General features: G+C 36.0%; 4 protein-coding genes across 4 annotated transcripts; 1 reads left to right on the forward strand and 3 right to left on the reverse strand.

Moving 5' to 3' along the window:
• Nucleotides 1-3,378: 3,378 nt before the first annotated feature.
• On the reverse strand, nucleotides 3,379-27,049 carry LOC114456914 (gamma-aminobutyric acid receptor subunit rho-1-like). Its single transcript, XM_028438983.1, has 10 exons — nucleotides 26,443-27,049; nucleotides 16,989-17,039; nucleotides 15,834-15,940; nucleotides 12,951-13,018; nucleotides 11,611-11,834; nucleotides 11,298-11,380; nucleotides 9,383-9,523; nucleotides 7,793-7,945; nucleotides 6,193-6,389; nucleotides 3,379-3,681 (listed from the first exon to the last, which is right to left on the reverse strand). The coding sequence occupies exons 1-10, from the start codon at nucleotides 26,547-26,549 to the stop codon at nucleotides 3,379-3,381; spliced, it is 1,434 nt and encodes a 477-aa protein (XP_028294784.1). The 5' UTR covers nucleotides 26,550-27,049.
• Nucleotides 27,050-34,701: 7,652 nt separating this feature from the next.
• Nucleotides 34,702-56,294, forward strand: tonsl (tonsoku-like, DNA repair protein). The gene is made up of 28 exons (XM_028437187.1): nucleotides 34,702-34,988; nucleotides 35,068-35,163; nucleotides 36,932-37,074; nucleotides 37,174-37,357; nucleotides 38,021-38,150; nucleotides 38,237-38,408; nucleotides 38,494-38,608; nucleotides 40,265-40,416; nucleotides 40,501-40,653; nucleotides 40,760-40,885; nucleotides 42,206-42,404; nucleotides 43,113-43,168; nucleotides 43,261-43,350; nucleotides 43,421-43,493; nucleotides 43,570-43,733; nucleotides 44,751-44,874; nucleotides 44,966-45,177; nucleotides 46,035-46,482; nucleotides 47,294-47,505; nucleotides 50,058-50,164; nucleotides 50,400-50,556; nucleotides 51,859-51,937; nucleotides 52,038-52,345; nucleotides 53,450-53,621; nucleotides 53,751-53,926; nucleotides 55,143-55,216; nucleotides 55,313-55,446; nucleotides 56,086-56,294. Exons 1-28 carry the CDS (start codon nucleotides 34,964-34,966, stop codon nucleotides 56,292-56,294), a joined length of 4,290 nt encoding a protein of 1,429 aa, XP_028292988.1. The 5' UTR covers nucleotides 34,702-34,963.
• Nucleotides 56,295-65,029: 8,735 nt separating this feature from the next.
• LOC114456924 (antimicrobial peptide NK-lysin-like) lies at nucleotides 65,030-67,712 on the reverse strand. Its single transcript, XM_028438998.1, has 5 exons — nucleotides 67,543-67,712; nucleotides 67,370-67,455; nucleotides 65,620-65,697; nucleotides 65,385-65,539; nucleotides 65,030-65,300 (listed from the first exon to the last, which is right to left on the reverse strand). Exons 1-5 carry the CDS (start codon nucleotides 67,589-67,591, stop codon nucleotides 65,225-65,227), a joined length of 444 nt encoding a protein of 147 aa, XP_028294799.1. The 5' UTR covers nucleotides 67,592-67,712; the 3' UTR covers nucleotides 65,030-65,224.
• Nucleotides 67,713-75,825: 8,113 nt separating this feature from the next.
• stac (SH3 and cysteine rich domain) lies at nucleotides 75,826-119,481 on the reverse strand. The gene is given in 16 exon segments (XM_028439001.1): nucleotides 75,826-75,945; nucleotides 78,315-78,452; nucleotides 79,075-79,126; nucleotides 83,743-83,759; nucleotides 83,761-83,816; nucleotides 88,891-88,904; nucleotides 90,095-90,173; nucleotides 92,913-92,934; nucleotides 92,937-92,996; nucleotides 95,768-95,874; nucleotides 95,958-96,039; nucleotides 99,934-100,068; nucleotides 108,945-109,099; nucleotides 109,102-109,276; nucleotides 115,772-115,801; nucleotides 119,012-119,481. Coding segments are annotated over 16 exon segments (1,362 nt in total). The 5' UTR covers nucleotides 119,153-119,481; the 3' UTR covers nucleotides 75,826-75,846.
• Nucleotides 119,482-121,896: the final 2,415 nt, after the last annotated feature.

Below are 121,896 nucleotides of genomic sequence, written 5' to 3' on the forward strand. Positions count from 1 at the left end.
AAAGCAGTGTGAATACTTCCCTCCATTAGAAAATAGACCAAACTTCCATTTAAGGCCCTGAATGTTCTTCACAGTGGGTCATTTCTCTATACTGGGAATCCATTAAGTTAATGACACGTTCTTTTTATGGTTAAGGTCTCTTTCTTTTCATCGTGTCAGTTTGTTCCTGTGAACTTTTTCCCTCAGGTACTGATTGTTGGAATACGTTTATAGATTAAATGATATCAGATCAAGGTCAGCACATCTTCACTTCCTGTTCTCAACTCTGAAAATGGGAACATAGGCCGTTTCACGTCATTGTTAGTATAAAGTGCGTTCACATTAGATAGTATGAAAAGATTGAGTATGTGAGAAATGTCCAGATATATACAATATAGGGGCCTTTTTTAAGTATGCACAGTGGGCACACTAGTCATACTCAACCGCCCCATGATGCATTGCGAACGGAATGTAAAATCGCCCGGTGAGTTTACCTCCGTACTGAGATTCTCTGACAATCTCAGTACGTGACTGCTACGTACTGAGATGTACCCATGTACCCCAATCTCTGTGCATGGCTAATCCAGCATGGGTCCCATGCTGGATTAGCCATGCACAAAGATTGTTGTACTGATTTAAAAAAAAATGCTTCAAACTTCACATCTGTCAACCATCAATAAAAGAAATTGATGAATAAAAAATTGACGATAAAAAAAATAATAATATGATGGTCATGATCAGATCTACATGAATACAACATCTTATTATTGTAAAGTGACATTAGGTTAACTGTTATTTATTGCCATGTATATTAAAATCATTTTAATATAATCATGTTTTTTTTTTTTCCGGAGAATAAACTATTCCTATTCGTAGTGAGATTGCTGCATGAGACACTATTACTTACTCAAGTTGTTGACTGTGGCGTTGGAACTTCTCCTGCCTCGTATATTGAGCAGTTGTGCAATTTTCCCTAAGTAAAGGAGCCATTCAGCACTCGTCAAATAACACTAGCTTTGAAATTTTATTTTTAATCTCAGCATGGCAGAAGTAGCAAAACTCACAGCGGAACTAGCAAAAATGCATTTTCCGGTAGTGCGCATGCACATAATCGATCTTAGTACGGAGGTAAACTCAGATCGTGACACCGGCTTCAAGCTAAAAATCAAACATCCTCTTTTCAAAACAAAAGCATCTCTTCTCATCCTCCATTAGTTGTTTTTTTTTTTTAACACTTTTGTAAATAGGACTCTTGTTTTGAAGTTAATCAGAACTAGCAAAACTCACAGCGGAACTAGCAAAAATGCATTTTCCGGTAGTGTGCATGCTCGTAATCTATCTCAGTACGGAGGTAAACTAAGACTGTGACACCGGCTTCAAGCTAAAAATCAAACATCCTCTTTTCAAAACAAAAGCATCTCTTCTTGTCTTCCATTAGTTCTTGTTTTGAAGTTAATCAGAAGTTTTGTCTCCAAAAATCTCTGAAATGTCGGCATGAAATCTGTAAATGTGAGTTTTATGGATCAATGACCACATGTTGATGTTCTATTTGGTCACTTTCTCACTTAAAATGTTTTCAGAACCAACAGAGATATTTAGTCTCAGTGTGATTCAGGTTTTTTGTCGTTGCAGGTTCCAAATGCATCTTGGGAAACTTGGAAGTATACTTCCGTGGGAATGGTCATCATCCGAGCACAATCAAAAAAACACGCACATCCCTTTGAAAGCAGTGTGCAGGATCAAAAAAGCCAACAGATGCAATGGAAAAAGTCTGCACAACTGCGTAGTTCGCTCTCAATTTGAATTTAACTTACACCAAAAGGCATTTTTTAAACTTGGGAGCTAACTACTCAGTTGTGCAGATTTTTTTCATTGCATCCAATGGTCATCATACTTAGTAGATAGTAAACAGTATATACTAAGGGTCTAAGAAAGACTCGATTCGATGATATATCGCAATATTTCACCTTGCAATTATCGTATTGATCCAAAAAAATGTCCAAATCGATTTTTTTAACCCTGTCTTTTAACAAAAAAAAAAACATTTAATTGCGCTAACATATGCATAGCACATAAATACCCAGTCACTATGTGTCAGTGAACCACATCAGACCTTGTTAAACTTCTTTACTCCTCAACTGATGATTATTAACATTATTTTCATAAAACATACCGGGCGCTTTTATTGATGTATGTGATTAACTTTTTTTTTTTTTTTTTTTTTTTTAATAATTCAAGAACTTAACAGAATCAAAATCTGTTGTGGAAGCAAAATTTAAACTTTTTTGAAAATGTAATTTGACAGTTTGATAAACAAACCACTTGTTTTTGATATTGATAGTTGGTATTTTGCATTGTATTCTGGATATATGTAGTTATTGATTATCATTTTTTTTTCCTTTTCTGTTCAGTACTTTTGTGTATTTCTAGACGTCCAAACAGAAGGAAAAAACATGGTGAAAATTGTATAATTAAGAAATGGGGGTGGGATTCATTAAGTCTTTCCTCTTCCCAATCTCTTTCAAGCAAACATAATTGCAATTATATATATATATATATATATATATATATATATATATATATATATATACATATATACATATATATATATATATATTGTATATTTTTGAACATCTTTGATTATTATTTCTGTTGGATTTTCCTTGTACACAAAGAGTTTTTTAAAATCGTTTTTTGTTATTCTTTCTTGTCCTTGCTCAAAAAAAAAACAAATAAATGAAATATTGGTTCTTCAATTACAGCTAGTTACCATTTACTTGTTCTCGCAAGTTAAAATAAAAACCTAACTACATTGTATTACATACCATTTTGTACTTGTAAAGGTGAAATTTGTAAATATGGATACTGCAGTGTTTATTGTATGGTTTAGTATCGGGATATATCGCATCGTATTGTTTAGTATCGGGATATATCGTACCGTATTGTTTAGTATCGGGATATATCGTATCGTATTGTTTAGTATCGGGATATATCGTATCGTGACGTTCAAATCATCAATCGTATCACATCGTCGTATTCATAACAATGCACACCCCTTGTATATACTCATTGAGTTTGTAGTGTATAGTACGTTTTTGTGCCATTTCCAACACAGCCATACACTACATCCAGACGTGTGTGGGCGGAGTCAAGTTTCACTGTCAAACCAGTTGATGTTCTCCAAACATCTGTCCACCAGCAGCACCACAGACACAACGAGAAACCACACCGATTGGATGGAGAGACACTAACTCCACTGGCTCAGTTTTAAGTAGCTGGGGTCATGAAGGCAACGGTCCCTGGTCCGTCCATGGTCGTCCAGCGTCTCACATGTGTCTCTTTCACATCTAAACAAGTGTCTCCATCCTGGACTTTTCTTCTCCATTATTCCATCCTGCATTAGGAGTAGATGGACCAGTAGATGATGTTGAAGAGGATGTAGGCTCCAGGAAAGACCACCCTGGAGTACTTGTCTATGGCATGGGTGTCTATCCAGATGTTCACGTAGCCTCGGGACGGCTTCACCTGCCGCGTCATCTGTGGGTCATTCAGCGACACCTGGGCTAAAATGCGTTCCTGGCGCCCACCGTTCTCCGGCATCCCATAATTCCCCGTGGTGTTGATATCCATGGAGCCGTAGCCGGTGATCTGGGGGTCGATCATCATCTCGTCCGGGTCGCCAATCCCACAAGTGCACGGTAGCTTTGAAATAATGCAAAACAACAAAAACACACAGAGGCGTTATTGAAGAAGTTTAACCCTCCTGTTATTCTTAAATATTACCATAACACATTTTACCCTTAGGGTCAATCTAACCACACTGGTATTTGCCTCGAGAAAATGTTTTTTTAGAAAATTGTTGGTCAAGTTGTTGTATCAGGAACTTTGTTTATTTGTTGAATACATAAATAAACCCTTGATAATGAAACCTTGACCTGTTCTCTAGCGCCACCATCAGACCAAAGTTTTAAATTAGAATGAATTTATCTTGAATAGTTTTCATCTAAATCGTCTCAAAGTGTATAGACCCTATTGGTTGTGGTGATGACATGACCTTTGACCTGTTCTGCAGCACCACCATCAGGTCAAATTAGAGTGAGTGTATTTTCCAATATGGGGAGCACATTCCATGACTCTCACAGAATTAAAGTGGCCAAAAACGGACAAAAAGAAGTAGTAAATAGGGTTCAAAGTGTAAACAATTAGCTTAAACTGGCAAATAATGCGTATGACAAATCGTGAATGTGGTTAAATTGGCAAAAATAAGCACGAAATATGGTGTAAAGACGTTAAAAGTGACAATAATGGGTCAATATATGTGACATTAGGTGGGAAAAGTGGTGGAAAGATGCAGAAAAGGCATTGGAATTTGATGAAGAAGTGGCAGAAATGGGAATAATGTAGCAAAAATGCATTAAAAGGAGCAAAAATATGGCAAAAAATTTTATAAAAATAGGTTCAAATATGGCAACTAGTGTATGAACCCTATTGGTTGTGGTGATTATATGACCTTTGACCTTTCCTGCAGTGCCTGCATCAGCTGAAACTTTCAGTTTTAGAGTTAATGTATCTTAAAAATCTTTCATTCAAATCTTTTCTAATTTGGGGCGCACATTAATGACTCTCACGGAATTAAAGTGGCCAAAAACGGACAGGAAAAGTGGTTAAAATGGTTCAAAGTGTCAATATTGGCTTAAAAGTGGCAGAAAAAAAAGCAGGAACAATTAGTTCATGTATCCACTCAAAAGTATCAACTCTGCACTTGCAGATTTAGAAATGTAAGGTTACACATGGGTTACACGATTGTTTTACACCACTAAAACATATTGGGGTCAAACTGACCCCAGAGGAACACGAATGTGTGCAATATGTGTTCAGCACATTGAAAAAAATATCATCACGATAATTTCATGCTTCAGACATCAAACTAGGAAAAGTCATGAAATATGAAGCAAAGAAAACATGATCATGAGCTCTCATTTTAAAATATTCGTGTCTAAGTTCTCCTAAAAACTTATCTGTGAAACATTCATAAAGGGATGTTTGTGCAGGAAATGTTCCTCGGGGTACGTGGGCCATTTGGCTCCATATGCTGCAGCAGTTGGCAGATGAAGAATAGCAATATATTCCATGAGCTGCCAGCGCAAAAATAATATCCTGTAGCCCTGTGAGCCGTTTAACGTAAGCCAATTTATAAAAGGAAAAACACATCAATTATGAATTAAATCATTACCATTTTAGGTCAAATAAATAATATTTTAATAGCAAAATCAGCCCATGCTCATTAATCACATTCATTACAACTTTGATCACAGTTTGAGCCACAAAAAGGTTGATTGTCAAATATCAGAATATGATGTGAGCATGTAGATTGATTATGATTAATCTGAGCAATAATACAGGAAAGAACAAAGGGTTTGGTCTGTTTTTGTTGTCGTCTTCTACATTTTTTTGTTGTTGTTTTGCATATTTTTTCTATCATTCCCTGTGTTTTTGTGTGTTATTGGCGTCATTATGTGCATTTTTTGGTTGTTGTGTATATTTTTGGAGTCATTTGGTCATTTTGTGTATTTTTGTTGTTGTTTTCTGAGTTATTGGCGTCATTATGTGCATTTTTTGGAATGACAGTATATTTTTTTTGTCATTTTTTGTGTTGTTTTGTGTGTTATTTGAGACATTATGGGAATTTTTTGGTTGTTTTGTATATTTTGGAGTGACTCAGTATATATATTTTGTAATTTTTTGTGTTTTTGGAGTCATTTGGTATATTTTTTTTGTCATTTTGTATATATATTTTTCTCCTATTTTGTTTGTTATTGGAATCATTATTTGCATGTTTTGGTTGTTTTGCACATTTTTTTTGAGTCACTGTATATTTTTTGGTCATTTTGTGCATTTTTGTGTTTTGGAGTCATTTTTGTTCTCAATTTAAAAAAAAAAAAAAACATTTGATTATTTGTAGTCGTTCTGTATTTTTGTTGTCCTTTTTTGCAATTTTTTTGAGTAATTTTGTGTATTTTGGCTGTTTTGTTTTTTTCCAAGTAATTTTTTGCATTTATATCAAGGGCCAAATAAAATAAACAAAGGGCCACATATTGCCCTCGGGCCGCCAGTCGACTGTTAGCAGTATATGGTCAACAGTCACTTCTGGAAAACATCATTTAAAGCTGTAAACACACAGTGACAACATCCCCACATGAAAAGAAGACTTACTCGCTCCCTCAGCTTCCTCTCTTTCCTCTCCTGCACGGTGGAGAGGTAGTTCACCGCCGCGTACTCGATCACCGACAGGAATACAAACACAAAACTGACCCAAAGGTAGATGTCCACGGCCTTGATGTAGGAGACCCGAGGCATTGAGGCGTTGACCCCTGTGATGATGGTGGACATGGTCAGCACGGTGGTGATGCCTGAGGGGGGAACACACAGGGTTTGGCTGATTTCTTAGATAAAAGGCAAAAATGAGTTTTTTGAATGCTTCTCAGCATCAAAGCTGGAAACATGATCTATCATTAATTTTAATGAAAGACAGCAATAAATTAGTCTGCAGCATTTGGCAAGGTCTTTTGAAATTGGATCTTAAGATGATGGCAAAAAAAAAAATGCGGAATTGAAGAAAATCTTAATCATGAGCAGTCATTTGTCAGTTTATCTCCTTCTGAGTAGCGCTGAGCTCCGTTTCACTGGCAAAAAAAAATCAAGTTATAAATACACTATACAAGTGGTTCTCAACCTTGAGAACCACTTGTTGAACACCTACATGAACATTGAAGAACAGTCATGTGGAGACAGGGCCATCTATAAAGGGGAATAAAAGGGACCATCCATAAAGTCAGCAAATTGATGGTCCATTGTTATGTAATCTGTGATAACCACATTTATTTATTTATCTTAATAATATCCACTGTTATCCAGGAACTTTATTATTATTTGTGCCATAGTATATAGTCATCTTAAAGATGTAAATCGTTGTTTTCATCAGAAATGGCCAAAAATGGTGGAAAAGATGGTGAAATGGGATTTTAATAACCACAAAAATTGCTTAAAATTTGCTAATTAGAGTGGCCAAAAACAGACTGAAAAGTAGTAAAAAGGGTTCAATATTGGCTTAAAAGCAGCAGAAAAAAGTAGGAATAATTAGTTTAAACTGGCAAAAAAAAATGGTTCAATTGGTTAGAATAAGCATAAAATATGGTAAAAAAAAAGAGGTTAAAAGTGAAAATAATGCTGACATTTGGTGGGAAAAGTGGTGGAAAGGGTTTATAAATGCCAAAAATGTCTTTAAAGTGGGAAAAAAATGGCAAAAATGCAGTAAAATTTGATGGAGAAGTGGCAGGAATAGTAATGTAGCAAAAATGCGTTAAAAGGAACAAAAATATGGCAAGAAAAAGTGATGAAAATAGGTTAAAAAAATGGCAAGTTTGGGGTAGTTGCAGAAAAAGGGTAAAAATGAGCCCAAATTGTTCAAAAAATATTCTTTGTTTCTTGAAGGCATCTGGCGACTCTGTTGCTTTTTTCTTTTCGGCTTTCTGATACTCGTGTCTTGCTTTTTTTTATAAACTGTCCCCTTATACAAGATTAGGATTTGTTTAGCTACACTAGTTTATTCCTCCTGCTTTAGTTGTTCTGAGTATTCAGCACAACACATAACAGGCTTATGTAAAGCACATTGGTTGAAGATTAGCATACGTTTGCAGGTTCCCTGTGCACTTCTTAGCATGCTAACGTCAACATAGCTCACACTGCTTTTCTAATCATTCTTTTAATTTATTTTGTAAATTTATCAGCCGTTCAGAAGCTATCCGTCTCAGACCTAGCGGGACCCTGGCGGGTACGGCTCTGCGGTCGATCCAGAACGACACCCAGGACAGCATGACCATCAGAGTAGCAGGAAAATACGTCTGCAGCAGGAAGAAGAAGATGTGGCGCCGCAGCGTGAAGTGTATGTACAAGCGGTTGTACCAGCCTAGGAGGGAGAAAAACAATAATCACAATCACACACATGTTGTTGCTCGTTGGTGGCAGAGCTCATTATGCATTCAAAGCTGGGATTCTCAGTTATTCTGGAAGAAAAATATACATTTCACACTTGAGTTTGGATTTTGAACGCTGTTGGGTTTTGTAACGCAGCGTGCAAATGTTCAGCTGGATTTTTGATCCATTTCAATTTGCAGTCGGAATTAAACGGAGAAATATTGATGGAGACTTAAAATGGGGAACCGGAAACATCCATTTCAGAGTAAACTCGGCTCCGCACTGCATGCACAGGCTGTAATCTCCCCAAGTTTATCTTTGTACCGGTTGTTAGAGCTACTATCTTTACCAGTGCATGCAGTACGGAGACATATTTACTCCGTCTCCGAAATGTTTCCGGATGTTTCCGGGTTTTAGTGTCACCCTTAAAAAGGCTTCCAAAGCATTGTCTAGTTTTACATTGTTCAAGCAGAATCCAAACCACTTTGCTAGGGTGACCAGACACTTGGGCCGACCTCGGCAAAGTACTCAACATTTTCTTGAATATACCAATTAACGGCAACAGAAAAATAAATGAACCAATAAGTTGTTATTGTTCATACAATTAAAAAAAATAATATTTCTCTCTTTATAACAAAGACTTACATTTATTATGCACTTTAACAATCTGTCCTTCAAAAATCTCATATAAACCTTCTTAAAATCTCTTAATCATTGAAACAATGAGAAACATCTTCTCCTAGAAATTAAAACAATATAAAAAACGTTTCAAGCTTTACAAAACAGTAAATAATCATTAAATATACACTTCAATAAATAACCTTATCAAATAAATCCACCGCTATTTGGTCTCTTTTGATTTCACTCTCTTTCTCTTGGTCTTGGCATCTTTAATGATTCCGCCACGTGTTAGTGAAACTACTGTAATGAATCATATTGGTCACAAAGAGCAACTCTTTAGCTTTCAGAAACTGATGGAATTTCTCAGATTGAGCAAATATTCACGGAGTTATGGTTTTTAAAATTAGGCAGTGGCTAACCGTACGATTGCCGTATCAATTTACCGACATTCTATCCGTAAGTAGCGCCCCTATTTGGCCAGTTTAGGTCACGTGATATGTCAGTCATTGGCCAGTTTAAGACTAAACCTTAACCTATAACTTAACACTAACTCTAACCCTAAAAATTGTTGCAATATTGGGTTGTAACCTAATCCTAATCCTAACCATAAAATGCTACGCACGTGTACTTCGGTAACTGTACCATGAGAACCGGGGGTTGTCCGTACGGCAACCGTACAAATAGACACTTTGTTAAAATGAACACATTCCCCGAGATGCGTTCAAGGACACTGATGTGAAAAAAGTACATGTCACCCTATGGTCACCCTACCTTTGCCCTATTTTCTTCCATAGATGGATTAAGGTACCTGTGCTGCTGTAGAAAGCCAGTTTGGTGGTGGTGTGAAATTTCTGGATGAGGAACTGGGACAGAGATATTCTGTCGTCGGTGTTCAAGGATTCGTTGCCTTTTTTCCAGTAAAGCATGAGGTCGTCATCCGTGTACGCATCTGCAGGGGGAAATGCGAAGAGGTGAACATTTTATTTTGAAATGAAAAATCCATTGAGGTGATACCGCGACAGCCGTTAAACACAGTACATGTTGTCCTTGCAGGTGTTTTAGTTTATGTTAGTTTTATATGGTGCCAGTTAAGCTGTTTGTGCTCCGACAACAACATGAAAAGATGTGTATCTGGAACGGTGTAGGTGGTACAGGGACAAATCTGAAAAAGGAAACAGTAAGAAAACAGTTTACCCTCCTATTATCCTCAAATATTAATAACATAATTTACCCATGGGGTCAATCTGACCCCAGAGATATTTGAACAATCTTTCATCCAAATCTCTTGTTATTTGAGGTGCACATTCGTTAAGTCTACCTGCTGTTGAAATGGGGAAAGGGATCACATTTTATCTTTCCATTTTTAGAAGGATTTTTGTCTGCTTGAGGGTCAACACTCTCCTTCTGGTCGAAAGAGAATACCTCAAGATACACATTCTCCTCTAAGTCACTTTCACTGTGAAAGAGCTCTTCCAAAACCTCATTGTCAGTAAACCTTTTCCTAGAAGACGTGTTCAAGAGAGAGAGAGAGAGCGAGAGAGTGCAGCTTACAATACACACAGAGCACAATGAGGAATGATTTGGATAAAGAGCTGCCATGCCAGCTTTTATTTAATTGCTCCTCCCTTAGTTTGCAAGAACAACCAATCTCCTTGCGGGTATACCACGCCCTCCACTGCGCGGGAAATGTCAGTTCTAGTTTGGCTGGTGCGAGTAGTAGGTTACACATACACACACACACACACACACACACACACACACACACACACACACACACACACACACACACACACACACACACACACACACACACACACACACACACACACACACACACACACACACGCACACATTCATGCCCATGGTAGAGCTGAGCGATATGGACCAAAACTCATATCTCAATATTTTTTCTCAAAACGGCGATATACAATATAAATCTTGAAATTTATAATTCAACTAAAATCTTACCGGAAACACAATTCTAGATACATTTTCTGATGCAAAATGCCACACAGGCACATTTCTTGAGAAACAGCAGCACATTATGTGCCACTTTTGGCTTTTTCTCCCATAAGGAACAGCACATGTGAGTGAGTTGTTCTGGGTTAGGACGCACTCAGAAATCCATCTGTTCTGAGAAGTAACGAAAGCAGCGACTCCTAAAACAAGTATTCTTAAACAAAATAAAATTCATATCGGCGATATTGTAATTTTCCATATCGCCGAAATAGAAATCTTGATATATTGTCAAGGCTTAGCCCATGGTGTGGGAAAGTTCTCATGAGAATATTGATCATGTTCATGTCAAATATGCACCTGTAGGTGTGGGGATGTAAGGTCACACATGGGTCACACACCGACAGACAAGTTTTACACAGCTGAAACAGTTTAGGGTCAAAGTGACCCCCGAGGATCACTAGTATGTGTTCAGCACATTGTAAAAATATCATCATGATAATTTTGTACTTAATTGTACTCATCAAATTAGGAAAAGTCAAGGACTATGAAGAAGAAAAAAAAGAAAAAAATATTATCTTTTGAGTGAAAAACATTGAATGGGGTCAAATTGACCCCAAGGATAATAGGAGGGTTAATATCAGAGGACCGCGCGACCCTGGAAAAAGGAACAAGCGGGTCAGAAAATGGATGGATGGAATATCAGAAGATATATGCTCTACATAATTAACATGAAAATGTAAAATTTTCAAAATAAATCTACTCACAGCTCTCAATTTCTAGGGAGCAGGTCTGTGTGTCGAGGGGAAAGCGGCTCAGGTCCATGTTGCACATGGCAGTAACTGTGACTCTGCAATAAAAACAAACACTGGAAAAAATCTGGCAACACTTGAATTAAATGGAGCATTTTATCGTCAAAAGAAACCCTAATGCAGTGTTTTACTGTATCTCTAAGAATCCTTTGTTCCTTCCTACAAAAGCTCAATAATTCATAAACTGCAGGCGACTGCACGTTTGAAGAATAAATAAAGACAGGAGCTACGACAGCAGAAAAGAGAAGAATTGTTTCTTTGTGTGTACCTGAGACTGTAAAGCACATTTCCATCAGGATAAACCCTCAGCATCACGTTGTCTGTGGTGGTGTCGTGGATGAAAGAGCGCTTGGAGTGGACAAAAAACATGTCGGGAACCCAGATTTTCTTCACCAGCCGACTGTCAAAGGTCATGCTCTGGTTGTTGGTGCTTTGAAACGACAGGCGCTCGTCCTTCCAGTAGTGACGCAGGTACAGAGTCATGGTAAAGTCCTGTAAGGGTAAACGGGAAAGACCATGATGTAAGTACCACGGGAAAATACTGATCAAATAGGGCTGGGCAATATGTCTGGAAAATGTATCATGATATACTGTAAATGTTTCATATTAGACGATATCAATAACAATATATTTTTTTCTAACCTATTAAAAATAAGGACCAGAATATTTTTAATTTAATTTTATTTTATTTTATTGTATTTTATTTTATTTTATTTTGATTTATTTTATTTTATTTTATTTTATTTTATTTGAAAAAAAATATCTTAAGTTTTATGTTTTAATTTTAAAAAAAGGAAAGAAAAAGACTAATTTATATTTTAAATTAAATCGTTAACGTTTAAAAATAAATCAACGTAGCTATGGTAAAAACCTCAATAAATAGACGAACTGGTCAATGTGCAAATATAGACATTAGAATAAATGCTTAATCAAACAAAATGTGTCATGCATTTTGTAAATATTAAATCAGTGCACACCTGAGGTAGAGATTTGTAATAATAAACACATTTAAATCAGAATAAACTTGAGGTTGTCTGATACGGAAGCGGACTAAGACCAATTTTGAAGGAAAAAATGATTTTGGGCAAATGAAGAATAAAGTGGAAATATAATGTTGAGATTAAAGTCAAACTCAAAATACAGTATTGCGATAAAAGACAAAGGTTTCATATTGTATTTTGAGTTTATTTTTGAAATTTTCACTTCAATGTCGACATTTCGACTTTATTCTTGATTTTCCCAAAATTATTTTCTCCATCAAACTTGGCCCTTATCCGTTTCTACAGTCTGAACATTTGTGTTTTTTTGTGTGAAAAAGAAGGATTTTCCTTAAAATACCTAAAGATGTATCTCCTGACATATTTCAACTATCAACTGATAGTGTCGACTCGCAGTCGACAGTCGCAACATGTCAGGAGATCAAAGTAAACTTCCTGAAAAAAAGTTGCCTGAATAAATGAAACCTTAACATATTATTTCCAAAAAGGAAGACAAAATGAACTTGCTGGAGTAATTATGCATTCAAACATGTCCGATACATGTTTACATGGAAGTAAAAACCAAACAGTTCAATGCATCTGATTAGAAATAGATGGAAACCATACCCACCATGTCCACCTCAGAGATTGTATCCAGACTTTCCACCTGAACATCGACCCCAACAGGAATAGGTGGACCTGGAAAAAAAACAAAACATGAAAATCATATCTTAAATATATATTTTTTTAATCCTTAAAACCAGTTGTTTTCAACCTTGTTCTCCCATTTTTTTTTTTTTTTTTTTTACAATTTGAGCCCATTTTTGCTTTTTTACCCTTTTTCTACAACTACACCAAACTTGACATATTTCAACCTATTTTCATCACTTTTTCTTGCCTTTTTTTGCTCCTTTTAATGCATTTTTGCAACATTACTCTCATTTCTGCCACTTCTCCATCAGATTTTAATGCATTTTTGCACATTTTTTCCACTTTCAAGACATTTTTAGCACGTATAAACCCTTCCCACCACTTTTCCACCTAATGTTGTATATGTTGACCCATTATTGTCACTTTTAACTTCTTTTCACCATATTTCATGCTTACTTTTGCCAATTTAACCACATTCACAGTTTGTCAGGCCCATTATTTGTAAGTTTAACCTAATTGTTCCTACTTTTTTTGGCCACTTTTAAGGCAATATTGACACTTTTAAGCCTTTGTTTTTTTTTTTTTTAACACTTTTTCTGACCATTTTTGGCCACTCTTGCAACTTTTAACCAATTTCTGTGGTTTTTGAAATCCAATTTCACCATCTTTTCCACCATTTTTGGTCACTTTTAAACTATTTTATTTCTGATTAAAAGCAGGATTTACATCTTTAAGATGACTATATACAACCGAGCAAATAATGATAAACTTCTTGGATAACAGTGGATATTATTCAGATAAATTAATAAATGTGGTTATCACCAATTCATAGAACAATGGACCATCATTTTGCTGAATTAATGGATGGACCCCCAAAATCTCTCCCCTTCATTCCCCTTTATACTGAAAAGGTTGAGAACCCGTGCTTTAAATTTAAACAACATGAGTGTGTAGAAAAAAATAACACGTCACTGATTGCATAAAAAACAAACAGGAATCAGTTAAGCACGCACTGCTCAAGCTAGTGGCTTTGATTCTTCTTCTGACCCATTTCAGCCCCCGTCATCATCCTCTGTCAGTGCATAAATGCAATCAGGTCACAATAATGGATCAAAGTTGATGCAGAAGCGGATAAAAACCTCTCTCTCTCTCTCTCTCTCTCTCTCTCTCTCTCTCTCTCTCTCTCTCTCTCTCTCTCTCTCTTCTTGCTGACACATCATTACTGGTTGACGTAGTAAAAAATGGCCTGCCTGTATGGGTTATATAAAAACTTGTTCACTGTTTATTAGATGAGAGATTTTGAACACGTAGCTCACTTTCCTCACATTTAGCTAATTTTTCTCCTATTTGAGACAAATTCATGTAAAACAGCATGTTCCATATCATTGATAAAAATGTGTAAATATGAAAAATTGATCTAAATCTAAATGTTATATCTAAATGCAAATGTTAAATATAAATGCAAAAGTTAAATCTAAAACTAAATGTTAAATCTAAAAGTTAAATTTAAATCTAAATGTTAAATGGGTCGCCAATTGTAAAGCTAAATGTTTAGAAGTTATACAAAGTGGGATGGTCAATGCCTGTCAATGACAAGGCCCTGCCCACTCTCTACACACCCCACCCTCCAACGTCTTATGCATCTGCACCGATGACCTTCCCACTTTGCATAATTTCTAAAAATGTAGCTTTACACTTGGCAACTGATTTAACATTTATATTTAGATTTAACATTTGGATTCACGGTTTAGATTTAACATTTAGATTTAGATATACTTTCAACATTTAGATTGAAATTTAACATTTGTATTTAACATTTAGATTTAACATTTGTATTTAACATTTAGATTTAGTTTTAATAATTGTTTTGAACATTTTGATTTATATATAAGTTCAACATTTATTATTTCATTTAAATTTTACATTTCAATTTAGATTTAGAATTTTGATTTAACATTGAGATTTAGATTTAACATTTGTATTTTAGATTTAGATTTAACATTTGTATTGAACATTTTGATTTAACATTTTGATTTAACATTTTGATCTAACATTTTGATTTAACATTTTGATTTATATATAAATTCAACATTTTGATTTATATATAAATTCAACATTTTGATTTATATATAAATTCAACATTTTGATTTATATATAAATTCAACATTTTGATTTATATATAAATTCAACATTTAGATTTAGATATGAATTTCACATTTAGATTTAAAATTTGGATTTAACATTTAGATTTAGATTCAACATTTATATTTCTATTTAATTAACATTTATGTTTAGATTAATTTTTTATGTTTACACATTTTTAACAATCATATAGAACATGCTGTTTTACATGAATTTCTGTATCAAATGAAGGTGAAATGTGAGGAAAGTGAACTAAATGTTCAAAACATGTCGGCTTTAAAAAAGTGACCGAGTTTTTACATCCGTCACCCCATATGCGTGGCATTTGTTTGGATGACGTAAATGCTGCTGCACAGCTCTTACACGTGCATAGTGAACATTTCAAAACAAAGACTGATTAAAATAAAATAAAAAAGCTGTACTCTGCATGTCTTGTGATACAAATCCCGTGTGACTTTATCATGACAGGATGACAGTAAAACATCAAATCCCTTCAATATGCACTGAAGCACTGCATGCGTATTAACTGTGTTGGGATGTAAAGCCCTGAGCTGTGATCACACTCGTCGTCACAAGCCTGCATGGATGGTGTCATGGACGTCTTCGAGAGATTAGCGCTCACACACAACTGCTAGGAAAAGCCTCCAGACCAGCGGCTACCATGCACACAGCTCTTATCCTGATGCAACCAGAACATGGTGGAACATAATCAGGCTCTGACCTCCAAAGGCGGGCCTCATAGTGAAGTCATGGTCGTCAATCCTGAGGAGCTGCTCAGATTTTGTCATGGGAGATTTGGTCATATCTGGACTTCGTTTGTAAATGGGGCTGTAAAAGAAAGTGCAAAAGAACAGATGAATATGCAGAATTACCTGCTTTATAATAGGGATGTACCTATAATAATATTGATCATGAAAACTGCATCTAAAATAAATACTTACAGTTAAAAAAATAACTTATAATGTTATTTTTGCACTTATTACTGTTGTTTTTGAGGTTACTTTTCAGGGTATCCTAATTCATTTTTTGCTCTGTTCAATTGTAGAATATTCTTATGTTAAAGTGAAACTAGGTGAGGCAAGGCAAATTTATTTGTATCGCTCATTTCATACATTAAAGGCAATTTAATGTACTTTACATGATTAAAAAGTGTAATGAAAACAAACAGTTTAGAAATCACTCAGAACGTTAAAATCAGCAGTAAAAACAATAAAATCAGCAGTAAGAACGTTGAAATTAGCACTAAAAACATTGAAATCAGCAGCAAAAATGTTAAAACCAACAAAAACTTTAAAATCAGCAGTAAGAACTTCAAAATTAGCAGTAAAAACATTCAAACCAGCAGTGTAAAGGTTAAAATCAGCGGTAAAAATGTTCAAATCAACAATAAAAAATGTAAAATCAGCAGTAAGAATGTTAAAATCAGCAGTAAAAATGTAAAAGACAGTAGTAAAAACTTTAAAATCAGCAGCAAAAATGTCAAAATCAGCAGTAAGAATATTAAAATCAGCAGTAACAATGTTAAAATTAGCACTAAAAACATTAAAATTAGCAGCGAAAATGTTAAAATCAGCAGTAAGAATATTAAAATCAGCAGTAACAATGTTAAAATTAGCACTAAAAACATTAAAATTAGCAGCGAAAATGTTAAAATCAGCAGTAAATAAATTTTAAATCGGCAGTAAAAATGTGAAAATCACAAGTAAAAATGTAAAAATTTTGCAGTAAAACCATTAAAATCAGCAGTAAAAACATTGACTCAACAATAATATGATTAAAAATATCTTCTAACATTCCACTCTGCAAAATAAGTATTTAAAGTATGTATTATTCATGCTGATAGTGGATTAAAAGTGACTTTTTGGGTTAAACTTGCCTTCCAGGTTTTTCACCTCCACCGCCCTCCATTCTGGTGTCTCTTCGTGACCTGTTAATCAGTTGAAAGAGTTAAAAAAAAAACCAAACAAAAACAGGAATAACCTTTTATTCTGTGTCCTCTGTTCCTGATGTCACCCTGGGGAGCTTTGTGTGTCTTCTTTAAAAAGGTTGTTTGAACCATTATTGATTTTTTTCTTTGTTTGTGTGGATGGTTAAACCTTCTCTAAACAATGTTTTTGCCTCATTCGCCGTGACAGCACTGTTTCTACATAGTGATCAGTCGTGTCATATATTATGGCAGGTTAAAGGATTGTCGAGGTTGTATGAGATCAGTGCGGGAAGAAACATTTTTGTTCATCTTTTTCTGAATACACTATAAAAAAAATATGTGTCCAACTCCAGGCCCAGGGGCCACATCCGGCCAATTTGACCCACAAAAGAAATCACAAATCACTGTATAGATCATTAAATAATTCAGTTGAAGAAAGCTCAAATTCACAATATTAATGAAAATTCACAATTTTTTCAGTTGTCCCATGCTTAGATCACAAATTGTGAGAAAAACTCCAAACATTTCCACAAAATTCCTCTAAATTACACAAAAGTTTGTCAAAAATCTTTACTTTTTAAATTAAAGATCCTGCAGGGACTGATATTGAAAACTAGGGCAAAATAATGTGAAAATTGCTTCTTTTTTCCCAGCCTAAAATCTAAAAACTGTGGCCCACGTCAGATCAAACCTCTCTGTATCTGTTTTTTTTTTTTTTTTTTTTTTTTTTAATGTCCAAAGTCTAAACTGAACATAATCTTTAGATTTGAAACTGAATTTGCTGTTTGTTGTATCTGTGTCTAAATCCGGCTCAGAGAAGAAATAATAACTTTACACGCTTCCTTTCCTTTCATATTAAACTCAAAAATCCCATTCATCTGGTTGCCTCACCCAGTTTATCCACAAATCACAAAAAGGCCAAACGTGCTTCGTATTTAATTCACAGGGATTTTTCGGAGACGCTTTTTTACGACGGTTGCTTTCTCGTCACGTTCCAGGCCACGGGCAAAACAAGAGTGAGGAGGATGATAAAGAGAGAGGATGATCGAATACTCAAAAAACCCTAAAATGGATTAATAAAGCTCTCTCTTTCACAAAGCCTGATCCTAGTGACAACCGCGCACATTCGACACAAAAACAAAAAAATCCCACACAAAAGGAGAGAGAACGAGTAAACAAGGAGTGTGTCGGCCGCAGAGGAAATAGGTGCTAGTGGTGTTCACTCAGCAGCTGGCTCCTAATCCTCTTGGCAGGAGTGCGTCCCCAATCTTCTCCCTGCGAGCCCACAGCAGGCAGCCTGTCTACAAAGTGTCACTATTTCTCTTGTTTGTTGTCGTCACGGTCACGGTTGCACACATCGCTGCACGGGTAGCATCAAGGTTAACAGGCCAGATGATGATTTTGAGGTCATTTTGGGTACAACAGCACAAGCTGAATGGATAGAGGAGTTTATATGGGTGGAATTTTCTTTAGGGGAACATTTGGGATGCTGAAAATCATGAAAGCTCATGCACTTAACTTCCCATGTTATCTGTGCTGTAAGAGCAATAGCAGCAGTGCTGAATTTGTCCTAATTTTTAGGCCAGGCTACTGGACTGAAAACACCACTCACTTTGTTGTTGTTGTTGTGTACACTAGTTAAAATAGCTCCTCCTCTGTTATTCGTGAACGAAAGAGGCTGAAATTTGGTAGCTATAATCTATGGATGTGTACGCATCGACGCTCGGAGCCCGATTTTTGATTTGGGGCCCCAAAAGAAAAAAAAAAAAACGAAAGTCAATTTCTCATTTATTTGCGAGTCAAATATTTCGACGGTTGGTGGTACCAAATCACTGGCACATACCAATATATAAATGGGGCCCATTACCCCATATATGTCACAGGGGCGCCAGGGGGCCTCCGGGGGCCCCATTTGTCAAATGACTACTCTTCCGTTGGTATGAATACTCTATGAATTCATATGATGAGACGCTAGGAGCCCCATTTCTCGTAATTTCCAAATTTATGGGAACATAGTCGTGTGATATATCGTTTCAAAGGTAATTCAACGTAGATTACAATTATGCCTTGCACATTCGATTAGGGGCCCAACCTTTTTTTGGCAATTTCCATTTAAGTTGTTTTCTCATTTATTTGTGTGCCATATATTGCGATAGTTGGTGGTACCGAATCATTGACACATACCAATATGTAAATGGGGCCCATTACTCCGTATGTGCCACGGGGGCGCCAGGGGACCCCCGGGGCACCCATTTTTCAAATTACTACTCCTCCGTTAATGCTTGTTGAATTGAGCTGTAATTTGAAATAGATATTCTATGAGCGGATGTCTAGAGTCATTTCTAAGTTTAACGGAACTTAGTCATGTCATCAGAATCAGAATCAGAATCAGATCAGAATTGATCATGTATTGTTTCATAGGCAATTCCACATGGATTGCAATTTTATCTCCAACGGAGTCATTTCACCGAATTCTCTGGAACGTGGTAAGTGCTATTTGGTGCAGAGAAGTTTCACGGGCCCGGCCAAAGTTCATCCAAACTTGTTGTTTAACATGGGGTTGAATGATGAAGGTCTTTCCACTCCGCAACCTTTTTATTGAAATCAGGGCCGGCCTTGCCGCTAGGCAACCCAGGCGGCGCCAAAAATTGCATCCACCCAAAACATAAATAAATTAATGAATAATTTAAAAGGTATAATACATTTGAAACACAGCCTTTACAATCACTGTACAGGTTTTCTCTTCATTAAATATGAATATAAAAAATCTGTAACTATACCTGCAGATCTTCTGCCCATATTTATGCTGAATTTTCTGAGTTAGCCCAATGGTTATTTTTCATCTGCTGTCCCTGAACAATATGTTAAAAAGTATCAATTATTATTTTTCTCCAAATGTGCCCCTAATTAAATTTCACCTCATATGCTACAGTAAAATAAGTGAAGATGAAGGTTTTGTTGATGACTCATAGCGTGGAGAAAAATAACTGCAAACACAACAAAGAAAAAAAACTCTCTCTATTCATTCTTAGATAACAGTGAGCAGCAGCTACAGCATGTTGAACAAAAAAAGCTGGATTTAAGTCCCGTCAGTGTCTCTCTGTAACGTGCTGTTTCACATACACACAAAATATATTCTTAACCACATTCACACCAATCTGTTATACAGTACGTACCCCAACACATCAAGACCATTTGTATGCATTTTGCCTGGTAAGAATAACTAACTCCAGGTCAGTCATGTACCCCCATTCCTTAATTTCTGAATCTGAACATTTTACTCAGATTTCTGTGAAAAAACAACTCTAGAGCATCATGATGGAATAAACGAGTGAAAACACACATTTTAAAGAATCTCATTTTGTAAGTAAGTGAATTAAACAGTATTTAGTGTCTCCTAAATACATTTATTTCTGTAGTTTTTATCGTTTCCTGTCACTCCATCCTGGTGTGGGACGAAGACTGACCCTTTCTCTTATTTAGTGTGCGCGTCTGAGCCTTTTTTGTGTCATTATACCCCTTAATTTTTTTTTTTTAAATGGTACAATGTGGGAAAGCTTGATATGAAACACATTTTAATAATTGTTTACTACATATGTGTAGAACTGTACATAGAACTGTAACATGTTCCCCAGTTTTGCGTTAAATTATAATTGACATTTTTTATAGTTTTCATGGCAATTAAAATTACAAAGTAAATTACCTAAACTCAATTACAATTTAATTACGCTTATGACAGCAACTTGTTTTTAAAATTATAATTATGCCATTATTGTAATTAATTATCAATGATGCAATTACAATTATAATTTACCCCAATCCTGGTTTATATGAGCGGAATTTTCATTAAGGACACATTTCGGGTGTTGAAAATCACTTAATGTGCTGTATGACCAATAGCAACAGTGCTGAATGTATTCTAAATTTTGATTAACATGGGGTTGAATGATTAAGGGCATTCCACTCCGTTACCTTTTTGTGGTAACGGAGTGGAATGGAAAACATGGAAGTTGGTTAAAGCCAGGGTTGGGTTTATAATGGGAGTCAATGGTACCAAACTCGTCTCGAACTCAAAGAGTGTTGGTACATTTTATATCTCCTGTTCTACACATCTTGGAATTATGGACATGACAATAAAACAAAACTCCTGACCAAGTTTCATACAAATAGGTTTTAAACTGAATGAGATATTGAGAATTTAAAACACTGAATAAGCAGAAGGTGTATACACCTTTGGTACCCAAAGAAAGGTGCCCCAAGGGTTAAAACGCAGCAAATTTATATACTTTATCCCACGTAATTAATTCTTTTAAACTAACTGCCATTCATCAATAGAGGAAAACTGCAGCATAAAGAACAAAGCTGTGTTTGATCAGAGAAATCACACCAAACTGCAACAGAGGAGCCAGGGAGCAAACTATTATAGCAAACCCACGCCACAGCCCTATTTTTTACACCTTAAGTGTATTTGCACCTCTTTTTTTTTCCCATCCAATTTTGGAGTGCACCAATTGCCCCATACGAATATATTTCTACTCCCATAGAAAGCAGATCAATTGTTAAAGCAGGTAAAACTCCAGAAACCAACACCAGCAAATTCACACTCATGGAGGGAAGTCGAGTGATGAGAAACAGAGAAGAAAATATTTGCTTTCCCTCACAGGTACGCAAGTCTTTCTCCCTGCAAAAACAAAACAAAAAAAAGGGAGGAGTAGTTTACCCCTGATTTGTATTCACAGCCAGTGCCTGTCAGCAGAGACTGGAGCCATGTGAGTGGACTGTTAACTAGTGGAGGAGAAAAAGCCAAAAAATAGAGTGGAACGCTGAACAGATGCCAAATCACGACTAAAGATCACTTCAAGACTTTTGAAGAATCGCTGCATGCCTCACATATTTAATCATCATCATCATCATCATCATCATCATCATCATCATCATCATCATCATCATCATCATCATCATCATCATCGTCATTGTCATCATCATCATCATCAATCTCAGATCAAGTGTCCACTTTATTTATTATTATTATTATTATTATTATTATTATTATTATTATTATTATTATTATTATTGCCAGGGTTGGGGGTCAATAACATTTTTCAGTTGCAATTATGTTTTCAATTATCCATGTTCAATTACAATTCAAATATGATTACAGTGACCACCCTTTTTTTCCAATTACAGTTCAATTATATATATTCTTTATCCTCAGTAAGTCAATTGCAATTATGTTCTCAAATGCTAAATTTTTATTACAATTAATCACAATTACTGAGCCTGAAATAAGTAACCTATTAAATCAGCTGTAAAACACACTAAAAACAAATATCGACCATATAATTACTTTTCTATCTCTTGGTTATCTTGATAGGCTTCCTAAAAAATGAAAATTTTGGTTTTTAATAGTTTTGGTATGGGCGTCTGAATTTTTGTTGCGTTTATGTGTATTTTTGTTATTATGTGTATTTTTGTTGTCATTATGTTAATTTTTGTTGTTTTTATGTGTATTTTTTGTTGTTATGTGTATTTTTGTTGTCATTATGTTAATTTCTGTTGTTATTATGTGTATTTTTTGTTATGTGTATTTTTGTTGTTATTTGTTATTATGTGTATTTTTGTTGTTATTATGTGTATTTTGTGTTGTAATTATGTGTATTTTTTGTTGTTATGTGTATTTTTGTTGTGTATTTTTGTTGTTATTTGTTATTATGTGTATTTTTGTTGTCATTATGTTAATTTTTCTTGTTATTATGTGTATTTTTTGTTGTTATGTGTATTTTTGCTGTTGCTTTATCTTCTTGTCCTTCTAAATGCCATTCTAACCAAATGAGATAAATCCAGATTATAATCAGGTTTCAATTACATTCCCAATTGCTGAAGTTCAATTACAATTAATTACAATTGCTGAGCCTGAAATAAATAACCTAATAATAGTTAACCTTCCTCTTGTGTTAGCTTTCTGTTAGCATCTCTTATGATAGGTTCTAAATCAGCTGTAAAATACACTAAACTCAATTACATTTTAATTACGATTACGACAGCAACATGTTTTTTAAATTACAATTATTATGATGCCATAATTGTAATTAATTATCAATTCTAATTGACCCCAAACCCTGGCTATTGCATCCAGAATATCAGCTATAACCCTACACACTGTGTGACGAATGTACCCTCCACACATCATGATGAATACATGTCACATCAAACATGACACTTCCTGTGATCTATAAATACAGGCAGTCATATAACATCAAAAAACTGATAGCGTATCTATAGGCAAGGGGGATTAAATGATACGATAGGGTTCATTAAATACATTAAGTGGATGCGTATCATTCACCGCTGATAGCAGTGTGAGGCATACAGGCTATACAGTGAGAAATCTCATCAACATCATCATCTTCACCAGAGATTAATGCCAAGATGGCTTCTAACTTCAGGCAGTTTGTGCTTGATCTTAAATACAGTAAGTGAGGAATTAAGAAATAACACCCCCAAGCAAACAAAAAAAAGAAGCAACATCAATGGAGAGGATTATCTCATTGTTGTGTTAATGTTTTTTAATAATATATATATTAACTTATAGCACATTAACACATTAATCTTATTTTTTGTGCTGTTTCTTTTTTTATTTTTATTATTTCTGCTTAAAGTTATTAGTTGTGAGCCATTAAATGTGAGCCAAATAGGACTCACTTACAGTATTGGTTGATGGAAACCTTGGACACAATAATCAATGACTAAAAACACAACCAAAGCTTCTGATTGTTCCATTTATATACATATATAAATAAATAAAACCAGTCATTAAAATATGAATATAATAGGTAAGTGTTTTCCTGTTATTACACATATCTGATAATGTAAATATGTTACATATGTAGCCTATTACATATATTGCACATATATATAATATTTAATTTGGACTGTGATATTATTTGATGTATTGTGCGGAAGCTATGTTGGTTTCCAATAAATAAATAAATAAATACACATTAAATAAACATTTAACTAATAACATAAAGCGTCTTTATAGAAATCATGACATCACATTTTTAAAATATTTTTTCTCCCCTCTTTTTAAAGATAATTGTCAATGTTATTGTTGTCTTTCACACTAAAGCTGAACTTTTTGAACATCCATTTGCTTTTTTTGGCTCCTGCTGCATTTGAACAATGTGTCTGATTAAAAAACAAGCGTGTGTGCTTATAATAATGTCATTTTATGAAGCTGAAAGCATTTACTCCTGTCGGCTGGACTCATTTCCTCGCTGCTAGAAACCAAAGCAGTCTCTCCGTAGTCACATTTGTCCTTTAACAGCACTCCACAACACTTTTCATCTAAATGAAAAACATGGAAAACCGTGATAATGATCCGTCCGAATGACATCTGATTGTATTTCCTTGTCCAAATGATTGCATTTAGTATTCATATTATGTATAATAAAATGAGAATTTTTACCTATTGTGTTTTTTTTCCTTTCTCATCTGTAAATAATAATGTGCAATGTTACTCAGTACTCATTGTAAAACCCCACTTACCACTTGTTTATGTATGTCTTTCTGTACTGTTATCTTAACCAATATGTATTTTATTTTGTATTATTTATCACATTTTTATTGTATAGTTTATTTTGCCTTCATATTTGTATTTAGCTTTCTTGTTTGCTTGCTCTTTGTGTCTTTGTTTTTTTGGAAATACTCAAAATCTTCATTTTCCAACATACATTTAGAATTTTTTAACAAAAAGATTTTCTTTTTTCCCTTCACAGTTATTGCTAAAGTTAATATAAAATATGAGTACAGCAATGGTCTTTGCTTAAGCTTCTGTTCCCTGATTTTTCCTTTCAAAATGTTTCCATGTTGGACCACACGGAAAAAAAAAAAAAAAAAAAAACCCCAAAATAAATAAATAAATAAACCACACCACTGTTTGTAATTAAATCAATTCCCATGTGTAAATGTCTGATCCGGTTCAATCGACACTTCACGGGAATGAGTGTGCTTTAGTGCACCTCAGATGTGGTTCAGTCCACGCCTAAAAAGATCTAATCCAATGGATGCATTAACAAGGCAGCAATTAGCCTAAATAATCACCTGAACAAGGGCATCGACTACATCAGCAGCATGTGAGGAAAAACAGTCCCTGACTGGCCTACAGTGGTTGTGGGGCAAGAGAACACAGCATTTACCAGTCTACATAAATAGATGTGGGGATTTAGGTCTCTCTCTCTATCTCTCTCCAATCTGCTGTCTAAATAAGTGTGTTTTCAGGAGGAGGGGGGGGAGTACAGTTTACACAGGAAACACTGGACAGCAGGGTTGGGGTCAATTATAATTGTAATCGCATAATTGATAATTCATTACAATTATGACACCATTATAATTGTTGTTGTAGCTGGAGACATCTGTTGCTGTTGTAATAACAATTGAATTGTAATTATTGTCTTCAAATGATTGACTTTGTAATTGTAATTGTCAGGGAAATTCTCTAAAAATTTTAATTTGATTAATCAAATGCAAAACTGGGGAACCACGGTATAGTTCTATGGCTTACACATATGTAACTGACAATTATTTAAATAAGTTTACCTGTCAGTTATCTTAAGGACCAATATTGCATTTTTTATTCTATTTTATTTCTTTATTTTTTATTTAAATTCAGGCATATACTGACAGAAAAAAGGCTCAGACGCGCGCACCAGAAACATTAAAACCAATATTCTCATTGATAAGGAAGCCTAACAAGGTAACCAAGAGATGAGAAACAAATAAGATGATAGATCATGTGTTTTAGTGTATTTTATAGCTAATTTAAGACATGGCAAGGCAAGGGAAATGTATTTGTATAGTTCATTTCATATACAAGGCAACGTAAAGTGCTTTACATGATCAAAAAGTGCAACAGAAAACATTCAACAGCTTAAAAATCATTAAAATCATCAGTAAAAACATTTAAAATCAGCAACAAACACATGACATGGGTCAAAACGGACCCGTTATCATAAGAGATGCTAACAGAAAGCTAACACGGAAAAGTCCCATTTTGTGGGCTTTTGGGATTTTTTTTTTTCAAAGGCTCAGTAATTGAGAATGTAATTGTAATTGAACTTTAGGAATTGAGAATGTAATTGTAATTGACTGTCAGGGAGAAACAATAATCGTGATTTTAATTGTAATTGAAAAAAAATGTTGGTTAACGTAATCGTAATGTAGTTGTAATTGAAAATGTAATTGAACCCCAACCCTCCTGGACAACAATGAGAAAACCTTAAAAATGCTGAAATAATAAGCAGAGCATGCTTTACATCTCTATTAGTGAGAAAAAAGAAGAAAAAAAAAGCATTAAATGTATGAATGAAAAAGTAGAATTAAAGTGTCTAATTGTTGATCTTACCTGTTTTGCTTGTAGGTTTCCAGTTTGTGACCTCTGGACTGGACCATTTTCCCAGCAGCAGCTGCAAACCAAACACAGCAGAGCACAAAGACTGCATCCACCTGCATGGTTCACATTCCCCAGAAGACGCACCTCTCCTGTCAGTCACAAAACACTCCCCTCCAGGGTTTGGAGCACTTTGTCTCCTTGAAACATTCCTTTTCTCCACCACCACCACTGGAGCCGATAACAGGAGGAAGAAAAGCAAGCAACAGCAAGCAGCTACACTGAGCTATTCAATGGCCCTGAGTGGAAAACATCCTACGGTGGTTAATCTCTACAGTGGGAAAAGCAATTTTGACTAAACCCATAAATCCTTGAGCGTCAGATGGTAGAGATTTGATCCCTCCAGCAGCGGATGTGTGCCTGTCTGCCTCTCTGTGCTCTGCCCTCCTCTCCCTCACAGTACTCTGATGTGCTCTACTCCACTTTGCACCACAAACACCAATTCTCACAATGATGCAGCATGCTCGATTGTAAGGTCAACGGTTTAGAGATGCAGGCACACCGAGGCAGACACAAAGCTGTGTCTGACGTGAGATGTTTCTCAGCTCCTTCTCATGCAGGAGTCTCCTCCCTTCTCCTCAACCACCCCAAAAAAAGAAAAAAAGATGTATTTCTGCTTCCTGCTGATTGGTGGGTTTTTCTTTTCTTTTTTTTAATTATAAATAAAGAAGTAAATGAAGTCTGAGGTCTTCATGAGGAGATGGTTACCCATAGAGAAATACCTGTGTAACTGAGGGGTCACCTCCACTTTTCTGTAATGTCTTGATTGCCCATCATTTTATTTGTGTATTTGTCTCATGTCAGCGATGTTGGTTTTCATGTTTTTCCTTATTTTAATTCATTATAATGTACCATTAATTTTCAATTTTGTTTCTTTTTCTTACATTGTCATGTATATGCTGTCTTACTGTCGAGGAAAAAAAAATCTTGAAACCTTGACAGGATTTTGTGCATGCAGGATGACACTGTTGCTTCCTGGTGGGTTTGTTTTCCTCAGGGGACCCTGATTCTTTTGGGTTATTTTTGGATTGCCCCCAAAAATATTACATGCTTTGGTGTGTTGACAGACACTGTTGAAATAAAGTCAACACAATGCTCGGCAACAGGAAACTTTTAAACTTATGTAGGTCAGCCCTGTTAGAGCCCAATATGTAAGGTAAGTACTGAACGGCCAGAGGTAAAAAAAAATAAATAAAAATGTTTGACTACCCAAAACTGACAAATAATGTATGTTTCAGAATTATACAAATAGGCCTTTTTCAGGGAACACAAAGTGGCTTAACAATTTAAAGCTGTTCTGCAGCAATGAAGGTTGAATCAGCCTTGTAAGCTGGTGCTACTAATTCCTACAGGTGTTCCAATTTTTCTTAGTTACTTACACCCCCTCTGTCTGAATAAAAGCAGTGTTGGAACACTGTACAACAAAATTACAACAAAAACCGACAAAATGACTGTAAATATACACAAAAAGGCTCCAAAAACACACAAAATGACTCAAAAACATACATTACAGAAAAATACGCCAAACGACGCATCAACTATATGAAAATGAGTAAAAAACTAAATATTTATACAAAAACTACACAAAATGACAACAGAAATGCACAAAACCACACCAAAAAAGCTACAAAAATATACAAAATGACTGCAGAATCACACTACAGTGGCAACAAAAATTATACAAAAAAAGCACAAAAAGACAACAGAAAGATACAAAAATGCACATAATGACTTCAATAAACATACATTACTGAAATATACACCAAACGACAAAAATATAAAAATGAGTACAAAAAAAACAATTAACAAATTTATCATGTGCATGTCCTATAGACTTAAACAAGGGAAATTGCACACGCAATTTTTCTTTGCACCCGTAAATATACCCTTTATAACACTACAGAGAACCGAGTATGTACACCTCTTTGTACATCCAGCTTTCAAACACATACTCATTTAGCCATAATCGACAACTCTACTTAAGCCCCCGCATGAATACGTACTTCCGATGGGCACTGTACTAGTATATATAAATTCATATAACAATTAAGGTCTTGTTACATTTTGGGTCATTATTATATATCGGGCTCTAACAAGCCTGATGATGCATTCTTCTGTCTGTAAAACATCCATCGTACATCAGCTACATTAAAAATAAATAACCAATGCATCAATTATTGTTCCGCCCCCACCCCCGCCCCCGACCCAATGCTTCGCACGCCACACACCGGCCCATCAGATCCTTCGCAGCAGGCCATGGAGGGAGCCCGACCCAGCGGACCACGCCAGATACACCCTTGGTGAAGGCACACCCCAGAGAACCAAGTTGGAGCACCCAGACGACCCGGTGGAACACCCCACAGCAACACTCCGGCACCCAGCAAGCAACAGTCACCCCCAGAGCCGCCTCCATCCAGAACCCCCCAGCCATGAACCATAGACCCGGCTACCTGCGACCCAAGCCCTCGGCAAGCCCTTCCCCTAGATTACGAAGCCGGCTCAGAGCCGCCTGCCCCCCCCCCCCCCGGCTGAAGACCACATCACCGCACCCCTGAGCGATGGGTGTGGCCATGAGGTAAGAACCAAGGATCTAATGCAGTGATGTCATAGTGACATCACTGTCACTTAGAGTAGAACCTAAAACCAAAGGCAGTCAGGAAGAAAAAGTTCTGTTATTATTCAAGTCAGTTCTGTTGAGTTAAAAAAGATTTGCTGTTACACAGTTAAAAAAAAAGACACACCAATATTCTCCTAGTGGACATTAGAGATGGTGAAGTGCAAAATACCCAGTCATCGTTCACCACGTAAGATGTATGGACCAATCCCAAGACGGAGGAAGAAGGTGAATTATTCTGTTAAAAAGGCATCTATAATTAATACCTTTCAGGAGACAGCTCCTGTTTCAAAAATAGATCAACCTGCACCTGCTAATGAAAATAAAGCTCAAGTTAACCTGCCACTAGCCACTTTAACCAATGCCATCCTTCAAAGCCAGCCGGACCATATACAGCTAAAGAGCTTATGTGAATTCCCATCTATTGTAGAAAGCATGAAGGTTAAAATCTCTGAACCCAAGCCTTGCCTGCAGGGCCAGTCACAGCAAGACTCAGACGAATTTAATTTCAAAAGGGAAGAAGAATATAACACCATCCTTCAAAGGAAAAACAATGAAAGCAATATGATGGAGATCCAGCTGGTGGCAAACAGAAAAGAGGCAGAATGGGAATCCATCCTTCAGCACCAAGGCAGTGAAATATCCGAACGCAAAGACCAACTGGGTAGGACAAATGCGCAATTGCTGCAGAATGATCTTCTCATGGACGATCGGAATTCTATTAAACAAATAAGGAACATTCAAGAAAAGATAGAGGAGCACTTAATCAAGATAGATCATTGCACCCGACTGATGATGGAGAAGACTGAAGTAGTTGAAGAACTGGCCCAGCAACAGATCACCCTAGATGAAGCACCCCATAATCTAAAAAACAAAAATGGGGAGTCTCAAGACGCCACCCTGATGTCCGCTATCGCTGACAAACAGAAAAGCTTAGTGAACACACAAGGTGCTGGCGAGCAGCAGGACAGCACATACACATCCAAGAATGAGGAGAAGGAGAAGAAGATGAAAGTTTCAAAGTGGAAAGCACTATTGAAAAAAATCAAGAACTGGTTTGGAAAGTTAATAAAACCCGTCAACTAATTAAACAAACCACCACCACACGTTAAGATACTGTAATGGCCACAGCCACACATAAAAGTTAAGCTGCACACTTATAATATTGTTCATTTGTATTTCATTTTAAGCATGGTAAACCTGATTTCCTTTGACTTTCAGTTACCTGTGGAATGTCTTCCTCGTCTGGCAAAAGATGGTGGAGAGGGCGGAGCTATCATGTTATCGCCTGTGTTGGTGTTTGATGGACTGTTCACCCTTGTGTGTTAGTTGATAGGTCTGTTGTTTTTGTTAACTCCATGCTCTGTTCAAGTTTCATTTTTAGGGAACCCCACCCCCCATGCACATTTTTTCAACTTCAAACCTGTTTCCAGTTTCACCTTTCAGTAAACCTTCCCTAAAATGTAGACCAGAAGAGTAGAGATGGGCGATATTATCAGCCAATAACAGTCATAAAAAAAAAAAACAAAACTTGGGACATTACTTATTGACATAGCCTCGCAGCTACTTGTGCTTGATTTGGGGTTTTTACCAGGAATTCTGGCTTTTTCCCACTTGGGCCTGATGCTCGAAAGGATTTGGCTGCGCTTGTGCCACAAAACCAACGCAGCAAAAACACAGGTACTTCCAAACTGCTAACCACGCTAAAGTGATATGGGATCGCGATTGTAAGTGGAGAGGAATTCTTGCAGCCACCTAAATATAAGGAGCCTCGTCTCAAAGCGCGAGCAAATTGAACACTTGCTGAGAGACTCAAACTTGGATTTTCTGGCTCTGAGTGAAACATGGCTAAACGCTAACATCCCTACTCAAATGATTGAAATCCCAGAATATGCTTGTTTTCGCAAAGACAGACAAACAGGAAAAGGAGGAGGTGTTCTAACATATGTTAAGAAAACCCTAACATGCACTGAAATCAATGTGAACACTTATAATATAGTTTTATCACCAAGAATGAATTTTAAAGTTGTTATTCTATATAACCCACCATCCTTCAATGTGACTTTTTATTGTAACGTGGATGAAATGCTTAGACAGTTAAAAGGTGATGGTGAAATTATTGTGCTTGGAGATTTCAACATTAATTGGTTCGATAAACATGGAAAACAAAAACTAAAAGCAATAACATCAAAATATAAATTACATCAATTAACAGAGGGCCCAACAAGACGAACAAAAACCAGTAAAACTCAAATAGACCTAATGTTTACAAATGAGCCAGAACAAGTTATGAAGACCGATAATCTTGTTACTGGGTTGTCTGACCATAATTTGACACTAATATCAAGGAAACTGACTAAGAAACGGCTGCAGTGTCATACTCAAAATTCAGATGTGAATTGGACAGGTGTGTTGGAGCAAGGAGACATCTAAAAGTCTCAGGAATACTACCATACTACCAAGATGGCGCCGCGGATGGTTGCCTCGGTACTGCGCTCTCTCGTAGTTGTTACGTTTTTCTTCTTTTTTGTAGTTTCTTGCTCCCCTTCTCTGGTCTCTTTCACCAGAGAAGAATTAATAAACATAGGACAGTCCTCTGCTGATCTTTTTTCACCGGTTCTCATTGAACCAGAAAGTTGTTTACCTGTCCAGGGTCAGGAAACGGGCAGGTAGCATCACTGCAGATCCCTCACACCCTGCACACAATCTGTTTAAACTCCTCCCCTCCGGCAGACGCTACAGATCACTGTACGCAAAAACTACCCGCCATAAAAACAGTTTCTGCCCCCAGGCTGTCACTCTGATCAACTCTAAACCCGTTTCTGTTACTGTGAAATAACCATGGAACTAAACATAACAACCCTGGATCAACCTGTCACTGTGAATGTTCATGGACATAATATTTTCATTTAAATGTTCACCTGCACTACTCATCAATGCACTACTGCACTATTATCTTATCATTATTATTGTATTTTTATTTTATTTCGTTATTATTATTATTATTATTATTATTATTATTATTATTATTACTATTATTATTATTATCTTGTTATTTTATTTAGTTTGCACATATTAGTCTAACTACTCTTATATTTATGTTTATACTTCTTTTTTTATTTATTTTCTTTATTCTAGTTGATTGTTATTATTTAATGTTACACTATCTGAGAGAGCACAGGTCACCAAGACAAATTCCTCGTGTGTATTCATACACTCTTGGTCAATAAAGTTGATTCTGATTCTGATTCTGAATCCGGCCCTCGAGGACTGGAGTTGGCCACCCCTGATCTATCATCATCAGGGACTCCTCACAACCTGGACATCACCTTTTCAAACTGTTACCCTCAGGGAGATGTTTCAGGGCATTAAAGACAAAAACAAAATGATTGTTTTCACATGTTCTGTCCTTTTCTTCTCTCTACCCTTAAAAAATGCAATAAAAAATACATAAAATGAAGATCAATTGTCTTGTGTTGAAATTAGTTACTGATCTTAATCAATCTATAAATACTGACAATTCCAACTTTGTACTTTTCAATAATTGTATACAAATAATAATATTTGTATGCAATAAATAGTTAAATGTAGTTTTTTAAGTTCTGAAAGTGTATATTCCTATGGAATTTAAATATGGAAATACCACAAAAGCACTTCAAATACACTCGAAAAATAAACAGGTACAGGATGCTCAGAACCACAGGATTGCAATACAAATGGTAATATTAGTTGTTCACACTATTTTCTTCAAATTTGGCATCATAATTTTTTTTTTTATTTAGATGATTTTATATCTTTAACCCATCGGTGGGCAGGGCTAAGCTTACCAGTGATGGCTGCCAATGGAAAACAATAATATATATTTAGTGAAAACATAAGGATTGTTGGAAATAAAACAACACATGTTTCAGAAATAATGAAGAAAAAAAAACAGCAATTTATAATATACATGTTTCTCATAGATTGAGCTTGTTTCTTAGCACTTGCCAAATATACAAAATTGTTCATATATGGTACAGCTGGAGGCTTAGTAAAATCCACAAACTAGTTGACATTTCATAAGTATTTTATGCTGTGGTTACAAAATGTCTTGCCGAAAAAGACCAGTGCATTTACAGAACATCGTGTCCATGAAAGAGTCTATACTTGTTTATAATCTAACAATAACATCTGCATCGATCGTGCCCTAAATAAAAGAAAAAGAAGACTCATAGTGACTTTAATTGTTAAGTTTAAATTGTTTGTGACTGAAAGTGTTGCTGTTTCTTGGAGATCTGTATGTAGTAAACAAATGTAAGTTTTAATCATGGGCACAAAATTGTTAAAAAAAAAAAGAAAAATGCACATGTTTCTTTTACAAAAAATCCTATGGCATTATTATTCTGGTTACTAGATATCAAACCGAGCCAAATCTGTCCCCTAATAAACAAGAAGGAGTGTGACAGCTCTGCTCTAAAGCAATATGAGCTACAGTGGCTCATCTGGTTAATTTGGAGCACATGGGCCAGCCTCCATCGTTCCACACATCATGCTTCACTGAGCATTGGCAGCCCATTATGTCGCTGATACTGACTCAAACATAAGAGGTGTTTACTGTGCAGCCCAGTATATTATTATTATTATTATTATTATTATTATTATTATTATTATTATTATTATTATTATTATTATTATTATTATTATTATTATTATTATTATTTTTATTTTTTTTATCAATAATAAATTAACATTCAGGACACTAACCTGTTGATTAATTGGATAGGAGATTTGACAACTGGCTATATTTTCAAATAGTGTCATGAAGATATTCAATTATAGGTCATTTATAATTGCCCTGTCAAAAACAAATAACTACAAATGAAAATAAAATCAAAAATATTTCTTGTTTAAGACATCCAAATGTTAAAAATAATAGGTGTGTTTCACAACGCAATATGTATGAATAATGCAATACTGTTTTCAAAGTTCCTAAACATGATTTAGTGTTTAGAATACCATGAATTGACTGTATTGATTTATTACTCTTGTAATAGTAAGCTTGGCAGGGCTGGAACTTAGTTATTATTATAGGCTCTGGAATTCCTCTTACCTAATTTACTACGCAAAAGAACATTTATAGTGCAGTTTAAAAAATATTCAAGTATTTGAGAATTTTTTTTTATTTATATAAACACATTTTACCTTGCCAATACAAAACAAACTAACACATTAAACTGGTTTTCCAATATTTTTATGTGAACTTGCTCAAAATATAATTATTTTTATTTTATTTTATCTTGTCTTATTTAATCTTTATTTTCATTTATTTTACCCAACAAATCATTATTATTAGGCGCACAAAATGTTTCCTGTTTCTAGTGACGTCATCGTTGGTGTTGACCAATGAATGGCCAGTATTTTTTATTTATTTTTTTCTAGTCTCTAAAGCTTTTTTAAAAAAAACATTAAAATAAAATACTAATAACTTTATTTTATTTTCCTCCTTAAATTTACGATCTGGGGACTATTAGACGAAATTAAACGCGAAAATGCATCATTTCCATCTTGAAGTCAAAAACCTAGGGGCGGGGTGAAATTACGTGACGTCACCTTGGCGCGGCTTTACGAAGTAAACTGAGAGTTTGCCGCTATCTCAGCTTTGTCAATCTGTCACTTTCCAATGCTACTGTGAAGTCGATCGGATACATTAATGACACGTTAAACCTCATCTGATGGACACGGTTTGACATGAGGAGAAATTACTCGTAAGATTGTGTTTTGTTGAATCTTCAGGTGGAAGACTGGACTGGTTTAGCGGCTGCGCTAAGCTAAAAGCTAACCCCGCTAACCTGTGGTGACTTAGCATCAGCTGCTAACAACAACATGAGCTCCTCACGGGAAATCAAACGTAAGTCACTGCCCTGACAGTCAGTAGAAGTGCTTTTGTACCATATTTACGTTTGTTTTTCATACATTGTTCCCTGCAGAGCTGCACAAAGCTAAAGTTAAAGCCCAGGCCAGCCGTAACCTGAAGGAGGAAGCTAACATCTGTAACCAGCTGGGAGAGATGCTGGCCAGAATTGGTAAAAACATAGATGTTCTACTTTGTTTTGTTAATACATAATTGTTGTGGTGTTCGTCAATGTAAAACACATCCTTTCCATCAAAGCAGTGGAAAAAAGTAAAGTTTCAGACAGAAACCCTGCAGTAGGTTTTGGCATCCAGATATTATTAGATATTATTAGATTAGATGTATTTATTTATCTCAATCATTAAAAAAAAAAAACAATACAAAGCAATCATTGCTCAGTAAAAAAGCAAAGTTTGAGAAGGGGAAGAAGGAAGCTAAACGCTTATCTAGTCTTGCCCCTTCTTTCAAGCTATTTCACAAAGAACAACAATAAATCTGACATTTGAGCAAATGCATGTATACACATGTATATGAATGCACAACAAAATACACACAAATAAACAAAAACAAGCATTCGTAGGCCTACCTACTTACTGTACATAACGTCCACCTACCCATCAGATTCTAGTCTTTGTGCAGATTTGCTTATAAGAAAAAAATGCAACTTTTAAGTTTAATATTAAAACTGTTCCAACGGCATACCCAACAAACTAAGATGTACGATACATGCTTTTCAAAGGAGTCCGGAATGTTCTCTCACTAAAGCTCAATTACCCCCGCAAATCATACTCCCTTTTTCTATTTGAAAAGTACATTTTTTTGGCAGTGTTCTGTATTTATCCATATACATCATTTGAGATGTTTTGAACTGAATCAAATCTATAAACTTAATTTGTTCAGACTTTAGAAAGAGTGGGTGATTTATGATCCTCATTATTCTTTTTTTGCAAAATACATAACTTGTGTAGGTGGCTTTTGTATGTTTCAGCACAATAAGACAGATATGGTTGAACAACAGTATAACATATGCAATATATTCAATCTTTAAATAATCAATTTCCAACTTAAAAGTCTATCTCTTTTACAATCTCCAAACAGCATAACTTTAGTCTTATCAAAGCAATTAGTGATGCATATCAGTCCCTGCATGTTCGTCACTTTAGATTTTGTTTTTTTTAATGTAATTTGGGGACACTTTGTGGAACAATTTGAAGGAAATTGCCGGATTTCTTGAAAAATCAAGTGTGTTTTTTTAACAATTTGAAATAAAAATAAAAAAAACAGCCATCATGTGATAAAAGCATAGGAAAAATGTAAGCCCTGCTAATATTGTGGAGGTTTAGAGGTTGCACCCGCTGCTCATAAAACATAAAATGACTACAAAAACGACTCCAAACACATCAAATGACAACAAAAACACACAAATATGACTCCCAAAATCATAAAACAACAACAAAAATACCAATATGACCCAAAAAACAAAACGATAACAAAAAATACATGCATTTACAACAGAAACGTACAAATATGACTCAAAAAACATAAAATACACAAAAATTACGCCAAAAAATATAAAACGACAACAAAAACACAAATATGACTCCAAAAACGATAAAACAACAAAAATAGAAATATGACCCTAAAAACAAAACAACAAAAATACCCAAAGATTACTCAAAAAATACTCAAATGACAACAAAAACACACAAATATGACTAAAACAAAACATAAAATACAGAAAAATGACATGTACAATATATCTGCTATTCCCTTTCTATCGCCTCAGTCTGCACTCTCACCCTATCTTTAGAAGAATGAAACTATATTGAAATAAATGAGTCAAAAAATGTCACATTTTTTGAGACGTAAAATGTGCAATTGCACACAGATAAAGCTTTTTTCTAGTGTCACATTTTGGTGTGGTCATTTGTACGATGCAGGCGATTACGAGGCGGCCATTCAGGAGCATCAGCAGGAGCTGTCGCTCTCCGAGGTGCTGAACGACGTGATTGGCCGAGCCGTGGCTAATCGAAAGATCGGAGAGTGCTACGCAGAAATGGGAAACATTGAAGCCGCTTTAAAAGTGAGTCTGTCGATTTTATGCCAGTTTTTTTTACCCTGATTGTCTTCAATCATATGGTCACATGGTTTGAATGGATGCTTAATAGTGTTTGTCCATCAGCACCAGCGCTGTCACCTGGACCTGGCTCGCTCCGTCAGAGACCACGCCGAGGAGCAACGAGCGCTGGCCACCATCGGCAGAACGTACCTCTTCCGTTACGAAACGGACCAATCAAAGAACAGCCTGAAGCACGCGGCGGACGCCTTCAGGAAGAGCCTGGCTATCGTGGACGACCGTCTAGAAGGTTGGTGCTGCTTCTTCATTGTCACGTTCATTTCAACAGTTACTTATTTACACTTCTTAAAATCCTGACTAATGAATCAAAAGATGCAAATTTAATGAGAAATATTTTCAGTCGGAAAATCCAGAAGAAAATTGTAAAAAAAATTCCACACATGACTTTTAGAAATAAGATTAAATTATTAATTGTGCGGTAAATAAGGCCCTATAATTTATAATAAGTAACATACTGTAAATAATTAAATCTATAATCCATGTCAGTACTACTTATATCTACATTTTAATTGCGGCTTACACATTGTTTTAAATTAAATTTTTATTTTAACATACATTTTTGTTTAATTATTATTCATTTTCTTTCCTCACATGAGTTGAAAACAATATTTTCTAAAAAAAAAAAAAAATGTTTGAAATATTTCTAAAAAGGTTAATTTAAAAAATCCATTTGGAAAACACAGAATTTGGGAAAAAATAAAATGGATTTCATAGGGCACGTAGGTGATGAATTTTCAAAATAAAAGCAGACATTTTTCCTACTTTTTTCCTTTGCACAGATCCTTCTGACAACACCAAGGGTCTCGACCCAGTGGTTGAAAACCTCTGCAATGAAGGGTTGTGTGCGTTTGTCTTGGATTTAAAATTGTTACTTATTTATGTATTATTTTAGGGACGGTGCCACAACAAGAGATCAGCGTGATGAAGGCCCGCCTTTTCCTCAACCTGGGCTTGGTGTGCGATCACCTCGGGGAATCCAAACGCTGCAGCGAGTTTATCCGACGAAGCGTCTTCATTGCTGAGTAAGAACATCCTGGTGTGAAGATTTTCCCTTTTTTTCTGCTTTTTTTTCTTATATTCTTTAAAGCTATGCTGTGTTTCTGTGCAGGAGAGGTCAGTTACTGGAGGATCTCTACCGTGCCAACTTTAACCTGGGGAACATCTGCTTCCGTAACGGTCAACATTCCAACGCGGTGCGGTGTCTGGAGCAGGCCAAGGACTGCGCCAAGAAGATCAAAGACAAGTTCAGTGAGAGCGAATGTTTTCACTGCATCGGAAAGGTGTGACATCGTCCAGCTGCGCTACGGCCTGTCGCAGTCCACATGTTGTAACGGCTGCGTGCGTGTGCTCGTTTTTCATCCACAGGTGCAGCTGTCTCTGGGTGATTTTGTTGCTGCTCGGCGATCTCTAAAGAAAGCTCTGATGCTGGGATCCCAGCAGCCACTGGATCGACAGGCAGTGAAGAAGTCCTTTAGATATGGTAGACAGAAATATATCCACTCACTTTCACTTTTAATTAAAACATTTTTTTTTATCAGACAAAGACACAGCGTAAGCCTCATTTGTCTTCAAAGATCATTAGTTAAAAAAATATGATGTAAAAAGTTGAAATTTCCACTTGAAAATTTTTTATTTTTTTTTATCTCTAACGCAAACACTCTTTTTTTGACATTGTTGAAAAAGTTTCAGGCATTGCATTGTGGGATGTGCAGTCCCGTAGATGGAAGCATACATTTGTTTTTACTTCATTCTTATTGGGATTTGTTGTATTAAATTTTGGCCGGATTTGGATTTTATTGACCTTCAATATAAACATGTTTCATTGTTGGTACGTACACAAGAAATCATGGGAAAAATGAAGAAACAACACTTCTATTCACATCCCACAAAGCAGTATGCCCAATTTTTCCACAATAAGTGTATGCATTTGAGATTAAAAACTTTTAAGTGAAAATCAATCAACTGAAGATCATTTGCTCAAAAAAAAAAAAGATATAAAAAGATATAAAATGTCCTCTTGAGAGTTTGTTTTGCTCTCCACTATAAACACTCTCATTGATTTTGTTTGTCCATTGCATTGTGGGATGTGGAGTCCTGTAAACAGATTCATAGAAGTGATGTTACTTCATTCTGACTGTGATTTCTTGTTTTTTTTACCAGACTATGGCTGCGTCCAAATAGTCCCTCCTATCTCCTTTCCTATTCACTTTTCCTTAACCCTGTGGATGACGTCACAGGGTTAAGGAAAGGTGTTAGTAGAGGAGTTAGGAAAAGGTGATCACTTTTGTTTTGACCAGATGCACTTCCACGAGGTGACGTAATAATCCTACAGCCAGTAGGACGTTGCCCCTAAACACGGAGAGTTTTTAGGGGCAAACTCAAGAAATCATAGGAAGAATTAAGTGAAAACACTTCTATCCCCATCCCACAATGCAATGCGCAAAATTTTTCCAAAAATGTCAAAAGTGTGTTTACAGTAGAGAATAGAGATGAAAACAAACGTTTACATAAGGGGTGTTAAACTCATTTTAGTTCAGGGGCCAAATATGGATCAGTTTCATCTTTTAGTTAGAAAAAATAACAATCTTAACATTAATTGTGTCCTAGATTTTAATATCAGTCCCTGCCAGATTGTTTTTTAATTTGTTACCAATTTTTGTGTAATTTAGAGGAATTTTGTGGAATTGTTTGTGAGAAGTTGTAAGATTTGTGGAAAAATTGAGAGTTCTTTCCACAGTGACTGCATTCTTCTGATATAAACAAAGGAAAACTACGAACCTGTTAAAAATATTGTGGAGTTTGAGATATGTACAACTGGATTATTGGATAATTTACACAATATTGAATTGTTTCTATCATTTTTATTGTCTTCTGTGGGTTGAGTTGATGCTCCAAAGGGCCAGATTTGGCCCCTGGGCCTTGAGTTTGACACGTGCGGTTTACGTCTTTTTTTTTTTTTTTTTTTTTTTTTGAGCAAATTGTATTTGATTTATCAGTGGATGAGGCCTACACTGTGTCTTAATTAAAAGCAAATGTTCTTAGACATATTCATTTATTTTGAGGTCTACACTATGTTGTCTCCAGCAGCTTTAATTTTTTTTTTAAAAAAAACAAATATTGTTTTTCATCTTCACAGCTGACCTGGGCTGCAAATTAGAGGAGGAGCTTGGGGAGGATCAGGGCAGTAGGCGGAGTCCCCATCAGGCTGTGGAGCTTGCAGAGCAGCTGGGAGACCTCTACTGTAAAGTTAGCTGCTACAACAAAGCCTTGGATGCTTATCAGGCTCAGGTGGGCAACAACATACCATCATAGCTCCTCTGTTAGCCACAGTTAAAGCATAGTGATTGAACGTGTGTGTGTACTGGGCTGCAGTTAAAATGTGCTGAAGCTCTGGGGAAGCCTGGCAGGGAGCTGGCTGTGATCCACGTGTCTCTGGCTGCTACCTACACAGACCTCAGACAGCACCATAAAGCTGTGGAGCACTACAGGAAGGAGCTGGACTTAAGACAAGGGAGCTCCACTGAGGTATCAGGTCTAAATTAAATCAGCGTCGCAGGTGTACTCTTCTTTAAAATCTGATCAGGTGGGTACAGTATGACCTTGTGTACCTTTTTACTGTGATGTGTATCAGGAGTGCAGCACGTGGCTGAACATCGCTACAGCTCGGGAGGAAAGCGGCTGTGACTTTGATGATGTTGACCACAGCTATGAAACAGCCTTCCTCTGCGCACAAACATCTGGACAGAGCCGACTGCAGGTTGGTTTACAGCTGCAGGAGTATTCTAAATAATTAAAAAGTGTATAGATCAGGGGTCGGCAACCTTTACTCTCAAAGGAGCCATTTTGCCTAATCTCACCTGGATTAAAGTCATTCCGGTGTCAAAGAAACACTTTTTCAATAAAGACAATATAGTGTATAAAATGCTATACAGTTCAAACTATATTGAATCATTTCATGTAAAAAATATTTTTTTTAAGTTAATGTATTTGAAGGGCTACACATCAACACATGATCATGTCAGTCAACCCATGCTAAGTGATCATTTCTTGCAACATATCAAGCATGCATAAAATTTCTCCCCACACAAATAAAATATCTATTTTCTTCCAGAATATTATTTTTTGTTAGTTATCTTACAAGGGATTTAAAACCTGATCGATGCCCTCTGTAAGAAATAACAATTAATTATTTAAATATATACATATTTTTTAAGCTACAGGGAGCCATCGCAAATGAGTCAAAGAGTCACATGAGGCTCCAGAGCCGCAGGTTGCAGACCCCTGGTATAGATCATTATTAACATGGTTTTTACCTCCGCCAAGAAGGTCATATTTTTAGTATAGAATAAATCAATTAAAACTGTATGAAAATATTTATTTAGCACCGACATTCCCACAATGCACAATATTAAATCAAATGACAAATCTTTAACTCATACATTAAATAATATTATACAATAGCTAGTTCTGATGATCCTAAGTGATTTGATTGGACAACAGACATTCCAAGAGTGCTGATATGGAGCAACAGCAGCACAGGACTTCTTACGGATCATATCACTCCGCTGCACAGCTGATCTAAATACTTTTAATTATCATTACATCTTAGGCTAATTACACCGCTGTACACTGTGTGTTTTCCACTATTTTTGTTTGCGGAGCCAAATAGTTAAATTAACAAACAAATCATAATTTCTTGTCACTTATTACTGTTAAAGCTGCAGTATGCAAGTTTTTTTTTTTTTTGCATCATTTGGTCAAAAATGCATAATCACCATAATTGTTATCCAAAGTGTTCTGAGTTTATAAATCCAAGAGCTTGACGCTTGTGTTTTATTGCTTATTGCCAACCCCATATTGCCAAGAGTTTTAGATGATTTCACTGGTTATTTTTGGGAATCATGCGAATGATCATGGTACCATGATTAAGATCACTGATACATGTGAGAGGACATTTGACACTTAAAGGGTTCTCTTGTGCTTTTTTTGTAATGTTTGTTTGTTTGTTTGTATTGGAGATTAGTGGAACGTGTATGCAAGGTCATCATGTCTACAATGTTAACGTCTCCCCCGATAGAAGCGGGTGTTGAGGCTGTGGCTGGCGTCCCAGAGACGCAGCGGCTCATCAAAGGCAGAGGACACCGAGGCGAGGCTGAAGGAGCTGTGTGCTGCAGAGGGCTGGTGTGCAGACGGGAGCGACGGAGAGGAGGACGAAGAGGAGGAAATGGAGAACAGTGAACCTTTAGAGGACAGTGATGTCATCCTGTCAGACTCGGGTACATGCATACTTGGCTAATCATCGAGAACATGTGTCAAACTCAAGGCCCGGGGGCTAAATCTGGTCCTTTTAAACATCCAAATCGGCCTTCAAGGGAAAGTAAAAATGCCTGAGAAAGCAATGTGAGTGACCAAATAATTTAGTTGCGGATATATCGGTAGTATGGCAAAAGGGTGTGAAATATCCAGCAAATTTCCACGAAAACTTTTGCTAGGGAATTTTAAAAATTAGAACTTTTCGTGGGAATTATTTACTCAAATTAACCAGCATTTGGGAGTGATTTTAAATCACTATCACATCCAAACGCAAGAATTGGCATGAAACATAAAACATTTCAACTGATATATTTGGAAGTAGAACTTAACAATATTTGCAGTGGTTTGCAGTTTTCCCCATGCTTGTATAACATGATGGAAGTCATGTTTTACTCTTGAATAATGAAAATTTTGCTCAATCCTCAAATTATTGTCACTACCTGTCCCCTATTGCTTACATATTGTCGGTGCCTTATATACTCAACATACACACTTTCATATCATTTATATAGGAAATGCAAAGTAGCACTAATGTTGAAATAGTTTGATTCCCAACCTCTGTGGCCCACTTCAGATCAGACTTGCCCGTATTTGGCCCCTGAACTAAAATGAGTTTGACACCCCTGATCTAGAAGGTTTGTGGTGAAGCTAACTCTTGCTGTGGTTCCTAGACGATGACTTGGAGGGTTATGATAAGGTGGTGACGGGGAGGAGAAAGGCAGGACGGGTGAGTTTGACCTCAGATGGTTGTTGTTTATTTTTATCTGTTGGATTATTCATGTTTGTATGATCTCTATTTTGTCTGTGTTGTTGATTTAGTGGAATAAGAGGAATGAGAAGGGTGAGACGTCCCTCCATCGAGCGTGTATTGATGGAAACCTGAAGCAGGTCCAGTATCTGGTGGAACAGGTGAGGAGAAGGTGAAAATACATTGAAATTATGTACCTTGAACTAACCTTAGTGAGTGTTTCATTGTCAGGGTCACCCAGTGAACCCCAGAGACTACTGTGGCTGGACGCCCCTTCATGAGGCCTGTAACCACGGTCACTATGGTAACCGACTAAACTACAAAACAACCGACCTGTCGGCTGATTTTTAATCCCTCCCCTTTATGCATCTCTGGTGTAGAAATTGTGGCTCTGCTGCTGGAGCGCGGCGCTAACGTTAACGATCCCGGTGGTCCGCTCTGTGAAGGAGTCACTCCTCTACACGACGCTCTCACTTGTGGTAATTTAAATGTGGCGAGGCTGCTGGTGGAGCGAGGAGCGTCTGTAACATTACGCAATTCTAAGGTGTGTGGAGAAATGGCTAATCAAGCTAACACGTGAACACAACTGACTAGTGTAACGATCGCCTCCTGAGGACCCGCGGAGACCTCCGGAGTATTGTAGTGCTTTTGAACATGGTTTCTTGGTTGGGGTCAGCTCTTGACCCTCCTGTTGGCCAGAACAGAACTTTCTGATTTACACTTAAATTCTTATTATTGTTATTATTATTATTTTTTTTAAATCTTCATTGAAGTTTTTCTGTGAGTATTTTCTCGAAATCCTGTTCAAAAACATTTCATACCGGTAATTAGGATAAAACAGTTGATTTCTAACTGAAACACTTTGATGGATGGATGGATGGATGTTCTGAATTCCCTCATGCAGCTACTGTGACGCGGGGCAGCAGCTGCATCCTCACTGGCATTTTCTTCAGAAAATTATTTATTATTATTTATTAATTGGATACTACATTGGTTCTTAACATTCGATGTGGGGCTGAACGATATTGGAAAATAATCTAATTACAATAATTTTTTCCTAATATTGCGATTTAATATGCCTTTATTTTTTCAAGGGCCTCTTGTCATGTATTTTTCATTGAACACAAGCAATAAATCAATCTGTTTCATAATAAACAATTTCAGATTTATTTAAGCTTTAAATAAATATAAGATATTCATTTTAAAGCACAGATTACAACATTAAAGCAAACAAATCTGTGGCTTTACGTCTTCAACATATCTAACTAACTTCACGTTTCTTGAAACATGTGGACTGCAATTTTTAAACACTCTCTGAACTTAAACAAAAAAAGGACAAGAAAAAAAATAAATTGCTGCCTTTGCAATTAGGAGTGTTACGATATCTCGATACGGCGATATATCACGATATTTATCATAGATAATTGTTATCGTGAGCTTTGTACCGCGTATCGTATCATGAGGTTCCCACCCTATTTGGGATTAGAAAATAGCATTTTATGATATTGTGATAATATTGCAAATGCAGCCTGAATTCGATGGTCTTAATTTTCTCCGTCAGGGTGAGACGGCCATGGACACCCTTCATAAGTGGCAGAGGATGTATAGCAGAGAGCTGGATCAGGACACCAGGCAGGAGTGCAGCACCACAGAGAGACTGATTAGGAAGGCTTTAGCAGGGGGAGGTAAGGAGGTGGCGTCATCATACATTACACAGCTAGCTGTTATTTCAAACGTGTTGTTACTTCACACCGTTATTATCTCCGCTGAACGCAGTACCTGCAGCTCCAGTTCAGGTCAAGCCCTTCGACGCCCTGCAGGACAGCCAGCTGTTTGATGCAGAGAATTCTGAACCCTTGATGAGTCGAGATCAGACTCCAAACGAGTCGACGGCGAAGCGAGTCTCTGGCAGCCCCAGACGGCAGCAAAGCAACGGCTCGGCACAGCGGAGCAGGTCCAGAGGGACCGAGGCTGCTGTTCTCTATGGGGTAAAGTCTCGCAAACGGATAATAACATATCTTTACAATGACAGACACTGCATCATCATTTGATATGTTAAGATTTAATTTATTGACACAAATGTTCCTTAGGAAATCCACTTTGATCTCCTGTCAACTGTCAGTCAGAGGCGTCTGCTGATCGCTTTGATTTTTCCGTGGAAGTTTCCTTGACTTCAGCATAATAATAATAATATGTTACTGTTTCATTTTCATCAAATGAAACCTTAAAAATATTATTCAAAAAAGATTCTTGCTGGAATTACCAAGCGGAAGTCAAACTTCAAAGGAAACCTCAAACTTGTATCAACTTGTATGTTTTAATATGTGAAGATTGTCTCTTATCAAATACTGTTGTTTTTTTTTATATGTAAATGGGAATGTGATTTGCTATTATGTAGTTGCATTTGTCACTGTGTATTTTATTGTATATTCCCTGTAATTTGTATTATTTTAGGGTCACAATTGAACAAACTGTCCAGGAACTACAGATGTAAAAATAGCTTTCTGATACATTTTCTGCATTGATATTAATGCACACTGTCCCTGTTAAATAAACCAATGAATAAAATAAAAGCGATCAGCAGACGCCTCTGACAAAGACTGGCAGTTGGAAGTGGATTTCCCAAGGAATGCTGTCTGAATAAATTAAACCATAACATTATTCAAAAACAATTATTGCTGGAATTACTACGCGGAAGTCACGGAAACATCAAAGCGATCAGCAGACACCTCTGACTGACAGTTGACAGGAGATCAAAGTGGATTTCCTAAGGAACAGTTGTCTGAATAAATGAAACCTTTATATGTTATGAAACAAAGTTATTCATTATGTATTTGTTTGTTAGATTGACAGCAGCTCCAATGACAGTGACTCTGACAGTCCAGTCAGTCCTCTACGTCCAGTTCGCCCAAGACACATTAACCCAACATTAACTCCCACTAACACGGACCCATCCTCAGTTCTGACCTCAGCCCGTGACAAAGTCCCAGACTCCTCCACACAGTCGGTTTTTGCCCGTCCAGAGTACCACAGCACTATACGAAGCTTAGGCAGCGCCAAGTCTCTCCTCTGGGGTCTGTCTGAGCCTCAGCTCTCCAGCACACCTGCTGTCCCCTCCAGCAGAAAGTCGGCTCTGGTTCCAGAGGACGAGTATTTGGCCGACGACTGGTTGGAGCACGATGTGAGGGAGACGCAGCCCAAGAAGAAGAGGAGGCTGCAGGTGGAGCGGAGCAGCCTGAGAGGAGAGGACCAGGCTTCATGTTCAGAACCAGACTTGGAGTCGTCACGTAGAGGTGAAGGTTTTTCTTTTTTTTTTACACTTATCCTGTTTTTTTTTTTTTTCTTTTTCATTTCTATTGACTGAGATTTGACTCTAGAAACTGACTTTGAATAGTTGGTAGTAGGGCTGGGCAATATGAACCAAAATCTTGATATTTTTTCTCAAAATAGCGATATACAATATAAATCTCAATTATTTTATTTCAAATGAAGTCTGATCAGAAAAACAATCCTGGGTGAAATGTAATGATCAAAATGCCACACAGGCACATTTATTAACAAACAGTTACACAATATGTGTCACTTCAGTCTTTTTCTTCTCTAAGGGACAGCACATGTGAGTGAGTTCTGTAGTGTGGCTTGTTTAGGGGAATGTCTAGGTTAGGATGCACTCAGAAAGCCATTAAACTGAGCTTTTTTGCTGTTATGAGAAGTAGTGAAAGCAGTATATATATTATTATTATTATATATATTGTTGTCATTTTTATGTCCCCAAAATAAAAAACTCAATATATCTTGAATCTCGATATATCGCCCAGCTCTAGTTGGTATTGAATTTGAAAGTAACAACTTGAAATTAAATTTACTGTTTTAGAATCTGATTGATTTTTTTTCTTTTTCCTGTAGAAAAATATTAATAATTTGATAATTCTATATATTTCTGCTTCTCAAATTCGGAATCACTGCAAGCAATTCAATTTCACGCACTTCCAGTTCACGGTTGAGCAATCAATCACTGATTCACGCGACTTCTGTTTACGTCTACAAAAACTCTTTTACAGCCCGTTGAGGGTTTTTACTCATTTTGTTCTTTTGTTCCTGCAGATTATTTTCCTCCCTCGTCCTCCAGTCGGACTTCCAGTCTCTCTCTGACAAAGAACGGATCGCTGAGGCCTCATCAGGTGAAGATGACTCAAATGCCAGGGATGGTGAGGCTGGGCCGACGGGAGGTCAGCAGGTCACACAGTCCCACGGTCACTGACGATGAGGAAGCACGGGCGGACACACCCCCTCTAATCACTCCAGTCCACCCACAGGTCAGAGCGATACAGCCTGGATTCACAAAACACAATCAATAAAGTAGCAGTGGTAATATAACTTGATACCAGTGACTACTAGTGGTGTCGAGCGGTACTGCACGAGTTACAAGTTTCAAAATGTTACAGATGTTATTCACCAAACGTGTTCCAAAAGTCACATGTACAGATATGGCCAATAGAGCACTGGTGTAAAAACTCATTTTAGTTCATGGGCCAAATACGGAGCAGTTTGATCTCAAGTGGGGCCATAGATTTTATGCTCGAAAACAAGTAATTTCAACATTATTGTGCCCTAGTTTGAACTTCTACATATAAATAAAATACAAAATATGTAAGAAACTGACAATATCCAAGTGATAAGTGACTGATATCAGTCCCAACATGTCTTCACTCTAAATTTCCCAGATTTTGTGACCAATTTCTATTTAATTAAGGAAAATGTGTCATAACTTAAAGGAAAATTTTTTTCCTTTAGTTTTTTCAGCAGTTTAACATTAGAAATCAGATGATTTTGTTGCCCTAATGAAGGTCCTCTGACCAAATTATTATTTTTTTATCTTGCAGATTTCTTTGTTGCACAGTTTAACATTAAAAAAGACAAAAAGCAATCATGCGAGATAAGCACCAGGACTTCATGTTTTCTCTGTAATTTAGACCTTGTCCTGCAGGCCGAATTGGACTCTCCAAAGGGCCGGATTCGGCCCCCAGGCCATGACTTTGACTCTTCAAATGACACATTCATACGGATGTCAATACAGACACACAGAATGGATTACAAATTTAACAAATGCTAATTCTACACACATGGATTGAAACACACATGTATCAAGGGTTGGGGTCTATTACATTTTTCAATTACAATTACATCTTCAATTATCCATGTTCAATTACAACTCAGTTATGATTATGGTTACTGGTATTTTTCCCAATTACAATTAAAATTACAATTATATTTTTTCACTGAAAGTCAATTACAATTACTTTCTCAATTACTACATTTCCAGTTCCCCAGTTTTGCATTTCATTAATTTGTAATTGACAGATTTTATATTGATTATGACATTATGATTACAGCAGCAGCAGATTCTTTCAATTACAATTACACTTATAATTATGTCATAATTATAATTAATTATCAATTACGTGATTACAATTGTAATTGACCCCCACCCTGGTACAGATACACGGATTGTGTCACGCACACACAAGTAGTTTTGTTGCAATAATGGCCCCATACTTATAAGAGAAGAATCAAACATTATTAATGCTGTTTACTCAACTTAAGTTTGCAGAGGTGTGTAAAAAAAAAGAGTCAATGAGTTACTTTATCCAACAATGCATTGATGAGCAGTTTTTTTGCCTCAGAAACACAAAGTGAAAGCATAAACTACCTGTCCTAGATTCTGTGTGTGTGTGCACGTGTGTGTGTGCGTGGGAGAGACGTCAGTCACTCCGACTTTTATTTAACATTTATTTTTGTTTCTCCTGCTTTCTTGTATTTTTTAGGTCACTGCTGTAAATGTCGCTTGCTGTTTATTATTTTTAGGTCACACTCATTCTTCTGTCTTCATTTCTTATTCTCGGCATCAACAGAGCACCTGAGTTTAATTTCAAGATGTGACAAACGTAGAATAGCAATGAGCAAAGATTCCCTAGACTAACTTGAACTTTACTGAATATATTAATATTTAGTTTCTAGAGGAGTTTTCATTTTTTTCCTGTTTTGTTTCTTATTATCCTGAGTTTTAGAAAAAGTGACAGATTGGAAAATGTATAAGGCAACAAACTGTTATTTATTTTTAATTATCTTTACCAATTATTTACTTAATTAATGTCATTACAAATAGTGGAAAAACAATGGAATGTTTATGTTTATATTCATCTCTTTAGATTCAGCTTAAAAAGAGGAAGTGATCTCAGCAGCGTGCTCTAAGTCACATTTGCATCTTTCGGTCAAATCACCTTCCTCAACATTTTTTCTCTTTTTTTCTCGTTTCCTTTTTTTCTTTTTTTCTCTTCCTCGACATTTTTTTATTCTGTCTTTTTTCTCTTTTTTTCTTTTCCTTTTCTACTTTTTTCCTTTTTTCTTTTCTTTCTCTTCCTCAACATTTTTTATTTTCTCTTTTTCTGTCTTTTTTTCCTCTCTTTCTTTTTTCCTTTTCTCTTTTTTTTCTCTTCCTCAACATTTACAATTTTTTTCTCTTTTTTCCTTCTATATTTCCTTTTTTCTTCCTCAACATTTTAAAGAAATTCTCTTTTTTTTCTTTCCTTCTTCTTTTTTCCTTTTTTTTCTTTTTTCTTTTCTCTTTTTTCTTAGTTGACATTTAAAAAATAAATTATCCTTTTTTCACTTTTTTTCATTTTTTTCTTCTTTCCCTCAACGTTTAAAAAAATATATTGTTTTTTTCCTTTTCTCTCTTTTTTCCTTCTTTTATTTCTTTCTTTTTCTCTTTTTTCATTTTAGAAAAAAACATATTTTTCTTTTTTTTCTTTTCTTTCCTTTTTTCCCCTTTTTTCACAGTTTTTTTTTAAATATATATATATTTCAGCCTCCTACCCAGCCTTTGGTTCCTTCAGTCCATGCATCGCTGCCTCCACCAATCAGAGTGAGGGTCAGAGTTCACCAAGACGTGTTCCTCATCCCTGTTCCACAAAGGTTTGCTTATTTTATTCTTTATCAACACACTCATGATAGTTTTATAGAGTTGGATCAGGTGTTAATTTGGACTTTTTTTAATCTGGGTCTATCTATTTATTGGGGTGCATTTGTCTTATATTAGGTGACTTTTGCCAGTTTAATTGTAGTTTTGAGATGGTTTGGATGAAAAAATCAATAATAATTTGTGCCCATTTGTGTGACTTTGTTCCACGTTGTTGCTCTGTTGTTCCAGTGAGGCCGACCTGGTCACCGTGTCGTGGCTGTGTGAACAAGCAGCTCAGCGTTACTACCAGAAATGTGGCCTCCTGCCTCGTCTGTCTCTGCAGAAAGAAGGAGCTCTGCTGTCAGCACACGACCACCTGCTGTCGCTGCTGCACACCAACGAGGAGGTGAGGATTACTGGCTAAAAAATACAAGCGTATTCATTTTTGTCCAACGCAGAAGTTTAGTTTAGTTTACCTATGAAAAAGGATAAAGGAGAGCAAATATCAAAGCATAAAACTGAAGAATCTTTTCATTAAAGGTGAAATGTATTTTTACTTGATTCAGGTTTGATTTTTCATTTCAATTTTATCAGATAAAGACATGGTGTAGGCCTCAGACCAAAAAAAAAAAAAATAGAGGAATATTTGCTCTAAAAAAATATGTTAAAAGGTGAAAATTGCTGTTCAAACATTTAAAAAAAAAATCTCCACTGTTATTATTATGTCTGAAATGTTTTGTGCATAGATAATAATAAATAAATCCTACACAAAAACGGACAAAAAAAAAAGAAGAGAAAAAAAAATGAAATTGTGTTCAGAACCAAAGAATGTTTGACCAGAGAGACGAGCTCTGATGTAAATTTTCTGTGTTCAAAATAGGGGACGGGACTCGGATAAGCAACCTGCTTCTCTCGTCTCCTTTTTCGGCATGTACAAAAAAAAAAAAAGAGATAAAGAAAACTTCTGTGAATGCAACCATGTCGGAAATAAACTGAATAAATAAATAAATAAATAAATAAATAAATAAATTGTGGGATGTGGAGTCCCGTAGACAGATGCATAGAAGTGTTTTTCTATTTCATTCTTACTGTGATTTCTTGCAATTGCGTCCTAAAAACTCTGCCAAAGTGACTTTCCCAACACATTTCTGTTGTTTTCACTGGAAGTTGTGGCAAATTTTGAGGTTTAAACGATCAGATTCTGTCTGGTGGAGTGACGTGATATCATGGGGAATATTGGGAGCAAATGAAACAAAAATGGAGTCGAGCCAATCACTGTCCTCCTTGTCAGGTCAAGAAACACAAGAAATCACAGTGAGAATGAATGAAAAGCACTTCTACAGGACTCTACTTCCCACAATGCCATGCATCAATAACCCAGTGTTTACAGTGGAGATTAAAACAAACATTCGAGCAGCAATTTCAATTACATTTATTTATTTTTTTTGATCAAATGATCTTGGATGTATTGATTATGAGACCTACACATTGTCTTTATATTAAAAGTAGTTTTAGCAGTTAAAAGCAAGTGAAAATGAAATTCACTATCAAAATATCTCATCACACTTAGTACATTAATCCTGGCTACTCTGTATTTGTAGCAAAACATGATCAAAAAACGAACTATATATTTTTAAAAAATGACAGTAAAATGGGACCACAACCCAAAAATGGTTGAAAAACACTGCTCTAATGTGTTGTGTTGCAGGTTCTCGCTGAGGTTCTCTCCTGGGATCTCCCTCCTCTACCTGAACGCTACAAGAAGGCTTGTCAGAGTCTGGCTGCAGGTGTGAAAACACCTGAGTCACTGTGGACTAGATCAATGTTTTTATTCTTTGCACACACCTTTCTCTCTCTCTCTCTCTGTGTGTGTGTGTGTCCCTGCAGAGGAGAACAAGCGTGTGATGCGTCTCTGTGAGGTCCAGGATGGGAGTCCCTCTGTGACGGTTAGCGGTCTCAGTTTGGCTCCGCCCACTCTCACGCCTCTCCTTCGGGCTTTAAAGCTTCAGGCTTGCCTCACAGAGCTGAGACTTTCTGGGAACCGCCTCCCTGACGGTCTGGTACCAGAACTGGTGGCCACAGCGGTCACCATGCCCCGACTCAGGGTTCTCGACATATCTGCAAACTGTGTCACTGGGGAGGGGCTGGAGAAGGCTGCAAATGCTTTAAAAGGACTGAGTCATCCTGCGTTCCCGGTAAAACCCTCAGCAGATTTAGCATTTAGTCTAACTCAGTGGTTCCCAACCTTTTTTGGATCGTGACCCCATTTTTATATCACAAATTTCTGACATTTATTTGTTTTCTAGAATTAGTTTGTTATTCTGTTACAAATGCAAAGTTATCAAGATTAATCACAAAATGCGCCAGCTCAGATATTTTTATACTTTATTTGAACTATATTATATTTAGACTACAGTTGTTTAAAGTTTAGGTTGTGTTTTAATTATAAAAATAATTTAATAATGATTTATTTACTGTATATAGTGCTAAATACAAGAATAAGTCATCTTGTAGCGCACAAAGAATTTAAATAAGAATTTAATTTATATATCAGGGGTGTCAAACTCATTTTAGTTCATGTGCCAATTATGGACCGGTTGGATCTCAAATGGGGCGCACATTATTGGTGGAAAAAAAAAAATTAACACAAATTGTGCATTAGTTTTTATTATCAGTCACTGCCAGGTCTTCACCTAAAAAAATATTGATTTTGCTACCAATTTTTATGTAATTCAGAGGAATTTTGTAGCATTGTTTTTTGAAATTGCAAGATTTGTGGAAAAATTTAGCGTTCTTTCCATAATTCACAATTAAATATGACTGCATTCATGTGATATAAACAAAAAAAAAAACTGCAAGCCCCTAAAAATATTGTAGTGTTTTGATAAATTGGTGTATTTGAGATATCTACAACTGGATTATTTGGTAATTGACACAATGATTCAGGTTTTCTGTCATTTTTACTGTCTCCTGAGGGCCGAATTGGATGCTCTAAAGGGCCAGATTTGGCCCCTGGGCCTTGAGTTTGACACGTGATACAGATTAATAGATTAAAAAAAATGTATATTCAGTAGATTAATAGAAAACAGTATATATTTAATAATAAGACTTTAATAATTGCATCGTTTTAAAATATATATTTATTTTAAAGAGTAATTATTATTTTTGTTTATCAGTTACTGGACATTTCAGGCGACCCGACATGGGGGTCATGACCCCAAGGTTGAAAAACCCTGGTCTAACTTCTCCCTATCTGTAGTCTTATTTTCTGACTGTTTTTGTGTTTTTTCCCTTGTCAGTGCCTGGAGGAGCTGGACCTCAGTCTGAACCCTCTGGGTGACGGAGTATCAGAGTCTCTGTCCCGCCTCCTGTCTTCCTGTCCTCTGCTCGCACACCTCCGTCTACAGGCCTGTAAACTCACCGCTCGCTTCCTGCAGCAGCATCGACTGCTGCTGGCCAACTCCCTCACAGGTTTACAGGCAGAAATATTAGTGAAGCACCGAGAATGTTTGGATTGTATTTACGCACAATCGGAAAAACATCATTAGTAAACATGAACATTGCGTTTCGGTTCAGTATTAATGATCTGTTTCTGTGCAGGCACAGGCCACCTCAAATCCATCTGTCTTTCCCACAATGCACTGGGCGCCACCGGCTTAGAGTTGGTGTTGAAGACTCTGCCTCTGCACTGTCTGACTCACCTGGATCTGTCCGGGGTCCGCAGAGGTCCCACAGACTTCCTGCCTTTAGATCACCTGGTCAAAGCCCTGACACAGGTACACACACACACACATACACACACACACACACACACACACACAGGCTGTGTTCGAAATGTCACACTCTGTACTATATACTACAAACTCAATGAGTTTATAATGTATACTGTATGATTAGGATAAAAGAATAGTTCCAATTTTCCCAAGATGCAATATGTTAAGGTTTTATTTATTCAGACAACTGTTTTCAGGCAATTTCCTTGTGATCTACTGACGTGTTTTGACTTAAAACTGTCAGTCTTCCTCAGAGGCATCTACTGCTTGCTTTGATGTATCCCTACAAGTTCTTTGACAAGGAAAGCATCCGCAGATCGCTTTCTAGATGCCTCTGAGGAAGACTGACAGTCGAAACATGTCAGGAGGTCAAAGTACATTTCCTGAATAAAGTTGTCTGACTAAATAAAACCTTTACATATTACTTGAAAAAAAAGGAGATAAAAAGAAACTTGCTTGAATTATTTTCCCCAAGATGCTTTTTGAATTTATGATGGGCAAAATATCTCTGTTGATTTTCCACCTTTGAAAGTTCTGAAAACATTTTAAGTGAGAAAGTGACCAAGTAGAATGTCAACATGTGCTCATTTGATCCATAAAACTCACAGAAACACATTTCATGGTGACTTTTCGGAGACCCTCCATTTTGCTACAGACAAAACTTCCTGTTAACTTCAAAACAAAAGCCTTATTTACAAAAAAAGTTGAAAAAAATAAAACCCAATAGAAGACAAGTAGAGATGCTTTTATTTTGAAAAGGGGATGTTTGATTTTTAGCTTAAGGCCGGTGTCATGTACTGAGAGCGCATCGTACTGAGATTGTATATGCACATGCACGCACATGTGCACTACCAGGGCGCGTGTTTTATTTGTTTATTGAATTAGGTTAGGGTTATAATCTCAGTACGGAGGTAAACTCAGTACGTGACACCGGTCCGAGGATGATTTTACGTTCCACTTGTTATGTATCATGGGACGGTTGAGTATGACTAGTTTACCCACCATGCATACTTAAAGAACATCCCCATATAGTATACATCCAGGTGTTTCTCAGGTACTCAATCTTTGCATGCTATCTAATGTGAACGCACTACCTACTCATTTTGACGTCAAACTCAGTATGAGTAGTACGTTAGTGTGACATTTACAACACAGTCACATTTTAACGTTACTTGGAGCAACAGACAAACCAGTCAGTTCACATTTGACCTCCTCACAGGACGAGTGCTCACTGAGCCACCTCAGTCTGGCAGCTAACGGGTTAACGGACAACAGCGTTGCCTCTCTGGCCAGGTAGTTAAAAAAAAAAGAAAAGAAAAATCAATCTAGCAGCATTTAAAAAGTCCTTCACATACAATAAAAAAAAAAATCATCCGTTTCCCTCCCCAGGTGTCTGCCTTTGTGTCCCACTCTGGTGAGTTTAAACCTATCAGCAAACCCGTGTGTGACGACAGACGGGTTTCACAGCCTCCTGACGTCTGTCAGAGAAGCAGGACGACCACTCACTCTGCTGAATATTCAAGGTTAGTGTTTGTTGTGCCATAGTATCTTGTCATCTCAAAGATGTAAATCCTAATAAAATGGGTTAAAAGTGACCAAAAATGGTGGAAAAGGTGGTGAAATGGGATTTTAAAAACCATAGAAATTGGTTAAAAGTTGCAAATTAGAGTGGCCAAAAATTGACGGAAAAAGTGGAGGAACAGTTAGTTTAAACGGACAAATAATGGCCACGACAAATGGTGAATGTGGTTAAATCGGCAAAAATAAGCATGAAATACGGTGAAAATATGCAACATTAGGTGGGAAAAATGGTGGAAAGGGTTTATAATTGCCGAAAAAGTCTTGAAAGTAGAAGAAATGTGCAGAAAAGGCATTGATATTTGATGAAGTGGCAGAAATGGGAGTAATGTAGCAAAAATGCATTAAAAGGAAAAAAAAATGTGGCAAGAAAAAGTGATGAAAATAGGTTAAAATATGACAAGTTTGGTGCAGCTGCAGAAAAAGGGCAAAAATGTATTCGAATTACTCGTAAAATATTCTTAGTTTCTTGAAGGCAGCTTTTAAATCTGAAAATCTGCATTTTTTTCTCCTTTAAATTTGATTTATTTTGATGTTATTTTATTTTTTGTGATTTATTTCATATTATTTTTTTATTTAAACAGGCTGTCAGGTTTCTGGTCCATGGGACAGTGAAAGTCTGACTGATTTGTCTGAGCTGGTCCAGGATCTGCGTCTTTGCTCTCAGAGCCTGAACAAGCTGGACCGACGGACCTTGAAGCACAGCTGGAACATCTGGAACAGCAGCAGAACTCATGCACACTTCCTGGACAGAAACGCTAAGTTCCTGCTCTCCACTGCAGCGTCTTTATAAAGAGGAAGAAACACCGAGTGAAGAATCCTCCGCCTTCTTTCGTTGAAGAAAGAAAGACTGGCAACATTTTAGCTTTGGATATTTGTTGTGCACACATTTACATATTGTTTGATTTATTTATCTGTTCATGTGCTAGCTGTGTCATTAAAATCATTGTCATCTCAAATCATTTAAATATCTGATTTGATTTTTTTTTACTCAAAAAAAATGGTCTTAATTCTTATTTTTTGTAGTATTTTAATAAAAAAAAACAAAATTTTAGTTTCATGTTGTGTGTATTTACAACACATTTAACTTCTTATCTTTACACTAGATGAAGAAACGTGGTATAATGTGTTACTTAAAGAGAAGTTGTGCAAAATATTTTAAATACACAAATTTCAGTCAGCATCTATAGCAGACATGGGCAACTGGCGGTCTGGGGGCCACATGTGGCACTCGGTTTTGATTTTTGCGGCCCTCCCCAAAGTAAATGCCACAAGATGACAGAAAAACATAAGAAAGGACAACAAAAAAATACACAAAGCAACAGCAAACTTTCACAAAATTACTCAAAAAAATGGACAATAAAAATACACATCTTTTCTCCAAAAACACACAAGTTTACAAGTATACAAAGCTAACAGGAAAAAAGTACAAAATGACAACATAAATAAAGAAAATGACTCCACAAACTCAACACAAACCATTCTTTGTTCTTTATTCATACTCGGATCAGATAATCACATTTTTGTGGGTCCCGCTGTGATGAAAGTTGCCCATTTCTGATCCATATGCTCGTGGCTCGTATGCACGGGCAGAAAAAAAGCGTGGATAATATTTATATTTATGCAGCACTACATGCTATTAAAATGCTTTTTTTTTTTTTTTTTACATGGACTTTGGCTTGGTCCTCATCTTGATAGTCTTTGTGTTTTAGAACTTGTGCATCATCAGATCAGGCCTAATGAGAGAAAAAAGAAATAAATACAAATGTGAGTTCAACAGTGGTAAAAATGTGAGCAGGATTACACTTCTATTATTCTGCTACTTGTTTACTTATTTCCTGTATTAATGCACCGATTTATGAATTCTAAAATGTAGCTTTTAGAAATGCTTGAGCATTATAGCATGTTGCTAATCTTAGCTATAAAAACGCGTAATCTGAACTGAGTGCGATGTTGTGGCGTTTCTTGTTTTGCCATTTTTATCCCGATTTTGTATTGTAATCTCATTGTTCGACTTTATTCTTGACATTTTGGCTTTATTCTTGATTAGCCCAAAATTATTTTCTCCATCAAAATGGGCCCTAATCCGTTTACGTAAATCCTAAATGTCTAAAATAGCATTTTTATTTAATTACCTGAAATCCCTACTAGGTAATAATAGTGGCTAAAACTAATGTTAAACATGCTTATGTGGATTTCAAACGTGTCCTTGACTCACTTGCAAGCTTTTGCGTTGATGCAGATCGTCTCCACATCCTCGTTAGTTTTCAGTCCTTTGATCAACTCCTGAAGATGTTTTTTCACAAACCTTTTGCACACAGCACGTAAATCTTCCATGTACGTGCAGGCATTGTACAGCTTGCGTTTCAGACTCTGGAAGAGAAAAGATTTGTTAAAAAAGAAATAAAATGATGCCAAAGTGGGTGACTTATTTTGACTTGTCGACACCGATCACACCTTTTCACTCTCATTTGGTTGACTGTAGTCCTGCACACTCATCAAAGCCATTTTACAGGCCACGCACTTGGGTTGAACTCTGAGCTGCAGAGAGAAAGAACATTAGAAACTAGAATATTTGCATTTCCTGAAGAAAATGCAAGTGAGGATGCAGCTAGCTAGTGCTTAGCGCTCCCCCTAAAGGTCCCTCTTGGTTATGTCACCGTCGTAAACATGTGGCACCCTACAGCTACATGTGCACCTTTGCTCTCCCAAGACAGTAGCAACCGATCACTGAAAAATCCTAATACAACAGTAAAACTAAGGGTGCCTTCACACATATAGTCACACATATAGTGGTAGTAATACAGAAGGGAGTGTGGAGATGTGTTTGTGTGCTGACAAAGTGGCTCTGAAAATGGATGGATATTTGTGTGTGTGCTGCCTGATGAAGCGCTGAGCTGAGTGTGTGTGCGTGACAACAGTGTGCATGATTGCTGTGTGCTGCTGCTGAGCTGTCACTGCATGGAGTTGCTCAAAAGTGAATTTGTCGACAACCGTGTACATGGCTGGTCATAATCTAGCATTAGTTTGTATTGGGCTGCCATAAAGCAGGACGTCTTGTCACTGCGTCGGAGGCAGGGAAAGTTGCAAGTCCTGTTTTCTGGCCAGAGACAGCAGAGGGGATGAAAGACCCCCCAATCACCCCGTTAACACTTTTATTACCCTCACAGGGACTACGAGAATGATTTATTAAGGTGAAAAAGTTAACATCTCCGTGCATTAACATTAGCTAGCATAGCATTAGCCTAACATTAACATTCACCAAGTAATAGCATTATTCTAGCCTTAGTATCAGTCTAGCATTAGCATTAATCTAGCATTAACATCAGCCAAGCATTAGCATCAACCTACCAATAGCATTAATCTAGCATTAGCATCCGTCTCGCAGTAGCATTAACCTAGCATTATCACTAACCTAGCATTAACATCAACCTAACATTAGCATTAACCTAGCAATAGCATTAACACAAATCTAGCATTAGCATTCGCCTAACAGTAGCATTAACCTAGCATTAGCACTAAGCTATCATTAGCACTAAGCTAGCATTAACACAAATCTAGCATTAGCATTAATCTAGCAGTAGCATTAACACAAATCTAGCATTAGCATTTACCTAGCAATAGCATTAACCTAGCATGAGCATTAAGCTAGCATTTGCATTAACCTAGCATTAGCTTAACATTAGCAATGAGGTTGAAAATGGGGTGAATTTTCTGAACGTTTTGATAGCTTAATTGTCAAAATCGGGCAAACGATGTAGGAGGAGTTATTGCAGACGGGAAGAACAACAGTGTGAAAGAACACACACACACACACGCACACACACACACACACGCACACACACACACACACCTTTGTGGTCAGAGTGTAACAAATACCCAGGAGATAAAAATATCTAACATCTGCCCACAGACAGAAGGTCAAAGAGGTGGTTTCCAGATAATCAAACTCCTTTGAGGTTTTCTTGGTTTTCTCGAGGCAAAGAGACTAAAGATGAAAGGACTCGACCTTTCTGAAGCCACTCAGGAAAACATAAAAGATGTGCATTCAGTGCCAAACAGGTTGTGTTTTCTTGGCTCCTTTGTTTTCCTTGGAAATTTGAATTTTTTATGATTGTAGTGATGAAATTTGTTGTTTAATGAGCTGTGAGAAACTGTCACAACATAGTCAAACTAAAAAATGTTTAAATGTCAAAAAATAAAAACTACTTACCAAGATGTATTTTCAAAGATGTTGTTTTCCTATAAATTACGGATGACTCACTGGTTGATATGTCAATGGTATTAACCATTGGAGTGTATGTAATTGTTCACCTTAACTGGACTGGAGATTAATCATTACTGTTGTAGCACATAGTGTGAGCTAGAATATTCACAAGTCTTTCATTTTGTGACAAATATTTGTGTAATTTACAAGAATTATGTGGAATTGCTTGTGAGAATTTCAGGATTGTAGAACATTTTTAAAAGCTTTTTCTACATTTCATTGGATTTGTGTAATTACATTGTATTGTATTGGTTTATTTGAAAGGGGACAGTGCAATTTCATATAACCTATGAACAAACATGGTTAAAAAAAGCCAGAATTAGCCAGGAGGCTATTTTTCATCTGTAGTCCCCTGGCCAAGATGTAAAAAGGCATGTGAATTATTTAATTATGTACACAATTTTTTACTTTTACCTTGGATACTCTAAAGCGGGGGTTCTCAACCTTGGGGTCAGAACAGCATTTGGGGTCTCGAGGCACTGGGAGGGGGTCGCCGGACGCCGTCAAGAAACTAAGATTTTTTTTTTATTTTGTGCCCTTTTTTACGAATTTTACCCTTGTACTGCAACTACATCAAGCTTGCTATATTTGAACCTGTTTTCATCACTTTTTTCTTGTCATATTTTTGCTCCTTTTAATGTATTTTTGATACATTACTCCCTTTTCTGCCACTTCTCCGTCAAATTCCAAAGTCTTTTCTGCAATTTTTTCCAATTTCAAGACATTTTCGGCACTTATAAACCCTTTCCACCACTTTTCCATCTAATGTCTCATATGTTGACCCATTATTGTCACTTTTAGCCTCTTTTCACTATATTTCATGCTCATTTTTTGACAGTTTAACCACATTCACGATTTGTCATGCCCATTATTTGCCAGTTTAAACTAAACGTTCCTACTAATCGTTCCAATATTGACACTTTGAACCTTTTTACCACTTTTTCTGTCCGTTTTTGGTCACTCTAATTTGCAACTTTTAACCAATTTCTGTGGTTTTAAGTTTGACACTGTGGTGTACAGGAAACATAAAACATATTCAAACACATTTATCTTTCTCGTCCTCTTGAATTTTTTCTTAAATTGACTAAAAAAACAGATTTTTTTTATACCTTACCCCGTGTGCTGCTTTCAATGTTTCCACATCAACTTTCTTTTCACCCTCAACGTCCACCTCTGAGATTCTCCCATAGGTTTCCCACACTGTGACAATGTAAATCAGACAACATTACACTTACTATACTAGAGAGAGAGAAACATGTGTATATAAATCGACGGAAGCTTATTGCAGTCACTCAGGAAACTTTTATTTTTTAAATATTTCCTATAACAAAATTAAATCAACTCAGAAAACACAAAACGGTTCCTATAAAAACAGAAAAAAAGAGCCAATTTTTTTTTTATTTACTTGTTTTTATCTCATCAATTCAGAAAAAAGCAAAAAATATTTCCTGTTAAAAAAATTATCTCAGAAAACCAAAAACTACTTCTTATATAAAAATATCTCAACATCTCAGAAAAAAACTAAAAATATTTCCTATAAAAACAGAAAAAAATGGCATTTTTTAAAAATTTACTTCTCATCAATTCGGAAAAACCAAAAAAAAAAATTCCTGTAAAAATTAATGATCTCATTCTCTCAGAAAAAATGATAAATATTTCCTATAAAAACTGAAAAACAGGGCCAATTTTTTTAACTTACTTGTTTTTACCTCATCAATTCAGAAAAAAACAAAAATATTTTCTATAAAAATGACTTCATCTAAAAAAAACATTTCCTAAAAAAACAGAAAAATGGGGCCAAGTTTTTTAAAAAATATACTTGCTTTTATCTCATCAATTCAGAAAAAAGCAAAAAATATTTCCTGTTAAAAAAATTCTCATTATCTCAGAAAACCAAAAACTACTTCTTATATAAAAATATCTCATAATCTCAGAAAAAAACTAAAAATATTTCCTATAAAAACAGAAAAAAATGGCATTTTTTAAAAATTTACTTCTCATCAATTCGGAAAAACCAAAAAAAAAAATTCCTGTAAAAATTAATGATCTCATTCTCTCAGAAAAAATGATAAATATTTCCTATAAAAACTGAAAAACAGGGCCAATTTTTTTAACTTACTTGTTTTTACCTCATCAATTCAGAAAAAAACAAAAATATTTTCTATAAAAATGACTTCATCTAAAAAAAAACATTTCCTAAAAAAACAGAAAAATGGGGCCAAGTTTTTTAAAAAATATACTTGTTTTTATCTCATCAATTCAGAAAAAACTAAACTTTTTTTCTTCTGTGAATGCAATAAGTTTCCGTATAAATCATATGAATAAAAAGCAAACCTGAACTTGTGACCAACATGCACAGAAGCAGGGCTGCAGGTGTTTTCATGGTTGCAGGTCTGATGATAACACTCTGTACCAATAGATTTTATACTCTGACCCAATGAAACATCATCACACAGATTAAAATCTGTAATCTAATCATCATACGCATGAAAAACATGACGGTAGTGGAAAGAGAGAAGAAAATTTTTATAACACTTGTGAAAACCACATCTAAAGCATCACTAAGGGAAGTGTAAGGGATGTGGTTTTAGCTTCACTGACCACTGAAATATGAGGCAAAGGTGTTAAAATAAGTTCTTGAACTATTGCTGAACCTGTGAAATACAGCACGTACACTTTCCCAAGAATTCAGTGAAATGACTCGATTCCACCGAGTAAAACAAATGACGTAAAATCGTACTCTACGTTGAATTGCTTTTGAAATTATATATCACACGACTATCATTATGTTCCGATGAATGTAGAAATTACCAGAAAAGGGGGTGGGCCCCAGGGCCCCCATCCCTCCCCTTTCAAAACGGTCTCCGAGAGGCTCTTGACATCCGCTCTTAGAATGTCCATGTCAAATCACAGCCAGATTCAACGAGCATTAACGGAGGAATAGTCATTTGAAAAATGGGTCCCCGGGGTCCCCCTGGTGCCCCCGTGACATGTACGGAGTACTGGGCCCCATTTATATATTGGTATGTGTCAATGATTTGGTACCACCAACCGTCGTAATATTTGACTCACAAATAAATGAGAAAACAACTTGAATGGATGAATTGTGCGAGGCATAATCGTAATCTGCATTGAATTACCTTTGAAACGATATATCGCATGACCATGTTCCCAAAAATTTGGAAAATACCGGAAATGGGGGGTGGGCCCCCGGGCCCCCTACGCCATTTTTAAAAAAAAAAGGTCTCCGAGCATTTCATCATAGTAATTCATAGAGTATTCATACCAAACTGCATTCACATCTAACGAGAACTATCGGAGGAGTAGTCATTTGGAAAATGGGGCCCCCGGGGTCCCCCTGGTGCCCCCGTGACACATACGGGGTAATGGGCCTCATTTATATTTTGGTATGTGCCAATGATTTGGTCCCACCAATTGTCGTATTATTTGACTCGCAAAATAAATGAGAAATTGACTTTCGTTTTTTTTTCCATTTGAGGGCCCCTAGGTGCCCCCTGGGCCCCAAATCAAAAATCGGGCTCTGAGCGTTGATGCGTACACATCCATAGATTATAGTTAACAAATGTCAGCCAGATCAGTTCACGAATAACAGAGGCGTCTTGATTTTAACTAGTGTACACAACATGAAGTCTGGTATTCTGGCATAAAAACTGTCAATAATGTATTCATTTAATTTCTATTTAAATTTAAAGATTTAAAGATAATCTTTATTTTTTTAATAACATTAATATTGTTAATAACCAAGCATTTAATATTTAAACTTTTTAAGGCAATAAGAAAAATAAACAAAATAATTTCAGCTTTGATAAGCAAATATCTTCTCATTTATATCAAATAATACATTTAAAAAAAATAAAAATATTTTTGAATCTGACCCTTTATGTCAAAAAAATAATTCCTGCTTTACAATTTTGTAGGATTTTTATGAATAAATAATTCCTATGAAATCAAATGGAAAATGAAAAAGTGATATTTTTATGTCATTCAATTTTATTAAAGTTTTCTATAAAGATAAAAAAAAATACCACTTTAGGATCATTCTGTCATCAAAAGTTGACATTAATGAAGTTATTATTTGTTGACTTAATATTTCCAAGTGTATTCAAAGGAAAAGAAATATAGTCAACCAAGTATTTAATAATTAAACTTCAAGAGGCTTTAAGAAAAAATAGATATAAATTGATAAGCCAAGATCTCAATGCACGCTACAATATTCTCATTCATATTGAATGATATTAATGAATGATAAATACATTAGTGTGAATAATATAATTAACCCTTAAAGATATAGACACACAAAAACACTTTTTTTTTATTAAAATGGCACAATTGATGGTAAAAAATTGTCTACTTGACATTTTTTTTTCAAATCTTTTTTTTAATCTTACCCAATATTTAAAAAAGCCAAATCAAGTCAAAATAAACAACAATATTAAAAATGAAAAAATTAAGAATTTTTATTAAATCAAATGGGAAAGTGATATTAAAACATATTTTTTGTTCATTTTTATTCAAATTAAAAAAAAACAAACCAATAATCTTTTTTTCCTCTTTTTTCTTTGATATTTTCCATCTAAAGTAAAAAATAAATAAAAACTTTAGTATAATTCTGTTGTCAAAAGTTGACATTAATGTTTTGAGCTGTTCAAAGTACAAAGAAGGTTTCTGGAAACTTCACCACAAACTTTCACACGTGTGTCTGAGTTGTGCAGAAGAACGTAAACAGAGGCTTTTGTTATTCATCAGCACTTTATTCAAAGCAATGTGAAGGATTCTTAGCATCAGTTAGATACAGTATGATGTGCTTAAAGCAGACACAGGCAACTGGAGGCCCGGGGGCCACATGCGGCCCTCCACCTAATTGTATGTGGCCTCCAAAGTAAATGTACAATATTACAGAATAATACACAAAACAAAAGCAAAAATTCATTAAAAAAATACAACATTGCAGGAAAATACAGTAAAAGAAACTCCAATAACACACAATACTACTACAAAATTAACAGTAATACACAAAATTACTCAGAAAAATATACAAAATTACAGAAAAAGTACACAAAAAGACAAGAAAAACATGAAAAATGACTCCACAAACCCACAGTACTAACAAACGAGCAAAACAACAACAGAAATACACAAAAGTTACTCCAAAAAAAAAAAATGCAAAATGACAGCACAAATACACAACAGAAATGCATAAAATGCCTCACACAGAGGAAGACAACAACACACATACACAGAATGACAGAAAAACACACAAAATGACCAGAAAAACTTTTTATTATTGCCCAGATTGCTCATCATTCTAAATGCTGATATGAATATTGATCATGTGGCCCCTCCAATCAAACAAACACATTTTTGTGGCCCCGCTGTGATAAAAGTTGCCTAGCTCTGCGTTAAAGCATGATTTTAGAAATGCAGCTTAAAAACTCTCAGAAAAAGTCATTGATTTCAATGCACTGTTTGTCTTTGTTTGGAGACAAAATGAAGTCCAGTGTCTGCTTTGGTCTGGAAAATGAAAAGCAGAAAAATCCAATGAATCAGAGTGAGGACTTTACAGGTTTTCTATGAGTTAATGGGTGTGTTTCTTACTTGCAGGCTTCTGTGTTGACACAGATTGTTCTCACGTCATCGGTGGTGGTGAGTTCCTCGATCAGTTCTCCGAGGTGTGACTTCACAAACTTGCGACATGCTGGTTTTAAGAGACCGATCTCATCACAGACGGATAAAAGCTTTGATTTCAGAGTCTGTAGAGAGAGATACAATGACAGTCAGTGGAGTTTCTCTTCATTAGGATGTATTTAGACTCATTAATATTATTTATTACCTCTGCTGTTGCATTAGGTCCAGCAAACTTCTTTAGTTTGTTTAAAACCCATTTGCACACCCAGCACTTCCCAGGAAGCTACAAGTGAAAAGGGAAACTTTTAATGGTGTATAAACTAAGGTAGAAGAAATATGTCCTTGTGAACCAGTTTCAGGCACTTGTCCTCCTCTGTCCTGCTTAATTGATGAATTTACTGTATGTATTTGTTTATTCATTCATTTATTTATTTATTTTTCTAGTCTAAAAAGAACAACAAGACCTATCCTGCTTTATTTAGTAATTTTGTATTCATTTATCAAGTTTTTCATTTATTTATTTAGTCTAAAAAGAGTAAGAAGACCTATCCTGCCTTATTTATTTATTTATTTATTTATTTATTTATTTATTTATTTATTTATTCAGCTTTTTGTTCTAGTCTAAAAAAGAATAAGACCTATCCTGCTTTCTTTATTAATTCATGATTTTTTTTCATTTATTTATTTATTTATTTAATTTATTTATTTATTTATTTATTTATTTATTTTTCTAGTCTAAAAAAGAATAAGAAGACCTTTCCTGTTTTTTTTTCTTTATAGAATAAGACATATCCTGCTTTATTGGAAACCCTAGTCGTTGCCCCGGACATTATTGCTCCTCTCATCAAACAGCACCTTGGCGCCCTAAGTTGCACTGTTAAAAGTTCTATAAGGAACCTTGGAGTAACTTTTGATGAAGGGATGTCCCTAGAACGTCACTCTAAGCAGATCATCAGGAACTGTTTCTTCCACCTGAGAAACATCTCAAAGCTGAGACACATAGTCTCTGGTCCTGAGCTTGAGATGGTCATCCACGCGTTTGTTTCCTCACGGTTGGACTATTGTAACAGTCTGTTTACATGCCTTAGCAAAAAGGAGCTGGCTCGTTTTCAAGTGGTCCAGAACTCTGCTGCACGCCTCCTGACCCGTACCTGTAGGAGAGCCCATATCACTCCTATTTTAAAAACCCTACATTGGCTCCCTGTCATCTACAGGATGAATTTTAAAATCCTTGTGCTGACTTTCAGGGCCCTTCATGGCCAGGCGCCTGAGTACATTGAGGGCCTGATCCAGCCCTATGTTTCAAACAGGAGCTTGAGGTCTTCTTCTCAAAACCTGCTGATGGTCCCCCGCACCCGCTTTAAAACACGAGGTGATCGCTCTTTTAAGGCGGTAGCTCCTCGTCTCTGGAATGCTCTTCCACACACTCTGCGGATGCTGGACTCTGTGGATGTTTTTAAAAGTCATCTAAAGACTCACTTTTTTATGGAGGCTTTCTTGACACACTCCTGTTTGTGAATGGACTCTTTTATACATTGTAGCATCATTGTAGTGGACTTTTATATGCATTGCGCCCTTTTTAAACTGTAAATTGTGAAGCACTTTGTGACCCTGGTCTGAAAAAAGCGCTATATAAATAAACTTTACTTACTTACTTACTTACTTATTTATTTATTTATTTATTTATTTATTTATCTATTTATCCATTATTCTATTTATTTACAAAAAATAATACATTGAAAAGATAGATGCTAAATACAGTGGTTGGATGTGAGGAAGCACTGATTTAATGAACTTGCAGGATTGTGTTTTATTGGCTTTAAAGGCAGAATAAAATATATACATATATATATATATATATATTTAAATATTATATCACTCATTTGTGTCAACTCACTTTCTATTAGAGCATAATATACAAAGGTTAAAGGTTAAAGCAGGTGTGTTGTTATTACCGCCTGAGCCTCCACAGAGGAATCCCCACTATCCTGCTCTTCTTCACTCATGTTGATCTCCAAAGTTCTGCCATGGACAGCCCACACTGTAAAACATCAACATATTAATGCTATAATACATGAAAAAAAAACAAGCTGATAAATATATAATGCAGTGTAAATACAGAGCAAACCTGAACAAGTTGCAAGAATGCACAAAAGGACAATTGAAGATGTTTCCATCGTTGCGAGTGGAGTGATGATGATTTCTGTTGTTGTCGGTGGTGGTGGTGGTGGTGGTGGTGGTGGTGGGACTTTTATACCCAGAGCTCAGGGTGGCAACACTGTGCAAAACATCCATATATAGAAGTTCCAAGACTGGATTGTCATAATTGTCACAGACCAGAAAAAAAGCCTTTATTACAACTTTCAGTGTTGTCGATCAGGAAATGTGAAGCTGCCTTCCTCCACTGCTGTGGTTTCAACCACAGAAAACAAAACCACTGTAGAAACTCCTCACTACTGCCAATATCACAGAGTACAGGAGAACCAAAGATGAAAATCTGCATTTTGTTTGTGTATTATAAAGTCTTGTGTATGAAATCTTTTGATGATGGTCTTTTATGAAGGTAGACATGTTGAGAAATGGGACAGCTCGTAGAATGTGATGTGAGCTTATGTATTAAAAAATTGAACCTGTAAAGTCAAAATTTAAACCCAAAAAAAAAAAAAAAAAATTAAACCCAAAGAAAATATTCACAAATGCGTGATCTGAATGTGAATTCACAGAAAACAATATTCACAAATGTGTAGACTGATATTTACACAAATCCAACATTTTCTCACGTTTTTTTTATTTATTTATTTTTATTACTCGTGCCTATGATTATCGTGTACAACCACAATCTCCGGTTACAACTTCTGGAATCTGCCGCTACAGATGCACAAAGTACTTTTCTCGCGTGAATTCGCGCTACTCAAGTTTTGCGACACATTTTGCGAGACAGGTCTGTACCTGATGCACTGACACGCCTTGGGCTGTGGGATAAAACTCGTATATTATTCTTCAACAGGATATGTCAAATTCAGAGACACATTTCACTGTAGGGCTACATTGTATATGACATTACATCAGTGGTTCCCAACTTTTTTGGGTCATTTTAATATCACACATTTTTGGCGTGTCCAGAGACTGTTTTCTTTCTTTCTAGAATTAGCTTTTGTTCATGTTTTTTGTTGTCAGTATTCGTTCACAAAGTGACAATGCACCAGCTCAGATATATATATATATATATATTTGTTTTTATATATATTATACATTATACATATTTTTTATTCTGCCTTTTCTTTTAATTAGATTTATTTTTGAGAAAGTGAGAGTATAGAATACAGTTGTTTAAGATTGTTTTGTGTGTGTGTGATGATACAATTTGAATAATAATCAAAACATTAAAAAAAACCCACATTTTTATTCAATATTTTTTATTATTATTCTAAATTGTTAGACATTTCAAGGGACCTCAATTGAATTCCAGGTGACCTCACATGGGGTCACGACCCCAAGGTTGAAAAACCCTGCATTTCATTACTATGTTTGTAAATTTACAGGAGTAGGGGGTACATGGCTTAAGGTTAAATGACTGAAGGGGTACGGGACTGTTTGGGAACCACTGCACTAGCTTATGACACCTTTGGAGCTATGTTGGCATTTTTTGGGTTAGGTGGAGGGATCTAGCGGGGTTCAGTAGGGTTAGGGTAACAAAGGACACATAATAATATAATAATAATTAATGACAGCGTAATGTCAGCCTTTATGTACAGTATAACGTGAAGTAAAGTGTGACCAGTTTTTCTTGCCCTTCCTTAGGGAGGGCTGGTGATGGTCACAATTATGCAATAAAATAAATGTATTTATTTAATTGCAATAATAAAACATGCATTGCTGTCTTGAAAAGATTGAACTATAGTGTTGACCTTCAACAGCATGTGCAGACAAGGTAAAAAAAAAAAGTTTCTGTGGAACAAAATCAATATCCACCATTGTTTTGGCAATGAATTTGGACAATAAAACAGCAGAAAAGTCACTTTGCAAGTGTTTTTTTGGGGCACACCTGCATTAGTAGTGGATGAGCGTGTGTTAGTGAACAAATACAGTAATGAAAATAAAATAAAATGATAAAATATTAAGTAATATATGGTAGACACTTACTTTTTATTAATTCTTTAATGTGAGGAATTTAATAGTTATCTATTTTCGTACACCTATCTCCCTTTATATGTCTATGGTGCAATGCACCAACCGGAAAAGTCTTTTTGTTTCATTTTCAAAATAAATTTGACCAATTTTCTAATAAATAAATAAATAAATTCAAATGATGTGTTTGTTTTTTATGCTATGGGGTCAATGACCGAAAGAAAAGTGAAGCAGACATAGTGATGACTGTATGTTCTCCCCTCCACCGCATTTTTTCCATCCGACACATTTGTAAGAAACCAGTTCACACCTTTAAGAGCCGTTAGTTGCTCACAGCAGCTCTTTTTTTTCCTTTATTGGACACCCTTCTCTCTCTCTCTCTCTCTCTCTCTCTATATATATATATATATATATATATATATTTATATATATATAGAGAGAGAGAGAGAAGAAAAATATGCGCAAACACGTTTTATAGAACAAACTTTCCATACATACCTTTACTTTGAAAATAACAATATTTTCTCTGCTCGAGAACAGTGGTTCCCAAACTTTTCACAGTCCCGTACCCCTTCAGACATTTAACCTGTAGCCATGTACCCCCTACTCCTGCAGAATTAAAAAACATAATAATGTAATGTCATATAATAATAATAATAATAATAATAATAACTAAAAAATGCAGTGTGTATGCAGATGCTGGCCCGCATCACACTACATTAGCTACATTGGCATTAGTTGCATGAGCATTAGCCTCGCAATAACATGAATCTAGCATTACCATTAGCATAGCAATAGCATTAACCTAGCATTAATATTGACCCAGTATCAGCTTTAGCCTACCATTATCATTAGCCTAGCAATAGCATTAGTCGAGCATGAACCTACCTAGCATTAGTTTAACAATAGCAATAAGCTAGCATTAGCCTAGCATTAGCATTCGCCTAACATTAGCTTTAACCCAGCATTAGCATTAACCTAACCACAGCATTAGCATTCACCTAACATCAGCTTTAACCCGGCATTAGCATTAACCTAAACATAACATTAGCCTAGCATTAGCATTCACCTGACTTTAGCTTTAACCCAGCATTAGAATTAACCTAACCATAGCATTAGCATTAACCTAACGATAACATTAGCCTAGCATTAGCATTAACCTAACAATAACATTAGCATTAACCTAGCATGAAGGTTAACTGCTCTATTTATATTCTAGTTTCCAATGTTGTCAGTGTTTTTCATTTTTATCCACGTCCCCCTATGATAGTTTGCGTACCCCTGGGGGTACCCGTACCCCACTTTGGGAACCTAGGCTCTAGAAAATACTTGTGACTCTTTAAAAACGGATCTGTGTGCAACACTTAACCTGTGTTTTTCCAACCTTGGAGTCTTGGCCCCATGTGGGGTCGCCTGAAACGTCCAGTATTAATAAAATTAAAATAAATTACTGATTAAAATCATATATTTTTTTTAAATTGTATTTATTCATTTATTTTAATTCATCTATTTAAAAAACAATACATTATATCAGAAATAGACATAAGTGCAGGAAGAGGCAGGAAGCTAAAAGAGCTTAAATAATTATTATTCTTTTTCAAATTAAAACGTCACACACGATCTCAAACAACTGTATTCTATATTATTTTTATTTTCTCAAATATAAATCTAGTTCAAATAAAATGTTGTCTGAAAATATCTGAGATGGCCCTTGTAACTTTGTGCACTAATCCCTAATACTCTACACTATTTGTAACACAGTATAACAAATATTATCAAAAAACTAATTTTAGAGGGAGAAACTTTCACAAGTTGACATGTCTTTCTTTTTTATTTCTATTTTTAGTTTCCTTATCTAACACGAATGTGACACAGTTTGAGGGAATCACGTTGAAGAAACTCAAGGTGTTTTTCTGTATTTAAATGTAGACACTGGTCGGAAAGTTGCTTCATTTTTATAGTTTGACCCAAATTAATACTTTAAAATGAAACTATAGCTAACGCTAAACGTGTTGTAAATACATGCATTGATGCTTCACGTTGCATGTTCTCCTTGTCAGAATCAGAATCAGAAATGTTTTTAATGGCCATGTACAGTTTTAAGGACAGTACAAGGAATTTGTCTTGGTAGTTGGTGCACAAAACAAACAACAAAAAAATAAAGAAATAAAGAAAGAAAAAAACAAAGAACAACCCAGCAACAATAATAATAATAATATGATAAATATAAAGGATGATGGATAAATAAAGGATAGATAGAGAATAAAGTGTATGTGGGGAAAAAAGCCTCACCACTCATAAAGAATGTACTTCACACCTTAAATTCAGACAACTTCCTCCATCATCATCATCACACCTTCTGAAACCACACAAACTAACGTGGGTAAAGGGACAAACAGACAGTTGGGGGTTTTTCCTGAGAACGTCAATGATTTTCAAATACAAGATTTAATACAGTACGTGTACATTTGCAATGTGAGCGTCATATTGAATTTCTTTATTTATTTCTTTATTTATAATATCTTTTATTTTTTTAAACTTGTAGAAAACTGGTACAAGGAAACAAGTTAAATCTGTTACCTTTTATGAACGCCTGGAGAATTTAGCACTCATAATAAATACAATTTGTCGATAAAATGTTTTAGGAAAAAAAAGAAAAAGGCAAATACTCAATTAGCTTTGAGTTTAGCATTTTGTAAAACTGGAAAATGTTAACCATAAAACTAAACAGAATCTTTTCCATATCTAGGGCAATGAGGATTACAGATATTGCAGTTTTTAAACCAGGAAAAATGGATTTTAGATTGTGATGATAAATGATCTGTTTGAGGGGGAAATTCTATTATCTTTTAACCAGTTACAAGGAAAATTTGGGCCGAATTCAACAGATTTTTATATGTTTCTGCAGCTGAGAAATTACTTGACGTCACACATAGAGTGGTTTTCCCTCAAAATGCAGCCTTCTGAACTTTCTAATTAATCTTCATAAGAAACAAAAATGTTGCAAACCTATATAAATGCTTGCAGGCGAGTGGGGGGGGGTCTCTGGAGGCGAAGGGAAGGTGGGAGCTGGAGATGAACATTGTGATTGACGATCACATCTGGGAACACGTATGTGAAAGTGGGCACAAACTGACGCAGTCCATTGGAAAGTAAATACTAGATATTTTAAAACTAATTTTTTTCATTTCCAAGTTTGATAAGAAAACAACAGACCAATGCTGGAGACTCTGTGGTCAGGTTGGAGACCACACACACATTTTCTGGCATTGCCCTAAATTAAAAAAATTCTGGGAGGAAATTAGGAATGAAATTTCAAATCTTTTTCACGCTTACTTTGAAAGTGACCCGTTGTCTTCGGAGTGCTCCCCCCTGATTACTTAAATAAACCAAATATGTACTTGTTTAAGAAGATGATTACAGTGTCCCCCCTACAGTGGATCAATGGAAACAGAAACTCATAAAAGTGTACACAATGGAAAAAATAACAGGACTTATTCAAGAAAAGGTGGAATCCGGCTATTATCTATTTTGGACTGACATAAATGTTTTGGATCCATCGTACCAATGCTTGACTCTTGTATAAGTGCGTTGACCATACTTCATCACTACAACTATGATTATTGTTTTCTTTTGTATTATCGCATATTTTGCATTGCCTAAACGAATAATAATAATAATTTTAATGTTATTCATATTCTCCAGTACTAGGGCTGTTTAAAACTTAGCTCAGTTCTACGTTTGACTTATTTCTGTAACTCTATATTACAGGTGTGTCAAACTCATATTAGATCAGGGGCCAAATAAGGACATTTAAACATTATTGTACCCTAGTTTGCACTTCTACGTGTACATAAAATACAAAATATGTAAGAAACCGACAATATCAAATTCAAAAGTGACAAATATCAGTCCCAACATAATCTTTACTTTAAATTGCCTTGATTTTGTGACCAATTTCTATGTAATTAAGGGAAATATTGTCAAATTTCATTCACACAATGATTCATGTTTTCTCAGTTTACTTTCTCCTGCGGGCCGAATTAGATGCTCCAAAGGACCGCGTTTGGCCCCCGGGCCTTTCGTTTGATGCTGCTCTATTGGTTTTTGTGATTTAGTATTTATATTATCATATTCAAACTTCTCTGAACATTGTAATAACACTTTTTACTGCTTATAGTAAACATAAACCATCAGAATGTTGAAATATAAAGTGATTTTTCTTAATTTTACTATTTGTATTGTCCGGTAATTAGTAATTTTTTGGGTAATATTGTATTTTATCTGCATATTTGTGCAAATCCCTGATTCTACTAATTCTATGATATTATTTTTCTTATTTTCTGTATATTTGTCAAATTATTATTTTTTTTAAAACGCCTGTGATTAATAAGGGTCACACATGTCGTTGTTCCTCTAGGCCAGCAGGTGGCGACATAGTCAAACAGGAACTTAGAAACTTACAAAAGTTACATTGTTATAAACTCAGTTGGAACAACATTAAACAATAAACATGAACGTATATTAGAGCAAAAACTTAATTCTTTAGAAATGTCCTTAAAGAAAACACTAACTTTAATTTCCATTTATTGTCGAGAGACAAACAAACAAATATTGTCATAAGGATTTTACATTTTTGACGCTCAAAACACCTTCACGGTGAATAAAAAGTAGTAAATAAGAGATTTATTAGTCTGTAGAATGACAATGAATGTTTTATTTCAGCTCTCTCCATTTAATTTATTATTTATAATTTTTTAACATATCTTCAACCCTTTGTTTTTTACTTCAGTAAAATTAATTTTGTTCCTTTTATTTACAATAAACGTGCAGTGAGCAATTAAGGCAGTGGTTCCCAACAATTTTTGGGTTGTGACCCCATTTTGATATCATAAATTTATTTTATTTTTAAAAATAATCATTACTTTTTCATCATGTTAGTGATATAGTGTATACTTATTTTTATACTTTTTTTTTTTTTTAAACTAGATTTATTGAGGAAGTGAATATGGTATTAGTATAGAATACCGTTGTTTAATATTGTGTGTGGTGTTTTAATTTGAAAAACAAGAGGAACAAATATATCATTTTTATTATTTAATTACTTGGTTTTTATACTGTATTTTATTTGCCTAAATTTAAATTTGAGGAAGTGAAAGTATAGAATACAGTTGTTTGAAATTGTGTGTGGTGTTTTAATTTAAAAAAGAATAATAATCTAAAAAATTTTAATCAGAATTTTTTTTTTTAATTATTTAATTGACATTTCAGGCGCGAACAGAAGGTTGAAAAATACTGCACTAAGCGGTTGTTAATTTCTCAATTACAAACTGATTTTTGATTAATTACAATTATCGTTTAGATTTTCAAGAATTTGATCTTCCATTTAACATCAGTCGTCTGCTGAATTATTTGATTTCACCGCTATATCGTGTAAATGAAATATGTAAATTGGGAGGTTGCATGGTTTGCGTTACAATTTCAAACATTTAAATAACCGATCTTTGGAGAATTAATTCATAATAATCAATAATAAAATCACAATTAATCAAATATGGATTTTTTTCACCATCCCTATGAGTTGCAGCTTCATGATTTCATTATCAGTTTTAATTCCAGCACACACTGTATTGTGTTACAAAAATACCACACATTATTTCAGCTAGAAAATCACAATCTGCTGCATGTTTTTATTTTATTTTTTTATATCAACAGATTCATCACCAATTCTGGCTCAATAAAGTCCAAATTTTATTCTTGTACAATATGTACAACAAAGCATATTCTTGAACATTCAAGTTTTCAGTGCCTTAAATAGATCATATTTCTATTACTACAACGCAAGCCCCGCCTCATTGTCACACTTACACACTCAGACTGGGAAATCCTGTGTGAGAGGAAGGAAAAACCACACTGATTATCACATTTAACATGTTTGCACGTCTTAGTTTTAGTCTTCTGAACATTTACATCGCTTGTAGTCTGGTTGAAGTCGACTGAAGTGACCAAAACATTTCATAAATGACTTAAACTTTACACTTTAGAGCCTTTCAACGCCACGTAAATTGTCTGTCAGCATGTAGTGTTGGAAAGAAGCTAAAGGGGAATAATCAAAGCCTCTTTAGATGGAATTAAACACAGCTTAGCATCTTTGCGTTGTTGTCTCGAAATCAAAGGCTCGCCGTCAAAGCAGCTCCACACACACACACACACACACACGAGTGTTTAAAGTCTGACTTTGTCCTCTTTGTCCTCTTCGTCTCTTGTTCTTTTTTTTTTTTTTCTCAGGCGTCTTTTAAGCGTCTCAAAGGATTTCCAGAACGTCGCAGGGCACAAAGCCTTTTTTCTTCCCACTGGACACTATGATGAAGCCGCTGTGCTCGCACTCCTTACTCACACAGATCTGGAAGTGAAGATGTTAAAAAATATGAATACGATACATTTAAACCACCATATTTTCCTTTCGTTTAATAATCTACTTTAGTTACATACTGTAAATCGAATGTACTTGACAGTGCATCATGGGAAAAACTCCCATTGACCTGTGATGTCTTACTAATGTACGACTCATACTAAGTCTAACAAATAAAAATATCTATATTTTAAATATTAAACTTAAGGGTCTGATGATTATAAAAGCACTAGTTTAATATAAAAATGGTGTTACGATACTTCTAATAAGTCCACACCCCCAAAGAGCCATTTACAATAACATCTGATGGTTTATTAGAGATGGGCGATGTTATTAACCCACCGATATTATTGCCCATCTTTGCCATTAAATGTGCTAATATCAATTTTTTTCCCCCCACAGATATTTAAAAACAAAACGTCAGATTTCAACATAATCTAAATCTAACAATAACACAAGCATGTATGTAAGCAATGAAATAAATCAGATATATGAGGACATTTTTTAAGTATGCACGGTTGGCACACTAGTCATACTCAATCGTCCCATGATGCATTGCGAGCGGAAGGTAAAATCGTCCTGGGACCGGCTTCAAGCTTAAAAATCAAACATCCCCCTTTCAAAATAAAAGCATCTCTTCTTGTCTTCCACTAGTTTTTTAACGCTTTCGTAAATAGGGCTCTTGTTTTGGAGTTAACCGAAAGTTTTTTCAGTCGTAAATGCTGGAAAATCTCAGAAAATATATGAAATGTCGGCATAAAATGTGCTTCCGTGAGTTTTATGGATCAAATGGGCACATGTTGACATTCTACTTGGTCACTTTCTCACTTAAAATGTTTTTAGAACTTTTAAAAGTGGAGAAATAACAGATATTTAGCCTCAGTGTGATTCAGGTTTTTGTTGTTGTGGGTTCCAACTGCATCTTGGGAAACTTGGAAGTATACTTCAGTGGGAACACTCAATTAGGTCACCATCTTAACCATACTTCTAGTATATAGTAGACAGTACATACTCATTGAGTGTGTAGTAAGTACGTTAGTGTGCAATTTCAGGATCTACCATGTTTGTGAAACTGCATCCATCAAATGATGGAATCATTTATTCATCCATTTACCTTCTCAGAAAACTTTCTTTTCACTGACATTAAAACGTTTTCGTGCCTCGTGTAACAATTCTCTGCAGCTGATATATGACTAAACAAAGCCATAGCAGCAAACATGGATCTCTGCTCGTTAAAAAGCAGGAACATCTCGTTCTGGAACGACACAGAACAATCTAGAACATGTTTAACACAGTGATGGATGAGATTACCATCCCACCTGAATATCACATGTTTAATATCCAAATGTTCCTGCATGAAAAGTATTTATTAGATCATTCACAAAAAAACACACACGAGTTAACTCGTGAGCTGCTTATGGAAAGCCATTTTATATCAGTGACATGAACCATTATTAAGTTCTACTGGGGCTCAATTTTGGTTCACTGGTGTGCGAGTAAACTTTAGTAGTGAAGCAAAAAGTGTCACTAGTGTCATTTGCTTAAAAAAAAGGGGGCAGGGAAAGAAATTTCAGGCTTGCCATTGGCTTTCGAAAGCATTTCAACCAATTAGGGAACTGGATTTGGATTAGAGATTAATAATGGTTGATATCACTGAGATTGAATCTCAAATGGCTTTCCATAGCTGCACAAACTATTACATGATAGTTCGTCAATCCTCAATTCATGTCTCTAGTTAAAGGTCACATGTCATGCTATTATTCACCCACATCTCCATTTGTTCTAAGAACCCCAAAAACATAGTATTTGAGGTTTATTTTCCCAAACTCGCCTGTTTTCCAGAGTTTTGGCCTCTGAAAAGTCACTTTCTGATCAACTCCACACAAACAGGATGATTTGCGGTCTACTTATGCATATTCATGAGTGCACTTTTATCATATTTAAAGCACAGAAAAGTCAGTTTAGCGTAACATGGGCCCTTTAAGTAGTGCATACAGTTGTAATGTTACTAATTCACTAGTGAAGTCTGAAATGGTCCCTCGTTTACTAGTTTAAGCCCTGACTAGTAAAAGTTAAATATTTACTAGTTGACTAGCAAACATATTTGCAGCAGCACTAGTAAACTAGTACAAATGAAGGAGGCGGGATGAGAACAAAATCCTGAGTGTTCTTTGGTTGTCATGTTTTATTTTGAACTGGGGAGTCAATAGGAAGCCTCTGGCCATGCTTCTACCACCTTATTATTATTATTATTATTATTATAATAACTTTTTCTGTAACTAGTTAACCAGTGCTTCGCATATTTCCCGCCCCTTTATAGTGTTTGAGGTAAACACGAACTCTTTGTGAGGTCACACTACCTCTCCCTCCTTCAGGGTGATCTGCCCTTGTTCTTTGCAGCCGATGAACGTCCGATTACATCTAAACACTTGGTCTCCGGTCTGTAGCTGATGAGCAAAGGCTGCTGGGAAGAACCCGATCCTGTCCTCAATCACCCCCTGAGGAAAAAATAAATAAATAATAGATTTACTAAATGTTGTCCCTTTGGTATTTTCACCTATAATTCATCACATTACTGATTAAAAGCTGAAGTTACATGAATAAGGTCCTATTTACACGAGGTCAGAGCTGGCGTGAGATCTGATCTTAGCGTACACTCACGTCAGAATTGATATTAAATACCGAATCTTGATCTGAGCGTACGAACGCGTTGATAAATGAAGGCAATGCAGCGCACGTAGAAGGACGTCTGTCCACGTAGAAGGACGTCTGTCCACACACATGCATGGAGCATCGCTGCTACATCAGGTGCTTGTTTGTGTTTGTTTGTTGATCTGCTCTCCTGGTATCCATTATTCAGCCACCAGATGAGCCAGATGTCTCTGTTTATCTACAGTCTGGGCTCGAATGTGTGATGACTTTCCTAATGGTTCTGGAGGCAGCAGCAGTCGCGCTCTGGCCATTTTTTAATCATCAATCATACATTGGTGTATTGGATTGGCCTATTATTACTCATCCTTTTAGTCGTTACAGTTGTTGTAATTTTGCAGTCTCTCATGGAAAACTTTGGGAAAATCCATGTGTCACCACTTTGCTGCAGTAACGTGATATCACACATACCTTCCACCAGTCATCATTGGAGTCATCAGCTAGTAAGATCCGATCTCCTGCTCTGCAACGTGAAGAAAATGACAACGAACAAACAAAAATGGAGATTAAATCTTTACGTGGTCCGTCTAATAAACATTGGGGCTTTAAGTAGGTGCTGCTGATGCAGGTGTGTGAACAAAAGAAGGTGTATATAAAAAAGACTGCTGTTAGCAATTCCCTTTCATCCTGGAAAGGAGTTAATCACTGTCCTCCATCGTGGTGTGAGCGGGAAATTACAAACATCTGGAATTTACTGGTTTTATTGCAGGATGGGCTGGACTTTTTCTTTTCTTTTCTTTTTTTAAAACGTGGTTATCGTAGCAGAGGAGGACTGAGAGAATGTTGTTTGATTCTAAGTAACATTTTACAACTAAAAGCAGCAGTTTTAAATAAACACAAGTGTGATTTATATCACGCAATAATTATGTAGTCAAAGCTCCACTACTTTGTATATAAATATTCCCCATTTCTGTGAACTTTTTTTTCAAGAAATTTACTTTGATCTCCTGATATGTTTGACTGTCAACTGCCAGTCTTCTCCAGAGGCATCTGCTAATCGCAATTATGTTTTCTTGATTTCTACATAATAATTCCAGAAACTTAATATTGTCTTCTTTTTTCATTTATTCAGACACATTTTTTTAGGAAATTTGCTTTGAACTCCTGACATGTTTTGACTGTCAACTGCCAGTCTTCTTCATAGGCGTCTGCTGATCGCTTTGATGTGTCCTTGACTTCGCGTAATAATTTCATATATTCAGACCACTTTTTTCAGGAAATGTACTTTGATCCACTGACATGTTTTCAACTGTCAACTGCCAGTCTTCTTCAGAGGCGTATGTTGATCGCTTTGATGTTTTCTTGACTTCTATGTGAGAATTCTTTTTTGTAGAATATCTAAGGTTTCATTTAGTCAGACAACTTTTTCAGGGGAAGGTCAAGGGCACATCAAAGCGATCAGCAGACGCCTCTGAAGAAGACTGGCAGTTGACAGTCGAAACATGTCGGGAGATCAAAGTCAATTCCCAGAAAAAAGTTGTTGGATAAATGAAACCTTAACATATTACTCAAAAGAAGGACAAATTGAACTTGCTGGAATTATTAAGCAAGTTCAATTTGCTGTCAAGGAAACATCAAAGCGATCAGCAGATGCCTCTGAAGAAGAGTGGCAGTTGATTTATTCCCCTTTTTTTTTTATCTCTAGCTCATTGACCTGTTTCCTCACCTGCTTTACAGTTATTTTAAAAACTAAATTATGTTTTTATTGTTTAAAAAGACATAGATTTATTACATTGTTTTCTTTTCAGTGTGTTTTCCTAACTTTGATTTTGTGCTTAAATTGAGCTGTTTAGATATCCGTGTTGTGTTGTCTAAAGGAGAATAGTCCGTTAGCATCATCTCTAGTGTTAAGTAGCTCAACAAAGAGGAAACGGATCAAATAAGCTTTTAAACTAAAGCTAACGGAAGGTTCATTACAGAGTTATAATAAAAGCCAGTGACTAAAACTAATGAAATTCTGCTGAATTAAAATAATAATCTTCTCCTTTTAGCAGAGAAATGAATATGAGGCAGGAGTGTCAGCGTGTTCTCCAGGTAAAGTCGAAGAATTCCAAATGAAGGCTGATAATTGACGTTTTCTAAAACTCATTAAAAAGAACAAAGAGCGTTGACTTTGTCTGCCCTGTTTATATCCTAAATCCTTCGATGATTTCAGGTTTTCAATATTTATATTATTATATTATTATCACAAGAAATCTTATTATTAACATATTGGCCCACCAGTTAACAGACAAAACTTCCTGTGTGGAACGTAGAGGAGGTTCTTTTCTTATTTACTTTCATTTGAATAGTGACGCATGGGTTCATCTTATTAATAAAGGGTTTTTTACATTGATTTGAACAGATAAAATGACACAAACTGTGTTGATTCACTCCACACATGCACGTATCCACTACTGTGAAAATCATGAGCGTCTAATGGTTTTCTGCAAAATAAATCACATAAGTGTGGGGAATAAGAAAAGGCCACAGAAGCCCGTGGGAGACGTTAATGGAGAGGGTGGATTTTCCAAAGACGGTTCATCACTCTCATAATGATGCTGAGAAGACAAGGGACGGACTTGATATTAATAGACGCACGCACGTACGCACACAAATACGCCACACTAATGAGGCTAATTTAGGGAGCAAAAACTGGGGCGTTAGTTAAAAAAAAGGTGGAACTAATGAGTGAATGTGGTGATGTGTCTAAAAACTAAACTACACAGGAAACAAAAATGACAAATGACTAAAAAAAAGAAAAAAAGACACAGACCACAGAGTAAAACCTGTCAGTAGGGTTGGTTATGACATCATCATAATTGTAATCATAATTGAAAAAATATGTTGCTGTTGTAATTGAATTGTCTAATTGATTTTGTAACTGTAATTGGCACGACAATTCCACAACAATTGACGATTACAACTTAATGAAACGTAAACTTGTGGAACCATGTTACAGTTCTATGGCTTATACATGTACAGTATATAATGTGTTTCATATCAAGTTTAAGGATCATGTTATACTGACAGAAAAAAAGACTCTGACACCCCACACCAATAATATTAATACCAATATTTTCATTGATTAGGAACCAAGGTAAAATAAAAATATTATAAAATAACAGATAATTGTGTATGTAGTGTATTTTACAGCTGATTTAAGACATGGTTCAAACTAATCCATTATCATTAGAGATGCTAACAGAAAGCTAACACAACAGGAAGGTTACAAAGGCTCAGTAATTGTAATTGAGAAGGTAATTGTAATTGACTTTCAGGGGGAAATAATATTTGGAATTTTAATTGTAGTTAGAAAAAATGCTGGTCAACAAAATTATAATTGAGTTGTAATTGAACATGGATAATTGGAAGACATAATTGTAATTTAAAAATGTAATTGACCCCAACCCTGCCTTTCAGTAGTACTATCTGCAGTGCGTGTGTGTGTGTGTGTGTGTGTGTGTGTGAGAGAGAGAGAGACATAAACTGTATTTCATTTAACTAATGATATGATGATAATAATGATGATGATGATGATGATGATGATGATGATGATGATGATTAAAGTGATGATTAATTAATTAGTAGGAGGAAGATGATAGTGGTGAGGTCATTGATGATGAAGGTAAAAGGCTCATCATGATAATAAAATGGAGAAGGATCATTCAGTGATGACGTAGTGATGATTAATAATGATAACTGATGATGATGATGATAATGATGATGTAGAGAAAAAGTAGAATAAATATAATTTCATCTGCATCACTCGGTGACTAGAAACAATGACAGTGAAGATGATGAAGATGATTTACAGTATATTATTATTATAATCCTGAAGCTGATAAACAGTAGCAGGCCTGTTTCTAATATATTTAATCTATCTTTTAACACATGAGAGATCCAGTTTAAACTCTAAATAAATCCCACTAATCAGCGTCATCATCAAAACCACTTTGGAAAATAATAATCTGTGCTTTAGACAGGATTTAAGTAAACTTTCACTATGAAGACACTTCAAAGTCCAGAGCATTTAGTTTGAATAAAAACAGCCATGATACTGATCAAAAGCCAAAAGATTGGATGAATTTGCTTTGCTGTAGAAAAGAAGAAATGGGAGCAAGAGACCAAAACATTTTGAGAAGAAGAAGAAGAAGAAGAAGAAGAAGGAGAAAGAAGAAGAAGAGAAGAAGAAGAAGACAGAAGAAAGAAGAAGAAGAAGAAGAAGAAGAAGACGAGAGAAGAAGAAGAAAAGAAGAAGAAGAAGAAGAAGAAGAAGAAGAAGAAGAGAAGAAGAAGAAGAAGAGAAGAAGAAGAAGAAGAAGAAGAAGAAGAAGAAGAAGAAGAAGAAAAGAAGAAGAAGAAGAAGAAAAGAAGAGAAGAAAGAAGAAGAAGAAGAAGAAAACAGTTGATCAAAAGTTTAACACCACAGTTTGAAATGATAGGGGTCAAAAAAGGACTTATGAAGGTAGATTTGTGTCTTTATTTATCAATCAATAAAAGTTTACTTCAATCAAAAAAAAAAAACATTTTCAAACAAATTCAAATTTTTTTTTATTTAAGACCAAAATAATTGCATTTTTATTAAAAAGTCAACTTTATTGTATTTGGGCCATATTATGGTAGTACATTTGTCTCTTTATTATTCAATCAGAAAAGTATTTAAATTAAAAAAAAAACATTTTCTATCAAAGAAAAAATTGTTTGAATGCAAAAAAAAGATTAAAAAAATTGCATTTGTACAAAAAAACACTTTTTATTTTTGATTCAAGTGAAAAAAGTTTTGAGGCTATTTTATTTGGGATTATATCATTTTGACACAAACATTCTGCAGTGGGCGGAGGGCTTCCCTATTGGTCAGACATGTTTGAGTGACAATTCTCTTCACCAATGACATTTAACATACACTTCTCTCTCGACAACAAGCAAGTCATTATTGGATTTCAGTTCAAGGTTGTTTTCAATGAACTTCCTGTTCAAAATATTTGGTCACTTGTTCCCATTTCTTCTCAAAACGGTGCAAAATTCTTCAAACATCCACATTTAATTCCTTTCCTTTTCAATCACACAGCTATAACATAAAATCTAATGTGAACCAACCTCATCTCCAGGTCATGGGCTGTCCTGGGGGGTGAAGTCACACAAGGCCACGTAGGTGCACAGCTTTAGGACGTCTTCCCACGGTGACTCTGCTCCAACTGGACCCCAGACGAGACACAGAGAATCAATCAATCTCACACATTTTGCTAGTGTTGTGTGTTCAAAACCAAACCATACAAGAACAAAACTTGCCCGAGACCAGAATGCACCGAGACCAAGACAAGACCAAGACGGAGAAAAGCCGGAGACTGAGACCAAGACCATACCAACAAGGTTCGACAGTTAAATAACATTCTCTCTTTTAAATACATTTGACGGACAAAAAAAGGTATGTCTGCAACTCTATCAAAGCAGAACATTGTAAAACTCTACTATTACTGCTCTACTACTATCTACTATTGCTACTGATGAATTCACAATTATTCTAAATATCTGAAAACAAAATTTTTATGTCAGGTGAATGCACAGCAAGTGTTTAAATGTATTTTCTGCCAACAAATAACAAGGCTCGTCACAGTTTTGCAGCTTGAAATATTTTGAAGGAGGAAGAACAATCAGGGAAGCCAATGGAAAATGGCTTTATTTGGACCTTCAATACCAACTATTCTGTAACCGTTAAACTGCAAATGACATCAAATGCCCAGCCTGAACAAGTTCTGAACCAAAAAATACAAAAACAACGAGCACGGTGGGGTTCATACGGCCACTATACGAGTAGTCATCTCCTTGTTCTCACATTAAAAATAAAAAAGTTTAAAAATAGCAGGAATTAGTGCTGGTACGGACCGCTGTTGACAGAAAAATGCTGAGTCCGGGAGTTGGAGACCGAGCCCTTTAAAATGTGGTCTTGAGACCAAAACCAGAATGAGACGGAGTCCAGTTGTAGGGTCACTGGTCAGATGCAGTCACAGGATTTATTTGGTCAAAGGGTTTTGTGAGGCAGGACCGGTCTGGGATCAGAGGTTTTTATGTGTGTGTGTCCCAATGAATCTGTAGTTGTTCTGTGCTCTCAGGGTTTTGTAAGTTTCTGATAGTGCTAAGCATAACAATGACAGAATCTCTGAGAAGAGACCTTGGCAAATGTTGTCGGTGTACGATGGTATCTGGCCTGCTTAGGGCCAGCTGTGACCAGAACCAGGAGAGATTCTATAATCACAGATCAAGTACTACAACACTAACATATACTGTATGCCGATGTGCAAACCTACATCATATGGAAACAGTGCGTTGGCAGGAGAAACCCTTTGTTTACACACCGATAGACCCAAGAGCTGCTGAAGTTGCTCTGCAATCTGTTGGTTTTTATGAGTGGGAGGAACCAGGCTCAGGTTGGATGGTGAGGAAGGAAGGGTGTTGGAACAATTTGACACAAGAGACTTTGCCATTTTGCCAATCTTTGTTCTATTTCGGGAAGCTGCTGACTACATTTTTTCCAATTTCATCTCCATTAGATGCTGCGACCCTGAAATGCCTCAATATGATAACTTGGTGACTGGAAGGAAATAAGTTCCAATAAGTTTTCATCTCAGGAGGATGCATTTCCTTTGTGCAGAAACGAAGAAGAAGTGTGTCTGATCTCTGTGGCTATCCGAGCGTCACCCACATGGACTGGGACTGGAGCTGATGGATGAGTCCAGTTAGCTGCAGACGCAGGAAAAGAACTTTGTTTGCCTCAAAGTGTAAAAAAAATACATCAAGCATGGATGAAGTGTTGCAGGGAGGCCGATGTTTATGCTGTGGGGGAATGAAACAGTGGATGTGCTTGTAGAGAGAGCAAATAATCGAACAAGCATGAACAACGATGCTTTCGCAAAAAGTTTGATCACACAATGTGGCAAACGTTAGGACGCAAAACCAGTTAAATCTAAAAAAAAACTGGTATCATGAATTTGGTTTCGGTCATTCCATGTCATTTTTAACAATGTTCAGGACATCCCCACGCACTTCGGTATCAAAACATTCTGAAATGTTTACTAATTGTTTTGTGATTATTCAATAGGTACACTGTACATTTCTAGTTTGATTGGATGAATACTTTTTTAGATATGAACAGTTTAGTCAGATGCCTATTTTTTCTTCCAAATCTCAGGATCTCCATCACATTAGGATAGTAACTAGTGTAAAAATAATAAACAATAAATGATCATGAGACACAGAGGCAAGCTACAATGGCCTCATTTAAAGGATTTTCAATATCGGCATGTGGTGAAATGGCCCCAAAGTCTGGGTCCAAAATAAAAATGAAAAAGTTGCATGAAGAAAATTGTTTTATATCCCAACAAAGAGTCATATTTAAACTATACATTAAACAGAGATCAGATTTTTTTTCTCACATTCCCACATGCAGTTATGGGCCAATGAAAATAGTTAAAAAAAAAAAGGGGGGTTTTTTGGAATTCAAGAGCGTGTCACCCAAGAACCAATGCATAAAGGTGACTAATCATTAGTGATGTGAACAGTCTATGTTCATAACTCAAAGCTGATTAAATTACAGGGAGCTGAAGCATATGCGAAGTTGTTTTAATGAAGACCCAAACATGTTCCATTCCCAGACCCTGAAAAAACTTTTTTCCAATTTAAGGAGCTGGCATATCCACCAGATAGGATGTATAACAGATCCGTTTATATATTCTGATAGAATAGGTGGAGCTATATATACAAAACCAAAGTTCAGTTTCCTATGTGATGTAATTCCTGAGAGATTGAAAGCTGAAAATGGAATAAAAATAAGGATACTGTACATACCCCCTTCACTAAATTGTCTATATCTGAAAAAGTTTTCATCCATTCAAGCTAAAAATGTACAGTGTGTCTATTGAATAATCACGGAACAAATGATAAGAATTTCAAAATTTTTGGAACCAAAGTGCGCGGGCCATTTGTTAAAATGAAAACCAATCCAGACCAGTTCACTCTCCGTTGATCTCTAAGTGTTCCACAGTGTGAACAGATGGCGACTGCGTTTGACTGAGTTGTGGGTTCCGTCCTCTTAATTGTGCAGCTTCGTCTCTGCTGAAGGAGCAGTTCATTTCCATGCTGAGCCTCCATCTGTCTGTCCTGACTCCGCTGTCGACTCGACAGACAACGGCTCTGTGCCAGCTGTGCTCGGTCCAGCCCGATAAGGACAAAGCTTTTCCCCTAGAATGGACGACTGGACTGTTAGAGTGTGCTGCGGTTTAGGGAAAAGCGTGTCAGCCTTGTAAGGGTATTTGTTTCAGTATCTGTGCTCTTCTTCTACACCATGACAAACAATGATAAACACGTTCAAACTTCAAAGCAGAGGTGGACTGGAACAAAATTCAGCCTGGCATTTTCTGTTGAAACCAGACCACTACATTATCACAATGTAGACACATGTAGTAGCTGTTATTAAGTCAGTGATGCTCAACATGGGGCTCTTTATGTTTTCATTGTAATTATTATTCCCCAGAAAAACCTTAAAAGGGGGAAACTTTTTTAACCCATTTTATCTATTTCCTTCGACCATTTGCACTACTTCCTTTATCCAATTTTTGCCCCTTTTCAAAAATTCTGACAGTTGTTTTTCAGACTTTAGCTCCTTTTGCAATAAATATCATTTTTCCTATTTCTTAAGTTCTTTTTGACACTTTTTATCCAATTTTTGTCCTTCCTTTTAAAAAATTTTGGCCACTTTCATCCAAATATGCTAACTTTTGCTCAATAAATACCACTTGTTTCCTTCTCTCCTACATTTTTCCCCTTTTTGTTCCACATTTAACCCTTTTCCACTATTGATTGCCACATTTTTATCCATTTCAGCTACCCCTTGCCATTACGTACCACCTGGTTTTTCTTTATTGCCCATTTTTTGGCGGAACTCTTGACTGCTTTTGGCCCATTTTCGTCACTTTACAATCTTTTCTTGCCACATTTTTGCCACATATGACACTCTTTTCAGACTGTAGCTTCCTTTTGCCAATAAATATCCATTTTTCACATTTTTTGCCTGATAAATACCATTTGTTTCCTTTTTCCCCTACATTTTAGCCTCTTTTTATTTTACGTTTTTGCCCTTTTTTCACTATTGTTTGCCACATTTTGCCCATTTAGCTACCATTTGCCATTTACATACCACTTTGTTTCTCTTCATATTGCCAATTTTTTGGCAACTCTTGACTGCTTTTGGCCCATTTTAGTCACTTTTCACTCTTTTCTTGCCACGTTTTTCACTCTTTTGGACCATTTGTGGCCACCTGTTACAATGTCTGCTTTCACTCGCTCATCACACAAAATAATGTAGCGGACCGGATCGGCCCACCGGGGCGATGCCCGGGTGTGCCAGATGGCCATGCAGTCCACCCCGGTTTCAAGGTAAACACAAAAGATGGCCACACTTAAAAGAATAAGCGATACTCTGCCAGCGTGGAAGGAAAAGATCAAAGGAAATTTGGGCAACGTTGAAACGTACGCGTGAAAAATTTCCAGAAGGAAGTGATATTCACACAGGTTTAAACAGGATAAACACCACAGATTCAACATAGTATCAGTGCAGGCCAGTGGTTTGTCAGCTCAGCTTTAATTTGTAACAGGAGGAAGTTTCCTCTCAGTCCTGGGAAAACTCAGCAGCGAGCAGCGGGGCAAAGGGGCAGAAGGACTAAAGCACAGAGGAGCTATGAATACTGTGAGAACCAAGAAGAGATTCAATCTACAACGTTCAATAGGAAAAGTTGCAGAATGTTATTTAAAATAGAAGTCTTAACTTGCTGTTCTTTGTTCCACAATGTTTCTTTTATTTTATTTTGCATGGAAGAACATTTTTTATTTGACCATAACTATCATTCATTTAGAAGTATGACATCAACTTTTCAGTTTGTTGTGATGACTGCATTTAAAATTGAAATATAATACATTTGTGTTTCAGATCAAAACTTGAATATGAGAACTGTTATTTCAGGATATATACATCTAGATGTGTTAAACAAGTCAGGACAGAGCGCCTTTACCCACTTTTCAAGTGAGCAAAAGTACTGGAACGTGTGATTGATGGGCTTTTCTAGTTGCCTTTTAGATTGCTTCAACATTAAATAGTTGTTGTTTTTGACTTTGGGTTTCATCTGTGAAAAGTGCATTTGCTGTTAAGCGAACATGAAGACCAGAGAGCTACTATATCTATGGAGAAAAGCAAACCATTTTGAAGCTGAGAGAAAAGGGAAAATTGATCAGAGCTATTGCACAAACACTGGGCATAGCCAATACAACAATTTGGAATGTCATGAAAAAAGAAAGAAACTACTGGTGTACTGAGCAACAGACATCAAAACAGGTCGGCCAAGGGTATCAACAGCAGTCTCATACCTTTGTCTCATATTCATGTTGTGATCTGAAACCTGAATGTCTTCAGTATACAACAAAAACAAAGGAAATTGACCTTGCCGTTCCAATACTTTTGGAGCCCGAGGGTACTGTGTGCACTACCGGTCCAAAGTTTTAGAACACCACACTTTTTACTGGAAATTATTCAGTTTATTGTGTCATTGCACTCTGAAATGAAGCATAGAAAAAAATAAGCAATTTGAGTTGAAAACAAAATCATGGAATCAATTATTTGGTTCTAAACTTTTGACTCTTCAAAGTAAGTGTTCTAACACTGCTTTTATTCAGACAGAGGGGGTTGGAAGTAACCAAGAGCAGTTTGAACACCTGTAGGAATTCGTAGCACCAGCTTTCAAGGCTGATTCAACCTTTCAACAGCTTTAAATTGTTAGCCCACTTTGTGTTTCCTGAAAAAGGCCTATTTGTAATTCTAATATACATTATTTTTCAGTTTTGGGCAACCAAACCTTTTTTTTTTTTTTACCTCTGGCTGTTTAGTACATACCTTTGTATCATTTCAAGCTATTCATTGGGACTTGCACGACTGAATTGCAATAAATAACTGGAAAAATTAAAATTTGACCGGTAGTGTATATATATTTAAATAAAGCCTTTAGTTTTTTCCTTAGCCTTTATTTACTCAGGAGAACCACATTGAGATCAATAATCTATTTAACAAGTGTGTCCTGCTTAAGTTAAGCAGCGGTACATAAAACATGTTAGTGCTAAAATAATACAAAAAAAAAAATAATGTTCTTAAAACAAACAAACAGCAAAGACGATAAGTACATGAAAAACAGTAAAAAGCACAGTCACAGAGGAAGAGCTTATTAAAAATAAATCTATAAAGCCACCAAACAGTCAATAATGAATGAGTTAAAACAAAAACGTGGTGAAGTTTTGGTGACAAAGTGTTGAAAAAGGGCACGAAACTCTCCCATTGAGACCAGTTACACAGAAAAAGACATTCTTAGTAAGTATGACCCACATCCATGTAGTGACAAATAATTTAATAAATATTTCTCTTACCGCTAAGACGTCAGGTTTTCCCTCTGATTGGTGGTAAATCTCGACCCCGTTCTCCACGACTGTAAAAACTAAACACATTTACAGACTTAGCAAACAATCGGATAACGAGCCTAAAAAGCATCAATAACATGTTATAGTATATGAATTTATTAGCGCTTTTGAATAAATGTAATGAGAACCAATCAGGATATCACCTCTTAACAGCCACTCAACTTATAATAAACAAGAAGACATGGTCATCAACATCCCCCACCAGATTGGTTGTCATTATAACTCAGAACCTTTTCCTAAATGTCCTAAATCTAAGAACTTAGATGTATACATAAGAAAATATTATTACATCAGAATATAAAATTACTAACTCTCTTAAAAGGTTTCTAAGAAAAGCTGTGCCCTTTGAAGATACCTTGAATAAAAAAAAAAAAAAAAAAAAACGGCACAAGGTAATAACTAATTGCACGCTTCTCATTTTCGAACTCCATCAAGGTATTGATACCCTGAAGCCACCACACCGAATTTGGGTTATCCTATCTTAAACGGTTTCTGACACAAGCTGTCCCCTTTGAAGATGCCGCGAACAGAGTAAAAAAAAAACGGCACAAGGGCAATAACTCTGGAAAAAAATAGTTGCGCATTTTTTCATTTTCAAACTCCATCAAGGTATTGAAACCCTGAAGCACACACACTGAATTTGGTTATCCTATCTTAAAACGGTTTCTGACACAAGCTGTCCCCTTTGAAGATGCCACGAACAGAGTAAAAAAAACGGCACAAGGGCAATAACTCTGGAAAAAAATAATTGTGCATTTCTCATTTTCAAACTCCATCAAGGAATTGATACCCTGAAGCCACACACTAAATTTGGTTATTCTATCTTAAAACTGTTTCTGAGAAAAGCTGTCCTCTTTAACTTGGATGGACGGACAGACAAACGGCGCTCAAACCTATATCCCCCTTCCACACTCTGTGAACAGGGATAATAAATAAACACCCTGCAACCCTGAAAACAGGAAGAAGCGGGTCAGAAAATGGACGGATGGAAATAAACTAATAAAAATGTATAAAAAACTTTGATTTGACTCTTGTCCACTGAACTAAATAATATATTGTTACTGTTTTATTATGATAAATTATATTTTCTATGGGTAGACCCAATTGTCCCCTACATTTGTTTGAATCTCTTTCCATATAGAATTATTTCCCATTTGAAAGAAACACATTAAACAAAATGTGTTTTTTTGGTTGAGATAACCATAAATAAAAAAATGTTCTTGCACTTGTTCCATCCTTTCCATCCATAAGCAAACATATGAAACCAGGTTTGTATTAGTTTACCAAATCATCAGATGTTTCTCCCCACCTGTTTGCATTACATACATGTAGGAGATTTGTATTAATATTGACAGTATGTTCACTAAGAGAAGGAAATTATTACACAGCATGTAATATGTTGAACAAAAATGAACACTATCTGAAATCATCGGTCAGTGCATGTTACTTATCATATCACTAATCTACTAGTTCAGTGTTTTTTAACCTTGAGGTCAAATTAAATGTCAAGTAATCGATAAACAAAAATAAAAAATTTCAAATTAAAACACAATGGAAAATATTAACAAGTGTTTTATACTTTTACTTTCTAAAAATTAAAATATTATAATATATATTAATAGATATGAGCAAAATAAAGTAAAAAATATCTGAGCTGACGCACTGTACAATTCTTTAGTACATTAATCCTGGCTACTCTGTAGTTCAGGGGCATCAAACTCATTTTAATTCAGGGACCAAATACGGACCAGTTTAATCCCAAATGGCCCGCAGATTATAGGTGGTAAAATGAGCAATTTCATCTAGTTTCTTCCACCTATATTAGTATTTAAACAAGGCACAGACAATATCAAAGCATTAAGTGATTTTGTGACCAATTTTTATTTAATTTGGGAAAATTTGGGGGGATTAATTTCAGGAAATGTGTAGGAGTTTGGAAAAATTGAGAGTATTTAGTCAAAAATGACTCCCATCATGTATATAGTCATGGGGAAAACTGGACAGTTTCATTGAATTTGTGTATTTGGAGGTACCTAGATATCTACAACTGAATTAGATGGTGATTTACACAATGACTAATGTTTTTCGCTGACCATTTTTTACTTTGAGTTTGACACACGTGTTGTAGTTGAAACACATTCTAGAAGAAAAGAAAAAAAGTGTTTGGGGGTTTGCCACAAATTCATGATGTCAAAACGGGGTCACGAACCAAAAAAGGTTGGAAATAACTGTACGAGCTGTTTAATGGGGTTTAGCAGCTGTTATCCATTGTTAAAGTCATGGATGTATTCTAAAATCATATATACAAACCATATATTACTAAATACTGGACCCACTTAGTGACGGGTCTGATATTGTGTCTGTCTGTGAGTGCGTGGGTGGGTAGGTGCAGCCATCTATCCAGTGTGATTATGACGTCAGGTTCAGCATCTGTGTGCTCTTTACCCATAATAACAATCGGGCTGACAGATGGATATATTGTTGCCACATGGAAATATATACAGTATGCAATGTGCAAAATTGTGATTGTTTCTCTCCTGGGTTTCATTGAAATTCAGCATCGAGTCAATGGAAGTTCAGTTCAAGGCCGATCTGTCACTCATTCAATGCATTTGACTCCTGGATTAAATTAGCGGCTGATGTCACAATACCTTCTTGTGCTTGGTGGGCGATTCTTCTATCAATATTACACGATTGATAGTTCAAGGAGGGTTTATAGCGCATTATGTTTATCCTTGGGTGGAATTCAAGCTTACCATCGTCGCTGTGTTTCCTCTGCACAACTCCTGTCGACTGCAGTGAGCCACGACCTCCTCTGGAACCTTATCCAGGTCACTGGTCTGCAAAGACAACCAAGGGAACCATCAGGGAACCACCATTATTGGATACAAATTGCATACGTGTTGAATAGAAGTGGAAAAAAAGAAAAAACGAATTAGCTTCCAGTCTAAACGTTCCCAAAGATAGAATAAGAGGCATTCATATCACAATTACCAATATTACTTTAAACTGTGAACCACTGGTTACAAAGATTATCTGTGGGGGTTGAAAGATTTTATTGTGTATAGGGTCATTCCATGTCATTTCACAAATAGCCCACACACTTTGGTCCTAAAATATTCTGGATTTGTTTACCAATAGTTCTGTAATTATTCAATAAACACACTTCATACTATAAATTGAAACAAATATCATATTTTTTCTTACATTCCCACATGCAGTTAATGGGCCAATGAAAATAGTAAAAAAAAGTTTTTTTTCAAAATTCAAGAGACTGTCACCCAAGAACCAATGCATATATGTGATTAATAATTAGTGATGTGAACAGTCTATGTTCATAGCTCTAAGCTGATCTAATTACAGGGAGCTGAGGCATATGTTAAGTTGTTTACTGAAGGCCCAAACATGTTCCAGACCCAAACACCCAGACAAGCTTTTTCCCAAATTTGAGGAGCTGTCATGTCCACCAGATATGATGTATAGCAGATATTTTTATATATTCTGAGAAAGTAGGTACAGTTTTATTACTATACCAAATTTTAATTTCCTATGTGATGTAGTTCTGAGGTATTGGAAGCTGAAAATGAAAGAAAAAAAAAGGACTAGTGAAACATTGACACTGTCGTAGCAAATTATCTAATAATGGTTTAATGATACATTTATATTTGTCATGTGTGTATGATTAAGGGGATAATTTGTTTTTTAACTCTGGTGCCTGTTTTCTCTTCTTGCTTCGTCTTCGCCTTGGGGGTAGCCATTACACACACATACACACACACACACACATCACCCACACACACACACACATCACCCACACACACACACACACACACGTACATCCACAACACACACACACACACACACACACACACACACACCACACACCACACACACACACACACACACACACACACACACACACATCATATACACATACACACACTCACTCACTCACACACACACACATCATATACACATACACACACTCACACACACACACACACCACACACACACACACACACACACACACACCTCATATAGACACATACACACACACACACACACCACACACACCACACACACACACACACACACACAACACACCACACACACACACACACACACACACCTCATATACACATACACACACTCACTCACTCACACACACACACACACACACACAACACATACACACACACACACCCACACCATACACACACACACAACAAACACCATATACACATACACACACACTCACTCACACACACACACATCTAACGTTCACCCCGACATCGAAGGTGTCCCCTCCGGCAGACTGACCTTCCCCCCCTGGTCTCTTCTTTGTTGTCGGTGGAAGGGGGAAGGTGGGACAGTGGGGTATAAATGTGTGTGAAAGGAACTTTTTGGCCCCTTCTTCTTCTTCTTCTCGGGCTTCTTCGCGTCTCTCCTTTGGCCAAAGGAGACCACTGCTTTGTCTATCCCGCTTTGTACTTTTTATTTAGTTTAGATTAAATCATTTTTTATTACTTCATCATCTCTGCTGTCTGGTCTTCATCATTTATCACCACAGAGTGTGTTTTCAAGTCAAAGACGAGGGTAACCGTAAATTTCACCGTAACAACACATTACCCCCTTCACTAAATTTGTCATATCTCAAAAAGTATTAATCCGATCAAAGTAAACCATTTTAAATGTGCCAATTGAATAATTAAAGAACAATGAGTAAAAATAAAATAACAAGAATAAGTCATCAAACCGGAAGTCGCCATATTGGAGGTACTCAGCAGGTAAAGAAAGCAGATCAAGAATGACGAACAAAAGCAAACGGTGAATTATTGCTGTGTTTTTGGCTGTATCAATCGGTCAGACCACGAAAAACATTTGGAGTTTTATAGACCGCCAAAAGTTATCACAAATCAGGGAAAACAAAGTCAAAAGTTATCATAGGAAAGAAGGCGCTAGTGGCTAGCGAAGCTAAACCAGGATCTATGAGGCAAAAATCTGAAAAACATCCAAATGTGTTCGGCCCATTTCTTGTCAGGTAAGTGAATTGTTGATAGCAGCGGCTCTTAACTCATTTCTAGTGTGATGATAATAATATAATTAATAACAAGCTACTACATGTGGCATTATTGACTTAATATAATCACATTTATTATCCCGCTACAGTAGCAACATTTTTGTTAAAATAGAGCTAAAATGTGCTGTATTTCTCATTGTATTTCAGGTAAAATGTCTGACATTTATCAAAAGGAAGACCCAGATTGGGTTAGGGTTAAAACCAGGTAGTGGACGATATCAAGATACATAATAAACGAAAGACTCTCTGGGTCATCATTGATCCAGGACGAGGGAGCCAACTCGTTTGGATCTGCACCACCAATAAACCCCAACTTTTCCAAGTATTGTCCCCTTTCTCGTGGACCAAGTCCTTCCATGTATGCCTTTGCATCTATAATGCATTTTGAGGAGCTTTTTTGTGGTTTTGGACATTTATCCATTGCAGTGTTTTCCTCTGAGTGCCTCCAATATGGCCACGCATCCGGGTTACTGCTCGGAACGTGACGTAGGTGAAAACCCTCTATTATAAAAAGAGAGAAGTGCTCTTACTGAGTGTCTGTGTGGAGACTCGGAGCCACTGGGCCTCTTGGCCTTTTGTGCGAGTGACGTCCCGAACCTTAAAGCTTCATACACGGGGTCCACTTTGTTCCCGCACGCTTTACGATGAAAAGCAAACAGATGGAAACAGTGTGAGAAAAGTTTACATTTTTAAACTTTTAATCGTTCATGCGGCGCTCACCAATGGGCATGACTTCTTTGATGCAGCCGTACTGTTCCTGGATCAGTAATGGAGAGCTGTAGTACCTCCGAAAGCCTTTTGGCTGAACAAAAAGAAAGAAGACGACAGATGATGTAATCAAGTAGCAGGATTAGCATCACTCAGCCACACCGATTAATTCCTCATTCAACAGTTATTTAGAGCGGCTCTTGAAGTGTCACAGCGAGTCTTATGAGGTCAGATTTACGAGAGCAAACTCATTATAGAAAAGGGTTAATAAGCAGATTTTATTACAGAGATCAAGTGATTGATTGGTTTGAAACAACAACACTCACTGGCAGTGACTCAGCTTTCATCAATGTGTCCTAAGTAACTATTCAATCACTAGGTAATTATCCTAATGTAATTATTTGTAGTTATACATGAGCCTGCAAGATGTGTGGCCCCCAAAACGGCTTCAAAAACACACAAAACACTACGAAATGACAACAAAAACACAAAAAATGACCTATAACCTAAAAAACAACAAAAATGGACAAAATGACAGAAAAAATACAAAGAGACAACACAATTACATAAAATGATCTGTTGAGTTTGAGTATGAATATAAAAACAAACAGTGAATATCAGATATGTGACACAAAGGGCCTGTACTATGAAGCCGGATTTAATTTTATCACACAAACTTACGCAGCATCAGAGCCACGGACTGCACCTAAAATGAGGCGAATACGTGAATAGAAACACGCCTGTGCCTTAATTAAGAAAAACTGATCACCTTAGACCCTTTTTTTTAACTTTTTGCGGCAACCACAGGTAAAGAACAAAAAACACACCAATATGACTCAAAAAACAGATAAAGCAAACCCAAAATGAGCAAAAAAATTACACAGAAATATAACAAAAATACAAAAAATTACTCCTAAAACACATAAAGCAAAAAAAAATTACAAAAATGAGAAATATAATGCACACAAAAACACACAAATTGAAAAAAAAAAAAAATGTCCAAAACGACAACAAATACGAGATCAAAAAACACTCAGGTTGGTCATTATTCTAAATGCTGACTAAAATGTTGATCATGTGACCCTCAGATCAGACAATCATATTTTTGTGGCGCCCGCTGTTATAATAGTTGCCCATGTCATGTATACACAATATCAACAAAAAAAACGAATTCTATTAATCTCTCAAACACAGCGTCACTCCTAAAATAGCGACTCGTGTGCACTTCATCACATTGTAATTCACTATCTGACTTTTAATTATGCTGTATTGTTTTACACTGTATCATCTTCATGCTTCACATCATTGTTTATTTAGTCCTTATACACAATTGCAAAAAGAAGTTACTGGCAGTGGAATGAGGACACTAATAAACAACTAACCCCACTGCATGTGTAACAAATGTCGCAACAGCAGAAATTCCCAGAAAATGTCGACTCATACTAACTACAGCTACAAACAGCCTTGCTGACCATGTTTGCAAGATAAGTTACAGTATATAACCAAACAGACAGTCCAAAAAATGCCCAAACTGTTTAAAAACAAGTGTGAAACAGTTTTTTTTTTTATTATGAGTTACAAGTACGTACATTAAATGAGCATATCATAGGTGTCATCCTGTAGAATTCCACTGATCTGGCTTTAACTCTGATCTGATGTGTTCTTCAGCCAAGATAAACAAACTTATATTTAAGTGTCCACGTTTGAGAGTGGGGGTTGTATTTAGAGCAATGGGCTCCTCTGGGGGAAACTTCCTTTTTTATACATGACCTCCTCACCTCGTTTTCCACTCCTGAGAAACTGATCATATCTCCAGGCCTCGTGTGCTAAGGCATCAAATCAGGGTTTGAAACTGATTTCACTAGCACAAAGGCTAAATACGTTCCACCTATTTAAGCTGGATTCACTGGATTCAAAGTAGAAAACATGTAAACTCCCACACAGCCACCACTGGAAACGTCCTTTTGAAAGATTTACAAACATCTGAAGAGTCCCAGTGCAGCCCCGTCTCCCAGTTAGTGAAAATTATCTCTGGCTGTCTTTCTACTCGTGTGGCCGTCCTGCCCCAGTAGAGACACTCGGACCACCCGGGTGGGCTTACCCTGAAACTAAGAGCTCAGGTGTAGTCGTCCATAACTGACCCTAAGGAAAGAAATATAATGCTTTGATACTCTGATGGTCTGTAAAGGTTTTTGGTTTGGAAATAGTTTCACAAACGTTGACTTTGTTAATTAGCAGTTTATATATAAAGGAATCATTATATTTAGTCACCATGGTGAGGAGGAAACATCACAGTTACAGAGCGTAATGAGTTGATGTGTAAAGTAAAGGTGCATCAGAAACTCTATGAAGTTGTTTGGACGTTAAAAAGGCAAGTCCCCACAAAGTGTAAATACATCCTAAAACCATTTTTTTTCTGCTAAATGCATATATGATTAGGTATGAAGTAGGGCCGATCATGGATCACTGATTTTTTTAAAAGCCTGACCTGGAGGGGGCGGGATGTTGGCGGGGGCCCTTGGGGTTGGGGATTGGGGTCGGTGCCGGGATGCGCTGGGTGCTTGGCTCCTTGGGGCTTTCTCGGATGTGTGTGTGGGGGGCGGTGGCTGCTTCTCAGCCTGGGATCTCGAGGGCATCTGGGGGGCTGCTCGGCCATGGGGGGTGGCCTGGGGCTCCTTGGCCCCCACTCTTTCTGCTGGCCTGGCTGCATCTGCGGGCCTGGGGCGGCGCCTGGGCTTGCAGTAGCGGTTCTTACACATACAGTGGTCTACGATGCACTGGCACGCCTTGGGATGTGGGATAAAACTCGTACTGGGCTAAACCTTAGATACCTGCTTTAGGTATACCACTCACTCCTTCCCTCTGTTCACAGCCACCACCATTATAGCTAAGCTTCACACTTGTCACCAGACTGGCTTGATTACACAACATACTGTAATATGCACAATATGTTCTACTACAACTTCACATCTCACTCTCACTTTACAATAATCTATTCATCCCCACCCTTTCTATTTCCTGCCTGAGTCTCTCCTCCCTGCTCCCTTCCCCCTCCACTACCACCCCCTCACCTAGGTGTAACACTGCTCTCCTTTTTATATCCTCCCTATAATAAAATGTTTCTTAGCCTTCCTTAGGCATGGCTGGTGATGGTCACAATTAAGCAATAAAATAACATAATTTATTTCATTGCAATAACAAAACGTGCATGTCTCATAATGATTGCACTTCTTGTAGAAAAACATGAAACTTTTTGTTGCTAATTTAGCTGTAGATATCTCAGCACCTCCAAAGACCAAAATTCAATTAAAATCCACAATATTTGCAGAGCTCAGTTTTCCAGTTCTTATATCACACGACAGCAGTCATTTTTTTTATTATCTCATATTGTTGAAATAACTCTCAATTTTTCCAAAATCTTACAAATTTTCATAAAATAATTTCACAAAATTTCCACAAATTCGCAAAATCAGGGAATTAAAGTAAGATCCCGCATGGACTGATACACTCACATACTTTATCATTTATATATAATTTATATGTGGAAGTGTAAACCAGGGCACATTTTCCAACAAAAAAAATCTGTGGCTCAAACTGCTCCGTGTTTGTCCCCTGAACTAAAAGGAGTTTGACGCCACTGATCTAGTCACTAAAAATCTACACATTGTACCTTATTGTTAATATCTTCATCTCATTATTTTTGCTGACTCTGCACGTCCTGAGAGAGGTTGGAGAAAGGATGTTGCATTGCACGCTCACTGCATGGCTATTACCTAACAGAGTGATGATATAACAACGACGATGATGATGATGATGATGATGAAAATAGAACACAGATGTACAGGCACACTCACACATTGAGTGAATAAGCACATTGTGGTGGGATGCAGCCAAGCTCAGGCATGTCTCTAATGATTATTGATAATTGATTATTGCCTAATGACATGACACAGCGTATTTGTGTCTGTGTTGTGTGGTTCTTTTGTACCAGTTTGCCCATGCAGCGCTGCTGGCCAACTCCGTTCTCACATTTATGGTGGAGGCTCATCTTGCAGCTTTTGCAGCGAAGGCCGTGTTTCGCTGTGTTTCCAGCCAGAAACACCACGTGCTTGGCTGTCCGTACCTGATGATTGCACAGTGAGAACAAAAAACACAATCAAATCAAATCAATCGGTCAGTCAGGACAAGCTTTGAAAACAAGTCATGTTTCCTATACGCAGGGTTGGGGTTAATTACATTTTTTCAATTACAATAACCGTCTTCAATTATCCATGTTCAATTACAAATTATTATGATTACGGTGGCTGGCATTTTTCCAATTACAATTAAATTACCAAGTTGTTACAACTACAATACAAATTAATTCAGTTGTGATATCTCAGCTCTTCCAATACAGAAATTCAATTAATATCCGCAAATTGTTCAAAATAAAAAAAAAATAAGATAAAAAAAAATCTTTATCTTTTCTGAAATCCTGCAATTTCATGAAAATTATTCCACACATTTTTCCCAAATTGAATAAAAAAAATTACTCACAAACTCAAGAAAATTTAAAGATTAGATATTGTCTGTAACTTCCATTAATTTACATATTTTATAGGCCAGAATAATGTAGAAATTGCTAGTTTTTCCACCTGAGGTCAAACTGGTGCATATTTGGCCCTTGAACTAAAATATGTTCTGGTTTAACTACTTATGCCACCACAGGGTCTCAGGCATGGAGAAAATATCATTATCAACCAAAAATGAGGTCAATTACATTTTCCAATCACATCTTCAATTATCCATGTTCAACTGAATTACGATTACAGTAAACTAGCATTCTTTATCCAAATACAATTAAAATTACAACTATTATTTTTCCCGTAAAGTTATTTACAAGTACATTCTCAATTACTAATACAAATTCAATTAATCACAAATACTGAGCCTTTAATAAATAAATGTGTTAGCTTTCTGTTAGCATCTCTTATGATAACGGGTCAGTTTTGACCTATCGTATGTACAATTTGTTTTATGCATCTCTTGGTTTCCATGTTAGGCTTCCTAATCCATGAAAATATTGGTATTAATATTTTTGAGCCTTTTTTCTGTCAGTAAACCCCTAGATTTCTTTCTTTTCTTTTTTTTTAATGGTCAAATGAAAACATTTTTGATTAATATGTTTTTTTTTTTTGTTTTTTTTTAATAATTATTAACTACGTATGTGTAAGCCATAAAACTGTGACATGATTGCCCAGGTTTGCATTTAATCAAATTGTAAATGACAGTTTTTATATAATTTCGATTACAACTGCAACAGATTTTTTCAATACGTTGTAATTATAATTATGCCATAATTGATATTAATTATTGTATAATTGTTTTCATGTGTCCTAGTTTTAAACTTCTACATATAAATGATATTTAAAGTATGTAAGGCACCAATCATTTCCAAGCAATAAGTGACATATCAGCCTGCAGGATCTTCTCTTTTAAATTTCACTGATTTTGTACCAAATCTTTTTTTAATTTGGGAAAATTGTGTTTAAAAAATGTAAGGAAAATTGCTGAATTTGTGAACAAATTGAGATATAAAATACAGTCAGGTGATAAAAGCAAATACAGTGGGAGTTTCATTGAATTTGGAGGAATGAACTGAATCATTTACACATTTTTTTCCATCATTTTAATTTCTCTTTAAGGCCAAATTGGATGCTTAAAGGGCAGCATTTGACCCCCGGTCGTTTAGTTTGATACGTGTGAATTACACGATTACAATTATAATAATTGACCCCAACCCTGCCTATAAGTGAGCAGCATATTCTGAGAAAGGCAGAGGAAACGGAGCATCGTGTGTCATCTATTTATTCATCACTGTAACACACGTACCCCCCCTTTGCCAGAGTCCTCTGGAAAGTTTCCCAGCAAGCACTGGGAAAATCCTGTGAGTTAGCATGTGGAACGTTTTACACATAATCACAGCAGACACACACATTAAAGGACGATTCTGATTGAACATTAATGCAGACTGACAGTGAACAGCCCCGCCCTGTTTCCATCTCTCCTTAATAAGAGGTTAAATACATTTGCTGAGGTCAATGACGGCTATTCCGTCTTATCTTTAAGCCCTGGATGTACATCATAGGTAGCGCAACTATTAAGATTGTTTAATGTATCAAACTCAAGGCCCGGGGGCTAAATCTGGTCATTTAATGCAGGTGGTTGAACACAGGTACAGTGAGAACAGCCATGTGCTGGAAAAGGTGGTGAAATAGGATTTTAATAACCAGATAATTTGGTTGAAAGTTGCAAATTAGAGTGGGCAAAAAACAGACGTAAAGTGATAAAAAGGGTTGAAAGAGTCAATATTGTAAGAACTAGAAGAAACGCTTTGTTAAACTGGCCAATAATGGGCATGACAAATCATGAATGTGGTTAAAATGGCAACAAAATAAAATTAAATAAGCATGGAATATGGTAAAAAGCGATTAAAAGTGACATTAATGGGTCAACATATGCAACATTAGGTGGGAAAAGTGGTGGAAAGGGTTTATAAATTCCGAAAATGTGCAGAAAAGGAATTAAAATTTGATGGAGAAGTGGCAGAAATGGGAGTAATGTAGCAAAAATGTATTAAAAGGAGCAAAAATATGGCAAGAAAAAGTGATGAAAATAGGTTAAAATATGTCAAATGTGTTATAGTTGCAGAAAAAGGTTAAAAAAAATAAGCAAAAATGGGCGCAAATTGTACAAAAAATATTCTTAGTGTCATGAAGGCATCTGGCGACCCCCTCCCAGTGTCTTGCGACCCCAAATGGGGTCCCTGACCCCAAGGTTGAAAACTCCTGCTTTACAGAATAAAATTTGGCCCGCAGGATGCATGAATCAGTGTGTGCGTGAAAACTTGATTGTTACGTATGTGTGAGTCATAAAACTGTTCACCAGGTTTGCGTTTAAATAATTGTAATTGACAGTTTTTATAGAATTTCCACGCCAATTACAAAACATACTAACCTCAACCCAACGTGAATTGTAATGAATTGTCAATTATGTGATTACAATTACAAGTGACCCCGACCCTGTAATACCGACCAATGGTGTCCTCAGATGCTGTCCTCTGCTAGTTGTGCACCTCTGGCTATTCTGTTGGCTAATCAATAAGCTTAATCCCTGTGAAAGCCCACACTCCTCACTGTGTGCGTGCGTGTGCATGGGAAACAAAAGCAAAGCCACCATCGATTGGACTCTGTGGGCGCAGCGACGGCCTGAGATGATCCATTTACTCTAATTTGGATTCAGTCACTGAAACAACGTCAATGTGCAAACGCTGTGTCACACTTTCTGTTCTGTGAACCCTAAAACAATCAGGGGCCAAATACGGACCAGTTTAATCTGTGCCCTAGTTTACACTTCCTTTTTAACAACCTATTATAGTATTTAAATGATGTAAGGCAACGTCACAGATATCAGTGTCTGCTGGATCTTCACTTTCCTTGATCTTGTGGCTAATTTTTATTTAATTTGGGGAAATTTGGAGGAATAATTTGTGGAAAGTTGTAGGATTTTGGAAAAATTGAGAGTACTTACAACAAAAAAAAATGGCTGCCATCGTGTGATAAATATAGTCATGGGAAAACTGTTTGCACTGGAAAAAATGTGCAGTTTCATTGAATTTGTGTATTTAGAGGTACTGAGATATCAGAATAACTTTATTAATCCCTGAGGGGTAGTTTAAATGGAAAAGAGCGGCATATTAAAAAAAACAACAATAATAATAATTCTACAACTGGAGGGGATTAAATAAGGTTGTACCTCCCATTGAGCATGTCTAGGGTAGTGTAGATGTGGTGTCGTGTATACTTGCAGCACTTGTATATATGTCTATACTCATCCTTTATCCTTTATATTAATATTAATATTTATTATTATTAATATTATCATTATTGTTAGTGTTAAGGTTACTATAATTATTATTGTTATTGATTCTGGTATGTCTTTTGATCTTCGCACCAACCACCAAGTTAAATTCCTTGTAAGGTTTTTAAACTGTACTTGGCAAATAAAACTATTCTGATTCTGATTAAATATATGTACACATATAATGTGCCTATGCAGGCCACATAATCATGCTCAATAAATACATAAATATATACAGTATATAAATAGACTGAATTAAATGTTTCCTGTAAAGCGTCTTTAAGTTTTCTTTGAAAAGCACGATATAAAAATGATTTATTATTATTATTATTATTATTATAGATGGTGATTTACACAGTGAGTCATGTTTCCGCTGTTTTTCCTAACATTATCCTGCAGGCCGTATTGAGAGCTTTAAAGGGCCGGATTTGGCCCCCGGGCCTTGAGTTTCACACATGTGCTGTAGTTACTTTAGTTACTAGTGTTTGTTCGTTGCGTTTTGTAACGTGAACTTATGTCGCCGTTATCTGGAAAACAGCAACAGGAAGTTGACAATAAGTAATGAGGGGAAAATGACTGTCCATTTCCTGTTTCCTGTTTGGAGCTCTCTTGTGTTGCTTGGCTGAACTGAACCGACTCCGTTTTGGTGAAATGTGCTTTAACGAGATGGAAACTGAGGATCCTGGCTCAGTAATATACACAACTAGTGCCAGTTTCAGGGTCAGTTCCAGTCACATTTCCAGTTTAATCCCATTTCTGATGTGCAGAAACAGTGTGATCGGACCTAAATCCAGTCATTCCATCACTGGGTAATAAGAACTAATCGTTGCCTTTTAGCAGCAACATAAAGGAAGCCAACCCTGTTATTGTACGTTTGGTATTAGCTGAGTCATGATGTTCCTGTGTGTGATTTATGTAATTGCTCAAAATGAGCCGATACAGCTGTGGTGACTATGAAAACATAGGGTTGTAGCTCGATCTTTTATTTTTATTTTTTTTACTTTCCTGGATGCAGCTTCTCTTCCTTCCACTGCTTTTTGTGTTACTCACTTCTCTCTTTATCTCTGACCCAGGACAAGATCACCATTCATTTTCATTTTTAACATGCATTCATTTGGTTCTCACACATCTAAAGAAGGACATTTATCCAAATGTTCACATGCATTGTAGAATTAATTATATGAAGGTGCATATTTTATCAATTGAGCTGTTGGATTCAGTTTCTCTCATGTTGTATTGTCAAATAGTTTAGGGTTATATCTACCACATTACTGAAATTGAGTAGCTTTTATGAGTATTTGGTCATTTTACTTGTACTTAAGAAAGTTTTAAAACAAGTAAAGTAATTAATTACATTTCTACACTCAACCGTTACTGAGTAATTTATCATTTTTTGTTTTAAACTGATTACTACAAAAAACCAAATCGAATACAATCAAATGTATCACATCGTAGCCGACCAACCAGATTAAACGTAATGCACGGCACCAAAACAGCATTTAATGGAGGTTATTTTCTCAGTTTTAGAGTTCATAGAACTTAGATTTTTTTTTTATTATTATTTTGAATCGAATTTCTTGGTGTTATTTAATTAAAAACCTTTTTATTTTATACATATGTCTTTGTGGAAAATAAATTAATAAATTCCATTGTGAAAAATCTCCACCTTTTTAAGTTTATACAGTACATGAGAGGTTTACTGTATGAAGCAAGATTTTATTACCAAAATAAATGTTGGAGGTGAAAGTAACTAGAACTTTTACTTTGAGCTACTTTTTACTTGTACTTGAGTCTTTTATATATAACTCACTGGTACTTTTACTTAAGTGCAACTTCAATCAAGTAACAGTATTACTTGAGTATGATCTTTACACCTCTGCTATCTACCGTTCATTATTGATAAAAAGTAAAGTACTAACGTGTGGAATTTAATTTGAGCAAAAGAAGGCACAAAAAATACAGTAAACAAACTGCGACACAGTGACGTCATAAACCGATGAACCGGAACCGGAAGTGCCGCGCTCAATACTGCGCTCAAAACCGCCCGCTCATTACCGAAAGGGAGCCGTAATCTTAAAATTTAAATTTAAATTTTGCAACACCAAATTACTCCAAAATAACGGATGCACACACTTGGGGTATGTGGAAGCCGTTGACAAAGTTTCAGGTTGAACAGACACTGCGTCGGGGAGATATTCGCTCCACACACACACGCACACGCACACACACACACGCATACAGAACTTTCTTGCTTTTATAGGAAGATAATCACGCTTCATAAAAAACAAGACATTTCGGGCAAATCTTTGTCAGCATTAAGGCAATATTGATGCTATTGCTATAATATCATTACTATAACAGGAACACATATAATTCTGGCCAGTCATTCTTGACACATTTAAATCTATCAAATAACAAATAATACTGACTAAAAAACACCTCAACTCATGGGCAAACTGTGATAATTACAGAACAACACTTTAACCTTTTTTTATTGAATAAATCCTGTGGTTACATTTTATTTTTTACTGTATAACAGAAATAAATAAACACCCAAAAAATGTATGTTTAATACAAGCATTTAGGTGGAGATAAATCATCATTAAAGCCCCTGAACACTGTAATATCATGAAGCCTTTGCATATTTCAATACACATTAAATTTGTAAAGGCTTTACATAATTTATAGCCTCTGCAGGAGAAGATGGGGATTAAATACTTCGATAATCGAAGTTTAACATGAAGATTTCAACCAAAAAAGTTTATATAAATATTGTGTTTTAATTGTTTTTATTTGGTGCACAATTTTTACAGTTTCTATATTGTTTTGACAGTGCTTTGTGTGTTGAAATCATTTTAAATAATTTTCAACGATATGTCACCATGTACAGAACATTTGCCCCCCTGGGTTTATTTAAGGTGCTTAATAAAAAAAATAAAAGATAAAGGTTGTGAATATAATCTTAATGTTTTGAGAGTTGTAAGAATTGCTTTTCAACTAAAGCTTGAGTTTATTCATCAGGCAATTCCAGAGAGTTCCAGAATCACATAAATCTTCTAGTCACAAATACACACTTATCTTCTGATGCATGGTCCTGTACTGAGACCACCCCCCACTGCATTCTTGGAGTTAACGACAGCCACTACAGACGTTATTTACGCTCACATTCCTGACAGTAAATCATTTTATTTTGCTTCTTTATTCCTAATGTGGGCATTTTCATGAAGCTTTATTTATGTGAACATGGAGAGAAAAATTCACTCAAAATGGGCAGAAAAGTTCCCAACCTTTTTGGGATCGTGACCCCATTTTTCACAAATTTCTGTTGACACCAAATACTTTTTTTTTTTATTTCTTCTGGAATTAGTTTTTTCATGTTTGTTATACTGTGTTTCAATTTAATGAACAAAGTGACAAGATGCAGATGTTTTAATAATGAATTTTATTTATATAGTTATGCATTTATTTCACTATATTTATAGTCGAGAAAGAAAAAGTATTAAATACTTTTTTAAGATTGTATGCTGTGTTTTAATTTGAAGAAGAATTGTGTTTAAAAATACATTTTTTTCAGTAATTACCATTTTTGTTCATCAGTTACTAGACATTTCATGCAATCCCATTTAAATGCCAAGCCACCCCACATGGGGTCACCACCCCAAGGTTGAAAAACACTGCACTAACAGCATCCAAATCCAGCACTTTGATTGGTTGTAATATTTTCCAAATATTAAAGTATAAGGCTTACTAGTACTCAGAATTGGGGTCAATTACATTTTTTAATTACAATTATGTTTTCAATTATCCATGTTCATTATGGTTACCAGGATTTTTCTAATTACAATTAAATTAAAAATATCACGTATGTGTAAACCATAGAACTGTAACATGTTCCCAAGCTTTGCATTTAACTAAAATGTAATTTCATTAAACTGTAATTTAATAATTAAAATGTAATTTCATTAAACCCCCACACCAAAAATATTCATACCAATATTTTCATGGATAAGGAAGCCTAATAAGGAAACCAAGAGATGAGAAACAAATTTGATGATAGATAATATTTTTTAGTGTATTTTACAGCTGATTTAAGACATGGGTCAAAACAAACCTGTTATCATAAGAGATGCTAACAGAAAGCTAACACAAGCGGTAGGTTACATTTTATGGGGTTATTTATGAATGGCTCATTAATTGTGAATAATTTAATTTAAACTTCAGTAAAATTAGAACCTAATTGTAATTGACTTTCAGGGGAAAAATAATAATTGTACTTTTAATTGTAATTGGAAAAAATGCCAGTCACCGTAATCATAATTGAGTTGTGATTGAACATGGATAATTGAAGACTGTAATTAAAAAATGTAATTCAATCCCATGTTAAAGAAAAAAGAGGAAGAATTCAGCCCTGCTGCTATGCTGGTCATACAGCACGACTAACTAGAGCTGGACGATATATCAAATGTCCAGATATATCAAGTTTTCAATTTTGGCGATATAGAAAATACAATATTTCCTATATCGATATATATATTTTTATGGCTTATTTTGTATCAAAATACCTTTTTTAGGAGTTCCTGCTTTCTCTGGTTCTCAGAACAGCATGAAAATCACAGTTATATAGATTGCTGATTGTGACAGAACTCACTCACATGTGCTGTCCCTGAGAGAAGAAAAAAGACTAAAGTGGCACATATTGTGCAGCTGTTTGTTAGTAAATGTGCCTTTTAGGTATTTTGTATCAGCAAATTTAACCTAGAATTGTCTTTCTGGTAAGAAAGAGTTGAAAATATCAAGATTTATATCATACATCGCCATTTTGAGGAAAAATATTGAGATATGAATTGTGTCCATATGCCCAGCCCTAGCTGTGACCAACTTTCATGTTTTCCCATCCCACTCCGTTACCTTTGTTGAAAGACCTTCATCATTCAAAATTTTGCCCATATGACTCATCTGTATGACTGCTTTAAATCTGTGTGCTTTTTATCAAATAGATGTGCGGACCTTTTTTCTGATTCCCTTTGATGTCGCTAATAATTGTCCTTTGATGCTGTAGTGTACGTTAGAGGTGGATAGCGGTGCTTTAACCATACCTACGATCATGTGGTTGCAGACGTCGCAGAAGGTGGGCTTCTTAAAGATGTGTTCCATGAAGCAGTGTCCGGCTGAGTCCACCTGCATGGGGTTCCGTGAGTGCGGCCGTGAGGTGGGGGGAGGAGCGTTAGGGATGGCCGGGGGGACCGGAGGGATGCGAGGCCGCTGGTGTGCGGCGGCGCCATGCCGATGGTGCACAGGTGGCCGGTGGCTGCTGCTGTTCACGTCAGAAAGAAGCTCCGTTTTGTTGTCGTGCTGCTTCGGAAAAAGTTGTCGGCGCTTTTGCTGCGAATGCTTTTGGTTTTAAAGGACAAGGAGCGTTTTGAGCCTTGTAGCTGGAAAAACAAGAAACAAGATAGAAACAATCAGGGTTGTGGTCAATTATAATCGTAATCGCGTAATTAATAATTAATTACAATTATAACGTATTTGTAATTGGAGAAATATGTAGCTGTTGTAATTGTAATCAAGTTTAGATAATTGGCTTTGCAATTGTTATTGAAATGGTAATTCTATAAAAACTATCATTTGCAATTTAAACGCAAACCTGGGGAACCATGTTACAGTTCTATGGCTTACATACAGTATATACGTATATATACGTAGAAAATTCAGCACAGATGTGCTTGTACTTTTGTGATTTGTAACTTTTATCAATTTATTAAAATTTATTTTAACTTTTAAAATATTACGCTGTCTGTTGTCTTCCAACGTTTTTCTATCTTCATCTGTTTTTGACCTTGTCGTTTTCAGCTCCAATCCCATTTTTAGAGTGGAGCAGGTCAAGTAGTAGGTATATCAGTCTAGGCTAATGCTAGACAAATGCTAGCTTATTCTAATTTTAGGCTAATGCTAATGCTACAAAATGCTCATGCTACAAAATGCCAATGTTAGGCTAATGTTAGTTAATGCTAATGCAAGGCTAATGATAATGTTTGCTAATACTAGGGTAATGCTAATGTTAGCCTAATGCTCATGCTAATAAATGTTAATGCTAGGTTAATACCTAATGCTAGACTAATGCTAGGCTAATGCTAATATTAGGCTAATACAAATGTTAGCTAATGCTAGCTAGTGTTAATGTTAGCTAATGCTAATGTTAGGCTAATGCTAATGCTAGCAAATGTTAATGCTAACTAATGCTACTGTTAGGTTAATGCTAATGCTAGCAAATGATAATACTAGGCTAATGCTAATGTTAGATAATGCTAATGCTAGCTTAATGTTAGATTAATGCTAGGTTAATGCTAATGCAGTGTTCAGTGACTTGGGCCAGCACCCGCATCCTCACTTGTATTTTCTTCAGGAAATGCAAATATTCCAGTTGTAATTGACTTTCAGGGGGAAAATAATACTATTAGTTTTAATAGTATTTGGAAAAAATGCAGGTCACCTTATTCATAATTGAGTTGTAATTGAACATGGATTATTAAAGGCATAATTGTAATTTAAAAATGTAGTTGACCCCAATATACTTACAATACTTGGATTTAAATTTAAAAAAAGTTGAGTTTCTGTATGAACTTCTAAAGATTGATTTGAGAAAAAGTCAATTACTGGGACTAAGTTCGAGTATGTGTGCAGCATGAAGAAGCTCTGAGATCCCTAACCTGGAAGTTAATGTGATTTCTGGTGGAAGCAGAAGTAACGCATTAATCCTTCACACTCTGTGCTGCCATTGCTGTTTGTAGTCTCCATCAATCTCATCCACTTCTCCTTTACACCAACGTTATTCATAGACTGCATAGTGACAGTTTCTCATTTTACCTCCCAGCATTCCTCGCTTCCCCTCACTAAACCTCACTTCTAATATCTAGACCTAAACACTTCATTTAAAGTTGCCACAACGACACTGTAATGTTTTTTTGTTTTTTTTTTTTGCAATTTATGCAATTTAAATCCATAATATTTACAGAGCTCGGTTTTCCACTTCATATTTAATCTTTAATTATTCCACGGAATTTGTAAAATCAGGGAAGTTTAAGTGAAGATCCTGCAGGGACTGATATACTCACATACAGTACTTCATCATTTATATATCATTTCTACGTGGAACTGCAAACCAAGGCACATTCATGGTGAATTTGCTCTTTTTCCCACAATGAGTTTGACACCCCTGTAATATTAAGGGATCATTAAATGAAGGAAAACTCACACACATGAGTTTGTTTTTGGTTTACATCCACGTGCCAATTATTTAGAGAGCGTAGGGTGAGGTTAAATCCATTATTTGGGTCACTGTGGGAACAATCCATTTGCAATCCCTTTCTAGACCATTACCACCTACACACACACACACACACACCAATACACACACACACAGACAACATTGTTCCTCACTTGCATGGGTTTCCTCTAATGGAGAGAAGCATGGCTAATCGATAGCAGAGGCATTAACAGGACCGTTAAAAGCTTCAATGTCACTTATTTGGTTCCAAGTGTGTTTTAGCCTCAGTGGCTTTAATACACAATGAAACAGAGTGATTTAATATCCATCTATCATGCGCTGTGTGCCAGTTTACAGCAAAATAAGACAAAGACAAGACACATTTTTCTTCTAGAATTAGTTTTTTTTTTTTTTACTGTTATAAATACAAAGCAAAGATTATTTATTACTATTATTATTATTATTATTATTATTTATTATTATTATTATTATTATTATTATTATTATTATTATTATTATTTATTATTATTATTATTATTATTATTATTATTATTATTAGGGGGCCAAGCCCGCGGGGCCAGGGAACCGCGTATGTAAGCATACGCGGTTCCTAGGACCAGCGGTGCTAGGAACCCTATTGTTATCGTTCCGATTATTATTATTATTGTTACCTTTTATAGTTCCGTTGGTAAAAGTGTTGCTGCAGGCTAAACCGTGCAAGGTAGGGTGGTGCCCTTTGCAGGGTGGGTCCAAAACCCCCAGGGGACCTTGGACGCAAAAATTCACATATATCCGCCAGCAGGTGGCGCTATAACCAAGGTCAATGCATTTTGGCCTACAACTCCCAGACTGTATGTCGCACATTCAAAAACTTCATATGGACAGATTCCCTGAGTAGCACTGAATCACCTGAGCTAGGCCACGCCCATTTCCGTCTCAACTTTTGTCGGCGCAAAATCGCAAAAACTGGAAAACCTACTTTTTAGAATTACTCCTTGGGATTTTGTCCAATCAGCGTGAAACTTGGCACACTTTTTACTTTTTTGGGGACATGAAAATACAGGCTATACTTTTTGTCATCAGAATATGTGTTAAACTACATCTACAGAATACACAAACATTTACACAAATTATAAAGTACAATTGAATATGCCACAAAACTTAGAAATATACAAAACTTTACTCAATGAAAAATGTTTTGGTGTGAATGTGCAGCTCCAAGTCCACAGCACTATGAACTACATGGCCAGTATAAAAGCATCAGAATTGAAAAATAATGTAAAAACTGTTTATTTTAATTGAGGGGTATAATATTTCAATTGTTAAAATCGTCAATGTGTTTTTAAGCAGCATGACTTGTATTTTAAAGTAAAATAAGGTTACTATACTGTAATATTTAATTAATTTGTGTTTACAATGGGATTTTTTTGGGGGGGGGACACAACCCCTGCATCCCCCACCATGATTTGCGCCCCTGCCCCCATTTTTCCATCTACAACATTTTGCTCAGAATACTGTGAAAAAACAACAATAGAGCACAATGATGGAATGAAAGTGGAATTAAAACTCATGGAACTAACAGAATTTAAACACAAATTTGACATAAATTGTTCATTGAGAGATTACTAAAAAAAGTGTGCAGTGCAATACCAATTCCCTCATGTTGGAATTCTGAGGAAAAAAATCTGAATTCTAAATTTAAAATCAGAAAAATATCAGATTTTTTACCTTAAAGTCAGACTTCTCACTTTAAAGTTGGAATTCTGAGAAAAATGTCAGATTTCTTAATTTAAAGTCAGAATTCTTGAGGAAAAAAGTTATTATACTATGATTTTCATGGTCTGACCCAACTTAATAACTCAGTTCAACGCAACAATTATTTTTATAAACATTTTATTTATTCATTTGCTCTTTCATCTTTTTTTTAATAAAAGTTTCATCCTGCATTCAAAGGAGAAAAGAATGGAAAGAGAGGAGAGAGGAACATTTTAAATCATCATGGGGGGGGGGGTAGAGATTAAGAGTCAAACTTGAGGTTTATTTTGTTCTAATGTTTGGTTTTCCTGGTAAACCACTGGCGGATTCTTTTCCATAGAGGTTTCTTTTTAGCGTGTCTGGACCGCTCTTCTTCTAATTCCACATCTTTGGCTTTCAGTTGGTTCTGTGCTTCGACCAGGGCGTTCTCCAGCAGGGTCACCTTTTCTTTCACCTGCTCCTCCAGACTGCAGTAGGCCTGCTCCTTTGACTTCACCACTTCTAACATGTTGGCGTTCACCTCCAACAGTTGGTCGTGTTGATCACTTTGACTTGTGAATTTCTCCTGCGCCTGCCTGAGATCGGCCCTCAGAACGTCCTTTTCAATGTTCTGCTCATGGAGGTCCTTTCTGGAAACATCTAGAGCCAGTATGAGATAGGCCAGGTCCCTGTGTAGTAGTTCCATCTGGTACGTTTTAAAGAATAACTTGTATCTCATGTCTTCACATGTGATACACCCCGGTGGTGCTTGGTCAGGTACCAGTGTGCAACCTGGTTCACAGGGACTCACTGGTACGGTGGCTGGTGGATGGTTCACCTGTTCATCATCACCCTTGTCTCCAGGAGATGATGGTTGGTCTCCCTTCATCTCCTGTGTCTTAACCTTCTTCCTCCGAGGTGGCTTTGGCGGGTGGAATGATGCCCCTCTGAATTTGTTAAATAAGGGCTGAGAATCCCCAAAGTCACTAAAAGTAACGTCCATCGCTGGTTTTTGATCCATCATCAATGTTTCAAGAAACAAAAGCAAGAGAACGTTCAACAACAAAGTGTAGTTTTTAGAGCTTTGAGTTGTGTGTGCTACTGTAGAAAAATCCAGGTACTTTCAAGTCATGTCGCTTTCATCTCCTGTTTGTTTCACTTCTGTTTGCCATGGGTTACAATCAAACAAACATCTAAATGATGATTGCTGCGGCTTTATGAACAAACCAATAAAATAATGAAAAAAAAATCAACAAGGCTAAGAACCCCACCCCCCCCCACCCCCCCCCCCCCCCCCCCCCCCCCCCCCCCCCCCCCCCCCCCCCCCCCCCCCCCCCCCCCCCCCCCCCCCCCCCCCCCCCCCCCCCCCCCCCCCCCCCCCCCCCCCCCCCCCCCCCCCCCCCCCCCCCCCCACCATAAATAAATAAATAAATAAATAAAAACTCAGGTGAATTAAAAGTTGACTTAAAGCAGGATTTGAAAGTCTTCAGTGCGGGGGCCTGTTAGAGGGTGACTTACTTTACAGCAGGGTTTCTCAAATGGGGGTACGTGTACCCCTAGGGTTACGCAATGGCCCTACAGGGGGGACTTGAGAGAGAGAGTGGAAAAATAACAAATGAAGTGTCCGTTTTTGTCCCCCCCCAGGCATGAGATGACTGGAAATAATAAAAACTATAGAAATAAATCTATTCGGGAGCCACTAAATCTATTTTTTAACCTATGTGGGGTCGCCTGAAATTTCTGAAAAATGTAATTACTTTTTTGTAATTATTTTTTATTATTAAAACAACACATTCTTAAACAACTGTATTTCTATTCTTTCACTTTGTGAATATAGTTAAACTAAAATGCAGTAAAAATAAATACATATCTGAGCTCAAACATGATTGAAAACTATCAAAATAGGGTCACGATCCAAAAAAGGTTGTTAACCACTGCATTAAATACTGTTTCTTTCCACTTATTTACTAAGTTTGATTCTTTAAAATGTGTGTTTTCACTTGTTCATTTCATCATTATGCTAAATTGTTGTTTTTAAATAGTTTTATATGCAAAATGTTGTAGTCGAACAAAGGGGGTACCTATATAAAGTCGCATCTTCTGACATAGGCCACACCCACTCCCACGGCATATTACTCTTTGTAAGTCACTACACATCAAAAACCTTCTTTTTCAAATTCCTCCTTGGGGTTTTGTCTAATCAGTGTGGCACGAAGAGTCTTCAGTTGGACTTGATCTAAAGTAGAATTTCTGAGTGCGTCCTAGAATTCACTCACACGTGCTGTCCCTTAGAGGAGAGAAGGCCAAACGTGGCACAAACAGTATTGTGCAGCTGTTTGTTAATAAATGTGCCAATGTGGCATTTTTGAATCAGCAAATTTAAATCAGAATTATTAAACTTATTGAGTTTTATTTGATTTATCGACATTTTGAGGAAAAAATATCGAGATATCAGTTTTGGTTCATATTGCCCAGCCCTATATTGTATCTTCCCTGCACATTGTGCATGTTTTGTTTAAATTGACAGATAAAGTGATGATGGAAATCTGCACAGGCTGCACATTTTGATGTGTGGATGTTTTCTTTTCAATATAAATAACAGACATGGAGTGGTTTCATGCATCGAGGAGCTCATGCTGCGTTCAATGACTGTAAGTGTTGCGTTCAATAATAAAGCAGAGCAGGTTGATGGTGGCAGAAGCCAGTAGTTAATAAAATACTTAAATCTTAATGAATGAAGGGAGAGATGAGGGTAAAAAGATGGGTTAAACTTTGGTACTGCGTCATCGCTCGTCTTTAAAAGCAGTAAAAGTTGCAACAAGAGACAACTTTTATCTGTGTGTGTGCATGCAGCTATGCAGCTACGCAGCTTTGCTCCTATGATGGACTGACACCAGCAGTGATCTATGGGTTCACACTTGATGCTCACCTTGCGCTTGTGATGTTCAGGTCTTGTGTTCTTAAAAAGGAGGAATAAACACAAACAAACCTTTACTTTTAAAAGTGGGAAACACGTACGAAAAGCCTGAGAGGATGATATTGTCCACTTTTCCTTCCAGTTACTAATCCACTGCTTAATTGGGCACATGTGAGTCCTTTCCAAAAGAAGATTTAAAGCCAAGCAAAAGTCTCCACAAACCCCATGCTGGAGTTTCTCAGTCGAAACTAAACCAGAGATGGGCAACTTTTATCACAGCGGGACCACAGACATGTGTTTGTGTGATCCAAGGAACACCTTATCAACATAAATATCAGCATTTAAAATAATGAACATTATTAGATGAAATATAAAAGAGTTTTGTCTAATTTTAGCGCTGTTTTGTGTTTTTTTTCTGTTATTTTTGTGTATTTTTGTTGCAATTTTGTGTTTTATGAGTCATTATGTGTATTATTTCAGTTGTCATTTTTATTTATTTATTTTTTATTTATTTATTTGTTCCTTTCATGAAAATGCAAATGTTATTTTGTGTAAATTGTGTCTGTTTTTTGTTGTTGTTGTTTTGTATGTTTTTAGAGTCAATTAGTGTATTTTTGTTTAGTTTTGTAGTTATTTTGTGTATTTTTGTTGTTATTTTGTGGTATTTATGTTTTTTTGTTTATTTTTTTGTTGCATGTTTTTCTGTTATTTGTGTACATTTTGTCATTGTTTTTTTGTTGTTTTGTATGTTTGAGTCCGTTAGTGTATTTTTGGAGTCATTTTGTGTACTTTAGTTGTTATTTTGTGAATTTCTGTTGTTGTTTTGCATGGTTTTTTCTGTTATTTTTTTGTAGATTTTCTTATCATCTTGTGTGTTTTGAAGTTATTTTCTGTTTATTTGTTGTTTTGTATTTTTTTCTGTTATTTGTTTGTGATTTTGGAGTCCGTTTTTGTTGTCATGCTGTATATTTTTCTCTCATTTGATGTGTTTTTAGAGATGAATAATGTTGTGTTTTGTATGTTTATCTACATCTTTGTAGACATCTTGTGTGTTTTTGGAGTAAAATCTCATATCAGGGGTTTCTGGAGTCTTTTTGCGTGTTTACTTTGGGGGACGCACAAAATTAGGGAACAGCATGTGGCCCCACGGGACCGCCATGTTGCTCCTTTGCAAACTGCTTTAGTGCCAATTTTTTAAATGATCCCTGCAAAAAGCTAGTTTCTGAACATTCTCATTTTCTTGTTTGTCTCATTCTAATGCTGGTGGGTGATGCTTTCATTTCCCAGTTCATACTGGGCCTGTCCTTACTAGAGGTTTTGAGGACATGTGGACACGCAGGGGCAGGAATTTACCAACACTATGATGACTAGTCCGATAGTGAACTGACTAATTGTAGTAGTCTGGACAACATGTGACCCAGATTGGTGGTAAAATGCCTGAGGCTGTGGTGGATCTTTATGGCACAGCTTTTTTTTCCCACATTAGCCATTTGCACAGAGTGAAAGGAGAAAAACGCACCAACAACGCCACAAGCTTTGTTGTTTTGTACAAGAATGAAAACTTTTACATGGTGTTTGATTACTTTTAAAGTTACAACTAAATTAAAATATTCAATAGCATAAATGTATTTACTTCAAAATGGTATAATGAATTGTTGTGATGTGATTACTATCTATATATGAATGAATTTAAACAGTTGTGAGTGTTTTACTAAACACGCTGAACCTAGGTTTTCATATTTGTGTCTAATTAACCTATTTATGTATAACTGATGATAGTTTATTGAAAGTAATCAAGCGGCAGTTACAATGTGTTAATAGATGTGTATAGTAGTAATGGATTACAAGTAATAATAATAATAATAATAATAATAATAATAATAATAATACATTTCTTTTAAAAGCTTTTTTCTAGACACTCAAGGACACTTTACAGCTTAAAAACAACAACAGTACTCACGTTACTGTAATTAAGTTGCTATTATGGGTACTTGTACTTTTTTAAGTATATTTCTAAATCAGTCATTTTACTTCAATTTTTTTTTATTTATTTGTATAGTGCATTTCATACACAAGGCAACTCAATGTGCTTTACGTGATCAAAAAGTGCAACAGAAAACAGCTTAAAATCAATAAATACATTAAAGTCAGCAACAAAACCTTTAAAATCATCAGTAAAAACATTAAAAAATCATCCAACAACAACATGACCAGAAATCTGCCTCTCAATCACACGCAGCAGAGAAAAAAAAGTGCCTTTAACTTTGATTTAAAAATGTTCACATGTGATGCTGACTTCAGCTCTGCTGCAGTTTGTTCCACTTCTTTGCAGCATAACAACTAAAAGCAGCATCACCAGGTTTACTGTGAGCTCTGGGCTCCACTATCTGACCTGTCTTCCATAGATCTGAGAGACCTACTTAAGTATGTTTTAATAGAAGTAAAATAATGTGTTATATTTCTACACCCAACCATTACTGAGTAAATTATAACTTTTGTGGGGATTTTTTTTTTCCATTTCAAGGCACATTGAGTTTTAATTTAGATTAGATAGAAATATTTCATTTTTCCTTCTAGAATTAGTTTTTGATCATGTGTTAAAAACACAGAGTATCCAACATAAATGATTCAATATATGTATTTTTTTTATTTTTGTATTTTACAATATGTTGTTTATTATTCATATATTTGATTTATTATTTTATGTTATGTTATGTATTATTCATATATTGTATTTATTATTATTTTTACATTATATTATACAACATATCATTATATCTTAGATTTATATTGGAGTAAACATAGAATACAGTTGTTTAAGATTGTGTGCAGTATTTTAATTTTGGGGGCAAAAAAAAAAAAAAAACATTTAAAAACAAAATTGATCAACTTTTTTTTTTTTTTTTTTTTTTTAAATCAATTACTAGACATTTCAGGTGACCCCCATTTAAATTCCAGGCGACCCCACATGGCGTCACGTCCCCAAGGTTGAAAAACACTGGCCTATACATTATGTTTATACATGAGATATTTACTGTATGCAAGGGAACCGTGACAATTATTACCAAAAAATAAACATGGGGGTGAAAGTAACTAGTAACTAGTACTTTGAGTACTATTTAATTGAGCTACTGAGTATTTTACGCATGACTTACTTGTGATTGTACTTAAATTCCAATGCAGTAACAGTACTTCTAATTGAGTATAGGTATATCAGTACTAAATAAATAAATATGAGTTGCTGTTGCTCACCTTGGTTTCCTGCACGTTGCTGCTGTTGCTGTTGCCGTTGTTGCCTCCGTTCTCTGTGGGAGATTTCGGAGCTTCGTCCCGGTCCTGTTCATCCTCATTCGTCACACTTTCGTCCTGCATCGAATTCCCCGGTGGGATCATCCTTTTTTCTATTTTTTTTTTTTTAAAGCTGTACTTTATCGATATCGCTTTTTTTTTTTTTTAAAGTTGCGTTCCTGTAACGCAACAGTTTACATCGCCTCAGTCCCTCTGCTGGTCACCGACACCCGCGTTACGCCTTCACCGTCCCCCGATACTGGTTCTACTTCCAGTGACGATCCAAACGTGAAGGAAAAAAAATACAGCTGAAGGAATGAAATGAGGATTAGTTTTAAATGCAGCAGTTAAAGATGTTCTGTTGGTTCTACTGCAGCTGCGTGTGCCGTGCGTCAGGCTGCTGGTTCCATCTCCAAATCCATGAGGCTGGTGAAGATCCGCTGGGCGGAGAGTTTAGAGTTTAGAGCCATGAGGGAGAGGAGGAGGAGGAAGGAAAGATGGGACAGGAGGAGACACACACATACTCACACTGTCCTGCCAGGATTATGACACATAAACAAAATAAATGCCCCAAAAATTGTATGTTTAGGAAGTTGGATGGATTATAAAGTGTGAAAAGGTACAACAAATACACGAAAAAAGATTTTAAAAAACAACAACACAAAAACCAACATTATTTGTATAAAATGACTCCAAATTACCAACAAAATGACAAAAAAAAAATACACAAAACAACAACAAAAATAGAGAAAATGACTTCAAAAGCGCACAAAACCATTTAGCAAAATGCCTAAAATGTCAACAAAATTATACAAAGCTACAAAAAACAAAAATAATCCATAAACCCACATGGAACAACACTTGTAAACAACACAGGTACCAAATCACTTCAAAGACGCACCAATTGGCAACAAAAAATACTCACCAAAAAATAAATAAATGACAAAACGAGAGCGAAATGCAAGAGATTCCAAAAAACAGAAAACAATAACACATGTACAAAAATGACTCCAAAGACACACCAATAAGAAACAAAACAAAACAAAGTGACAGAGTAATACACAAAACAACAACAAAAACACAGAAAATGCTTTCAAAAATGCACAAAATTCTCAAAATGTCAAAAAAGTACGCAAAGCTATAACAAACACGCACAAAAAGATTCCAAAAAACCCTAAAAAACAACACATGTCCAAAATTACTTCAAAGATACACCAATTAATAATTGCCAAAAGAAATACACTCAAAATGACAGAATAATACTCAAAACAACAACAAAAATACAGAAAATGACTCCAAAAACAAGAGCGAAATGCACAAAATGTCAATAAAATGATGTAAAGCTACAACAAACAAACACAAAAAGATTACAAAAAACACAAAACAACAACACATGTACAAAATTACTGACTAATTCTCAAAACAAAAACAAAAATACTGAAAATGACTCCCAAAGTGCACAAAACAATAGCAACGTGGTCAAAATGTCAACCAGAAATGCACTAAAAAAAATTCAAAAAACACAAATGGACAACAATTTACACACAAAATGACAGAATGATGCACAAATGAACAATAGAATTTTTTTAAAAAAAAGACAAAAAATGCAGAAATCGTAAACAAAGATTTGAGTAGTGATAGAAAAATACACAAAACGCCAACAAGAACACACAAAATGATGACAAACACACAAACTGAACAGCAGTGCTAATTTTACAATTGATAAACGTTAATTCTTGTTTCATCCTTTACAGTTGGCCTCACGACTTCTATCTGCTGAAAATTCAAGAAGACATTTCAAAAACTTTGAATAATAAGTATAATTAAATCAGATTTTATTGTGTTCTCTGTCAGCTGTCATGATTGGACAGTTGGATGGAATGAGAGTAGCAGTAAGCAAAAACTAAACAATATAGCAGTGTTTTTCAACTTTGTGGTCGTGACCCTATGTGGAGTCACCTGGAATTTAAATGGGGGTCGCCTGAAATTTCTAGTAATTGATTTAAAAAAATGTCTGGTTAAAATATTTACTTTCACTCTCTCAAATATAAACGTAGTTCAAATAAAATGCAATATAAAAATATATCAGCTGACCAAACTTGTCACCAGTCCTGGCTACTCTGCATTTGTAACACAGGAAAACAAACATGATCAAAAACTATTTCTTGAAGAAAAAAAATGTCTTTGGGATAGCAAGAAATTAGTGATATATACAGTAATTGGGGTCACAATCAAAAAAAAGTTTGTGAACTACCGTTTACCCGTGGAAATGTTAAAAAACATATTTAAAAATGTCACATTCGGTTAACTTGAGACAAACCGGGGCCGAATGTGGGCCCTGAACTAAAATAAGTTTAACACGTTTAACACATTTCCAGTGTGGTACTAACTAAGTGGAGCCCTAAGCCAGTCTGGGACCAGAAATAAAGCTGAAGTCTTGCACCTTCACCAAACAGCTCATCACTAGACAGTCCCCCGAGTTAGTTAGTTAGTTAGTCAACCAGAACATGAGTCAGTGTCACATTTATGTGTGAAACATGTCAGCAAAAAATATCCCACATTACAAGCAAATAAAGAGATCCAAGTTTAAAAAACAGGAAGAACATTGTGATTTCCTCTCTCAGCTCAGGGATCGTCACAATAAAAAGATTAATAAGGAGAAAAATGGGAATATAGAGTAACCTCAGTGATATCAGCCATAGTTGAGTTTTACTAGTACTCACATTTGGAGTACATGTACACATTTTTGGTTTACTAGTGCATGAGTACTTTAAGCAAAAACCGTCACTAGTAGTTGATATGTGATTACAGAATCTCTCCTGGTTCTGGTCACACTGCCCTAAGCAGGG

The sequence above is a fragment of the Gouania willdenowi genome, chromosome 22, assembly GCF_900634775.1.
Source record: "Gouania willdenowi chromosome 22, fGouWil2.1, whole genome shotgun sequence".
Classification (NCBI taxonomy): domain Eukaryota; kingdom Metazoa; phylum Chordata; class Actinopteri; order Blenniiformes; family Gobiesocidae; genus Gouania; species Gouania willdenowi.

Bases quoted from the DNA above. Each gene is read 5' to 3' on its own strand.
- LOC114456914 (XM_028438983.1), bottom strand. From the start codon at position 26,549: ATGCAGGTGGATGCAGTCTTTGTGCTCTGCTGTGTTTGGTTTGCAGCT. The intron at 9,524-11,297 runs GTGAGTAGATTT...TTCCCCCTGCAG, and splicing joins CTCCCTAGAAATTGAGAGCT to ATGCGTACACGGATGACGAC. The intron at 6,390-7,792 runs GTCTGAGACGGA...TTCCCCCCTCAG, and splicing joins ACCCGCCAGGGTCCCGCTAG to GCATCACCACCGTGCTGACC.
- LOC114456924 (XM_028438998.1), bottom strand. From the start codon at position 67,591: ATGGAAACATCTTCAATTGTCCTTTTGTGCATTCTTGCAACTTGTTCA. The intron at 65,698-67,369 runs GTAATAACAACA...TTTCACTTGTAG, and splicing joins CCTCTGTGGAGGCTCAGGCG to CTTCCTGGGAAGTGCTGGGT. The intron at 65,301-65,384 runs GTAAGAAACACA...TTCATTTTCCAG, and splicing joins GTCAACACAGAAGCCTGCAA to ACCAAAGCAGACACTGGACT.
- tonsl (XM_028437187.1), top strand. From the start codon at position 34,964: ATGAGCTCCTCACGGGAAATCAAAC. The intron at 40,417-40,500 runs GTGGGCAACAAC...ACTGGGCTGCAG, and splicing joins TGGATGCTTATCAGGCTCAG to TTAAAATGTGCTGAAGCTCT. The intron at 52,346-53,449 runs GTAAAACCCTCA...TTCCCTTGTCAG, and splicing joins TGAGTCATCCTGCGTTCCCG to TGCCTGGAGGAGCTGGACCT.